A 120,940-nucleotide genomic window follows, 5' to 3' on the forward strand; every position below is an offset into this window, starting at 1 on the left:
AACACTGAATTCAAAGAGCAACACATTTAGCAGAGGTCTCGACCAAACCGAGAGGCTCATCTGTGCACAACCTGTTTGCTTTATGAAATTCACAATTAATGCTTCTTTTCCCTAATACTATTAAATGTACTTAGCGTTAATGTAACACATTGTATGTTGACTTATGCTAACCTAAAAGCTAAATAGGTTAAACAAACACTGAAGTCAGTGTGAAGCGTACAGGAAACTGACCTTGAGGCTGATTAGAGATTATAGCTGTTTTGTTTCACTTGAATGGAAATGAGAAATTTACATGTAGTCATTTTTGGACGTTATACAAACGGATGCATAGCAAGTTTCAGGCAAACACATCCATTCAGGCTCATGGTAAAGGGAGTACTGGGCCTTGTTATGAGTTTGGTAGCAGTTCACATTGACAAGTCTTTCATAACATTCACATACCAATTCCTGCACAAGTTCTGAATAACAAAATACGACTTAGGTCCTCTCAGAAACCGCTCTGAATGACACCCAGGTATCTGTCAACAGATATGGTTCCACTCATGATAATTCACACATACATAATTCAAAAAGATTACACATGCTCTCTCTCCTGAGCAATAGGATAGTCACCGACTGAAGGCCGCAGTGCCGCCCGCAAGCTTTTGCAACACTTCAGCGGCGAAAACCATCAGAGAGGTTCGAAGACATAGAGTCTGGGCCACTTCACAGATGTTTATTTGAATCTTCATTCAGATACTTCTTCCATCCTTTCTGCGGTTCTTGTTTACACAACTCTGGGGCTGTTTGGTTGTTCTTCTGGAAGCGAGCTGTATGTGTGCTTCATTTTTCGCATACTCCAGGGACTGGAAGGAAACCTAACACCACACAGTCATCGCGCTGTGACTTGGCTCTCACAAATCAGAGAGGCATGAGGCAGCCAGAGGACACATCGGCTCTGAGCGAATATCAACGCGCATAAACGATTTCCTGACTGACTCACAATCACGGACTTTGCTCCTCGAGGAAAGCAGGACAGAGCACTTTTACAGCTCCTTCGGCTTATTGCATGTGAAAAATCAGGAGATTAGATTTGACCAGCAGTGTCCTATAAAAATCTTTCAGAAGAAATTTACAGAAGTTGTTGATTCATGTAAACTTTGGCTTGACGGGTATTTTAAACAATAACACGTTTTACATCTGGATTTCGGTGAAACACTTGGATTCGCTTTTGTTTATATGCAGTTTTTCGAAGTGTGTTTTCAAATAAGGGTGGTCTGAAAGAAAACTTTTTTGTGCTTTGTGATCACACATTTACTTCTAACTGCACAATAAATATAATACATATTTTTAAAATATGATTCATAATAGTCTCCCCTATATTGGACAGGGAGTGTTGTTAGTGTAGTAAGTAAATAATTCATTTTAAAATAAATTGAGACCCTGCCTGTGAAAACCCAAAAGTGATTTATTATTTTTTATATACTGTAAAATCATTCTACACAATCTATTAACTGGGTAAGGTCAGTCAATGATTAAATTTAATGATTGAAATCAAACTTTGATAATCTCATAATGGATTATGAAACTTCTAATGGATTTCACAAACAGGGTCGTAACAGGGTTTAGTAACAACATAAATAGTATTTTAAAAAACTTTATGGACTAAAGCCACTATTGTGGTATACACACAATTATGTCCCCCTCTTCCTGGTTGGAATTTTTGATGTTTCGATTAAATTGTCCATTTTCAACCCAAGAAAATACATTAATATAAGTGTATTTTTTATATATATTTTTTTATAATTATTATTATTTTATTACTATTATTTTTTTGTAAATGATCATTTCACTTTCTTTAAAAAATCCTGATAATTCACTCACCCCATGTCATCCAAAATGTTGATGTCTTTCTATGTTCGGTCGAGAAGAAATTATTTTTTTGAGGAAAACATTCAAGGATTTTTTCTCAATTTCATAGCCTTTAATGGACCCCAAAATTGCAGGCTAAACACAGCTTCAAAGGGCTATAAATGATCTCAAATGGGGTATAAGGGTCTTATCTAGCAAAATGATTGTCACTTTGGGCAAGAAAAAAAAATGCACTTTTAAACCAAAACTTTTAAATGCGTCATTACGTTGAAAGGTCACGTGTTACCAGTGTTGGGGAAAGTTACTTTTAAAAGTAATGCATTACAATATTAAGTTACTCCCCCAAAAAGTAACTAATTGCGTTACTTAGTTACTTTTCATGGAAAGTAATGCGTTACTTTTAAGTTACTTTTGCGTTACTTTTTCTTACTTGGATGAGGCTTGATCTCTTTCAGGCCTTGCAGTTGTTTTTTATGATCGCAAAAATGTCAAACTCAGGCCTGCCATCATTGTTTCTGATTCAAACTGTTTCCGCTCAGTCGCACAGAGTGCGTAATTCTGCGTTAATATGTTCAGGATAATTCAGTACATTATTTTATTTTTAAATTGAATGAGTTAAACTGAAAAGTAACTCGCATTACTTTTTTAAAAAAGTAACTAAAATATTAATGTGTACATTTATAAAGTAATGCCTTATTTTACTCGTTACTTCAGAAAAGCAATATTATTACGTAATGCACGTTACTTGTAATGCGTTACCCCCAACACTGCGTGTTACACATGTGGAACGCACATTTGTGGACCATTTTAAACAACAAACTGACACAAAGACATTAATTAGTATCATTCCACAAACAACAACGTTGGAACTGTCCTTTTTCTCCACACTTGTAAACACTGTCTAGGGTGGAAATTTTCGAAAACGTCATGCATGACCTTTCGACGTGCTTACGCATTACGTGAGGTTGCGCTGGTGCATCACATGGCTGGTGCAAGACGAGAAGTTGAGGTTTAAAAGTAAATTTTTTTTTCTTGCCAAAAATGACAATCATTTTGCTAGATAAGACCCTTATAACTCGTTTGAGATTGTTCAGAGCCCTTTGAAGCTACATTTATAAACCTGTCATTTTAAACTGCATTGAGGTCCAGTAAAGTCAATTAAATTGAGAAAAATCATGGAATGTTTTCCTCAAAAAAAAAATTATTTCTTCTCGACTGAAAAAAAACATCAACATTTTGGATGACATGAGGGTGAGTAAATTATCTGGATTTTTTTTAAAGATTAACTTTAAGATTAATTTAGTTTATTGTCTGTTAAACAGGTTTGTTAATGTTTATCATGTTAATTTATGTGCAGTGACTTTGACTTGCCTGTAACTACTCAGCACAAAGTATAAATACATGTGCTGTAGGCCTGAGTTTGTTACCAAAGAAATACTGTAACAATATTAAAAGAATATAAATAAAAAATAAAGTTGCAAGAAAAAACTTTATTATTCTTATTATTGTGTGTCACTGTTGTGTAAATGTTGCAAGCATGACTGAAGTAATCCGTTTATTTTACTTTTACAAGTGTATTGCTTTACCAATGCTGGAAGTCAACTCAATATTTGAGAACTGCACATCTGTGCCTTCTCAATTTGTTATCGTGCCCCTTCATCTACTTTCTGTGTCCCTAACTGTTTGCATAAAAAAACGTAACTTATTTTGTAGTGGGTGTGGCCAAAGAACCCAAAGCACAAAATGACACTGCATGTGTGGGTTCACACAGAAGTTGGGCAAGTCATTGTGTACTGAAGTAAATGCCCTCTCTAAATAGTATGCTTAGTACTTGAACACCCATAATTTTCACACTAAAATGCTCAATTTGTTCCCTGTTTTCCCTCACAGCATATTCTTCTGTAGTAGTGCGGTAAAAGCCATCAGGGTAAACATCCACACACTAACACAAACATATCAGTTAAACAGCCTAGTTTTTCTATATCCATACAGCATGTGAAAAGAATAATGCTGCTGTAAATAAAGATGTGAAAGTGAAGAAGTGTACGTGCTACATTAATATTTTGAGTTAATTTATATCGTTGACCTAACCTTTTATTTAGTTAACTAATATTTTTTTAATTGAATGAACTCAAAATGTTAAGGCAGCACAAACATTTACTTTTTAAGCTAAAAAAAATATTTTTATACAGTGTGTACAACAATGCATCACATTTATTTCCTTCAAAACAACTTGTTACACATTTAAGAAAGGTTTTATCAATTTGTGTGGAAAATGAACCTTGGCATTAAAAAGAAAACACTATCAATTGAGCTACAGTAACACATGTCAGTTAGAAACCTTGAAAGAAAGAGTGGCAGAATTTTTTTAAGTTAAGAGCAGGGTGATAAACACATTAAATTTAAACACATGTCCAAAGATCAGCCAAACCTTCAAGGCCTCCAGCTCGTATCAGCCAATCAGATAGTTCAACTAAGCTACAGGTAAGACGTGTACACGCAACACCTCAACCCTGAAGGAAAAGGCACAGAAAAATATATGAGTTAGCATCTCTGTGGGCCACAGCTCCCTCTCTACAGCTAAACTCCTCACCTTTATTTTTTTAATAATTCTGGATTAAACTTAAGGAAATAAAGTTGCTGACATGCAGTCTTGTGCTGGATGGCTCACAAACCACAAAGTCTGATGTAATGATAAGCGATTAAAAACACGCTGAAGTGTTTAGAAAGTAGACCGCAAGCTCTTGTCTTCAACTTGGAAAAGAGATCTTGAAAAAGCACCGAATCTGTATATGCAATATTTTATTATATATCACACTAATGTGGCTTACTAGAACAAACAATTCAGTGAATTGCCAGTGTTTCTACAGCTCAATTAATATAGCATTATGTTAGCTGCACAAAAGGTCATTGGTTCAATTCCTAGGGAACAAATAATAGAGATGTATAGCTTGAATACACTTCAAGGACCACAATGTAAATAAGTTTTGTTTTTAACTTATTGTGTTATTCTTTACAAAATGTGTTTATTTAACTTTTTGTATAACAAATCAATCAAATCAAAGTTGGATTAAAGTATGTGGCAAAGGTAAAATGTTGCTACACAGTCTCACGGAGGTTCGTGATATAGTCACGTAAATTTTTTATCCTTTTTCGTGATATTTTCACAAATTTCCGCGTTTTTTCGTGATCGTATAACGAATTTTTGTTTTCGTGTGATTATCATGTATTGGTTACGCAACTGCTTTTTCCTATTTTCAAACAATTGTCGCTTCGGTTTAGGGTTAGATTTGGTGTTTGCATTAGAATGTCACTTTGTGTATTGCTTTATCCTTTTTTTTCTGATTTATTTTTTTATATGTCACCTGGCGTTAGGGTTAGAGTTGGGTTTGGGTAAGGATGTCATTTTATGTAAATCTAACCCTAAATCGAAGCGACAATGGTAAGAAAATAGGACAAAACTTTTGAGTAACCAATAGGTGATAATCACACAAAAACAGGAATTCGTTATACGATCATGAAAAACGCGGAAATTCGTGATAATATCGCGAAAAAAGAATCAAAAATTTACATGACTATATAACAAAATAATAGTGTGCAGATTATGGGTTTGATTCCCAGGTTACACACAAACTCAGGGTGACCATATGTGCCATCCCGTCCAGGATTTCGGTGCGTCTTCCGGAAGTCGTATTTGTTGACCGCATACACCATTCAGTTAAAAACATAATATATACAATCGTAGTTTTATTCTTACCTTAAAATGTAACGGTTGCTTTTCTGTAATAATAATAATAATCCTCTATGACGTATGCGGTCGACAAATACGACTTCCGGAAGACGAACACAAAATCCTGGACGGGATGCGTCCGGGAAGAATGGCACGTATGGTCACCCTACAAAAGAAAAAATTTATAGCTTGAAAGCAAAGTTGTTTTTTTGTACTGTGCAATAAAACATAAGCCAGCCTTTGCAAAATCTACAAGAAAAAAATCTTGGATTTTGTGAGCAATCCCAGACAGCAGCAGAATCTGTGGCAGCTCCGGTGTAGATCCGGCATGGAGTCTATTGCTATCTGCGATAGCAGTTTGAAACAACAGTATTTTTGGACCATACTCCCTTTTCCCTTAAATTTATGATTACTAAGCAAATTTTAAAAATCCAGATCCTCCACATCTAGACTCTTGGCTGGATTCTAGGTTATATCTTGATGCTCTACTGCCTCACTTGTTTTTACAGGCCCTTGTCGTTCACCTGATAAGCAGCGCCAGTCCAGACCGACAAGCTTTTACAGTGCCGTCATCGCAGGCCATAAAATGGTGAAACAGCTGTGGATAAGAACAGTTTTCACACACACACACAGATTTAGAGCAATGCAGTATTAGCATAATTTACTGACAAGCTCAGTGCTGACATTGACGTGTTTTAAATGACGTATGCTGCAATGAACATTGCTGGTTTCCAGATATGCCTGGTAGTTTAACCCTTTTAACCTCAACCTGCCGTAAACCAGTGATTAATGGTTGACCACGAGATAGTGGAATTGTAAACCTTTGCAGGTCAACAGCTCAATTGTGGTTATAATTCTGTGAACACGGGCACGTCCTCAGACAGCACAGATATCTGACTCCACGTGCTGTCCGCATACATTAAAAAAATATCTGCTGAACAATCACATGACACAGACGACTTGAGGAAATCTAAATTATTCAAACAGTTCTTATGCTTAAATTTATTTAATTTTAAAACATGTCTTTAAAATGCATGACCTGAACCGAATAATGAAGAAAAAAGCAATAATAGCCAAGTATGCATGGAGATCTACAGGGTGATACCTCAAGAAGATGGTTGATAAAATTAGTAAGAGTTAATTTTTACTAGGCAAAAAAGTAGCTACTTTTAAGATTTGGTTTATTTTGGAGCTTTTAGTCATATTTAGTAAAAATCCCACGTTTACATTGACTCTAAAAACAACCGGTGCTAAATAGCACTTAAAGTGGTTCTTGGCTCGTACTCATAGAGGAACCATTTTTAGTGCTATATAGCACCTATGAAGAACCATACATTGTCAAAAATAAAGGTACAAAGCTGTCACTGGGGCAGTACCCTTTAAAAAAGGTCCTAATATACCATTTAAGTACAAATATGTATCTTCGAACTGCAATATGTACATTTGAAGTACTTATATGTATTTTAGTACAAATGTGTACCTTTTTGAAAGGGTACTGTCCCAGTGACAACTTTTGTACCTTTATTTCTTGACTTGTTGAGTTCGAGGATCCATTTTATAACCATGCATGCTCTCACCTTGTGTATATTTCTGGTTCTATTTTTACAGCTCCTGTAAAGCTCCTGTCCACACTTGATATTTAATATCTTCCCTGTACCTGTCATTTGCGTCTCATTGGGTTTTAAAATGAGAGGTGAATTACAGGCCACCACCAAATAATAGTCACTTGCAATCGATTGTTAGTAGCCTAACATGAACTCTAAAGACCGAAGGATAGTAGATTTTTTATGTGTCCGTGTACACGTACGAGTCAAATAAACTATACTTTGCAAGGCTGTGCAAACACGTAAAAACAGACTATACTCCACGCTTAAAGGTGCAGTGTGTAATTTTTAGAAGGATCTCTTGAAAGAAATGCAAAAAAATATACAAAACTATATTATCAGTGGTGTATAAAGACCTTGTAAAATGAACCGTTATGTTTTTATAACCTCAGAATAAGACGTTTTTATCTACATACACCGAGGGTCCCCTTACATGGAAGTCGCCATTTTGTGTTGCCATGTTTCTACAGAAGCCCTTAACGGACAAACCTTTTTACTAAGTTGTCTCCGACGATGAAATGTTTGTCCGGTGGTGGCTATCGTAGCTTCTTTATGCATTACAAAAGCGAGGGTTGAACAGTGGAGTGAGCCATTGGTTGTAATTCGCAACCTCACCACTAGATGCCGCTAAAACTTACACACTGCACCTTTAAGGCTAAATAGCTTAATCTACTTTCTGTCTCTAATATAAATTAACTTTTTGAATTCTTAAAATATTACATAATCTTTCTGTTTGCTGAAATGTACTTAAAAAATGCTGGGTTATTTTTTAAATTGTCAGAAGGGACAAACCCAGCCATTGGGTTAAATTAACCCAGCATATTGGATTGAAACAATCCACCACCAAATTACAATCTAGTGGGTTGGGTTCGTCCCTTTTTGACCCCAAGCGGTTTATGCATTCTTGTACCAATGTCTGCATAATGAGACGGACCTTAACCCTTATAAGAACCCAAACTTAACTGAGATTAAGGTCGATAGTTGTGAGAGGAACCACAGGTTTCAGAACCTGGCCTGCAGACACAGAATCACCCCTGAGGAGTTAAGAGGAAGTATAAACCCCCTGTGCGGTGGTTTGATGAAAATATTTACGTTTCATGACTCATGGGGCAGCGTGGCAGCTCCAAATTGATGTAGTGGAACAGTTAACGTTCTCCTCCCAGAGGTGCCTTACCATCTGGACTCCCTCTGTAGAAGACCTCTGAGAAGCTGCCATTACTCACCTCACCTACGTCATTTCAACCAGCAGAGAGCCAGCAGAGAAATTATGGTCAGGTTACCTGCCTCCGAGGGCTTTTTAGTGTAATGTCCCCACTTTGGCACATCCAGCTTACCCCAGGCACTGATAGATTTGATATATCAATATTTACAGAAATGCATGTGATAAATTACAATATGACGTTTGTCTCAGCAATAGAAATGGAATAAATAATGAGTGATTGTCAACAAAGTTTTATTATTTGGACAGGTCATTACATCGAGTGTGCATCTGGCAAATGCTTTATTGAATGCAACTTACAATGCCTCACAAGGTAAACATTTTATCAGTATGTGTCTTCCTTGTGGATCGAACCAATGCGTTGCAAAGGGTCAATTGAACTCACACCTTCACTGGTGGAGCCAGTGTTATTATGGATGGTCTATCCAAAATACTGTACACTGATCAGGCATAACATTATGACCACTGACAGGTGAAGTTAAAAACACTGATTATCACAGTAGTTTTCTGCTGAGAAACCTTGGGTCCTTCCATCCATGTGGATGTTGCTTTGACACGTACTACCTAGGAATTGTTGCAGACCATGTACACCCTTTCACAAAAACTGTATTCCCTGATGGCTGTGGTCTCTTACAGCAGTATAATGTGCCCTGCCACAAAGCAAAAATAGTTCAGAAATGGTTTGAGAAGCATAAAAACGAGTTTGAGGTATTGACTTGGCTACCAAATTCCCGATCGAGCCTCTGTGGGATGTTTTGGACAAAGAAGTGTGCATGTGTGTGCATGTGTGTGTGTGTGCGTGTGAAAGCAGGGTAAAGGTCAACTGTGATCTGTGTTCCAGTTCTTCTATCTAGGTTGCACTGTCAACACTTGACATGTGCCATATACAGATACTTGAAAATCAAATAGAGCAAATTAAATTCTTACCTAGCCAGTCTTGTGTATAGCAAATTGTTAAATAAAATAAATGTATAATAAAGTACATACATGAGCAGATACTAGAACATAGTGTTGGTATATCGACAACATCTCCATGGATTTCCAAAGGTAACTCTTTTAGGAGTGCCTGGTCCTCCTGAGCTCTTGTGATAGAATGAGTAAAGAACAGTCAACTGTATGGGGCTTTCTCCTAGGGGTGCAGAAGAGGAGGGGGCGCACTTTCAAAAACTCCAATACAGACATCTGCAATCTGTCGCTTCATGCAAACGTACCCCCTCGACCTTCTTTTCAAGCAAGAACCGCTGCCAGTGAGGAAGAAGAAAACCCAATCATGAATTCCCAGCGCTTGGCAGCCACCACATTCAGAACGTCCCTGTGTCTTTTGTGCCCGGTCTGAAAAAGGTTTCTTTTTTCTGCCTCTTTCAAGCTTTAAGACCTTCCCTCTCTTTTCTATCCATCTGAACGAGGGCCTGGAGGAGTCACGGGTTCGGTAATGAACTGCATGACAAAACTGTCATTAACATTTTCAGTGAATGCATTCCCTGACAGAATTAGGACCTCAGCTCTTCTGAATCTATTTTCCTTGCCTGGGATACACTGAGGTATAATGGACAATGTAGCTGTATTGAGCTGTAAGCTATAATGTGCATTTTGCAGTTTTTTTCCTAGAGAGTAAATACAGGCATACCAACTGGTCAGCATCACATAGGAATCAGGGTGCCAAACAAGCACTCACCAAATGTCAAATGTGAGTAAAGGAAATACGATATGTGAGTTACTTTAGTGGGAACTGCAAATTATCACGGATTTAAGTGAAACTGTATAAATCTGGTCAGTGCACACACCTACTGAAAAACACTTTTTGGGGGAAATTTTTTTTTGACAAATTTATAAATGTAACTAGTTATTCAAGTATCACTAAAAACTATGATATATCAAAATTACAGTAACACTACAGATGCTTATATCACAGTATACATGGGTGATTCTCACGAAAACTTGGTTTTAAAAATGTCAAGCATGAAAATGTAAAAATCGCTTAAATTTACTTTTTTTCCCACCAGACATTGAAAAACAAAGTCTGGAGTAAATGGGAACATTAATTTAAACACTTTTACTTATCATTTAACACTTTTTGTAATTTAAAAAATTTGTCAGAAAACATCAACACTGACATATTTTCAAAATGACATGACAAACCTGAAAGAACATAATTTGGAGATTCTGCACATGCATTTAAAATCAAAGTATTATGCTTCTATTAATTAAATTAACATTTAATAAGCATCTGTTGTGGTAATGATAATCAAAATGTCGTGTTAGCATTCTGACAAGACAATATTTCAAATTAACTGTAAAAAAATGATCTTACCTTGTAGCCATCTTGAAGTAACTGGTCCATGTGCTTGGTCACTCAAAATCAAACTTTATTAAAATTCTGTATGTGTGCTTAAACTGTTCTCAAAAAGTGTTGCGGAGGATGAGAACATCAGGTATGGACACATAATTTTCCTAATTTTTCTTCATTATTATTATACATGAATATTCAGGAAATATTTTTTCTGTCATCTAAAGTAGTCTAGCAAAACATCCATTTATTTTTTTCTAAATATTTTTGTGTTAATTTGATTAAATTACAACATAACGCATGTTCAAACACAGCCGGACACATTGCGGTAATGAGAATTTCAGCAGAAAATGAGATAAAATTGACAAATTATAAATTCTTATGTTGAAATCACACATTGTGCAAGGTAGAACACAATATTGTGTTAATTCTGATGCTTTTTAATATTGCTATATTACACATTTTATAGCTAAAATCATTAGTGCCGTGGTGTTTCAATGGTTTCGTGCGAATCACCCACATATGTGTAGCCAAAATTTTAGGTCGATGCCCATAGAAGAGATGCTGGTGAGACAGAGAGTGATGGTTTCTTTATACAAAAAATTATGTCAAACATGTACGTTTGGCGGTGCCACTTTTAGCATAGCTTAGCATAATCCATTGAATCTGATTAGACCATTAGCATCGTGCTCAAAAATAGCCAGAGGGTTTTAATATTTTTCCGATTTAAAACTTGACTCTTTTGTAGTTACATTGTGTACTAAGACCATTGGAAAATTTAAAGTTGCGATTTTCTATGCAAAAATATATACTCTCATTCTGGCGTAATAATCAAGGACATTGCTTTCGTAACATGGCTGCAAGAGGCGCAATGATTTTACACAGTGCCCGAAAATAGTCCTCTGCTATTGAAAGTTACCAAGGGGACTATTCATTATCCCCTAAAAATACGACTAAGGATTATCGTATTGTTTATCATATTTTGCATTATTTAGCAAGTTATTGCACATCACATTTTCTTTAATATTGTGCAGCTTTTTTACAAAACCCATACCCAAAAAAGTATTGTATAATACTGCAGTCACTTTAAAACTAAACATCTTAATTTTATTAGTGTCCCTGTTTTCTCCAACGCTCAAATGAGACCGGGCACAACAGTGTCCCACAATGCCAATTGTGTACCAGGCCTTGGCAATGAAACCTCATGGGATTGTCCTTGAATGTTCCACAGGCTGTCATGGAGACAGACATGCGGGTATTTACAGCTCGCTTTCTCTTGCCTCCTGTTACATCTCCTGCTGTCCAGTTTGGCGGTGGGGGTGGGGACGGATGGTCAAGGCTTTTGCCGTCTGTGTTCTGGGTTTATTTTCCTGTCATTGCCGCTGCCTGTGTCGTGAATCTCATTTGGTGGTTTATGGAGATTGACCAGGCAGGAGGTGTGTGGGTTTGTTGGGGTCTCTTTACAAGGCCCATCTGGACAGGTCAGCGGCCTAATAAAGCATCAAAAGCAGACGGATATAAATTCACCATGAGGTCCTCTGGTCTGGAACAGGCTGACATACCATAGCTATCTACAAACAAACAGAAAGTCTTCTGATTTGTTCAAACGAACGTTATAAACCACACAATCCATGTTTAAAACTCGAGTCAACACTAAACGTCATATCCATTAACGGCTACGACTTGTGAATCCACATAGTTTGCCAAAGTAAACAAATAGGCATCAATCAGAAAAGTAACTGTTTAAAACGGCATCATTTTTTTCCCAGGTGGCTGCAGGAAACTATAACAATAGAGACGTCACAGTTAAACAGGTTCTTCAAAGAGCCACATGCTTCAACATGTAATCTACGTGTGTTTTTCGAACACTTCATGAAGAATTTCTCACATCACATATGGGAGATATAACAATCATCTTGCACACACTTCAGTTTACGTACAAGAACAGATGTCATTTAACTGACAGATTCTTTTGAGGTGTGGAGAACATATTTCATGTTATCAAGCATCAAACTGAATACAAGAAGCGGTTACACTTTATTTTGATGGTCTATAGGTACCGCTGCTCCTACATTTCAACACATTCTCATTGTATTAGTTAAGTATTATTTTAAGGATTAAGGGTTAGTAGAATAGGGTGATCTACTAGTAAAGACACTTTGTCTATATAATGTCTGTTAGGGATTATTACAATAAAGTGTTAGCAGATGTTAAGCAGTCTACTGAGTTAGTTGACATGAAGGTATAGCACTCTTCATAGTTAAAGAATGTGTAAGGAGACCGTCAAAATAAAGCGATACCAAAACAAAGGTTAAATCAGCCATACTGAAGTTTCACGCGAACAAGCTTTTATTCAGAATCCAATGAGGTCCCAGCAAGCAATTTTGCATTTAAAGGTCCCGTGGTTTTTTATATGTGAAACATGAACACTGTTGTTATATTGGGCACTGTAAACACAATCAAAGCTTCAAAAACACAGTAAGAACGGGACCTTTAAGTTAGCTAGTGAAATGACAGCTTATTGCATGCTAGGGTCATGGAGAACATTAAAATTGTACAAGACGTCGGAGTTAATGGTGTCGTGGACAGTGCTCCGACATATGGTGCATACGCACTTCCGGCGACCCGAGTTCGATTCCTGGCTCGAGGTCCTTTGCCGATCCCATGCCCCTCTCTCCACCCTGTACTTTCCTGTCGTTTCTTGATTACTGTCTGTCAAATAAAAGGAAAATGGCCCAAAAAAAAATATAAAAAAAAAATTGTACATGACTAAAACTGTGATGTAGTTTAAAAAAAACAATCAGTCTCCTGAGTGCTATATATCAATGTGGGCCTATGTGAACATGACCAAAACAATCTCCCATAGGGAAACTCAGTTAAACTCCACCATGAGGAACACTGAAGTTTATGAGCGAGCGAAACTTAGCAGAGGACAAATTCTTAAAGTGGGTCATCAGTTGTACCCCAGACAACTCCCACGCCTTCTACCCCAAACACCAGCAATTGCAGCCATACCTTTACGTGATAGTCCTGCAAGAAACAATGGCATGACTCTAAAGATCAAACCCATGCTCGAAGCTGTCCTGCATGCGACAGCTGAGACTGATTGGAATTGGAATCACACGCAGTATGTAGAAAGAGTCCTAAAGCAACAGACGTGCCCACACCTGCTTTTAACAGTCACACTCCAACCAGCTGAGACTTGCCCCCCCCACACACACACACACACAAAACACACAAATAAAGATCTATCAGAGTGTTGGCATTAGATATTGTAAGCACCGTGATGGTGAAAGAACAAAAACAAATAAAAAAAACAATAATTGTTTTATTACTGTGAGCAGTGACACAAACTAGTCAAACAGGCCTTGTATGACATTTGTATAAACTGTATCAGCAATTACCTAAGATTTTGTGTTTGTTTGGCAATGTTTGTTTGGGCCATGTTTTTAAAATCCTTACATATATATAGTAAAACATCGTAAAACTGCATTTTAGGAAGACATTTAAGGTGGCCATCACTACTGAATATCTTATAAATCATCCTATTTACTTCACATTTAATAATGTCAACAGGTTTTTGTAATGATTAAGAGAGGGAAATCCTTTTTTATTAACAAATCAATGGAAGGCCATATTAATGTATTTTATATTTACTTAAGCCAGGGGTGTCCAAAGTCTGTCCTGGAGGGCCTGTGTCCTGCAGAGTTTAGCTAAAACTTCCCTCAACACACCTGCCTCAAAGTATTTAGTCTGCCTAGTAAGACCTTGATTAGCTGGATCAGGTGTGTTTGATTAGGGTTGCAATAAAACTCTGCAGAGACACCGGCCCTCCAGGAGCAGGAGTGGACACCCGGCCTTAAGCAGATGCTTCCATCCAAAGGTGTACATTTTATCAATTTGTGTGTTTACAGGGATTGAACCCAAGACCTTTTGCAAAAGTCAAAGTCAAGTTATTTACAAAGTCAAGTTCATGTTTATTGTAGACCATAATGCATTAAAATGTACCAGTAGGACACACATTGCATCATGGTCAGGTGTGTGTGGTGTGACTTCATGCATGCATGTGTTTTTAAAGACAGGACTGCAGCTCATTAAGTCGCTGATATGGTTTCTTAACATGTGTGAAGCATACATAATGGTACGTTTACATGACAACTTTACAATGACGTCTGTTATATGTTTTTAATTATACTTAAAAATTGAACGATTTCCCTTTGCGTTTTTGACTGCTTCGTGTTCCTAGCATTGTCAAAATGAAAGTGAAAGTTGGATTAAAAAAAAATCAATTTAAATTTTCTCACTTTAAAGTGACACTTTGTAGTTTTTCAACCTTCATAATATATTTTCAAGACCCTTGTGATGGTAGGCCTACATCGACTTAAAATAGGTTGAATGACATGTCTACCATAGCCTGACGGGGTATCGCTTTTACTCGTACTTTCTTCGTTTTGTCGAAGAAGACCAGAAAGAGAAAACGAGAGAGTGACAGAATAAAAAGAAGCATGAGGATCAATTATAATGGGCTAGCGTTCGCTCGCTGGCGTGAACTAAAAGAGGAGGAGGAGTTTTTGACCGATGCTGACTTGGATGTCATGCTTTTGGACTAGTAAGTAATGTTATATTGCTTGCATATACAAGTCCTGTCTGGCGCCCGAAATTTTTTTTTAAGTGAATTTTACTGGAGGCTACTAGAGAGATTTAAATCAAGTGACAGTGTGGCGCCGCGGTAACCTCATGGACGACACAGGCGATCCGGGTTCTATTCCCCTTTAAGGTAATTTTTATATAAACTTTAACCAACTGGCTTGTAAACGTGAGCTACGCGATCTTTTGTCGTTTGAATAAAATAAAACCCATGAAATTATATTCATATGACATGCCGGAAGGCACACTTTGTGACCTAAAGAGATGTCTTCTTTTCCTTTGCGACAGTGCTGCGGCGCATGTGGCCTCTAGGGGCGCTAGACATGAAAAATACATGTCTAGCACCCCCTAGTGGCCAAAAAGTTCCGTGGCATGCCTTTAAGTGAAAAACCTACATTTTTATGTGTTACCAATTAAATTAATTTGTAAACTTTTTTTACCTTAAATGTTTCACTTAAAGTGAGAAAATGTAAGTTAGCATTTTCTTTTTTAAGTTTTACTAATTAAGGAAGATTTAAGAACATCCAGCTTTCACTTTTTACATGTACAGTATGCGCACATATGCATTCCTCTACAGAGTGATTAAATACAGACAACAAACATGACAAATTTTGTTTTTGCTATTATTACAACTGATATAAACTTTGTTTTGAGAAGCGTAATAAGCAATTTTGGCTTAAACAAGGCCAAATTTGGGCTGCCAGTGAAAGTCTAATACATCTAACCCAAGAATAGACAATGCATATACGTTTAGAACATGTACAAGAAATGAAAGCAAACACCTTGAACACCTGTTGACTTTGCTTACATAATTGTTATTTTGGCAAAAACGGCATTCAACCAAATTCAAGGATATTTAGGGTAGAAGTAGGTTACTCATAGCCGGACTATATTGGATCAATAGCCAGCCGTCATTTCACTCATTTCAGTGAACTGAAATCGTCTCAGTTCCAAACACAATGTAGCTATGCCTGTAGACTTGACACATAATACACATGCTCATGACGTCACTGCTTTCACAGTTTAACATTTTTTAGTTTACGCGTAAACAAGAATGTGTCATTTTCAAAACCTTGCACTTTAAAGACCATATTCAATTTCAGGACCCCAAAATGCAAACGAACAGTCTAAACGAATAAAAATGATCAATATTTTGTTGAAAATGTTGTTGTGTAAACGTGGCCTAAACCACTGCTGCTTATCAGCTTTTACTCCAGTAATAAAGATGACTACGGTACCTGAAAAGAAGAAAAAAGAATGAAACCAATCTCTTTCTCTCTCCCATGTGCACGCAAGCTCTTACAATATTTCACTGAAAAGGCTTTGCGGTGATTAAAACCCTCTTTCCTTTGGCTCCCCCAAGTAGAAGATAAAGGTGCATTCTGGGAACAATGATCTACTGGAATGTAGCCTCAAACCCCAGCATGCTTCGCTCTCTCCTCTGCTAGAGAAAAGAGCTCCCAAAGACTCTTTTGATGTGCAGTCTTATGCAGACAAACAGCTGCACGGCTCTTATGAAAGCCTTTTGCTTTCTATGAGACGGAGAGCTTGTAAGAAACACGGGCGGAAGGATGAATACCAGCCTGAATTGCTTCTTAAATAAAGAGAAAAAGAGATTGAAGCTAGCATGCACACCCAGTTGCCCAGAACATGGATAAAGCATACACCCATATAGAGTGTGAGAAATCAATTTGCTTTCTAAGGAGCTCTTCGTAAACAAGAGCATTGTGCTCATTTTGCTCTGCTGGTGGCTGCACAGACCTTTTCTTTTCTGAATTGAACAGCTTTAGTATACAATAGGCGGAGAGGAAAAATGGCACATTCAATCCATTGATTGACGTTTAATGTGTCGGTGCAGCAGAATAAAACCATGTTTAGGTGTCACAGGAGCTCTGTGTTAAGTTTTCCTTTTTTCCTCCATTTTGCCGGTGCCCTGTTGGCTCCTCCTATGACCTTTTCATCTGCGTCCCTTGAGTCGGTTACATAACTTATTTCCACTGACCTGCCCCCTTCTTTTCCTGTGCCAAATACACACGCACACACCACACACGCAGAGCTCTAACATATTTCTTCTGGATAATTCAGCTGGAGATTATGCAGGCTGTGGGTCACAACCCTCCCCTGCCTGGATTGCTTGTGTGGGTCTTTTTCAGAGGCCTGGACTTCATCATTTTCTCAGTCAGTGTCCAGCACACACAGTATCAAGACTGCACAGATCCCTGCGTCTGCCTCCATTTTAAGGCCTGTCAGTTTAATGTGTTACTGTGTGAAGAATGAACTCTTGGAGGACAAGACAAAGGTTGATGAAATAAAAGAACAAACAGAAAAAGACAGAAAGATATATAATGGTTCAACCTTGATGGGCCATAACCTTTTCCGATGATGTAAAGGGAAATCCAGATGTCTACTCTCTGTCTACAAACACTCACTTGCAGAATTTATAAAGATTACCGCGTGGCACATTTATAGTTCAACTGGTAGAACACTGTGCATTGCAGTGCGAAGGTTGTAGGTTCAAATCACATAAAAGCTCAAAACAAATATAGCTTTTAAAGCCGGCAAGTTAGTTTGGATAAAAGTGTTTTTAAACTGCCATTTTGTTATTTAACACAGGGTGCAGGAATATTGTTGCTTCACATCAAAATATTTAAAGGGGACATGTCACGAAAATCTGACTTTTTCCATGTTTAAGTCCCCAGTGCTTCTATCAATCTAGAAAAGAACAACCCAGTTACTTAGTTTTGGTAAACCATTCCCTGCAAGCATGTATAAAAATAGGTCATTAAAATTTGGCTCCCCTTGTGATGTCAGAAGGGGATAATACCGCCCCTTAATCTGCACTATCCAACCACAGCATTGCCATTTAGTGCAGAGATCAGCTCATTTGCATTTTAATGGACACACCCAAAACGGCACATTTTTGCTGGAAATTTTTAACATGTTATAATAAATTATCTGTGGGGTATTTTGAGCTAAAACTTCACATACGTAGCCTACTGTGGGGACACCAAAGACTTATTTGACATCTAAAAAAGTCTTGTGAAATGTGCCCTTTTAAGGAATAGTTCGCTCAAATATGAAAATTCTTTCATAATTTACTCATCCTCAAGTCATTCCAGATGTAGATAACCTCCTTTATTAGTTGAACACAAACAAATAGTTTTATATTAAAATGCTGACATGTTGTTTTCTTATAAAGGAATTAACCTGTCAAAAACTTAACAAGCACAAGCATCTATCATCAAAGTAATCCAAATGACTCCAGTGGGTTAATAAATGTCTTTTGAAGCGAAACAATACGTTTGTGAGAAAAAAATCATTCACATTTTAAGCGTATTTACTAGTGCTGTGCATAGATTACTCTAGATTAATCTCATACAAAATAAAAGTAATTTTTTGCATAATATATGAGTTTGTGCTGTGTGTAATTATTAAGTATATATAAATACAGACACATTCATGGATGTATTTAAGAAACATTTACATGTGTATGTATATATTTATTTATATTTTTATATATTCTATATTATATATAATAAATAAACGACATATAAATAAAACATTTCTTAAATGTATATATATATATATATATATATATATGTATGTGTGTGTGGTTAAATATATAATATTTATACACAGCACAAACTCATATATTATGCAAAAAATTACTTTTATTTTGTATGAGATTAATCTGGATTAATCTATGTCCAGCCCTAGTATTTACTAATAAATTACGTTGCATATTCATGGCAGCACGGCAATAATGTCGAATCCCATTGCTTCTTATAGACACACTCCACTTTTTTTGAAAATATGCTCATTTTCCAGCTCCCCTAAAGTTAAAGATTAGATTTTTACTGTTTTGGAATCCATACAGCCGAACTCCAGGTCTGGCAGTACCACTGTTAGAGTAGCTTAGCACAATCCATTGAATCTGATTAGACCATTAGCATCGCGCAAAAAAATAACCAAAGTGTTTCGATATTTTTTATCTTAAATATTTTTTATTTTAAAACTTGACTCTTCTGTAGTTACATCGTGTACTAAGACAGACAAAAAATTAGAAGTTGCGATTTTCTAGGCGATATGGCTATGAACTATACTTTTTTTCTAGCATAATAATCAAGGACTTTACTGCCATAACATGGCTCCAGCAGGCGCACTGCGGGAGCCATGTTATGGCAGCAAAGTCCTTGATTATTACGCCAGAATGAAAGTATAATTTCTCTAGGGGAGGTGAAAAATGAGCATATTTTCAAAAAAAGTGGAGTGTTCCTTTAAAGTCCCTAGAAGTCGCAACTGAATTTACGTGCTGTGACGTATTTCCGAGTTAAATTTAATATTGTGCAAACAAAATAGTGGATGTGGCTTGTGATTTGCACTGTGATTTGATATAGAAAAGTAGGCGTTTCATTCAGAAATAGAACTGGCAGTAGAATGGCAGTTGGAGGGGGAGGAGTTAACGGAGGCTCTCGCCCAAGCCGTCAAACTGATGTCAGCTGAGAATGATCCCCAAAAGGGGGTGGAAGTACATTTTCAGATTTTGATTGAACTTTATGAACTTTATTTTTATTAAATAATGACTTACATGGATAAACACTGTAATATTACATTCAAAAATAAGAATTATGAGCTTCAGGACTTTAAATGTTTTGTGACAAGAAAATTAAAAACCAATGATTTGACTTTATTATGTTTAAATATTTGGGTAAATTATTCCTTTAATCATACTAACATTTGTTCTTTTGTTGTTGTATTCTTGGTTTGAAACTGGTTTAAATATATCTGCGGCTCACTCTCTGCTCTGTTCTTCTTTCTCCTCTGATGTCCACTGATGGATCTCAAGAGGGGTTAGTGCGTCATGCGCAGGTTATTAAATCCCATTTTGAAATAATATTTATGAGAGTGGGCGTTTATACGGCCTGCGGCATCAGAGGGATTTGGAGGCCAATCAGGTCATAGGAGACGACATCTTCTGTGATGGAACACATCTGGAGAGAAGATTCTTCAGTCCATGTGCTTCTGCCACATCATTGTATGCTACAAATACAGAGCTCATATAACTTCAGCTTTTCCAGATTGCAAACTCGAACTGATTCATTTCCTCTCATTTCATGCTTTCGACTACTTAGCCACTCGAATGTATCCAGAATGTAACCATACAAAACGTCTGACATGCTGTTAAAATATTTACAATAGCACAAAATCTCAAATGAAATAGTTCTTACAGAGAAGAGAAAACATCAACATAACTAATCTTCACTGCTGATATCCAAATGTCCTTCAGCGCCATGGTTCAGAGCAAAAATAACACTAGGTTTACAAAAGCTGAAAGTGAGAGAAATCGCCACAGATGGTACAAGTTAGCACGATTTACAATATTCTGTTACCCCCACACAACTTCTCTCCAAACAAGTCAGAGGTGATTTTTCATGGAAGAGATTATGAGTAACCCACTCAGTATGTGCTTTATTTATAAACCCATGGGAGCCATCTTATGGAAACTATTTTCCAACGCTGGCTTTGCCAGATCTGTGGCACAGAGCCTGGGCAAAAAAAAAGAAATTTCCTTTTTATGCTGATCTGTCATCAGGTTTGTTGTGTCTGCTGTAATAGTTAAGGCAACATGTGGATTCATAACATTAGTCTACGATAGGGGGAAAGCACGTGCAGGGAGAAACCTTAAATAGAAAAAATAAGCGATTCTTCTAGGCAGCAATGACGTTAAATAGAGATCAGATTGAGACTTTTGTTAAAGTTATTTGCTATGCAGTGTTTTATCCTGGGAAAAAGACACCATTAATCTCAACAATGTCTAAATAAAAAGCAAAACATTCAACAACTGTAAAGCATCAGAGATTAAACTATGAACATTCTCATAAAATATCAAATTGTCTCGATTATGCTATACTTTCAGAAATAAAGAAACAAAAGCTGTCACTGGGACGTTCACTTTAAAAAGATCCTAATATGTACCATTTAGGTAGATATGTATTCATTTGGTATCGAAAGAGGTACTATTATGGACTCTTTGGGGTGGTTTCCCAGAGAGGGTTTAGGTTCATCCAGGACTAGGCCGTATTAATTTTAGGTCATTTAAGAAGTTTTTACAAACATTACTTACAAAAAACACAACAGGTGTGCGCAGTGGCGTAGCAAGTCTGTCCCGGGCCCAAATGCAAAAAAAATTTAAGGGCCCCCTTAAGCCAAAGCCCCCCAAACCTTGCCCATTGGCACTGTTAACTGTGGCGCGCAGGTCTGTTAACAACATATACTTTTAATAAGGTAGTCAAATATTTTTACTTTACTTTTTTACTTTTAAGGGTAGATTTAAATAAAGAAAAACTTCTCCGGCTTCTCTTTTCTCTTTAAGGCCTCACTTTTATGTTTATATTTCTCCATCCTTAATGTTCATGTAGATAGCCGCTATAGTAACCTCTCACATTGTGTTTTTTTTTGCGTCATGTAAAAAAATTATGGCGTAGTAGTCTACGGCAGCCGTGGAGTGCAAAAAAATAAATAACCGCAAACAAGAAATGACGGAGAAATTAGACATTATGGAGAAATAAGAAATCACTACACATGATATGCATACAAAAATATATTTATTGCGGCAACAAATAAAATTTAAATTGAAAAATATTTTTTATTAAAAGTTGGGGCGGGCACAGTGCCAGGCCCCCTATTGGCCCGGGCCCATTTGCACGTGCATACCCTGCATGCCCAGACGCTACGCCACTGGGTGTGCGTCTTAAGACAAAACATTGTCAACGAAATATGTTAAAATGAAACAGGACAAGGTGTTTTTAAATTTAAAGGAGCTAAAACATGCATTTTAGTCTGAGACTAGGATAAGCAACGTGATCTCTTACCCAGTCTCACGAGGTTTTGTAATGTAGTCATGTAATTTTTTCATTCTTTTTTCATGATATTATCACAAATTTCCGCGTTTTTTGTGATCGTATAACGAATTCCTGTTTTGTGTGATTATCACGTATTGGTTACTCAACTGCTTTTTCCTATTTTTAAACCATTGTCGCTTCGGTTTAGGGTTAGATTTGGTGCTTGCATTAGAATGTAACTTTATACATTGGCTTATACAATTTTTTTCGGATAATTTTTTTATTTGTCGCCTGGCGTCAGAGTTAGAGTTCGGTTTGGGTAGGGATGCCATTTGGTAAGAAAATAGGATAAAACAGTTGAGAAACCAACACGTGATAATCACATGAAAACAGGAATTCGTTATACGATCACGAAAAATTTCTCCATCCTTAATGTTCATGTAGATAGCCGCTATAGTAACCTCTCACATTGTGTTTTTTTTTGCGTCATGTAAAAAAATGATGGCGTAGTAGTCTACGGCAGCCGTGGAGTGCAAAAAAATAAATAACCGCAAACAAGAAATGACGGAGAAATTAGACATTATGGAGAAATAAGAAATCACTACACATGATATGCATACAAAAATATATTTATTGCGGCAACAAATAAAATTTAAATTGAAAAATATTTTTTATTAAAAGTTGGGGCGGGCACAGTGCCAGGCCCCCTATTGGCCCGGGCCCATTTGCACGTGCATACCCTGCATGCCCAGACGCTACGCCACTGGGTGTGCGTCTTAAGACAAAACATTGTCAACGAAATATGTTAAAATGAAACAGGACAAGGTGTTTTTAAATTTAAAGGAGCTAAAACATGCATTTTAGTCTGAGACTAGGATAAGCAACGTGATCTCTTACCCAGTCTCACGAGGTTTTGTAATGTAGTCATGTAATTTTTTCATTCTTTTTTCATGATATTATCACAAATTTCCGCGTTTTTTTGTGATCGTATAACGAATTCCTGTTTTGTGTGATTATCACGTATTGGTTACTCAACTGCTTTTTCCTATTTTTAAACCATTGTCGCTTCGGTTTAGGGTTAGATTTGGTGCTTGCATTAGAATGTAACTTTATACATTGGCTTATACAATTTTTTTCGGATAATTTTTTTATTTGTCGCCTGGCGTCAGAGTTAGAGTTCGGTTTGGGTAGGGATGCCATTTGGTAAGAAAATAGGATAAAACAGTTGAGAAACCAACACGTGATAATCACATGAAAACAGGAATTCGTTATACGATCACGAAAAATGCAGAAATTCGTGATAATATCACGAAAAAAGAAAAAAATTACGTGACTATATAACGAAATTTCGTGACACTGGGCTGTGATCTGACGGAAAGTCAATGTTAGTGACGAAAAATTTGATTAATTTATTTGTGTCCATAGCACAATTGTTTTCTCTTTTTTCCCTATTTTTAAATCATTGTCTCTTGGGGTTAGATTTGGGGTTTGGGTTAGGATGTAATTTTATGTATTGGTTTCAACATGTTTTTCTTCCGGTTTTAAAACTATTCACGCCTGGAGTTAGGGCTAGAGTTGGGGTTTGCGTTAGGATCTCTTGGAAATAAAGTCGTGCCACGGACACAAAAAACTATTTATAGAAATTCGTGTGAGTGGCACAACAAAGACATCCATGCTCAAGGCATGAAAAAAGCTGAATTACGTTTCATGGACACAAATAAATTAATCAAAATTTTTGTGACTATAACATGACTTTCCATTAGATCAGTCTAAGGATAGCCCTGTCTGGGAAAGTAAAAAGGTGTACTTTTTAAAAGGGTACTGGACAGTGACAGCTTTTGTGCAACACAAATACTGAACAATATGAAAAGTTCAAATGCAAAACCTTCAAATTGCATCTGACATGTTTACTTGAAGCATTTTTATCAGACTCTTAATGGAATTTGCCAACAAAGCGGCATTTCTGAATGACCTAAACCTGGCATTAAGCAGATTTTAAGTGAAAGTATTTGGTTAATGTTTAATATTTAATTTAATATCATTATCTCATTTTTGACAGAGGTGAAATTTATTGGCTTTTGCATGCATCTAAGCTCCTCAAATCTAGCTTGAATGCACTGTAAGTTGCTTTGGATGTAAGCGTCTGCCAAATGCGTAAATGATGTATAATCTAAAATGAAGTGACACAACTACAAGATTAAGACTTGAATGGAACTTCTGTGAGCAGATGCCAATGAGTGACTGCAACCCTTTGGAAAAGATACTTGATTATAAACATAGCAATCCAGTGCAAGCGGGGAAATCCAGCATTCAGAGTATGGTCTGGCCTCACAGAGCATCTGTAAATAGAGTTTCCATCCGGCCACAAACTGTCCCTATCTGCCAAGTGAACATTTGAGATTGACATGCAGGTCCCTAGTTTATGGTTGCACAAACCTGCGGTCCCAGCAGAGGCTCGTAAAACATTATGCTAAAGATGGCGTGACACAGCCAGGGGCGAAAATTTCATCTAAATGTTGGGGGGGACAATAAACATAAAATTTTTCAAGAACAATTTTTGAAGGGGACACCAATAATACGGGCAAAGGAAATGTGTACAGATAGAAAACGTTTCTCTTTCTCTATGAACGGATGCAAATTTAATTTTAATACACATGAATGCAGAGGTGAAAAGAGTAATAAAATATTCTACTTAAGTAAAAGTAAAGTTACTTTAATAATATTTTACTTAAGTAAAAGTAAAGTTACTGGTCTAAAAATCTACTCAAGTAAAAAGTAAGTCATTTTAAAGCTACTTTTTTACAGCGGGGAGAGGTTTCTAGTATAGTTGAAAAAGGAAGGATATATACATCTCAAACTATGTTTTTAATTGTTAACATCTTTACAATTAAAGTGCAATAACAAAAAGTTAATAAAATAAAAAGCTTTTTTATAACTAAGAAACATTTATGGAATTATTTAACGATTTTTACAGGTGAGTTATGCACTTTTGAAGCAAAAATAATATGAGGTCAGCAGCTAGTAAATACAATCATTATAGTAAGGTTGTAATTGATGTATTGCTGGTAACATACATTAAGTTATTAAACTATATACATAAATGAGCATATAATGAGATGAGTGCCATGGCTATACACTATACATCCTTTATACGTTTATTTTATTCTAGTTTCCCAGACCTGTGTACCTGATGTCTTTCAATCTCTCTCTCTCGCTCTCTCTCTCTCTCTCTCTCTCTCTGCAATGTCTAATGACATGCGCATTCTCGAGGACGTTCTTAACCCCGGATTTCCACCGACTGCGGAGCAGCTGCAGATCAGCTCCGCTGCGTTACGTCTCCGCACTCTGCCGTCCGCCAATACCCACCAGTTCCGTTTTTGTTGCAGAGCGGCTGCGTGCTGAAGTGACGAGGTCTCGCAAATTCACGTGATGATCGCGCGATACCTAGTTCTGTCTCTGCCCATTATGCCGTTGAATTATGACGTTTTTACAAACCAGCCCAGATCACAACGCGAGATCTCGCATAGACAGAGCAGTACATCAAATCCATCCAAAATTCAAAAAATAAGAAGGCTGCTAAAACATTTATATATGCTTTATCTTTAATGTATTTATTTGAAACTCCCCTGGCTCTGTTCCTGTCTATTATTTGTTGTTTCTGTATTAATGACTTTATTTGTGTGTGTTTGTAATGTTTGTATTGCAAAGATTTAATAAAAAAACACGAGTTCTCGTGAATTCAGGTATGATCACGCGATAAAGTCATGGCTCCACCCTGCGGAGCTGTCCGGCATCCGTCAAAAATAGAAGCTCTGCGTATTTGTGCCGGAGGGCTGCGGATGGCCGGAGCTGTGACGGATTCGGAGCGCAGTCAGTGGAAATACACACATTGACTTGAATGGAAACCGATTGACTCCGCCGCCGTTCCGCAACGGATCCGCAGCCGTTCCGCAGTCGGTGGAAATCCGGGGTAAGTTGTTTGACTTGACGCGAAGCTGCTAGACCTCGGAAGATAATGCGCATGTATTAAAAACGCGTCGTGCAAATTAGCGGTTAAAACCCGGTCGGCAATTCTCAAACTCCGTACTCAAGAGCATGAACCCTACCTGAATGAAACAATCGCTTTGCGTCAATGGCCAGGGGTTTCTTTCATAAGAATTGAATTGAGGGTCTGCATTAGCCCGCGCCTGTCTCGTCCCTCTCCATGGTTCTTTTTGCGCGTTCCCCCGCCCATCAATCAATCATCCGTGGCGCGTCTTTATCACCTTACTTTTTTATTTATTTTTACTCAGTAACGGATATGATTTAACATGTTGCGAAGTAGTCTTCAATACTTTAAACATACTTAAGTAAAAGTAAAGTACAGATTTTAAAAACTACTCAAAGTAAAAGTACACAAAAAAACCTCAGTTACACCAAGGTGAGTAAATGTAATTTGTTACTTTCACCTCTGCATGAATGCATAAAATGTTTTCTTGATCGTTTATCTGTTTCTGTTCTCAGAAAACGAAATGTGTTCATGTTTATATGTCAAAATAGTCCAGTTTTAAAACATATGAGGATAAACTGATAAGTGATGGGAAACGTTGTATTCGCGTCGGCTCCGTACACTTCTCTACCACCGGACTGTGTGTCGGTGGTGAGGTAAAAGGGGCGCGGGCAGTGGACCAAACCACTGTGAGGCAAGGGAGGGGGAATCAAAATGTTTAAAACGTTTTTTTGTTGTTGCTCCGTTTGCATTTGTATTGTTTCACTTCGTACACAACTATTTTAAGTGTTATAAATCATTAAATTATTTTCAATACACATATTTTAATGATATTTTAGGGGGGACAACCCTTAGATAGGGGGGGTCCTGTCCCCCCCGACCCCCCCGGGATTTCCGCCCATGGACACAGCAAACCTGAAAGTCTGTCTAGACCCTGTACCTACTCTGACCTTTACTTAACTCGCCACAGATTGTGGCAAACAATTGCTTGTGTTTGTTTTAGCTTGTCGAGACAACCTGGCCTATTTTAATATATAAACCAAAATGGTAATCTTACTCAATATGCGGTCCTGTTCTATGTGGAGACAATACTGTACTGTATTATTTGCCAATTACTGTATTTATTTTTCTAGAGTGTGTGCAATGTAATTATATACGCAAACTTGGGTAGTTAAATTGCCCTTGGGAAGGTTTCGCTTTATACGTTTTGCGTGACACTGGCCATGCTACCTTGCGTAAAAATGCTTATGGCTTTATGACCCCTGGTTATGGATTTATTCTGTATGGCCTTTACAGTCACATACTGTATGAGCTACTTGACATGGATCAGGAGAGTCCACTGTATCTAAAAGAAAACCAATAAAGGGAGTTTTTATAAGTCCTGGCTAGTGTGGCCAACATATGTATGACAGATCCAGGATGTGCAACTCAATGTTGCTGTTTTATACATCCAAGGAAATCAAACTTTGATGCTCCTAATCTCAAAATTAGATTATGAGACTTTATCTTGGATTTCACAGGAAGGATAAGAAATGAAGTAGATGTAAAAGCTACCTCAAAACAGCTACCTGTAAAACACTATGTCCCTTGTAGAAGACAGGACATTCCATCCCAGATAATTTGTTATAGTTTCAAGAGTCACTCATCTCATCTGTGGCCACCAAAGAAACTCCTCCAACACACACACACAAACTAACACACAGACACACACTCACAGCTGAAGCATCGACACACAAAGACAGCCTCTTAGATGGAGCGCCGCGGCTTCAACAAAGCTCTCCGAACAGTGCTGTGATTCATTCTGTTATCGCTATCCAGGGGCCTGTGAATGAGCTGCTTCAGTGGAGTAGGGATTCTGGGTAATCTGACTCGCCACCGTTTATCTCTACAGTTGGGGTGAGGGGGGGCACGGGCACATGGAGCAGTGTAAAGCAGGCAGAAAGAAGTCCGGGCGCGTTGGGGAAGCTGATGTGCTGGGGTTGACAGCTGCAGATGACGCTGAGTGATGTAACCCCAGTGGGCTGCAGATGTTTAGGAGCACAGGAAACTGCTTGGAGAGCATCATCGTTGACCTTTTCCCCAGTGCCCCCTGTCGTCTCCAGGTGGACAGACCTAGACTCCAGCTGAGCAACCAGCACCAGAACTTCCCCTCTTAAGACACGTCCCTCAGCACCAACCAGAGCACTATAGTGTAAGACCAATAAGAGCACAGATGAACACCACCCCCGCTCGAAAATCTTTTACGTTAGCCTTCCAAAGAGGTGACATCGGTCTTTTCTGACAATGTTGTGGAAAGATGGTTAAGATAAAAGAGAGGTAAGACGAGATGTGGTAAGGAAGAAGAGGCTGGAGTTGATGAGAAAGGCCCTTCCTGTTTCTAAAGGAGATGAACAGTGGGGGTTTAGGAGTGGTCACACTGATAACAACTTCAAAGAGAAAGAGAATAATTTTATTACCATAACTTTATTGTCTTGTGTTTACTGTAGGTACTGTATTTATTGCTGGTGTTGGTCTGAGCCATGGTGAGCCATGTATACTACCATACTTCAATCAAATATACTCATACAATGTTACACATTTTGAAAACAACATATCTCTACACATTTCACAGCTCTTTAAATGACCACTGTCTGGGTATGTCATTTCTCTACATCAAATGTGTTAAACACAATATTTTGCACATGTTAATGATAATCTATAGTATGGTTCATAACTGAACTGACATTAAAATATTATGTGTCTACGCAAAGATATATTTTGCCTTGTGTGTGTCAAAAGACCCAGCAAGAAAAGAACCCAAATAAAAATAATGTAGAATATATACAAAACTGTAAGAAATTGAAGTATACTGTAGTAAATTATACTAGTAGTATATAGTATAGCAGTCGCATATGGTATAGTATAGTATAGTGTAGTGTAGCATAGTGTATGGTATAGTATATGTTTTAGTATCGTATAGTGTAGCATAGCGTAGCATAAAATAGTCCAGTATAGTATAGCATTGCATAGTATGGTATAGTATATGGTATGGTACAGTATAGCATAGCATAAAAGAGTCTAGTATAGCATAGCATATGGTATACTATGGTGTAGTGTAGTATAGTATAGTGTAGCATAAAATAGCACAGTATAGTATAGCATTGCATAGTATGGTATAGTATATGGTATGGTATGGTATAGTATAGTATAGTATAGCATAGCATAAAAGAGTCTAGTATAGCATAACATATGGTATAGTGTAGTATAGTGTAGTGTAGTGTATGGTATAGAATATGTTGTAGTATAGTATAGTGTAGCTAGGGTGACCATACGTGCCATTCTTCCCAGACGCATCCTGTCCAGGATTTCGGTGCGTCTTCCGGAAGTCGTATTTGTTGACCGCATACGCCATTCAGTTAAAAACATAAGATATACAATCATAGTTTAATTCTTACCTTAAAATGTAACGGTTGCTTTTCTGTAATAATAATAATAATCCTCTATGACGTATGTGGTCGACAAATACGACTTCCGGAAGACGAACACAAAATCCTGGACGGGATGCGTCCGGGAAGAATGGCACGTATGGTCACCCTAAGTGTAGCAGAAAATTGTTCAGTATAGTATAGCATTGCATAGTATGGTATAGTATATGGTATGGTATAGTATAACATAAAATAGTCTAGTATAGCATAGCATATGGTATAGTGTAGTGTAGTGTAGTGTAGCGTAGTGTAGTGTATGGTATAGTATATGTTGTAGTATAGTATAGCATAGCATAAAGAGTCTAGTATAGCATAGCATATGGTATAGTTATAGTAGTGTAGTTTAGTGTAGCGTAGTGAATGGTATAGTATATGTTGTAGTATAGTATAGTGTAGCATAGCGTAGCATAAAATAGTCCAGTATAGTATAGCATTGCATAGCATAGTATGGTATAGTATATGGTATGGTATAGTATAATATAGCATAAAAGAGTCTAGTATAGCAGAGCATATGGTATACTATAGTGCAGTGTAGTGTAGTGTAGCATAGTGTATGGTATAGTATATGTTGTAGTATAGTATAGTGTAGCATAGCGTAGCATATAATAGTCTAGTATAGTATAGCATTGCATAGTGTGGTATAGTGTATGGTATGGTATAGCATAGCATAAAATAGTCTAGTATAGCATAGCTTATATGGTATAGTATAGTATAGCGTAGCATAGTGTATTGTATGGTATATTATATGTTGTAGTATAGTATAGTGTAGCATAGCATAGCGTAGCATAAAATAGTCTAGTATTGTATAGCATTGCATAGTATTGAATAGTATATGGTATGGTATGGTATGGTATAGCGTAGCATAAAATAGTCTGATATAGCAGCGTAGTGTATGGTATATTTATTTATTTAATGCATTTGGAAGACACTTTTATCCAAAGCGACTTACAGTGCATTACAAGCTATATTTTTTTTGATTATTAACGTGTGCTCCCTAGGTTTGAACCCATGACCTTTTGCGCTGCTAACGCAATGCTCTACCACTGAGCCAAACAGGAACAGTATATGTTGTTGTATAGTATAGTGTAGCATAAAATAGTCTAGTATAGTATGGTATAGTGTAGCGCAGCATAGTGTAGTGAAGTATATGTTGTGGTATAGTATAGTGTAGCATAAAATAGTCTAGTATAGTATGGTATAGTGTAGCATAGCATAGCGTAGCATAAAATAGTATAGTATAGCATTGCATAGTATGGTATGGTATGGTATGGTATGGTATGGTATAATATAGTAAAGTATAGTATAGTCTCTTTTAGAATTGAGTAGTTTTAGTTTTCCTTGGCTTGTCATTTTATAAGTTAAATGTAGGTTCAACTGCTGTATCAAAATAACTTAAGGTATATCATATCTAAATCATTGTCCTTGTGCAACCCACCTTATCCCACTGTGCGACTCATAAGTGGGTCCCGACCCACAGTTTAAAAAAAACCTTGGTATAGTACAGTACAGTACAGTACAGTATGTCAGGAAGACAGAGCAAGAGAGAATAAAAAAGTATGAATTTATTACACTACATTGTAATGTAGTGTAGTGTAGTGTAGTGTAGTGTTGTATACATTGTGAAAAAACCTGAACGCTGAATAAAACAGCCGAGTAAGCACAATGTGCTGCCTAAACTTATCACAAGACAAACACAGTGATGACTGGCTGCATGTAGGAATGCAGCTTCTGATCCTTACAATAACCATAAGAAGCAGAGAATATCAGGGTGAGGCTGTGACCCCTACATTGCCAGGAGAGCACTGCTGTGTTTGTCAGAGTCAGCTGGCCAACCAACACCATGCTCTCAGATAACACGACTCCGGAACGTTCCACTGCAGGGCGCCTGCTTTGTTGAGTTTATAATGATCGCCGGTATGATTATAGGACCCCTGTGGGCGGTGTTCACAGAGCGTGAGGTGCTGGAGGTCCTTCAGTTGCTTTAGTATGCTCAGCTGGAGGACAGTTTCACCTCGACTAACCAGCAGGCAGCAGCGGGCAGCCCTCAGTGCCACGACCTCATGCTGATACATAGATTGATGTGTGATTTACTTTTATCAGAATAATCTAAATAATCATCCTAGTGCATGGGGATTTATGGGAAATTGTGATTTGTGCATTTATTACAGAAATAAATCCTAAGCTATCAAAATAAAAGGGCAATTCGTTGATTTCCATATGGTATCATTTTTTTAAAACATCTGGTTATCTTGCTTCGACGTCCTGTGACATGAGACCACCCCCTAGTGGATGCAGGTGCTGTGTCAACACTAAAGAAGGCCGATATCTAACTAAGGGCCTAGTTATTGTGGGTTAATGAATAACATGCAAACACATTCATTGCTCTATTTCTCATTTATCCAATCTCTCTGTACAAAGAAAAATAATCTTTCTGTGCTTTTATTAGAGCAAACTCTCCAGGCATTTTATTTGAAGTCGGAGAAGTGTTTCCACTGTAGAACTCCTTAAATATTTGGAAAGCTCACTTCACCGTGGACTTGGCTTAAGCCCTCCTTCTTTCATTTCTGTTCAAATATTTATCTGCTGTCCAGCAGCTCCCCGGTGGTGAGATCAGCTCTGCATTAACTCACAGAGGAATCGAGCATCTCTCTCTATCGGTCATAAAATAAATATTCTCATGTGTGTTGTTATATATTTATATTAATGTTCATCATGCAGTATGAAGCCAAACTTCTTGCACTCTGTATGACAAGGAACCTCAACAAATCTGACAGTGTCGTAAAGTGTTATCACAAACCCAAACCCCTGTTTATTGCATATTTAATTTCAGCTCTGCATTTTTAATGCAGAATTTTTCCAATGAAATCCATCTGGGCTTGCCTGTTCATGAGTTAACATATACCACTGAGGTGCATCCAGTGTAAACAGCTCATAAATAAAACAACACCTTGGACCTAAACAACCACGCAGGAATCTGCTGGACATCCAATCAGATCGGACACGGTACTTGAATCGGCGTATAAAAACAAACTTTGAGCATGCTCGAGTTTGCTTGAATCCATTCTGTCCTCCCCCACCCTCCTCTTTTCATTTCACCTCCCTGACCCACCACTTCATCTGCCTTTATAAGACCGACGCTATTTTTAAAACTAAGCCAGTGTTTGCATGAACAATGTTATGAGAGGTGCTGCTTTATATTGTCTGTGTGTGGTAACATTAAAAAAAAAAAAAAACATTTAAAATCTGGACTAAGCTCTATTTGTTGACAGACAGACTGCATCTCTGTTTTTACTGAAGGCCTTGCATAAGTGCTCTCTAACATCTCAGCTCCTCTGAGAACTGAAGACTGACAGCAATAAAACATGACAATGTGTTGAATGATATGGCAAGTTTATATTTCATTAGGTTACAGATGAGATCGGACCATACATTGGGTTACTGCCAGGCTTTGCATCAGTACATTATATCACTAACTGAGCACAGGAGGGATATATATCAGTTCAGGGTCAACCAGGCTAAACACGCGCCACAACAGCCTTAACCGAGCTCATATTTATCCCAAAAGAAACAAATGTTCTGTTGCAGAAGCACTGGGAGTTCCCTATGAAGTTACAATGTACCAGACCGCCAAAAGCAGAATACAGTTAACTCATACTGTACTCTTTATTTTAAGTTACTTCTCTACAGTTATACCTCTTTGTTTTTTCCAAGCTTATGTGGAGTTTTAGTTAAAGGATTAGTCTATTTTCTTAAAAGAAAAATCCAGATAATTTACTCACCATGTCATCCAAAATATTGATGTCTTTCTTTGTTCAGTCGAGAAGAAATTATGTTTTTTGAGGAAAACATTGCAGGATTTTTCTAATTTTAATAGACTTTAATAGAGCCCAACATTTAATACTTAACTCAACACTTAACGTTTTTTTTCAACGGAGTTTCAAAGGACTCTAAACGATCCCAAACGAGGCGTAAGGGTCTTATCTAGCAAAACGATTGCCATTTTTGACAATAAAAATAACAAATATACACTTTTAAAGCACAACTTCTCGTCATGTAGATCCGGTCGTGATGCGCCAGCTGACCCCACGCAATACGTCATGACGTCAAGAGGTCACAGAGGACGACCGCTAAACTCCGCCCCAGTGTTTATAAGCGTCTTGAAAGAGGACCGTTCCTACGTTGTTGTATGTCAACTGATACTAATTAATGTCTTTGTGTCAGTTTATTGTTTAAAATGGTCCGCAAATGTGCATTTATATATGTAACACGTGACCTCCCTACGTCACTACGCATTTACGTTAGGTTGCGCTGGACCGGACCTACACGAAAAGTTAAAGTTCAAAAGTACATATTTTTTATTTTTCTTGTCAAAAATGACAATCGTTTTGCTAGATAAGACCCTTATGCCTCGTTTGGGATCGTTTATAGACCTTTGAAAAAACTGTTAAGTGTTGAGTTAAGTATTAAATGTTGGGCTCTATTAAAGTCCATTAAAATGACAAAAATCCTGCAATGTTTTCCTCAAAAAACATAATTTCTTCTGGACTGAACAAAGAAAGACATCAACATTTTGGATGACATGGTGGTGAGTAAATTATCTGGATTTTTCTTTTAAGAAAATGGAATATTCCTTTAACATATTTGAAGACCTAATGTGTTAAATGGAAACTATTCAGGAGGGACAAAAGTGTCACGATGTTTGGAGAAGAGAAGACAGTCTTCCCCCATGATCTTTTGTGCACAGAAACATTTTTGTTATGAGAATAAAGACTAATGGTACAGGAGCCTGCAGAGGAATCAGCATATGTATGCGTTCTTACAAAGAACCCACAATGAGTTCTCATTATTCACTGTTCAAACAACAATTCAATCACAGGTGGCCTCACAGGCATTCCAAAATTAAAACAGTCACAGCGCAGGCCTTTGATGGTTCTCATCAGAACTTACTGGTATATCCATCAACATGTCTGAATCTTCCAACCATGCTAGGATGAGATGTAACATTTGTCCAGCTGTAAGGACTTTGCCACAATTAACCAACTCGCTCAATGGCAAATTCAATGTAATGTGATGAATATAATGAGGGTTGCGGTACAGCGACAATTAGTTTATATTAAAGTTGAAATTGTTTCAAGATGGTATCAAATTATGTGGTTGTCTCGATTAAAGAAAAATAAAACAGTATGCATAAACAAATAAGAAAATGAAACATCACTCAAAAAAGTCAAACTTTGGATTGAAACAACACGTTATTTTTGCAGAAATATCTATAGAGAAGGTATATAATATTGTTTACTATTATGCTGTGATTAACACGCATGTGCAAAGGCTAACATAAAATAAAAATTACATTGAAATTTTAAACTCATTTTTTTCAGTATCTGCTGTCTTTTGCTTTATGTATTCTGATGATGATGATGATGAATGACTTGCATGGTGTCTAGACATCAGCCTTGTGTTTTCAAGCAAAATGATATTGTGTATAAAAGCAAACACCCACACATACTTGGTTAATGGGAACATGACATTCAAACAACTAAATTATTGAAAACACTGTTTATATGATTTATGACTACCAACTGCAATGATTTTTAAAAATTGATGCTGAAATTGTGGACTGCCTACAGTGTGTATAGTCACAAAACAATATGTAATCCCAGTTTGTTTTGAAGAAATGTTGTAAAAGAGGAAACAATTTTTAAACAGGAAAACATTGTATTATTTGTAGTTGTGAGAGTTTTACAGATGTTTTGATACATGTTATAATTTAATCTTATAGTAAGTTAGCAATCTAGGGGATGGCGATCATTTCATAAGTGGACAGTGAAGGACAGAATGTTCAGTGTAAGATGTTACATTTAAAGTACAATAGTTTTCATTTTTATCCCCTCTCTTTGTTAACTGTATTTGTAGCATTCTTGTATTGTTTTGGGGTATTTCTGTTGTAGTCAAGATAAAGAAACTTGCAGACTTTTATGAGGGAGCAGATCTGCATGTGGATATGTTATCAGTGTGTTGTAGGTTTTATTACACTATACACTCTCAGAAAAATAGTTGTCACTGGGACGGTACATGATATGTACCATTTTGGTAACTTTGAGGTACCAATAAAGTGTACTTCTTGAAAAGGTACCACCCCCCTAGTGGCAACTTTTGTACCTTCTTGTACCTTTTTCTGAGAGTTTACCTTAACTAGCGTTTTGAATGACGGATATTATTTAGAAATGCTACAGCTGGTCAGCAGAAGACTGTTCATCGTTTCTTATGTTCTACAACCGTAAGGCAAATCACTGTTAAATATAACTAAAACAAGAAACAAATATAATGTCTCACGGCTATTTATTTCTTACTTATGATGCCTCTATGCTCCCTGCTGTCAAGTGTTACATGCCAGTTCGGTCTTCTGTTAGAAACAGAAATAAACATACTGGTAGTTGATTTAGGTATAATATAAAATTATATTTTGTTAATGTAAACAAATATAGGATTTTTGCCTCTGAAAGTTAGTTGTGACCTTTGAGCAACCTTCTTGAGTGTCATGGGAATAAGTCTAATATCAGGATTCTGAAAATGTAGGGAAAAACTGGGACGAAAGTAACGCAACCCTAGAAAGAACTGACGAATGTCGCATTATTTCATCATTGTTGTATATAGGTCCAAAAAACTGTTTTCGTAAATGTTTTCATATAACGCTGTGTGTTTCTCTTTTTTTGAGTCACAGTACTGATCTACAGGTTATTTAGCGCTATAACACATCCTGAAGTTTGCCTTCTCTGAGTTTTCAAAATAAAAGTAAATGTCAGGAGTTCCGGTCGGAACGAAAGTAACACTTATGGTAATCTGATTTAATTAAAATTGTTGATTTTTTTATTCTCAACAGTTTAAGTTTGTACTGTCGGGTTGCTTTTGAAACATTTGATGAAACTGAAATTTAAAATGAAAATGTAATTTAATTTAATTATTTTTTACAAAGGTAAACAACAAAATATGTTTGCAGTTACATATTAACTAGGTAATAGTCAGTTATATTTACTAAAAACAACTATGAAACAAAAACCTATCTTGTGTTGAGCTAGTGGCGGCCGGTGACTTTTTTTCAAGGTCTCGATGCAAAGTTCGTCACAACATGTATGTAGCCCATCATGTGTGTGGTTCCGTTTTTCAAAATATGTGTTCTGCGTGTCGAAAGATCTTGTGTGCATTACGTGTCTTGTCAAAATAAATGCCTGCTGCAAATGCATCTAAAGGGTTTATGATAAAAGAGACGGTCGTGTTTGCCAGATACTCGCATAATCTCATGCGTAATCAAAGATTACTGTTAAGGGAGTGTCTTCCGTGTATTTTGTGAACGTGAGCGTCTCTTTTATCATAAACGGTTTTGACGCGTGTGCAGCAGGCACTTATTTTGACAAAACAAGTGATGCATGGTTCACATGACGCAACAAACACATATTTTGAAAACGCAAGCAACACACATGACAGTCCGAACATTAATTTTTGATGAAAAATGAGAGGTACACATTCCTACTACACCCATGCTAATGCTGCATATCCCTACCAAGATTACATTGAAGGGTTGTAGATCGATGGAATGCTACATGAGTGTTTCTTCTCAACAAAGCCCTATTCCCTTCTCCTACCACTGGAATGTGTTCCTTTTTTGCTTACATGCTTCATATGGAGACCATTAGCCATGCCATCTGAGCCTGGTTGCGGTGAAAAATGTTTGACGTCTATCAGGATGTGTGCTGTGATGTCATTAGCAGACTTATGAGCACAGGGAGTATCATGTGGGACCAGGGGAGGTGGGAGGGAGGGGTAGAGCTACAAACTGAAGCTTTCCAGATGATGGTACAAAAAAACCTCAAGAGAGTTCATCTTAAAAGTCTGCCGATCTCCAGACATGTTCATGGGTTTTTAGGATTGACACGCAACGTACTGTAAAAAGCTTTGCGCCAACGCATTACCATAAGTCAGTCCATGTTTCAAAACAGTTGTTTGAAGTTCTCCAAATATAGCCTATGGCAAGAATAGCCTAGGAAACTTTGACAATATGGGCCATATCTTTGAGGACCCAGAACCCGTACGAGAAACACATGGTCTATACTGTGCTTCTTATGACATGATTTTGAGCACCTGAAAGTGATCACTGGGTGGGGAAGGGAATATATTGCTTGACAAGAGTTTAAATAGTGGCACATGCCGACGCAACACTTTTGAATTTTATGTTTACACATCTGTGCTCCGTCTTACTCTGCTCTTTGTCATTAGTGAAAAGGAAGCAAATAGGATATGCTTGTTTAAGCTTTCCCTTGGGATTTTAGATTTTTTTCTGGCCTAAGCCAGTGTTTCCCACCTTTTTATTCTCACCCACACAGCCCCATCAGGTACCCCGTTTAAAATATTGCTATTGTTAAAATCTACATGTTTGTAGGCTGTATGTTAACATAATATTACACCATGTCACACTAACTGACACATGAAATCATTTCAATGTCATTTTAATCTTATGACAACTCAGATATTTCAAGTGAAAACTCATGAGCTTAACGAAATAACAATCTGCCCAATGTACCCATTTGACCCTGTTAAGGCAATTCCTGTGGTTTGCATTTCCCTGGTTGGGAATCATTGTTTTAGGTAGTGTTGTAGTTCTCCAGACCGGTCTCGGTCTCAAGACTGGTCTCAAGACCACTTTTTAAAGGTCTTGGTCTCATCTTGGAATCGACCGCATTTTTACTCGGTCTCGTCTCGGTCTCAGACAAAGAGGACTCAGAATTTTATTTCAAGACCGGTCAAGACCACAACTGATGGCACACTGCAAAAAATGATTTTCAAGAAAAAAATCTTAGTATATTTGTCTTGTTTTTTTAATAAAAATATCTAAAAATTCTTAAATTAAGATGCTTTTTCTTGATGAACAAAACGACCCAAGAAATAAGTTTTTATAGCAAAAATATAAAATTTAAGTGATTTTGTGAATAAAACAAGCAAAACAAATCTGCCCTTGACTTGGTCTGGGCCTGTCTTTGTCTTGGTCTTGACTCGGTCGTGACCCTTTAAACTCTTAAAATCTTGGTCTTGGTCATGACTTGGTCTCGGTTTAGGTGGTCTTGACTACAACACTAGTTTTAGGGCAACATTGTGCTGGGTTCTATCGGGTGATTCTCGAGAAATTAGACTTATGAGGTGTCATGCAACATTTTGATAAAAAAATGCAAAGTAAGAGTATCAAAATAAGAAGCATACAGTTACAAACATCTCTTCATGTTCTATTTTGCACATGATTTCAAATGACATCACACAAACCAATTGTGTTGTTTTTTCCACATTTAAGGGGAAAATTTTAATTACTGCAACATGTCCATGACTGGATTTGGGTTCTTTGACATGGAAATATTTATAATTAAAAATGTAAAAAATAAAAAGGTTCAGTGCATGCAGGGCCGGCCCTGGGCATAGGCGGAATAGGCAAATGCTAAGGGCGCCGCTGACCCCTTGGGGCGTCCGTGCGCCCAAATTATTTTTTTTTTATATAAACATTTTACTATAAATATTTAATTCTGCACAAGAAAACAGCAGTTATTAATGAATTATTAGTAGCATAGTATCTCGGAAGATCGTGCTTGTTAAATAGCTCTATACTGCACTGAAGCGGCAGTTTAAAATATAAACCCAGAATTCAGCGAACGTCAAGACAAAGAAAACGGAAACAACAATCAGACCGAGATGCAGAATTTACATAATGTTACACAAATCATGTTTAAATTTCAATGTTTCTGGACAGAAATACCAACTTGTTCACTTTGTTTGGTATTAATAAGTGCTGGCCGCGGTGCTGAAGAGGCGCTCGGACGGAGTACTGGTGGCACATGCACAGATATTTACGTGCAAGCCATTGGAAACTATTATTCGTTATTATATAATTATTATTCGTTACTTTCACTTAAGAAGAGTTCTGCACTTTTTATTTCAACATTTCTCTTTATATAAATTCTATTTTGTACTTAAATCTATAATTTCGTTACTAACCCAACGAACTCATCTGCGCTTTCCGATAGGTTGCACGTAATGGGAAAAGTATAGCTTTCTTCCACTTGAGAAGAGTTGTGCATTTTTAAACTTTTAAAAAAAATATCTCTTTAACAAAAACATTTTTTTCTTCTATTTAAAATCTATAGTTTCGTTATTTTACTAACCCAACTAATGACTCGTCCGCTTTCCAATAGATTATGCAATATCTGTGCATAAGTGCCACCAGTACTCCGTCAGAGCGGGTCTTGGTCTTCAGCACCGCGGGGAGCAGCCAGCACTCCAATGCGCAGCTTATTAATACCAAACAAAGTGAACAAGTTGGTATTTCTGTCCAGAAACATTGAAATTTAAACATGGTCCGTGTAACTTTATGTAAATCCCGCGTCTCGGTCTGATTGTTGTTTCCGCTTTGTTGTTCTTGATGTTCGCTAAATTCTGGGTTTGTATTTTAAACTGCCGCTTCAGTGCAGTACATAGCCACAGTATGCGTGCGTGCGTGTTTGTTTGTGTGTGTTTCCAAAATATTTTCAAAATAAAGAAAAACGACAAAGCTGTGCAGTTTGTTTCTGTATAAGTTTATGAGCAAAATGATTGGAACACAATTGTGATTCTGTGATTCTAAAGGGCACCAGGTGAAATCTTGCCTAGGGCAGCAAATTGGCCAGGGCCGGCCCTGAGTGCATGTTATACTATAAACATTAACAGTAAAGAGACATGTGGCATTTGGTGATCATTGGTAAATGGAGAGACAATAATAAGGAATATTAATGTGTCCAAGACTAATTTTCTCATCCTCCGCAACAATTTTCAATCATTGTTTAAGCCCTCAAGGAATTAACATAAAAAAAAATTTGTGGGAAGGGACATAATTGACTGTGACACTCAAGATGGCTACCAGGTAAGCAGTTCTTATTTTTTATCTCCAAATAAAAATTTACATTTTGTTTGTCATAGTACCTAGAAAACTTTTTAGTTCTCATTACCGAAACATGAGTTTGTAAATGCATATATTTAATGTAATATTATGTTGCGGTAATGATAATTTTTTATTATAATAATCAAAAAAATTTAAATAATTCTATAGGAAATATATTTTTTAAATCCTCTAAAAATAATGGTTATTGTAAGTTCAGACCTTAATCTTTTATGTGCAAACATTTTTTTTCATTCTGATAATGGACACTGGATTTCGTGAGAATCACCCTATCAAGATCCGTAAGAAACCTCCTTTTAAGATGGCCTGTTCATGTTTGAAGACATGGAGCAATGCAAGCAAGCTGTTAATGTTCACTCACTGACAAAAATCATATCCACTTATCTGTACTGCCTTTCACCAAGACACCACCCCCCCACCCAAGTGTGTTGTAGTGTCCCATCTGCATCCCATCTGACACAATGCATGTAAAAAACAGCAAAGTAATAGGAAATGACAAAAAAAATATGCACAGCATTGTCCAAATGGTCTGCTTTAAGCATTTAATTTTTCAAGCCCAATTTTCTTTGGAGAGCAATTCAACTTTTTATAAAAATAAAGCACAACCATGGGAATCTTTGTCGTCCAAGATATTTGCAATTGAGCAACATCACATCCAGCCCAAGATCATAGTATTCATTTTGAAATTTAAAAAGTAGACGTAGTAGTTCAAACACATGGCTGTTTAAGTTAACCTACTTTTATAGGCTCAGTTTACACTGACTGCATGTAAAGCGTGACCTGCAAAAGTGCTCCAGTCAGATCCCCAGTGAGATGAAGAGAAATGACAGACTAGTGAGAGAGGGAGATTTAGGGAACTGTGGTTTCTCATATGACCAACATTTATACAGAGCTTAAAATGTGAGCCGTGGACATTTGACCTCTCTGTCTGTTACTCAGCGGATCTAAAATTAGTTGTAATTGCAGCCTGAGGGGTGAAAAATGGAGAATATATGGTCTGTCGTAGCCACAGTTTGGCGGATACTTTTTCCCAAGCATTTGGAGGGACAAGAACGGCATGTCCTCCTCTGGAAACATCATTGCTTGTTCAGGCCTACTTCTGTGGACCACACAAACCATATTTTCTAGGAACATCACCCCCACGTGCTCACTATTCAAACTCTTTCGACATGGAGGGGTGCGCAAGATGTCCATCATCCAGCGCAGGAAATGCAAAGACAATATGAATAAACACCTGGGAGCCTTGAAAGACAAAATCACTAACATCCTGGTTCTGTAATTTATAGCTTAAGACAAAAGCCTGTGCTTTAAACACTGTAAGGCATGGATCCAGTGGCGACCGGTGACCTTTTTCTTCAAGGAGCTCAATGCGAAGTTCATCACAACATGTATTGTAGCCCGTCATGTGTGTGGTTCCTTTTTTCAAAATATGTATTCTGCGCATCGAGGGATCCTGTGCATCACGTGTCTTGTCAAAATAAGTGCCTGCTTCAGATGCGTCTAAAGGGTTTATGATAAAAGAGACGCTCGCGTTTGCCAGATACTCGCATAATGTCATGCGTAATGAAAGTTTACTGTTAAGGGAGTGTCTTGCGTGTATTTTGTGAAAGTGAGCGTCTCTTTTATCATAAACGGTTTTGACGCGTGTGCAGCAGGTACTTATTTTGACAAAACACATGATGCACACAGCATCTCTCAAAGTGCAGAACACATATTTTGAAAAAAGGAACCACACACATGACACTCTGAACACTTATTTTGAATTAGCGCCCCTCAGATGAGCAGGCACGAGCCGCCACTTCATCATCTAAAAAAACTGAAAGTTTTTCAGTTGCATTTTTTAAAAAACATTTCACATACACGCGACAGCGCTTCAAAAAGATGCGCATTTATACAGATTCGCGAAAACAACTAAAATTGCTGTTTTATCCGTGCAAGGCCAGTAGATGGCAATGTTACTTTGTAAAGAAACACAACACACTATATGCATTCTTCTACAGAGTAATAAATACAATCAAACGCAGTTTTGTTTAGATGGACGATGAGGTAGGTTTATTACTACAAAAGTGATCGTGGAGTATAAAGCGGTATCATTTGATGAATGAACTTTGATGGAGAAGTGGTAATTGACACCATTTTTGTTTTGCTTATACTCACACATGCCTAGAGACTGGATTCATCATGCTTTCAATTTATCCATATATATGAAATGGTAAGTAGTGTTGGCGATGTCTGGTCACTTTCATCAGCGAAAGATGGTGGTGAAAAACAAAGAATGTGCATCAGACGTGTTTCTAGTAAATTTATGAAGTCACTGTGATCTTTAAATGGATAGTTCACCCAAAAATGAAAATTCTGTCATCATTTACTTACCCTCATGTTGTTACAAGCCTGTATAATTTTCTAATAAAGGAAGATATTTTGAGAGAACCATTCGTGGATCCCATTCACTTCCATAGTAGGAAAAACGAATACTATGGAAGTAAATGGGGTCCACAAATGGTTTGATTATGAACATTTCTCAAAATATCTTTCTTTGTGTTCATCAGAACAACAAAATGTATATGGGTTTGTAACAACATGCGAGTGAGAAAAAAATGACAGAATTTTTATTTTTGGGTGAACTATCCCTTTAATGTTATTTATTAACTGTTATATTACAATGCTATCATATTTTGTAAAGACAGTTTCCTGTAAATAAAAAGCCTTACAACAGTCAACTACAGGTATTGCTTCTACTGGTTTCATCTTTCTCTCCTACACGCCCCAACTTGTGAACTCTGGGCCTAAAAAAATCGAGTTTTTCAGTGGTATTTACGAATTTGTGGTGCCGTTCATCTCGAAAATACAATACGACATGACTTGAACGCAGCCTAACACATGATGTCACTGTTATCACAGATTCGCATTAACGTAGTTTACAAAGAGACAAACAGCCAAACCACATAAAAACTTTGTTGTGTAAACGGCTCCGTAAAGATCTTCTAGGGAGTAAAAGATTTTGCATTCATTCTGACATTTAAAGGCGGAGTGCACAATTTCAGAAAAATGCTTTGGAAAAGGCAGTTGGGCCGCCTACCAAAACACACTTTTACTTCCAATCAGCAGTAAAGTGCGTGTCTATCTACTAACGTCTACCTCGTTGCCTGGGTTGTGTATGTGTGGGGGCGGGTCTATAAAAAGATGGTCCAGATTCTTTTGGGGTAGGGGCGTATTTGTTAAGGTTATTTCAAATATCAACATTGGCTTTAAGAGATCATGGACCCTGCCTTTAGAAAAAGTACTGACCTTAAAGGGATACTCCAGCAAAAAATTTTAATTAACCCAGGATTTACACACCCTACAAGCCAACGTTAAGGTGCATTATCGCCACCTACTATATTGAAGTGGCTTCTATACTCTTTGATGAGAATGGTGGGGTGACAAGAGTGAGTTAGGTGGCGATAATGCACATTTGTATTGGTGCTACCCGCCATCAAACAAAGAAAAAGCTTTGTGAATGCACCTTGGGTTATGGCTAGTAGGGATACATCTATGGCCAAAATCTTGTGAAATCTCGTAGGATGAGCGCTGTTTTTCATCCTAATCCTACCCCCAAACCTATAACCCTAAACCCAACATCTCGCAAGATTTAGCCATAGCTGTATCCCATCTAGCCAGAACCTGCGCCTCGCCCGATACCCAAAGTTAGTTTTTAGGGTTTATAAAGTTTAATATTTTTGTACAAAATTGCATAGATTACCCTATAAAGGCCTTTATATTAACCCCCTGAGGTGTAAATTATTTCTGTTAGGGATGGATGCACTTTTTTGGGCTTCAAAGTCCAAGGTTTATAAAGCTTTATAACTTTGCTTGTGTTCGTCTGAAAAAAGACAATCATGTAAATCGAGGATGGCTTAGGATGAGTAAATCATTGGGTAATTTCATTTTTCGCTGGAGCAGCCCTTTAACCAATCAATTGAGATGCACTGTTTGGTATATGTAATATTATGGGGATACTTTTAGCGTCTGCTGTCTCTGATGAAATCATTTGAAAGCCTGAAATATACCACAGTGTGGTTTGACGCAGGTTATCTTGGCTCATGTAAGGGTGTGTGGGAGTGAGATTCAGTCACTTGAAAAAAACAGATAAGATGAGAGCGATTATGATAACATGTCAACCACATCATGTAGACTGAAGCATTATGTACAACAAAAGTTTAATCCAGCAAGTTTGGCATGTCACTTCTGACCTCTTGTTTAAATATTACATTACTTCTAACATTCTTCTTCACAAGGCAGTTTATAATGCTGAAACATTTAAATCTTTCCAAAAATCATAGTATATTACAAACAAGATACAAGTTGTGTCATGCTTTCAGTCTGGGCAAGAATTAAGGAGGTCGTAAGAACAAAGGCTCGTTTGTGGTTTAAACACAAATCTAAATGCTTATTATGAATGGAAATGTGGTAAATTTTTACAGGATAAGCTAATTAAAAGTGCTGCCAAGGTTTTTGAGACAAAATTCCACAGATTAGTTGTCCAATTTATCTATGCGTCACACCTCAAACAAAAACCAGATGCCCCTCGATGAAACACAATTTCGTTTATTACACGAAAAGACCAAAAAGTCAAGTACAGGCGCTTACATGAAGACATAAACCATGTGCTTTGAGAATGCAACACACATCCAGGACCCTATGTTTGAGAGAACATGAAGGACTATGTAGTGAAGGATGTCTCATTGGGGGAATGAAAGAACATAATGTTGCATGCAAAACTCTCAGAAACAGCTGTTATGCCAAATTAAGAAAAACCAGAATCGAAATGTTCCAAGGTTTCTGTTACAGATGAGGTAAATATCACAACATAAGCAGTGGAAACAAATGTGAAATAAGAGCAGAGGTGGACAGTAGTGAAGTATTTTTATAGTACATTTTTCAAGTATTCATATTTTATCAGTGTTTTTCTTTGGAAAACATACATTATTACTCCACAAGTTTTGGTTTATATGTAATATTTAAGTACATTAAATAGTATTTTTTTATTTTTACCTAAGTAAAATATACATTGTTTTCTGTATTTGGTATAATGCAATGTGTTTGCGTGGTTTGTGATTAAAAAACACATTTTTCACATAGTTTACATTTTTGTAGCTCCAGATTTCACTCTCCTGAAATGCAAGGATTTGAAAAGGGCTGTGTCCCTGATTGGCCAGCTAATCTGTACATTGTGATTGGCCTGAATACCTCTGAAGTCAGCCGGAAACATGACGCTCCTTACCATGTTTGAAAGATTCGGTTGCGAACAGGAGTTAACTTACAGGCTGTGAGTCCGAAGCAGGAGGAATTATGATAATGTCGGTCTTGTCTACATCACCAATCCCAAAAAGTAAACTGTTGCATAATATCTGTGTGTTTGTTGTAGTCCAAGAAAAGAGATTTACATTGGAGACAATAACTCGTGCCATCGTTTACTTTGGGGTATGTATCTTTTGCATATTGTTAACATGTACTAATACACAGTTATGCTGCGTTTACACCAACCACGTTTGAGGCGTCCAAATCGCGTCTACTGTGCCTAGTTTGCCGCTTGAATGCATGCGTGCGTCTAGAGCAAAGTAGATGCGTGGAAAACGCAAGCATTTGATGCGCGTCAGAGGCAAAATCTGCTTCTTGTGGGAGGGGCAAGTACTATGCAGTTGTCTGTTAGCAAGATGGCTGATGTTGATTGTGCATTTATCGAGAGAGTTACCGGTTTGTATTTGGTCTATAGGGGGGAAATAAACTGCGCGGGTCGATAAACGTCATGTGACTCAAAAGTGACATGTGTATTTACAACTTACCAGGTTGCCCAATGTCCTCACTGACACTCTTCCAAGTGAGGTCCATTTTATTCCTGTCTCTACAGAAATAAGAACTTGTGTCGTATAGCTCCGGATGACTGCTCACGGACAATATCAAGCATTCCTTCATGTTGAATGAGTCACTCCGGGAGGGGTCACAGCAGCAAGCAGGCTCTTGATTGGTTAATGCGGCGAAAATCCATCAAAGTTCAAATTTTTCAACTCGGGCGTCAGCCGCAAATTCGCGTCAAATGCAAAATGCACAAAAAGCAACATTAGCGCGTACCGCGCCAGGCGTTCAATTTGCGTCATTCGTGCCGCGAGACCTCCAGACCCGCATCAACGCATCTTCCCATTGACTTAACATTGAAATCACTCGCACTTCACGCCTCTACCGTGGCTGGTGTAAACGCAGCATTACACACCAAAGGAAATGTTAAATCGTGAATCGGACAATAGGTGCTCTTTAATGTAATTACGTTAATATGTAATATAAAGGAATAAACAGTATGATAATATGCTTTAGAATAGTGAAGTAACATTTTTCCCAAGACAAACACTCTCATAAAGTATAGATGCTTAGAAAATGTAACTAAAACACTTAAGTACTGTCCACCTCTGAATAAGAGTCTTGACGATTTAAAGTATCAGGTCTTACAACATCTCAAAAAACATCTTGTGACAAGTCATATCGAAAGTTCATTGTTGACGTGCAGACGTTTTTAGTGTGGACTGGGATGAGTAAGTGTGAGTAACTGGTAATAGTTTCATTATAAATATGGGGTTGTTCAAATGAGCAAAGTGAGGTTTCAAACCATAGTAACCACATGCAGGCCTATTCATCATTTGGCTGAAACCTTCACACTGTGACCTTCCCCTGACAGCCAAGTGAAGACGACATAGACTTTAATGTAAGGCCACACGTGTCCTTGTGTAATGAAGCCGATTATCAGCTTCAGCCATTCAGAAAAAGGTCACTGGGGCATATCTGTACCTAAATGGTAGGACCTTTTTAAAAGGTAGCGTCCCAGTGACAAAAGGTGCAACTTTTGTATCTTTTTTTTTTAGAGTGTGTCATTGCTATTTTTGTTCAACCACACATAATCTACCACACTGATGACATATTTTGCACCATATAAAATGTAAAAATGCACTAAACTGGTTAACAAGCCTTAAATCTTAAATCCAGAGTGAACAAAGTGCTGGGTGCAGAGCACAACCCACACTCCCAAGAGGCTTCCTTGCTAAACCATGATGTTACTAAAATAATGGAGATCAAGAGAGAGAGAGAGAGAGAGAGAGAGAGAGAGAGAGAGAGATGCTGTGCTGCAAGGAGCCTCTTGGCTCTGCTCTTGTCTGCACTTGCACACCAGATGCGCTCTGCCTCAGCTCTGGAATGTGTTTGTGAGAGCAGTTTAACCACTGACCCACCCAACCATTACCACAGAAATCTGATCCAGACAATCCTCTAACCTTTCTTCATTGTGCATGTGTGTGTGTGTGTTCCCTCGGCTATCTTGCATCCTCTATCTACTCACTTTCTATCATCTTTCTTTTCAAAAATGTGCCTAAACCTATCAGTTAAATTGTGTTCCCACAAATTTCATGTTTCTTTAACCACAGATTACTCAACATGTTCACTGTAAGACACACACACACACACATATACTTTACAACCCTAAGTTCACACTAACACACAGGCACTTAGTCTGATTGTGTTTTAATGGTAATCCATGAGCCGTGACAAGGCAATAAAATAAAACTTGAGAAGTTAAAGATGGTCGTTTAATCTGCCACATAAAAGCATAGGAGGGAGGGTTTCATTTTTCCTTCCCTGGTGTAAATACAAAGCTTTTAGTGTGAACATCAAATCAGATAATCACAGCATATAAATGAGAAACGTTAAATTACTATCATTATAATTTATATCATATGAAATAAATTCTTATCTGACATCTCTTATCTGTCACATTCTCTATTACTTTTCAGGCATTAGTTATTAAATAAGAATTCAAACCTGCAGCAAGGTAAAAACATATAATGCAATAGTATATCTGCTTATAACCTAATAAGGTCTAAATCACCTAACTTACTGTAATGTCATACAATTTCCCAGCCTGGTTCAGCCAGAATTAATACAAAATATATAAATAACAAACTTTATGATCTACCCACACATTAGCTCACATACAGAGTTTAAACTACTTTCATTTTTACAAGGGAAAACATTATTAAAACCACAATATGTATGTTTTTTATTAAAATATCCAACAACCACTTGCACTGTGTAATATATTTAATGCCGTTGTGTCCCAATAGTTTGCAAGGTTTGTAAATCCAGAGAAATTTCTATTTTAAATAATGTTTCGTCCCTTGTCTCCCTTGTAATTGTCGCACTTTTAGTGACTTAATATCTGCGCTATCCTCAGTTTCCGGTTGTAGAAACTATGGCCACATGAGTGGACAAACGCTGAAGAGGTGGTTATACAGCATCTAAAACCCTGTTTACACATACACGGTTATTTTGAAAAATTGAGACATTTCCTTAGTTTGCTCTGAATCCGATTCTTTCTAAAAACTCCGGCCAGAGTGGAGATTTGGAAAATATCCGGTTACACAGTTGCATGTAAACTGAGACAAACGCATGTTTAGGCAGCAAACGTCACAGTATGCGCCAGAGCTCGCACCTACGCCAATAGTGCGACCTTATTCAAAAGAGGAACATGAAGTGATTTGTTGCTGTTTTCGGGATTCTAATTGGCTTACGTGGGCTTGAGCTTCTGGTTACACCGCCACCTAAAGGTTTGGCATGCTCTTGACGGCATATATGCACAGGTACGTGTCAATAAACACTTTTCTGGAAACTGACATGTGTGCACAAAGTTATTTTTGAAACCGAAGAGGTTGAAATGTCCGTTTTTGAAAATAGCCACTCACGTGTAAACATAGTCTAACATGCAGCTGTTGTGCCTTGCAGCTAATTCATTACAATGGCAAAAAATAGCACGATCAGACGTACAGGTAAAAAAACATAGGCTGCGTCCGAAAGCTTTAGGCAGCTGACTTGTTGCAATGACTTCGGAAGCATGAAGGCAGCTCCGAGAAACACATTCGGACAGCCTTCGGACAGCCTTCATAGGATTTTTGTTTGAAGTATAAACAGAGAGCGCCTTTGTGATAGCTAATCCCATATTTGTAAACTCAGTACTAATTACTTTCTAGAAATGCAATTAAAAGGTGTATAAAGTTAAAATACAACTTTATTTACACTAAATTTGTGCTCCAGCCGTTTGGCCGCCATTTTTGTTTTTTCATACTTGACCAGGCTCAACCAATCACAATCCGCATTCCCGGCCATCTGCATTCTCAGGAGACAGGAAGTAAACTTAACATTAATTTCGGCCATGCCTTCATGCCTTGGAATTCTGCCTCCGAATGCAGCATTTTTTAGCTTTCGGACAGCCATTCATCCATAAACATGATTCATACGTCTCTGGATGGTTAAAAAACACCTCTCATCATTCCACTCTCCCTCATAATGTCATTAAACTACACCTTTGTTATTGAACTCATATGGGACCCTTTCTATTTTCACGATTTACTGTTTTCTACATAAAATCATCTTGCAAAATGCAACATATCTTTAATATTGACTAAAGCCATGTTAAAGATTGAAATCTATAGTGGAATTAATGACTTTGGAAAAAAACTTTGATGCTCTAAAATCAATACTAGATTATGAGCTTGGATTTCACAGGCAGTATTGGAGGTGAAATTGCCTTTTTGTTTTTCTATCAGTAGAAAATGAATGAAACAAAGTTTGCTCCTTTCTCCAGATTTGTCTCTATTGTCTATATCTAAATATAACAAGGATATAAAATATATTTAAAATAAGTAAAAGTTATTTAATGAGATTCAATGTTTATGGATGACTAACATTCAAACCTCTGTTTATATCATAAATACTATAAAAGCAATATTTAAATAGATTTTTAGTGTATTTAAATGAATAGTGACTCAAAATAGCACAGTTAGGTAGTTAGATGTTCTGAAGTTTATCTTAAAAATACTTTTTTGTACAAAATTAGTGCGTGAAAATGGTACATTTATTAATTGTGCTTAAAAGAAAGTGTATTTTATTGCACTATTTTTTCACCAATCAAATACCTTTAAGCAATATTAAGCACTTTAAACAATATTAGGCTAATACAGAATACAGCTAACGTAATTGTAACTAAAAATGTATATTCCTGAATTGTATGTTCTTAATGGACACATTTGATCTCACTCACCTTTTCAAAAGAAAAATATCGCAATTCCTTTCAAACACGTGGCAAATGTCTCTAAACTAAAAGCAGACTAAACTGATTTCTAAAACTAAGGCTATTCTGCCCCCTAGTGGTTACTAACCATCATAGACATAGAGAAAGAACAGACTATCGCTAATATCCCAGCACTGTACCTGCCGCCTTTTGAACACATCGTCCTTATGTTCTCATTATCAACCGACAACAACCGCATTATGTAGCACTGTAAGTTTAGGGTGCCTTGAGATCTTCGCGACTTAACTAGTCAAGCAACTAGGTAAATCGTTTTCAAGCAGTTTCATTGGAGTTTTTTTTCTTTATTAAATCAGTTTCATCGGAGCTAACCCTTAAACTAAGATCGTGCAAAACACTGCTCCAGGTGAGGCTCGAACTCACAACCTCGGCATTGCTTTGCTTTGTACTGCAATATAAGTACCGCGCGCTAACCGATTGCGCCACTGGAGCTTCGGCGGCCAATTGCAATAATACTGCTTATGAACGAACGAGGATTAAAAATTAACCAAAAATATCGAGGACAATTAATTTGAAATGCGCATCGCCTGTTTAAATTTTTGAAAAATAATATTTTCCCGCCCAACCAGTTTTCTCTGCGGTATGGGAACATTATTTTGTTCAATTCTCTTCTCACACCCAGCCAAAACCAGCATAAGCTGGTGAGCTGGTTTTAGCTGGTCTCCCAGCTTGAATTTAACTGGTTTTGCTGGTGTAGCAAGCTGGTCTAGTTGTATTTTGGTCACTTTTTAAGCTGGTCTAGCTGGACTTAGTTGGTCTGTCTGAAAGACCAGCGGACCCACCAGCTTTGCCAGGCTCGGGACCAGCTTAAACCAACTACTGCCACCTTAAACCAGCTACCAGCTTATGCTGGCCTTAGCTGGATTTTTCAGTAGGGAATGATTCAAATAAAATAATTATCATCTTAAAACTGCTGTTTATTTTCTGTTCAACTTATCACACGTGGTTGTTATTCCCCAGTTGGCTCTTGCATAGTATTTATTTATTTCACCGAACATAGTGCATATGGCTTTCAATAATACAGGGCACAATGAATCTAATATTATGTAACAATGTAATGTTAAGTTAAAACGTATTAACGCTTTTAAATTATTACTACCATTTGCACATGTTAGTGTTTGGTTTAAGGACATAGCCTACAGAACAGAATATGATATTATAAATGTTGCATGTACATTTATTTTGACAGTGATCGTTCTCTGTGTTTGATTGCTTTTGCCTTGCATCATTTGCGTTCATATTGCGAAATACTCACTTACTTATTCACCAGCAGTTCATATACCCAAACTCCACCTATTGCGGGATCATTTCCCCACTATTTGATGCAACATCTTGCATCCGGTAGCAGTAAAAGCAGAACTTGACTTCGGTAAGTTTATAAACTTGTTTAGTCTCGATTTATTCGCTTATAATTTACTTTTTTTTACTAAACTGTACTTATTAAATATAAATATATATAACACGAAATCATTTATTTAAATTAAAAGAACTAAGCCGAAATGTAGAAATCATTAAAGACTTATAATACTATTAGATATAATTTAAATTAAATAGATTTGAATATATGATAAAACAAACATTGTTTTGAGGTAACGTTAAACCAACTGAAAATCTAATAAAAAAGATGTTTGTTTGTTTGCACTTAACCTTGTTTTAACAAAGTTTTAATGTTTTTTTTTTTAGGTTGATAGGTAGGGGTTTTCCCATCATCATGAGTAACATCACCTCTTGCATGGAACCTCAGCCCCTTACCTCCTCAATCCTGAAACCCATTCTCATTTTGGAGTTTATTTTAGGATTGCCTGGAAACATCTTTGCTCTGTGGATTTTTTTCTTTAAATCTCCATGGAAAGCATGTAACGTCTACCTATTCAGTCTGGTGACAGCTGACTTCCTACTGCTCACTGGCCTACCTTTCCGCATAGACTACCTGTTTCGTTGGGAGGACTGGATATTTGGGGAATCGTTTTGTCGCTTTATCCTCTTTATCATTTCTGTGAACTTCTCCGCCAGCAAAGCTTTCATGTGCATTTTAGCAGTCGACCGCTTCTTCAGAATACTTCACCCACACCACCCCATTTGTCGAATGACTGTAAAGCAAGGAATAATGATAGTTAGTGCTGTTTGGGTGGGAATTGTCCTGATTCGCCTTCCATCTGCTTTGACCCTGGTTCTCCAATCCCATAAAAACTCTTCAAAGCTCATATGTCATGATTTTCTCTTGTGGACATCACCATCATTGGGAATGAAGGTATACAACACAGTGCAGCTTATGGAAGTCCTGATAGCGTTCATATTGGTGCTCTTCTGTTTTGTGAAAGTTTTCTCCCACGTCCGTGGACGCCAGCTTAAAACACACCGCAGGGTGACACGATCAGTGAGGTTGATTTTGATTCTCGTGATCATGTTTGTTATCTGTTTCATACCTACAGCAATTTCCGGCTTTTTACTTCAGTGGTTTTCCTGTTCTGCACATCTCCAGCTAAGTCTCCATATCTCTTTAGCCCTAACCTATATGAACAGTGCACTGGATCCAATCATTTATTGCCACTGTAATGCCTGGTTCAGAGACACTCTGAAAATCAAAGCCAATTCCATTGGCCAAACAAAGTTTCAGCTGAGTGTCAAGACCAGAAAACGTTAACTTGTGAAATGGTTACAGTTTTTTACTTGCAATCATTTGTCTATTTTCATCACCACTATAACAAGTATTCTTACAAACGAACTTAAAGGGACACCCCACTTTTTTTGAAAATATGCTATTTTTCCAGCTCCCCTAGAGTTAAACTTTTTTTACCGTTTTGGAATCCATTCAGCTGGTGGTAAAACTTTAAGCATAGCTCAGCACAATCCATTGAATCTGTTTAGACCATTAGCATTGCTCTTAAAAATAACCAAAGAGTTCCGATATTTTTCCTATTTAAAACTTGACTCTTCTATAGTTACATCGTGTACTAAGACCGACAGAAAATTAAAAGTTGCGATTTTCTAGGCAATATGGCTAGGAACTATACTCTCATTTTGGCGTAATAATCAAGGACTTTGGCTGTAACATGGCTGCAGCAGGCGTAGTGATATTACGCAGCACCTGAAAATAGATCCCTGCTATTGAAAGTAACCAAGGGGACTATTTTTGGACAGTGTGTAATATCACTACGCCTGCTGCAGCCATGTTACAGTCAAAGTCCTTGATTATTACAATGTAACTAAAAGAGTCTTTAAATAGGAAAAATATCAAAACTCTTTGGTTATTTTTGGTGATGCTAATGGTCTAATCGGATTCAATGGTTTATGCTAAGCTATGCTAAAAGTGGTACCGCCAGACCCGGAGATCAGCTGAATGGATTCCAAAACGGTAAAAAGTAAATGTTTAACTCTAGTGGAGCTGGAAAATGAGCATATTTTTTTTAAAGTGGAGTGTTCCTTTAAATCTGGACTGTGCTTTTTATTGTTACAAACAAAATATCATAAGTTTATATTAGTTAAACATGCTTTCCTATTCACAGTAAACACGCATTGTAATGCGTTTTTTTATTGGGCATATTTCAGTAAATGTGTGACACAATGAAACACAACATAAATGTATGAGGCATAGAAATCAAAATTAGCTCATCATCACGATCACATGCTATATAAACAGCCTGGATATTAAATATTCCTTTAGAGGAATGCTTTAAATTATTTAGACCTCTGGTCGAGGTCAAAGAAGAAAATATCCCTCTCAAGTCTGCATGCCAGTACATTTCTTACTTTAGGAGATCAGATTGGTATTACTGAGAGAAATGTGAAGATCTTTTAAATGTCCTATTCTGAATGTACATTTAAGGGTTGGAAATACTGGCATGACCTCCACATATTATATATACAGTAACAAAACGGCATCAGTTAAAAGAATCTATTGAACATGCTCTCGGTAAAGTCCGTATTTAAATAAAGGAATCGCCAATAACACAATACAGTCTGACAATGATGTCCAGTCCTGTCTTAAATACAATATAAAAACAGTTCACAAACTTGTACTTGTCATGATACACACAGAAGATATAGAGAAATATAGGAATCCCCTCGATGCAGAGCAAACTGAACTAAAACAAAGAATACAATAATGCTTCTCAAAAGAGTCTTGGTCAGCATCGATCTGTACATAATACCTATACTGTATTTGTCATGGCCACCAGTTTCATCCCTACAGCCACTGAGTCGTATCAAAGACCTACATTGTTCAAAGCTGATGCTATACCTCCCTGCCAGGTAAAAGTGTTGGCGCTTGTACCAGCAGGACGGTCCAAAAGTGTGTTGAACATACAGGGTTGTTTTAGTGGCTAAATGCTTTATTTATTGTGTGCCTTAAAGCTTTTTGTCCAGTAGAGGAAGCAAATGTTCAAGAAACGAGAAGCTTTTTAGTGGCTTGTGGCCTGTGCGGTGCAGAGTTAGGCAGCAAATGAGAAATTGACAGAAGAGGCTGAGGGAGCGACGCAGGCGAGGGTCAGTCGTGGATGACGATCGGCCCTCGCATCCGTAAACTGGGGTGGGGAGGTGCCAGTACTGGTACCTGTGCCGGCCCCTGGGGGACCCGGCGCAGGCTGATCTGCTCACATGGTTGTCTGCATGCTCTTCTTAACTGTGAACGAGAGAGCATCCTTCTGGCTTTCCTATAGGGACAAGGAAATAAAAAAAGAAATATTATGAAAATATTGCAGATCATGACTAAAGAAATGATGGTATCATTTAACAAAACTTTAAGCGTTTCCTAGTATTTATGGAAATTATTTATAGTAAGAAAACTTGCCAAATAATGTTTTCTAATGTATGATTTTCCTTTTTGGCAGTTTTGTTGTAATGTATGTTTGAATCATATGAATGATTGAATGAATACAACTTCAATTATTGGGAAAAATTATGGGAGTGATTTGGAAAGTACATGAACACATCACTGACCATCTTATGCACTGTGACACAAACAGGATATTACTGTATAGTACTGTATATTACTGTAAAACAATTCATTCTGTTTTGCTAGTTTGTTCCAAATAATTTAATATTCATTGAATTATGTCAATCCTCTTTACCATATGTTGTAAATTGTGTAGCAGAAATTGAGGATGAATGTATAATAAATATACTGCAGCATTCAAAATTCCGAGTGATGCTTCTTTACAGTGTTACAAATTTTCCAGAAATCCTTAATCTTTCTTATAAATTTTGATATTTTATAAGTTGAAATTTGTGAATATGGAAACCCCAGGCTCAGATGTTTGAATGGCAGTGAAAGAAATTGTACAGATGTGCTTATCCTGTGCACAGCACACATTACTGCTCTGCTCGACTCGGCACGTAGTACAAATGTGACAGCTTGGACTTATTATGTAAAAATGACATAAAAAACACGTGACATAAATAATGTTGTACTAATGATCAGTGGAAATGAGAGTAATGAAAGAATTGCCTGGGTCTTATGTTAATGAAAAATGAATAAGGCCGACAGGCATTCACAGGGGACGGCCTGTAGATTAGATTGACCTTAATGAAAAACACGAACGAGGTCTCGAACAACAAATGCATGATTAAATTCTAGAATGTGCTGTGTGCTTGCACGTATAGCATCACTGTTTACTAAAAATCTGAATATAATTGTGATTATGTTGTACTGGATCTGAGTCGTAATTTTATACCACAAACACCACAAACTGTTCAGTGACTGAGTGAGAAACATTCAAATGTCAATAAGTAAAAACCAAGCAACAAAGTAAAAAAAAGCCCTGCGATTTCAGTAAACAGACATCTGACAGTCTGTTACGATGCATGGGTAGAGAAAAACAGATTGAGCCACAAATCAAATCTCATTTGTCTGAGGGTTTCCTGCCTAGTTAAAGGTTAATCTTTCAGAAAAGGGACTCTAAATTTAGTCATGTATCCGCTCTAGTCCTAGGGGCCAGAGGGAGCCATGCGTGTCGTGGCTCATATGGATGTGACTGTAATGGAAAAGCATTTTTCTTCTGTTCCCTTCCAACTCACAGCTGCATTTTCTCAACACCAAACTTCTTGGTGTGGCATTCAAACCAATTACTTTCATTGCAGTTGAGGTGTGATTTAGTGCATTGGTTAATCCTGTGTCTGTTTGGGTCATACATTTTATGCATTTTGCCAGACTCCACAGGTAATGTGGTTTAGCCTTTGTGTACGGTGTGTGCGGTCTTACCATGAGAAGGTGTCTAACAGCTGCAGCAACAAAATAAGATAACAAACAGTCACTAGTAGTAGTCAAAAACACTGTGATCCATGAGACAATAGGGTATATCATAATATGTCTAATTTCCCTTACCCAAAGTTAAGTTTTTTATATCACATCTGATTTAAATTCAAACCTTTTTTTAATGTTCCAATCTGTACTTCAGAGCAAACAGGGATGTTAGTCATTAACATTGTGAATGTGGAAAATTCATGCAGTTTTACATATTTAGCAAGGAATTCATTAAATTCTGCAGCTCTTAATCCTTTAATATTTCATGTTTGTTGACTGAGAAATGAAAGGGGATAACAAGTTAATATTTTCTCAGAATTACTGAGAAATAAGAAGGGGGTGATTGTGGATAAGGGGCATTAAAGATCATTACTGAACTATTATTACAGCATTATGTTATGAGGAAATAAAAAGCACAATCACTAAAATCTGTGTATTTCTGCAGGTACACTACCAGTAAAGCATTTGGACACACCAACCCGTTCTTTATTATACTTTTTAATAATAATGCTAAAGTCTGAAAAATCTAAAGCTTAAAATACCACAAAACTTAAAAAAATTAAAAAGTTATACTAACGAGATTTATTTAGTTTATTTTAGCTTCTGCGAAGTACACTCTAATATTGCTACGTTTTTTCCCAACCCAGCATTGTGCCAAAAAGGGAATGAGTCATTGGGTTAAATTAACCCAGAAAAAATATTATATGTGACCCAACAATGGGTTGAAAATAACCCAGCATTTTTCAGAGTAGCTACCATTAGCCTAGAGTGTGTTACTGTAGCTAAATTGGTACACAATTATGTTAAAGGAAAACACCACCTTTTTTCAATATTTTACTATGCTCTTATTTCAACTTAGACAAATTAATACATACCTATCTTTTCTCAATCCGTGCACTTAATCGTTGTACAGCGCGTCATGAATGTGTTAGCATTTAGCATAGCCTCATTCGTTCCTTAGGATCCAAAAAGGGTAAGTATGGTGGCACAAAATAAAACGTGGTGATTTTTTTAAGTGGATAAAAAATGAGAACTATATTGTATGGCAGAAGAGCACCTACATTTGCAGCACTTCGACTTCGGGCACAGTAACATCAAAACTCCCATCTCACTCAAACTCCATATTACTGCTCCCAAGGTTGAAGTGCTGCAAACTAAGTCTTCGTTCAAACTGCATGTTTGCATGTAATGCCCAATTCTGATCTAATTTTTTTTATGTTCACATTACGTGGCTAAAATCAGACAGCAGTGTGAACTGCTCGTGGTCCTGAACTCCATCGCATGTGCATGAGAACAATATGTCATGCGCAGCACGCGGTAATACGGAAATGAACGTGCAGACTACTGAGCAGGTGTTGTGGACTTCATACAGAGCTGTGCAGACGGCCAGTCGGCGCGTTTTATTTAAGTTGGGAGCGAGCGATACAAGCCGAGGCAGTCTGCTCCCGGTCACGTGCGGGTCTGTCATCTTAACAACGCTTCAGGAGAGTCAAACACACTTATTTGCATGTTAGAGGCTTTCATGTATAAGGTGATGTGCAACAGAAGCTTAATATTTAATGTCTTGAATGCTTTTAAGTGGTTTTGCAAACATGCCGTCGGTGGATATTTCCGCAATTGTGACGCATATCAATCTAGAATGACGTAAAAGTCACACGAATTCCGATATGACTGTTCAGACTGAGGTCGGATTGCAACACATCTGATCTGTATCTGATTTAGAACCACAGATGAAAGTGGCTCAAATCAGAATCGAAAAGATCAGATTCCATGTGGTTTGTGCTGTTAACACGTCATACAAAGAGACAAACATGGGTCATATATGAGGAGAAAATTGGATTTTGATGGCAGTGTGAACGTGGTCTAAGTGCTCTTCTGGCATATAATATAGTTCTCATTTTATATCCGCTTAAAAATCGCCATGTTTTATTTTGTGCCACCATACTTACTTTTGTAACTACTCGGGTAAAAATCTTTAAATGAGGTAAACATGGAAGTGTTTGGTGGCTTCTAAATTCATCCCTGTTTGGATCCTAAGGAATGAATGGGGCTTTGCTAAATGCTAACACATTCTCAACACACTGTACAAAGATTAAATGCACACATTCAAAAAAGATATGCATGTATTAATTCGTCTAAGCTGAGGTAAGAACATAGTAAAATGTTGAAAAACTGTGGTGTTTTCCTTTAACAGCAGAAAGACATTCTAAGTCACGTTTGATAAATGCATATGTGCTTAATGCATCTGTTTAATATAGTTCTCAACTTTGGCCATACGTTTACGTTATTTTATGTACATAAATGCTAAATTGATCGGACTGGTAGGAAGCTAAGGTTCTAAGCTTTCTGAAGATACCATATATCTAGTTTTGCGCACCACAACTTGCAGGGTCCAAGTCTACTTGGGTCCAAGAATTTAAAGGGATCACCCAAAAAAAGGAAAACACATAATTTACTAACCATAAAATGTTCCAAACCGGTATACATTTTTTTGTGATGAACACAAAGAAAGATATATTGCGAAAAAAAAAAAACCGTTTTTGAGCACCATTGACTTTCATTCCTTCTATGGAAGTCAATGGTGCTTCCTGCATAATTACAAATATCACCCACTTTGTATTCAGCAAAAAATATATACATATATCTTATTGACTTCACTTTTCTATCAAATGGTTTATAAGATCATGACTAATATAATTTCACTCAAGTGTGTCCAGACATTTGACTGGTAGTGTATGTGTTTGTGAAGTGATAAGGTACCTGTGGAGTCTCTCTAATTTAAGACTAACCTCAGTCTGCATTCATAAATGGTTTTAGCCCAGATTAGTGGGATTATGGATATTACTAATTATAGGATCTTTATTCAAAAATTGTCACTGAGATCTATGAGACTGAGTGACCCATTTCCTTCTTAAGGATCTCTAACCCGTCACTGTCACTGGGTATGACCAATGCAGTAATTACACTGTCACTAAAATCAGTCACTCTTATGTGAAGGTTTAATCAAAATGATCAGACTAATCAGATGTGTCGTGCCATCTCATGGGGAAAATCTCTACAGGTGCCAATCATGAAGGAACAGCACAAGGGCTTTTTCTGACACGGAGCATGTCTGCCCTGTTGTTCTGTAATAAATATCCCTGAAGGCTCAGTGCATGGGCCAGAATAAAGTTAAATAAATGGTTGCACAATGAGTGAATAAGCCACATGACAGGTTTGGGTCTGAGAAGTGAGGTTTGCACACCTCGTCTCTCTGGAAACCAGGAAGAAGCTGTCGTCCGGGGCATCGATCCAATTGGGTCGTCTTTTGCGCAACATCAGGCCACTTGCACGAAGGTTTGAGCCCTCAGTGCTGCTTCCATTATGTTGCTAAATAGGAAAACAGGAACATCTTTAGTCTTCAATTATGACAGTGTTCTTCACATCCAACCCTTGAGAGCCGGTGCCTTGCAGAGTTTAGCTCCAACCTTAATCAAACACACCGGAACAAGCTAATCAATGTCTTCATGATCACAAGAAAATCACAGGTAGGTAGGTGTGTTTGATTAAGGTTGGAGCTAAACTTTGCAGGGCACCGGCTCTCCGGGGTTGGATGTGAAGAACATTGAATTATGAGATAAATCCACATTAAGTCTCAGGGGCGGTTTCCCAAGACTAGGCCTTAGGTATATTAGGACATTTAAGACAAAAACAATACTGTTGTGCATAGTACAAGGGGTTTTTAAATTAAGGCAGCTCAAATATGCATTTTAGTCTGGGATAAGCCCTGTCCAGGAAACTGCCCATCGGTGTGTTTTTGAAATGCAGAACACACAAAATAAACCCCAAATACAAAGAGTTATTTTACATACTAGAAAAAATTTGGAAATGTTCAAGTGTGAGTGTTATACTACACCGTACATGTGCAAATATTAATAAAATAAGTCATAACAGCTTTAATTTTGGTGTCTGAGGTTCAAGCCCTGTCTGGGACCTATGTGTTGTTGTATCTCAGGTATTAGCATAAAAATAATATCTTTAGTCATAAAAACTAGTATTAAAGCAAGTCCACCGTATTTACATTAGTCATCTCATGAATGAACAGTGGCTGCCTTTGTGTTTGTTTAGCTCGCATTTCTCATTTCCATTTTAGCTAGCCGCAATAATATGTGAGGAACCTATTGTCACCAAACCAATTCACAGGATCAATATCACAATCTGTGAAACTTATAAGATTGGATTTTTCTCCTTTATTAAGCAAAACAAAAGCCTTTGAAGTTATTATCTTTCAGCACAGTGGAAACATATTGGATTTGAAGAAGTATGCATACTTGAGTCTAAAGTGTTTGTCAGTGTAGTTTATACTGTTCGAGTCTCAGACACCTACCAAAATGGGTCCCACGATATGAGCTGGGTTTTCTATAACATAAAAGAGGTATATATTGTAAGAAATGATTTAACCATTATAATACACTTTTTTCACACTTAAAGGGATAGTTCACCAAAAAATTAAAATTCTGTCATCATTTACTCACTCTTGTGTTGTTACAAACCTGTATAAATTTCTTTGTTCTGAGGAACACAAAGGAATTTATTTTGAGAAATGTTTGTAACAAAACCGCTTGTGGACCGCATTCACTTCCATAGTAGGATAAAAGAATACTATGGGGTCCACAAACGGTTTGGTTACAAACATTTCTTAAAATATCTTGCCTTGTGTTCATCACAACAAAGAAATTTATGCGGGTTTGTAATAACATATAATTGAGTAAATGATGACACAATTTTCATTTTTGGGTGAACTATCCCTTTAAAGGTTTTTCATCAAGGCTGTGAGGTTCTATTAAGAACCTTTAAAGGGACAATCCACTTTTTTTGAAAATATGCTCATTTTCCAGCTCCCCTAGAGTTAAATTTGGATTTTTACCGTTTTGGAATCCATTCAGCCAATCTTCGGGTCTGACGGTACCACTTTTAGCATAGCTTAGCATAAGCCATTGAATCTGATTAGACCATTAGCATCACGCTCAAAAATAACCAAAGAGTTTCAATATTTTCCTATTTAAAACTTGCCTCTTCTGTAGTTACATTGTGCACTAAGACAGACAGAAAATTAAAAGTTGTGATTTTCTAGGATGATTTGGCTAGGAACTATACTCTCATTCTGCCGCAATAATTAAGGAATTTTTCTGCCGTACCATGGCTGCAGCAGGCATAGTGATATTACGCATTGGTAACTTTCAAATTCAGCAAAGTCCTTGATTATTATGCCAGAATCAGTATAGTTCCTAGCCATAACTGCCTAGATAATCACAGCTTTTAATTTTCTTTTTTAATTTTAACTACAGAAGAGTCAAGTTTAAAAAAAAATATCGATACTCTTTGAATTTTTTTTACCGTGATGCTAATGGCCAAATCAGATTCAATGGATTATGCTAAGCTATGTTAAAAGTGGTACCACCAGACCCGGAGATCGGCTGAATGGATTCCAAAACGCTAAACTGTAGAGGAGTTGGAAAATAAGCATATTTTTAAAAAAGTGGAGTGTCCCTTTAACATGCACAGAACTTCTTAGTATAAAATAGGTAAGAAATATAAAAAGGTAAGAAAAGTAAAGGTTCTTTGTGGAACAAAAAATGTAACTCAGTCTGTGAAAACCTAGCTAAAGGCATTTTTGTGATATTTTCTTCCTAATATACACTCACCTAAAGAATTATTAGGAACTCCTGTTCAATTTCTTATTAATGCATTTATCTAATCAACCAATAACATGACAGTTGCTTCGATGCATTTAGGGGTGTGGTCTTGATCAAGACAATCTCCTGAACTCCAAACTGAATGTCAGAATGGGAAAGAAAGGTGATTTAAGCAATTCTGAGCATGGCATGGTTGTTGGTGCCAGACGGGCTGGTCTATTTCACAATCTGCTCACAGTATGATGCAGTCCTGTGGGCGAAAATGCCTTGTTGAGGATAGAGGTCAGAGGAGAATGGGACGACTAATTCAAGCTGATCGAAAAGCATCATTGACTGAAATTACCACTCGTTACAACCGAGGTATGCAGCAAAGAATTTGTGAAGCCACAGCACGCACAACCTTGAGGCGGATGGGCTACAACGACAGAAGACCCCACCGGGTATCACTCCTCTCCACTACAAATTAGGAAAAAAGAGGCTACAATTTGCACGAGCTCACACAAATTGGACAGTTGAAGACTGGAAAAATGTTGCCTGGTCTGATGAGTCTCGATTTCGGTTGAGACATTCAGATGGTAGAGTCAGAATTTGGCGTAAACAGAATGAGAACATGGATCCATCATGCCTTGTTACCACTGTGCAGGCTGGTGGTGGTGTAATGGTGTGGGGGATGTTTTCTTGTCACACTTTAGGCCCCTTAGTGCCAATTGGGCATCGTTTTAATGCCACGGCCTACCTGAGCATTGTTTCTGACCATGTCCATCCCTTTATGACCACCATGTACCCATCCTCTGATGTCTACTTTCAGCAGGATAATGCACCATGTCACAAAGCTCGAATCATTTCAAATGAGTTCACTGTACTAAAATGCCCCCCCCCCCCAGTCACCAGATCTCAACCCAATAGAGCATCTTGGGATGTGGTGGAACGTGAGCTTCGTGCCCTGGATGTGCATCCCACAAATCTCCATCAACTGCAAGATGCTATCCTATCAATATGGGCCAACATTTCTAAAGAATGCTTTCAGCACCTTGTTGAATCAATGCCACCTAGAATTAAGGCAGTTCTGAATGCGAAAGGGGGTCAAACCCAGTATTAGTATGGTGTTCCTAATAATCCTTTAGGTGAGTGTATAACATTCTGTAAAAAATAATCTTGATATCTTTAATATTGATTGAATAAGGCCATGTCAAAGATTAAAATCAATGACTAAAATCAAACTTCAATGCTTGTTATCTATTCTAATTCAGGCTGGATTTCACAGACAGGGTCACATATTTCATGTGGTCTCAGAAATTTGTATCCAACAGTAAATGAGTGTACAACTACCTTGTCCTGGTGCACCAGCCCTCTTTTCTGCGGACTCGACCCTGCTGTGGTGATGATAGCTCCGTTTTCCCAAGATGCCGAGTGGGCCGTGACTGGGAAGAGAGGAAAGCAGTCGCCGCGGAGGCTGCACCTGCAGGCCAGGGGTGCGGTGTGACCGCTGAACGTGAGGAGCTGGACGAGACTCTGCAACATCAGAATATTAAAACATCACTGTAGCATCTGAGTTACAGCAGATTGTGTGACCTCCAATGCACAGAGCAACATTTCAAACATCTCACCCAGATACTGCAGGATACTGGTCAGGGTGCTCCTCGGGGAGGATTTGGGCTTCATAGGTCGCCCCGTCATGCCTTCTGACACCCGGATCATATCTATTCATCAACCAGCAGTACAGAACAAACAAACAAACGGAGACAGAGCCAAGTCAATGAGCTACGAAAAAGCAAGAACGAGACATCTCAAGCACACACACATACAAAGCGACATGGGCATAGTGAATAGGTCAGCTTGATTGATACTGCTGTGATACACCGCCCTGTGGTGACTAATCTTTCTGACTGAACAATGTTGTTCACGGCAGCAGCATACAGAGTCGAATCCCATTTGCTTCACTACTCATTCTTTAGGCCCTGGTGAGCATTTTTCTCCCTGAACTTCAGAATATTGATCGGCAAAATGAACCCATTACAATCATTCCAACTTTCTGCAGTTCGTTTTAAAATTCATTAAAACTCCAAAGGAGTTGAAAGTGGTTTAAGTGATTCTCTTCAGGCAGTTCTTCTTATTGTGTTGGCAACGCTTGAGATGCTCTTGCAGACGTACCGATACTTCAATTCATTGTCTCTTTAACAATACATCTAATGTGGAAAAAGTGAACTTGGTAATGCATTTTCTACTGACGTAAAATCCATTCTTTAAATTGAATGAAACCTCAGTGTAGGACTGCGCCTTTGGGTGGGAAAATAATGCTTGTCTGTTGCATTTTTTTTATGTGTGTAAACAGTTAATGCTGGTTTTGTTTAATAGATTATGTAGAAAGTATGGACTGAAACGTGGAAATAACATCATTATATATACCTGTGTAGAATTGCTGATGCACATGTTTTTATTCAACTTTATTCATATTGTTGAAAATAATGGCATGAGTTCCCATGCAAAAATCAGATGGATTAAAATGGCCAAAACAAAAAAATGTAGTTTTCCAAAATTTGTCTGCATATCACATTTAAGACTACATTGTGATTTTCATGCACTTGCAAAATGCAAAAATGTAACCTGGTTAGCCACCATGTCGAATGAGGTTGGAAGTAAAAACAAAAACAAATGCAAACTTGCATACACAGCAGCTTTTCATGAGTGTGCACATTCACCACACACATCAATACAAGTCATGATTTCACGACCAGAGTCGATGGAGCTCATGCTATCGGAGGAGGCAGACTTCACACGATCGCTGCTCTGCTCTCAAGTGTGCGTGCAACACGATGATGGACAGATACACAAGACACATGAAAACTACAAGGACTCATAGGATGGTTTCAGCCATGGTTTTATTGGTGTTTTGGTTGCCCACAAGACATTCACACAAAGAAAAATAAAAGAGAGACAAAGTAAAGAGCATGCCCCCGGGTCCTTCGAGCGGCAGGACACAGAAACGGCAAGAACAACCTCTTATGGTTGGGGATACATACAGATGTGTGTCTGGGGTGGAATGGAAGCACAGAATGGAGGTTTTGTATGATGGAAGGGGGGCAATGCAAAGTGAGCAGGAAAGCTTAAGATTTGTACAGGGCAGGGGATTGGCTCTTCAAGCGTTTTATTTCCCAGTGTTAAAAGTGCGTGTTAAGACTTCTGGAAAGTCTTTGTCTCTCAAAAGAAAGCCTGGGTAATTTCATTTGTGGGCTATTTAAAAGCTTTGTTGCATAATAGGTTTTGGGAGAAATATAGCTTCTTAACTATCATGCAATATGAGGAATTACTAAATAATGCTGGAATTATTGCCATCTTTACTGTCAGAAAAAATTGACAAAAAATAGTCCCTAGCCTTCACTAGGTCAGCACCCTTTGTAAAGGGTGTGTGTACCATTATTTACCTCTGAGGTACCCATCATGAACTCTTTGGGTGCTAATGTTTACTGTCCCAGTGACATTTTCTAACAGTGTTTGATAAAGGATTGAACACTTCTGATTCTTATTTAAATCTATGGACTAATACTCACATTTAAAAGCAGACCACTTCAAGCATTATCTAGACTTGTTGCTTTTTTAGGGTTTGGTAGTAAAATATGAAACATCTTTAAATACGGGTCTCGCCTGCAATCCAGACAGTGCCCTCAATACTGCTGGTGAAAGCAATTTCTCCTTCTCTCGTCTTAAATTTAATACAGGGATTCAAGCCTACTGTGCCAGATATCCTAACCAATCTTATAAGTTTAATTGACCATTTGACAAATTACAGTTTAGTGTACAACTTTAAATAGGACAAACTTCAAACTTGTCTATATATATGCTTCTAACTGATGACTCAACGTTTTTTAAATGACTTTTCCACTCGCTGTACCTCCAGTTAATTAGATCATAAATATTGCTAACAAAGAATACGATAGTCCATCATTGTTGCATTATTAAAACTCACAGAATAAGAGTTAAAACTTCACATAAATGAAACCTTCCTTTATGATGTCACTGCATAGACAAAAGCCTGTCAATTGTATCTAACTGATTGGTTAGTTTGCTATGCTTCGTTATTATATTCTTTGGTTCTAAGGTACAATCAGTTTTAATAAAAAGAAATATTACAGTTTCTCTTAACATTAAACTAGGGGTACACCGATAAATGCCGATATACACTAATAATACGTGGCCGATAAATATTCTGAATCGCACAGGCTATATTATTCACAGCTAACTTATTTCATGTAAGTTACTACGGCTTTTGATCAGTAACTCCTTATCGATCTAAAATCACTGTTAATTTGACTCGTTTATAACATGCATTTGAAAAAGCAACACTCGCCAGACATAATCATTATACATATGTTTTATCATCGTGAAAATACCTGAAAAGGTTTGAAGAGCAGCAATATAAATATTTCCTTAAGCCATTTCCTGGAGCTGCGTGCGTGTGGTTCTTCGTCTACAGCGCATACCGAGTTTCTGCACGACAGCGCCCCCTGGCTTTTGGATGTAGCGGCATTTCACTGTAAATCACTGCAAACATCATCGGCCAATATATCGGTGCACCCCTACATTAAACGTTTCCTTGCTATGTTAAAGCATAATATACATAAAATTGATCTATTGCTGAGCTCTAATGTTTCCACAAGGGAGAAATAATTCAGAGGTAGTTCAGTACATAAGAAGTTGGTAAATTTATAGATTAATTTGATGGTCTTATTAGCTCAAAATCTTGGCACGCTCCACTACAACGCAACGCAGTACCCTTGTACCGTTTATAAGCCATTAAATAAAACCTACCATAGATTTTGCAGATAAAAACATTTAAAATGCCCAAAAATGAGCATTTACAAGTTGTAGGTGTAATTGTTGGGAAATTAGATTTAAAAATATTACAGTATGAAACATTAGAGGCTATTTGTCCTGTGAAAAAAGCAAAACCGTTCTGTCTCAACCGTTCCAAGAACTACACTGCAACATCAACTCCTTCCAGAAATACTTAATGACTACGGATGACAACAAGCCTATAACAGTCCCAAGCTCTCACTGGTGCAGTACCCTTTACACAAGCCCAAATAGGCACAGTTATGTATACATTAGGTCAGTGGTTCTCAAACTGGGGGCCGCGAAATGGTGCCAGGGGGGGCCCAGTTTTATGACATTTTATAAAATAAATATATTTATTATGAATTCTGTGGGATTAAACCTAAAAAAAATAAGGCTACTAACCAACAGCACTACTTTGTATCATTCAATATGCTTTGTTTAAGAAAAAGTTGAGTTTTAGAACAGTTTTTTGACATCAATTTTCTTTGGGGGGGCCTTGAAGGAATACGCCGTACACAAGGGGGACCGCACGTTGAAAAAGTTTGAGAACCACTGCATTAGGTAACTTAGAGGTATTAATATACACCCTTTGGTATACCAATATTTACCACTGAGGTACTAATATGAACTCTTTAAGGTGCAAATGTGTAGTTTTTGAAAGGGTACCTCCCCAGCGACAGCTAGGGATCAGTTTTTTTCTGACAGCATACCATATGTACTTATAGAAATTTAAGAATGTTTTTTTTACTTTAGACCCTAAAATAAATCCAATGCTGCATCAATTCAGCCCTGAGACCACACATATACTTTTCAAACCCTTTCAAACATGTCTACCAATTACAAAACTATATCTCATCTCCCAGGAGTACCATAAGAAATATTAATGAAACATATAAGAGTGCAGGGCAGGATATTTGCCAAACCATCAGAAGCTAAATTCGTTTGAAGTGATAAAGGGAATATTAACACATTAATTTAAATTTTACTATCACGGTGTGCAAAATATAGAAGCTTTAGATAAATTTAAGGCTAAGACTATGATATGCTTTTCAAGTCGATTTACAAGGACTTTTGGGGTAAAGCGATACAGTAATCTTCAATTATCTGTGTGTGTGTGCTATGTGTACATATAAAATTCTCTTTATCAATCTGAGAGTCCTGTTAAAAAATGTGCTTACGTTTCATTTTAAACACAAACATCAAAACTCTTAACCTAACAACAGGTCAACATGTATGTAAAAAATGAACTGAAAAGATGATTGAAACTCAAATTATGGAGGACAGGCAGTCTTTATTGGAAATGGGGTGGGGAGAATACAAAAACCGAAATAATAATATAATAACAATAATTATAATAATAATAAAAACAGTACAAGACAAGATGGAGGGGAGGAATGACAGCGAGATGTGGAGAGGTGTGGGAGGGCGGGGCATTGCGGATGATGGGTGCGTGAGTGGGTGGGGGTGTTTTTGTACACGAGGCTGAAGTTAGGAATTTAAAGAGCTCTTACACTCCGCCTTTATGGCGCCACAGTTAATGGGCACAAATGGGCGGCGCGCGGCCCGGCGCAGCCTGATGAGGTCACGGCACATGTGACGCGCCAGTTTGGTGAGGCGCGTGGCCTGCAGCAGGAACGCCTGCTTGGTCTTCATGGAGGACTTGGGGCTACCGCTGTTCCTTATCGGAACCATGTGGGACGACTGCCGGGGACCGTGACCACGAGAGCGTGACTCCTGAGGAGAGAAAAATGAAAATATGAGGGAATGATTGTAAATGGAGACAAATAAGATTAGGAGGTCAAAGTTTAAACTCAGCTAAACTGAGTGCTAAGCTGAATAGCTAAGTCAAGTAAATGTATGTACACTGACATTTAAAGTTAATAATCCAAATATATCAATTACTTACGTTGGGTTCGGGGCTTGGAGGCGTCTTTTCTTCTGCTCCTTCGGCTCTGCTTGGCATCTTAAGGCCACCGTACTTTTTCCAGTACATCCAACAGGACACGCAGAGGCGACACTGCATGTTAGGAGGACCCCAAGAGTACCACTGGGGAGATTGTACAGCTGTGAACAAAAAGAGATTTAATAAGAAGTCAATTACAGAGTCCGATTATCCATTATTTCTTATATCTTTAATTCTTCCTATGCACCTTTATCTGGGAATCACATTTTTTTCTGTGATTTTTAGATGGGTTATTATTGTGACAAGTGTGATTCAGGTCTGTCACCTTAAATGGGATATTTCACAAGACTTTAAGATGTCAAATAAAGTACAAAAAGTGAAAACTGAAGGTGTCATGGCATTGGCTATTAGCAGTTCAAGAAACTTGTGGACACCTGAGAGTATTCAGCTTTTATCAAAGCTGAAGTGCAACTATAATGTCATGTACTAGAACACAACGAAGAAGGATTAGATCTGAAAGAAATCAAAATCCTTTCCACCGCTGCATTCCCTACTATAAAGCAATATCGATCCAAACTAATCATTGCTCATCACATGGATTGTGGTGTGCCAGCTCTGATTGGAAGATAAAAGAGTGAAAAGGCAGCATCCAGCCCCACTGATCACAGAAGGCGTGACGCGTCCTCTGGGAGAAGTGAATTGATTGAATGGCTGAGTGTTGAGTGTAATTAGATGAAGAGGGTCCTTAACTCACCAAAACAGCTCTCGCATGCTCGCCCGCCTCCGGCTGTGTGGAAACTGCCTGTGCCCGCTGCGCCGTTAACAGTTGCCATCTTGCCGTTGCTTACAGAGATCTGGTTAGGGTTGGGTTTGTTGCTGTAGGGCAAAAACTATTTAGATTTCCCACTATAATCCATTACAGTAGAACATTTTGACATCTAAATAGTGTGAATAATTTAAAGCCTTGAAAAGCTGCAGGTTTCGAAGTGTTCGTACTTACTATGTGGGGATGTAGACTTGCTTCAGTTTGCTTTCTGCTTCAGCCGCTTTCAATCGTTTCTAGTAAACAAAAAGTGAGATTAAGGACGGCCACGGCACACGATTCAAATTTCTTTTGTGGTATAAACCTTTGTCCTGTCAAATAGGCTTTTAAGAGGTAGTCACCTGCTGAACGTATCTGTCTGTGGTTTTCCACATGTAGTAATACTCGATGATGCTGGTCAGGGACTTCCAAGGAAGCTGAAATAAAACATAAGTAACTTCAGAAGGACCATGAGGAGGTGTACCGAAGATGCAGCTCAAGTTCTTGTCTATTAGTCCGAAAAGCTCTTCTTATTGCTTTTATTAAGGTACAAGGTTCAAAGATTAAGCCCAGAGGAATGTGAACGTGCTTCTATTTTGCGTTTTTCAATTTAAAAAAAATTGCAATTTTATAATGTCCATTAATTTGGTAGGTTTTCCCTTATGGTAGGGAGTCCACATGTTGGTGACAAAAAAAAAACGGCAGAATCTTCTATACTAAAAAGATCCATAATGAGATTTCTTTGCTTAAATTTTTTGAAAGCCTTCATATTTATTTCCAGGTGTAAATGGCAAAATGACGATTAATAGAGATGTAAAATGAAGTCTTTAAATTTATGAAACATTTATTCTAAAGAGCGCACGGTTGAAATTGACATGCAGATGCACATGATTATTCATGAGCACCTGCTGAGCGCGAATAAGCTTGGATGAAACAGACGAAAAGAATTTAAGAAATTAACAAATAAAGCTGGTCGATCCTCCACTTTTGGCCCTTGTCTATGCAAAGCTGATCAGAGTATTAAAATGAAAACAGATGTGTTCTGTGCCAACAGCTGGTGTTATGAAAAATATTCAGATGAACATCCTGAGGCACCATTTTAGGTATTTGTTTTTGTGGTTTCTATGACTTTGTGTTTTTTGATCTCCAGATATAAAGATAACACTAGAAATTGTTAGAGATTTAAATTCTGTCTCGACATGAACGCATGAAGGTTTTCTCAACCTTTGCAATATTATTAAATCAAAGTCATTTAATATGTTTTATGCCAGAGGTCTTTAACCTTTTTTTAAGATTTGCATACTTTGTTATGAAGGCTATGTTATTAAAAATTATTTTTAATTTGTTTTTATGCCTAATTTAATTTTTCCAAAAAATTATTTAGAATTCAAAAAATATTTGGAGGACTCCCAAGGGTACCCAGACCCCCTGTTCAAGACTCATCTTTTAAGCAAACAAAACAAAATTGAGTACAATGAAGAAAAAAAAATACAAAATAACATTTCTGAAGAGAAATAACTGAATTGACTACAAATTGATTTTTAGTCACCTTGTGACTTATTATGTTGAAGCATTTTCCCTTCAGTCATTTTTCTCATTCCACCAGTGATGTGAAAGCACAAGTGGTTGTCATGGTGCTAAACATTTTAATATTCATTTTATAATAAAATAAAACTGTCTGCTTTTGGTTCTACATAAACAGGGAACGTCTATAAAACATTTTACTACACATGACAATGTTTCACATTATTGTAAGATCTGTGCTAAATGCATCCCAGTATCATCACATTGCAAAAAATAAACAACACTATCTGTAAAGCATTAAAAAACCCATTCACATCTGTAACGGTAACAAATTAGCATCCACACCAACAGGCAATAAAGTTATGCTTATCCTAAGTGCGTTTTAAGTGCGTAAGTGCTTTAAATTAAAAAGTATTTCAATTGGCTAATACGTTTTTTTTATTGTTCATCAACTGAAATGGCTCTGTGATCCCAATGTTATCGTTTCCATAATAAATGTAGTATGGAAGCCCCTACCCACTCGGCACTGCTTCCGGGTCCAAATGCTCTATCCCAGAGGTTCTCTAGGTTATTCCTGGAGGCCCACTGGTCTCCCTTATTTAACACCCCTGATTTAAATCATCAGCTCATTAGTAGAGATCTCTATGAACTGAACTGATTGTGTCAGATGAGATACAAAATATGCAGAGCAGAGGGTCTCCAGGAATGGTGTCGAGAACCACTGCTCTATCAGATGCCTAAAGCTAACAAACAAACAAACAATACTAACAAACAAACAATACTAACACGCTCACAGTGTGCTTGGTCATCTAGGATTTCAGTATGGAGACAGTGATTCCCCTTTAATAAATCGTTAAAAAAAGTGTCCTGGATCCCGCAAGCCTGAAGACTGTAGTGTAGGAGTAGAGGCTAATACCTGGAAGCAGTTTTCCATCACTTATCAACTTATGGATTTCTTTTAAATTAAGAAAGAGTTTTAAAACTCGTTTTATATTTTTCTCATACTTAGTGTTAAGTCTTAAGGGCTCTGCACAGCGGCGCACCGTTCTAAAAAAACGAACACATTGTTTTCTATAAGTATACGCACACCAGCGCCAACAGGTGGCTCCTGTCCGCGGCGCCCAGCTACGACTCAGGAAGTTACTCAAATCCCTGTCACGCCCACAGAGCACCACTCACATAGTTTAACATTAAATAACATCATATTTGTTCCAAATCATTCACGATTAACATCGGCTGCTAACGTATATTTTGCATTTTGAAGTAGACGCTATTTGACTAAGCTCGCGCTATTTAATGACCCCCTTACGGCGCATTCACACAGGGGGCGTAAGCATTGACGCTTCCCATTCACTTTTAATGGGTGACGTCAAGCGTTGGCGAACTGAATTGTGGATCCGTCGGCGCTGCGTCACTGCCGTTGCTCGCGGCAGAAGTTGAACATTTCTCAACTTTTCAAGCAGCAACCGGAGCGTCGCCCAATCAGATTGCCTTAAGCAAATAACCTAGGCAGAGCCAGCCAATTACGTTTATGGAAGACCGGAGCATGTGCTGCGGCCCCTGTGATTGGCTGTTGGCCACGCTTCAGACAAACCTTCCGTTAAGCGTTAACGCTTACGCCCCGTGTGAACGCGCCGTTATAAATCAGTGTAAACTCATTTCAGAGAATTGTTTTTAAACACATTATAAATATTAGAAATTTATTGATGAAACACGTTGCAAAAACTGTGAACTATGTAGAACGGAATTGTGAAGTTAAACAAAAGTTTTTCCACATTTCTGTGTTCAGAATTACTTGAGCGGGGATAAAATGGAGGCTCGATGACGCACTGGAGCCACCAAGGATGGTCCCGCCCTAACATTGATAACTAGCAAAAATCTGTTTATTATAGAAAACTGTTTTTACGCGTTTACATGCAAATCAATAAGCTGGCTATGCAGACAACTGCGTTTACATGGGACCTGGAGAATTGACAGGTTTCTCGCACGCAGTGACGTCACCGTCTAGTCGCTCAAAAAGCTGACCGCATATCTGGCTCAAGCTATACTGTTGTATTCTTTAAATGTAACATCAGCTTTTATTTATTTTCGCAGTTTCTCTGCCAACTGCTTTAGTACAGTGGAGACTTTTATGCCTTACTTTGCGCTTACTTCATGCGCACATGAACAAAAATGTGAGAAAGCCAGTTAAGGTGTTTACATGACACGCAAAATCCAGGTAATGAGCAAAAAGCTACGTTTCACGATCGGTTTTTGCTTGCACCGTTTATGGGCTTTCCACGATAAAAGAAAACCGTTTTACACTTTTACATGACACCACACATTATCCGTTAAGCATAATCATATTAAAGAAGCATAAGCAAAATCGGCGCAAGGCTGCGCATGTAAAAACATTCATTATCGTGACCATCCATTGAGGTTGTAGCAGTATTTGAAAGTGGAAAGAGACCGGCACCTTTCCTGCGAGTGGCCGTGGTTTTAGCGCCTACAGCGGACCCATCCCCTGCATTTCAAATTTGGTTGGGTGGTTAATATCACATATTTCGTTTCCCAAACCGAGAAGACATTTAATATCAGACTTTACAAGGACAGCTCATCTGCTTTATGGGAGATTGAGCCCTTACTGAACGTTTTCAAGTCTTCAGTGTTGGTTCCGCTCACTTCAACTAATTACGGAAATTGCGACACAGCTCTACAAAAGCAACAAAAGCTTTTGCTGTCAGATCAAGTGTTTTGATCCTCAAATACCTCTTACAGAATTATCCTTTGTGTTCATTCAGGTCCAACAATCTCTGGTTCTCTTTTGTTGGCTACATCACAGTGTTGACACAATAAGACCAGATCACATATGATGCTGGCTTATATTTTGACACAGCTTTTGTCGTACTGGTCTAGGTACACGTACACATTTTGAACTTGAAATGGTAAATGGTCAATGGTTTGAACAACAGATCAATGAGAGTTTTAAATCAATGGACCAATCACATGAATTAGGAATTTGACCCTTGCAGGATGCCTGAAAGATTGTTTATCTCTACTTTTCATACCTTTATCTACAGCACAAAACAGCAGATGACTGCTAAAAGTGAAACAGGACAAAAACGACCCATAAGGTTTCGAAATACATTATTATACATCATGCCGATCTCTATTGGACTATTCAGCGGCAGTGAAGAATTGGTTCTTATTGTTAGTTAGTAGCAAAGTGTCTCAGTAAAAGCGCAGCTGTTTTTGTTTCGTTTTGAAAAGCAAACCACAAAGTAATGAACCCCCATTTCTCAGAGCAATAAACAACTCTTCGTCCTATTCAAACCCTCTCACTACACTACACAGATAACACTGCAGACCCGACACAAATAAGTCTCACTCTTGTCTCACAAGATGAACAGATCGACTGTGCTCAGTAAGGTAAAAAAGAAAAATCCTCCAAACTGAATCCTTCCAGCTTGTCCAACTTTTTTGCATCTTCATTTCATATCTGATGTCTCTCATCCTATCATTAGTAGTGCTATTCTGTGCTTCGCTTCTGCAAACCATATAATCTCAATCTTTTAAGTGACAAAAGGACCACATGGACCAGCTCTGTTAAAACAGTTATCTTTTCCTACAGCTCCTCGGGAGACACTGTTCTTGTTCCGTTATTAGGGGTGGCACGTTCCACAAAGCCTACGTTTCGGTTCGTATCACCGTTTTATGGTCACGGTTTTCGGTTCTGTATGGTTCTTGTTGTTGTTTTTTCTTTTAATAGTTAACACTCCAGAAATGTACTTCAGCATATGATATATAGCTTAATTATCCACAATTTAGGATACAGTATTAACAAAATTGTTATATCATGTAATCATGCACAATTTTAATTTGACTTGACTTTAAGCACAATATTGGGGCCATCTCTGACGAAAGCTAGGTGACATTTATGATACAGCAAGAGAAAAGACATTGATGCAGACTTTTCATTTACTTGGCAAAAAAACGACAATGTGTATTGCTATGTGCCTTCAATCACACAAAGATTAAACTAACTTGCATTTATCAAACTGCCAACTTCAGTGTAGATTTAAGCCTTGTTTATACTCGACGCGTCCACACGAGCACGAGGGTGCGCGTGGCAATAAAGACGTCAAGGCGAAGTGGGCACTAATGCACGAGACCCCATTTTGCTTGGCGGTGTGCAAGTCAATTTTTTTACTTTGCCTGGGACCCAGTCTGTGCGTCGAACACTTCCCCAAATGGAGGCTCGTGCTGTGGAGCCAAACGAAAGTATACAAAGCTTCAGGTAAAATACGGTACGATGGAACATAGCGCATGCGCCGAACGGTGCGACACACACACGCTCCGAACTGAGACAAGCGAACCTAACGGTTCGGATGTTTTTTCATGTACCGTGCCACCCCTATCTGTTAGGGATGAAAATAACTTTGTATTCAATTTAGATTCAGAGGGTCAAGATCTGATTTCGTAGCAATTCTGTGCAAAGGTTCTGCATTAAAACTGCCTGAGCCATTGATACAAAGAAAGCAACTTAAACAACTTGCTGTGGCTGTTAAAGGGTTAGTTCACCCCAAAATGACAATTTTATCATAAATCACTTACCCGTGTGTCATTCTAAACCACCAATCCTCTGATTGTTTTCACATTTCTAGATATTTTTTATGAAAACCAGGAGGCTTCCATCTGTCCCATAGACTTCAGTTTGTTTCACAATTCTTTTCCCAAAAAAAGAATGAAAGACATCGCCAAAAAAGTCCATGTTCCAGAAGTAGTAAAATAATAATATTATGAAGCGACGAAAACACTTCAGTTTTAATTAAATGAATGAAACACTTCTAAATTCTTGATAACTAACCCTTTAAAAACTTGTATAACTATCTTAATTCATTTTTTAAGGGGTGGTTGTTTGTGTTAATCCTAATTAGATATAATAAAGCTTCAGACATTTTTTCAAGGCCTGATGAACTTGAACTTCTGAAAGCTCCTGTGTATTGTTTTCAAAGTGCACACCTTTTCTCGGTACAAATGCCGAAGTAGACACACCTTTCTGCCATTTTTCTGCATTTTGCTTTCACTGCATGATTCTTTAATACTATGTGTTACTTTAACATTTCTATTAGTGGAATGATAAATAACCATTTCGGAAAAAATTGCCGCACATAGACCAACTGACTCCCACCCCTACTTTCTACACAGTGTAGAAGTGTCTGCTAGCCACTCACAAAGTCTTGCCGGATATCGTTGAAGTCCTTGCCGTATTTCTCCAGCGCCTCCTCGAACAGGTTAGCCTCTGATGAGCTCCACTCCTCCATCTCGTCCCGGCACAGCACTGGTCCTCCTTGAGGAACTAGCACACTCAGGGCACTGGACAGGTCGTAGCCATGCCGATGCAGGGTGTCCATGGCGTGAAACTTGAGAATGTAAGATGGACAGAAACAACAAGAATCAATCTATTTTATCACCTATCCTGCGACTATATTGAGTGAGAGAAAAGGTGTGGGTGGGATTGATACCAGCGTGATGTCTCGTGAGGCTGCCGCTGCGCTCATGTGTAAGCTGGGCTGTCTGACAGAGCTGCTGCAGTCCAACGCTCGGGCAAAGGTACCGACCGCCCTGAATACACATAACCAGATTGCACATGCATCTTTTATTACATCATCAGAACTAAAAGCAGCAGCACCCAGTTCTGTTCAACAAGGGACAAACACTGTATTTAAAAAACGTTTTACTATTTAAAACTAGACAAACGTTTTTATTTAGGGCTTAAAATATAAAAATTAAAGATTATATTAGTAAACTCAATGTGTGGCTTTTGCACTTTTTAAAGTACACTTCTACACAAGAATAATCTAATTTAGGGATTGATTTATATATAATAAATGCAAAAACATACCGTGCCACCACAAGAAACTGGTCGATTTGCTTGTTGGTCAGTGGACACTCTGGGTCCCACATCTTGACTTCCAGTTTAGATTGGTCTCTGTCATCAGTTTCTCCTATGGAGAGATATTCTTACATCAGAACTGGCTGTGTTTAACCCTAAGATAAATATGCCATCAACAATCCTGTCAAGTAAACCCAAAGCAACTTGTTATCATGGCGCCTATGTGAAAAACACATAAATCAAACATGGCATTTGGAAAGTTAGGGCAACTATGATAAAGACTTAATCTTGCGCTATAATAATACTGAACTGTAAACATTTTTGAAAGAAAAATATATGCAAAACAAAAAGGTCAGAATTAATGAGCTATGCAAGCTGGATCAAGTCCAATCCATGTTATTGTTTAGCTATCATTTAAAAAGTATCCATCTTGTCAACGCAGACAGAAAAAGTTTCAGTCAAGTCTAATCTACACATCTTGATTCGAGATATAAGCTTCCTTCACACTTTTACTGGCCTCTTATTACGGCAGATTGGAGCTGTTGACTGGGCATTTTTGTGAATTTGAGAGAGCAGTTATTTTGGGGTCACCGACTGACAGAACAGCAATTTCACACTTGACTGATAGTAGACGCTGATACTGTTAATGTTCAGTCTTTTATGTGATGCGTCAGTGCTCACAAATCAAACTCGCAGTGAAAGTTTAAAACTACAAACAAGCAACACAACTCCTTGGCTCGAATACTTTCAGAGGCAATGAACTTCAACAAAAAACAAATCACTTCTTAGACAACATGCATTACAAATGGGGAGTACCGAGACTCAATAAAACCTTGGACACAATTCCACCACCCCACTGCAGGTCCCTTCTTGCATTGTGCTTTTTGGTTCAAAACCCAGGCAGTTTGCATTTGAAAGTAAGTTGCCATTAAATGTAATAAAATATTGTAGTGTTTTTGCACTCATAATCTTCAATCAAAAACGTTAACCTTCTCACTTTCTCAAAATGACACCTCTTCACTTCCTGTCACGATGAATGATGCAAGGATGGGGCTTTTTGCCCGGGAAAAGATCGCAGCGATTAGCAATTGCCCAAATTCCAACGATCCAATAAGTTTTCAATACATGAAATCAAGTCCCGCCCTAAATTTTTTTCCATTTCAGAATTAATTTTACTTGTATATTCGTCACGATACAGACCACAATATAATTGCTACATAGACAAACTCATCATTAAACAGACCTGGGGTTGTAAAAACTAAAAAAGCTAGGGGTGCACCGATAAATGCTGATTAAGGGTGTCACGAAATTATATCACAACCTCGAACTTCGAATTAAAAAATGGGATCGTCGATGCTGCCACGCCCCTATGTCACGTCCGGTCGGCTTGCCAAGCGGGAGAAAATAAACCTCTCAGAGGTGCCTTTAAAAGCATCGATCCAAATCGAACGTAATTTATATTTTAAACACGAGGGATGTATTGCTACAACTCTTTGCAGTGCATATCATAAACAGGATTACTACCTTGTGATCTGACTTCGGACAGAGCGCGGCTCTCTGCACGTGTGCGAAAGAGCCGCCAAGATGCAGCGGGTTATATTTTAAACAAAAGGGATAGTTTGCCTCAGCTCGCATGAAACGCATAAAACTGAACAAATACGTAAGGATTACTACTTTAGTTTATGTTTAGACTAAGGAGAGATGTGAGAGCGCGTGCATGTGAGACAGAGAGAAGCGCAGCTGCTTATGACGCGCTGGTTTAATTTCAGATGCTAGGAGTCCAAGACGCGTGCATTAAGTCCATGTGCTTGCAAGAAGAATCCTCTCTCTACAAGCCCTCTCGCGTTAAGTGAAGCCCACAAACCCCCATGCGAGGTAAAGCACGCAATCTGCATGTTAATGTTAAACTATAATAATAATAAATAATAAATGGCATATAATTTTTTGTCTTTAAAAAAAATAAAAAAATCGAGAATTGAATCGATTCGTGACCTTAGAATCAAAAATGTCATCGAATCGAGGATTTGGATAATCGTGACACCCCTAATGCTGATATACACTAATAATGGATGCATGGCCGATAACTCTTCTGAATCGCACAGCCGATATTATTCACAGCTATTTCATGTACTACGGCTTTTGATCAGTAATTCTTTATTGATCTGAAATCACTGTTAGTTGAGTCGTTTATAACATACCAGGGCTCCAGACTAACTTTTTTTACTAGGAGCACAGTGGCCCCCAACTGAAAATTTTAGGGGCACAACCAGAAAATTTAGGGGCACACACCGTAAATCAACATGCTAACCAAATATTCACATTTCTACTAATTTCCACTGTATTACTAATAAATACTTGATGATAGATGCAGAAATTACAATGTGCCGTTTCAAATTCAGTGTCACGTTTTATTGTGCACTTTTGGAAAAAAGGTCAAATTTACTGGTTGCACATGTGCGACTGGATGTAAATTCAGTGGCACACTCTCAAATTTTAGGGGCAAAATGCCACCATTTGGGGGAAGTCTGGAACCCTGCATACATTTGAAAAAGCAAACTCGTCCGACATAATCATTATACATATTCTTTATTATCATGAAAATACCTGAAAAGCGGCAATATAAATATATCCTTAAGCCATTTCTTGGAGCTGCGTGTCATAGCTGCATGTGTATGGTTCTTCGTTTACAGCGCATATTGAGTTTCTGCACGAGAGCGCCCTCTGGCTTTTGGATGTAGCGGCATTGAGTAATTCATTTGGAAGCATAGCAAGCATCATCGGCCGATATATCGGTGCACCCCTAGTAAAAGCCCTAAATTTTGACACTATCGGAAATAATCAGTAATCCATAATCCATCGCAAGTGTTTAAACATTAACATAACTAACCTTCCTGTAACATTTCAGGGACGTCAGCCTGAAAGCGTGGACCAACACGAATCTCCCCTTTGTCAGCCAATAATGTCTTTTGTGTAGGATCATACACCAGTGAATAAAAAAATGTGTCCTGTAAAAGAAAAGAACGCAGCAACCCAAAAATTTAACACACAATCAACTTAAGAAACGAAGGGGAAAAAACGGCTCTTTTGTACCTCTTTATCCAGATAGGAGAGAACAACTTCAGTCTCGTTCAAAAGCGCCACACTGCACTTCCCCCTATTTCAAAAAAAGAATTGTAATAAATGATTAGAAAACAACACCCAGTGCTCAGTGACATATGTTATGTTATACATGCAGCAATCTCCACTCGGCCTCTAATCCACGGCACAGTACAGAGGGGGGAGAAAGAGGAACAAACTAGGTGCAAGATTACAAAAAACACGTGATGGTGATATAGGCACAGATGAAAAGGTGAGAAAAGAGCAGATGGGTGCGAGAACAATCGTGAAGGAAATTAAAGGGTTCGAGAGGAAAGAAAGAGGAAATGGGTAACAGATAAGAGGCAGGCACAGTGAATCAGAAAACATAGCAAAAAAATGACTGTGCTATTGTGGAGTGAATAAAAAGATGCTAATAAATCTGTGCTTCTTTTATAACTGACCGAGTGCTTTACCAAATTGAGGCAATACGGTAGGGCAACACCCTGCATGCCGAATGTAACTGTATCTACAGTTTTCTAAGCTATATGCCACCAAGGAAAACACTTTTAAAAACTAATACACTTTTGAAAAAGTGATACATTGAATCCATTTTCAAAGCCAATGAAGATCTCTATAAGAGTGACAGCAAACTGCATTTGAACAAGTAAGAAATAATTGACAATTGACGTTGAATTATTCGAAAATAATGCACACCCAAGGTGGTAATGCGGCACGACATAAATGGGTGGTTTCCCAGACACGGATTACTTTAAGCCAGGACTAGGCCTTAGTTTAATTAGGAAATATAACTAGTTTTAACAAAACATGCCTTACTAAGCACATTACTGGCCTGCATTTTGAGGCAAAACAAAGAGCACTGATATATTTTAAGATGTCAGTGAAAGTTGTTTTAAGTTTGGACTGCTCTTAAATTTATTTTAGTCTAGGACTAGTCTAATCCCTGTCCAGGAAACCGCCCCATAGCATTTAAATAATTCAAAGGACTGGAGTCAATTATTTAACTTATACCATGGTTACCGCAGACATTGCTCGGGTGGTTATTAGGGTGGTCCTTATTTTTCAACTTTTAAAAGTTCATGCTCTCACCCCACCAATATGTTTGAATAAATACAAAAATTGGAAAACATTTTTTCAATATGAATTAATATTTAGAGGTTGCTCAAGACCTTTGAAGTTTAACACATTCGCGTATTGTGTGATACTTTGTGCTAGCATGTATAATTGTTAATAAATAATATAAACTATTTAAAAATAATAATTATGGCAGCAATGGACTTATTTGAACATACTCCATGCAATTAAAACTCCTGTTTTATTTGCGATATGTCTTTCAAATCAAGAAAGCTTAAATGTGAATAGACAAAACACACTAGCAATGGCTGAAGCAACACGAAGCAAGTCCGCTATATGGTTACTCGGATCAGAACAAACTGAAATAACTGGAACAAAGTTACCCTCCAAAATTTAAGTGTTGTGCGTTTTTAAATGGTACAGTTTTTGCAAAAATATGTGATTTCAGAAATATTCAAACGCTTTGAGCAACAATTCAAAATTTTGCACAGTGTGTTTTTATTGATATCCTAACACATTTAGGGGGTGAGAGTTAAACATTTATTGACCCATTATAAGGACCACCCTAGTGGTTATTTTAAGACATTTGACAAGTCTCGTGTACGTTTATCGAAAAATAATGCATACCCGTTTTCTCAACCAATCAGAATAAAGCATTCAAGCGCCTTGTGGTACTACAAATAAATAAAATGACAATACCAACAAACAGCAGTATATAGTACACCAACTATTGCGCCACACATAAACTTTCTATTAATTTATTTTTGTACGGTTTTGTTTGAACTCACTAAAATGAATCTGACTTCCCAATGCCTCCCTAAGCCAATGTCACAAAAACCTCACAAGAATGAGATCAGTATTTATCAGTAATTCAGATTTACCTAAATAAATAAATAAAAATCATAATTAAGATGTATGATGTTTTGATTTTATGCAGGTTGAAAGCTGATACCTGGATTGACTTAATAAAACAATAAATCTCAATCTTGACATGCATCCAATTCCATCCAAAAAACATTATTCCCTGTAAAGGCCAGCAAGCCTTCCAGAATGACTGCTCTAATATTTATGGATCATAGAAGCCAAAAAGACAGTAAAACAAAAGAAAGAAGAAAGGTAGTGACATTTCCTTTATTTGAAGGGCGATATCAATCTAGGTCGAGCACAGCGGGCATCCCCAAACCTCAAGACCACCAATAATGTTCGTTGTAGGATACTTTTCTTTGATTAGAACCACAGTCCCCCAGCTCCCAGCTGCTTATTCATTTATCACCTGAACAACAGCAAGTGCTACAAAAGCCCTGGGGTGTTATCAGCCAACTAAAGAATGGATGTGGAATTGTGACTCACTGCCAACAGACTTAACAGTTGCTGGATTGGGGGTTGTAGTTATATGGGGCTGTTGGACCCTAAAATGCTCTGCAAAATAGCACAATATGACCCTGTTTACACCTGGTATTCATTTTGGGAGATTTTCTGATGCGTGGTAATGCATAACTATTGGCGATATCACTGGTTCTTGTGTTACGTAACCGAAAATTTAGGCAATTCTTAGTAACTGAATGTTGATATCAGATGTTTTCTACTCCGTTTTTGTAATCTGATCGAGCTTTAGCTCAGTTGATAGAGCCCTAGAGAACACACATACTTAAAATGTATACCTTGAATGCACAACAAGTTGATTTACATAAGAGTGTGCCAAATGCATAAACGTAAATAGACAAACATTTAAGACCCTGTGTGCACCTGTATTTGTGACCAGTCACAGAAAGTAGGGACACAAGTCGGATCTGGGCCATTTTGAGTTATTCACAGATTCTGAAAGTGCAGTTTCTAAGCTTTCCAACACATGGAAATCTGATAAGATTTGGAGAATTTGTGGCCATTTGAATATAGGAACTCAGAAATACTCAAACTGAAAAAAATCGAGATGAAAGGGACTCTTCTTTCCAACTGGGGGAGACAATAGGGCTCATTTACATCTCATTTAGCTAAGCCATACCCCCTGTAAAGCCGTTTTAAGATACAGATGTTCTAGCATCATATGTAGTATTTTATGACAGAAGTCCAAATGACAACATGCAAAAATAAACATGACTCTTTTTACCTTTGTGGGGATCACAAGTCAAATCCAGTCTGTTTCAGATGTGTGAATTATCCAATGAACATTTTTGTCCACAAATGAGTATAATCCGTGAAATATAGATATATAGTCTATTGTTTACATCAGATTTCGCAGGACCATCTGGTAATACAATATAATATATACAATCTGAGGACTATTTACATTGTAACATGTAAGAGTATATGCTATTACACTCCGGCAATTTACGTTCCGTTAAACACATGAACCCGCCTTCAAAGTTTGTATTTAAAATAGGGAGGTAGTATAATAGATAATCGAAAAACAGCACCGTCGAAAACGTGTTGCCTTTAGGGATGTAACCAATCGCTCACTCGTTCCTCCATCAGCCAATGACTTCATGGAAAATATTGATAGACAAAACATGTAGCCAATTATATAACGAATTCAACGATCTCTGTGTAACTTATGTGTGTTTGGACTCATGCTGCGCTGCAAGAACTGACAGAGAGATGACGTCAAAGTACCGTGAGAGCGAGTCAAAATTAAACTACTCTGTAAGATTTCTTGAAGTGCTCTCGCGGTACTTTGACGTCATCCGACTGTGGCGCCGCATAAAGTCAGTGACGCGGCTGACGTACAATGCGGCTAACTGTTATTTGTTCCGCCTCTGCTTCTTTTATTTTTCTTTTGTTTTGTGCACCCGAGCTTCGTTTACAGTCTGGGGAGAAGCACGCTATAAGTTATGCTATAAAAACAACTTAGCAAACATGTCTGAGGAACAGGGCAGCCGCGTCACTACAGTCACGTGACTTCACGCTCGAGCCGGAAGAGAAGACAATGCTGAATAAAGTCGTAATTCTTGCTATTTTTGGATCAAACTGTATTTTCGATGCTTCAACACATTCTTACTGACCCACTAATGTCACATGGACTACTTTGATGATGTTTTTATTACCTTTCTGGACATGGAAACCGTACATAGATTTTCAATGGAGGGACAGAAAGCTCTCGGACTAAATCTAAAGTTAAAACATCTTAAGCGGTGTTCCGAAGATGAATGGAGGTCTTCCAAGTTTAGAACGGCATAAGGGTAAGTCCTTAATTACATTATTTTCAGTTTTGGGCAAACTATCCTTATTTAGGATCCTTAGTCACGCTGTTCCCTTTGGGGGCGGAAGCGAAAACAAAAGCTTATACAGTATGTAAATATACACACAGACAATGACGCCCCCCGCTGCACGCTAGAATCTCCGGAAAAACAAGCCGATTTCAACCGCAAAATGTACTCTTTTAACTATACAAACACTGCTATCTCAAACATGGAGAGGCTTCTTCGTAATCTCAACTAACAGATTCTGCAATAAAACGAAAATAAAAAATTTTGAAAAAAACAACAACTTTGTTTCTCATTTTCTCGAAACTTGTGCTGCCGACTTGTGTCACTGGTTTCCGTGACGGGTCACATTTAGCGCTGACTGAAGCACTCATGAACAGATCACCGAAAATGTATCCCCCAACACAAAATATACACAAAGCCTTAATATTGTTTGTTGAAAGGTTAGCGAGTGCATTTGCATGTGCATCTGTTTACCTAATGTGTGTGGCAGGGAGGGACTCGTACTGGCGAGAAAGGAAAAGCTCTCTGTGCCGGAGCTGATGCTTCTGTTTCTCCGAAAGATCGGGCTCGGAGGGACTTTCCTTCTCTTCTTCCAGGTCCTCTGTAGACACACATGGAATTAGAAATTGCTCAAAAGGTGGGCACAAATATAAGACGGACATCCACATATCATACGTGAAACTGTTAATTTACGCTGCATGTTGTCACTTACATATAAAATATAAAATAAGAATATAAGTAAAAATATTCACATTTAAAATGAGAACTAACCAGTCAAAATCAAACTGTTTTATTAGGAAATAAGTCTAATTATCATCTGGCTATTATTTTGTAAACCACTATAACCTTGCAGAGTCTCCCTAATCCTGGGTAAACACCAAAAGATAATCGGGCTGATTTGGGGGTGATTTCCTTCCTTCCGACAATCCTAGCTATGTCCCAACTATATTGATGGTTCTACAGATTATCAGATTTTCTCTTGGTGTCAGTTGTGTTAAGAGTGTCCGAACCTGATCGGAAGAATGTCGGAGCTCCCCCGATCACGAATAGTAAATATTAAACATATTTACGATCAGAAATCCTGATGGGTGGGGTGAACCCCGAGAACAAACGTGCGCACGCTCGAGATTTTCAAGTGAAATGAAACAATATCCAATCAGAAAGCGAGATGATGGAAAACAGAAGCAGTCATGGCGTAGCACAAAGTGAAGTTGATGTGGACAGCAGAGATGGACCATGTTTTTCCGCTGTCTACACGACTTCACCCAAGCCCTTTTCTTTAAATCCCTTGAATTTTGTGTGAAAGTCATTCCAAACACTATCATTAAAATTTGTTCCTGTATATCGTCAGCCATGCTTATTCTGAAGTCTCATGAGATTTTGTGGGATTTCCTGTGTTCACAGTCGCGACTCTGGTTGAAAATCTGGTGGTGTGTGGTGTGCTGTCTTTGACACATCATGGCACACCACACACAATAGGAGCAAAACGTTTTTTGTCCTCATGTTTGTGGTCTATCACATTTTGAAAATCTTATAAGATGTAAAAAATCTTTTGGTGTATACCCAGCATTATGTTGATAGCAAAGCACTATAATACTGTGAAGGTTCAACGTGAAGCAAACTAATATAAAAATAAGTAGTAGGCCTAATATAGATCTCTGACATTTATAGATAATTTAATTTATTTAGTCAAGTAAGTGAACTTGTAAGCAGCCTATAAAACAGTGCGAATGGAGAAGGAGGAAGCAATGTATGCCTTTCAGGGATGTGACGAGATCTCGTGCGACGAGATCTCGCGAGATTAAATGTGTATCGCGAGATTAAGTGTGTCTCGCGAGATTTCTTGTGTAGGTGAAATTCTGGCCGTTTCTCAAAAAAAAGGCTGCATCCTTCGGAGGTCGCATTTTTAAACTGCATTTACTTCATAAAGACTGTCTTTTTAGAGACTAACAATTATAAAGTTTACTAATAATTTAGGTAAAAGCAAATTGTTGTAATATGCTCACGACTTGCGAATGTAATGCTCAGTTAATGATCTGAAATAAACCTTAATGACGTATGCAGCCTGCATATGCGACCTCCGGAGGAGGCAGTTGCAGGCGCCTTTTTTAAATGATATTCTATGGGCATGGAGCGTTTGCGCGCTGTTTATGCGCGCTGAGCGCCTTGCGGTTTTTGCCGGCGGCCGCAGCACGCGCCTTTGAAGGAACGCTGATGCTGAGTTTGAGAGCGGAGAAGCGCCCGACGTCATTCGCGTCTTTCCATTGTCCACTCGAATGAGGGGAGATGCGGGCCTTACGTTGTGGTGAGGGAAGTTTACAGTTGCTTTGAAGAACCGGACTCCACTCGCTCACTCTCTCCTGCGTGTTTGTGCACCTCTCACCCTCAAACAAGGTCAGATCAAGCATCCTCTTTTTAAAGTTTCTGCTAATATGACAGTCAACAGCAAAAGAGCGCACGCTTCAATATTTGATTGACAAGACAGCTGACTAGGTGGTTGCCTAGCAATATTAAAAGCCGCGTCGACACGCACTGCTCTTTTTTTTTAAAAGGCAGTGCGTCGCGCCTTGCGTTTCCAAGCGTTTAAAGCGTGGTTGGTATAATTAGCCTCTTACAGTGCATGCATTATATTCTGTCTTTTACTGCATTTGCTTTTTTGTTTGGGTTTCCAATAATGTTCGTTTGGGAGCTCGTATGAAGTCTGAGACGTGTTGTGTTTTTCTGTAGATCAGTGTCAGATGTGAAGTCTCAGCAGATTAAACCATCACAGAGTTTACATGATTTAATGTCTGCATGTTCATTTCTATTGTAAAGAAATGGACGTATATTAAATATTCAAATGGATTTAAACTTGGCTAAAAAATAAGCGTTTTTTTTCCGTCTAAAGTGAAAGTGAAAGTGAAGATAGCATCCGAGACGAGTCTACTATCGCCCCCTGCAGGCATTTGTTATAATATATACATAATGCTATTTATTTATAGACCACAAATGTAATGTGTTTGTTAATGTAATGTTGTTTAATGTAACTTGGTTTTAATACTTTATTTGAACCAATTATTATTGCATCTTCGTTATTATGTAATTTTAAAGGCTACTGCTCACTTGGGTCTATTTTTATTACCCAAAAATAACAAATTACTTCATTATCAGTTAGTAAAATAATTGTTAGGGGCAGTCCTTGATTAGTTAAAACATTTAAAAATAACATGATTTCAGTTTCTTATTCATTTATTTTATCATCGAGGGTTTCTTAAAAAGTGTAAAAATATTGTCTCGTCTCGTTCTCGTGAACCCAATCTCGTGTCTCGTCTCGTCTCGTGGATTAAGTGTCTCGTCACACCCCTAATGCCTTTGTATTTAAACTAACCATCCTTAAAAGAAACTATAGCATAAATGATTAGTTATAGGAAAAAAATTTCAGGATTTCTTTGTTTTACAGAATGTTTGTATTGGAAAATAATATGCAATGAAAACGGTTATTACTACGTTCATGAGCATTCTTCATGAAGCCAAATAGTTAACCGCAGTTGTTTCCCCATTTAATTTATGCTTATAATCTTTAATTTAGAAAAATTGGAGAGATAAAACAAAACACGTGAACTATAAACATGTACCCAAAACCATTAGAAAATTAGGATGTTGGCCATTTACAAGCATCTGGTACTGCCAAGTCTCCAGACAATACTGATCTCCGCTGCCTAATATCTCCGGCAGATGCATGCATATACGTGACCAATTTCAGCGGACTTATCATTTTCATGCAAATGACCACTTATGAATAGCACGTCACAGACCGTCCTTGGTTTCCTTAACAATACAATCACATTAGAAAACACATCAAGTGCATTTACTTACTTGCATGTTTATCAGCCAGCTGAATAAGGCTCTGTGAGATGTCTCTTCTCCTGTAGAAACAGACCACCTTTGCCTCCACATTGCCACTTGCCGTCTGAATAAAACAACAAACAAGGCAAGCTTTAGGAAACTTCAAGCGCAAACGCACTCCCCCCTGAACACTGGGGACACTGAACCTAACACGTTCTTTAATCAATACTGAAAACACCTGAAGCTGATGTTGCAGCCAGGAGTGCAGTGCTAAATATCAAAACCTGCTGTGTCTGCACTCCTCAGAGTAATGGAAAAACAACAGCCAACCAGTGTACAAGAGGCACGCTGTGCATGTTAAATACAAAATTTAATTGAAATCTTGAGTATTTTATCAAGAAGGACAAACGGTGATAGTGATAACAACACAAAAAACTGAATAAAATTCAACATTCAAATAAAATAACGCAACTTTAATTTAAATTGGACTTTGTTGGACGTTAATCTCAGGAGAGCCAACACAAGTAATTTAAACAAGAATCTGTGATGATCACATCTCCACCATCCCCCAAAACTGCCTAAAGCTACTATTTCCTCTAAAAATGATTGTGAAAGATAAATAATATAGACTGAGCACATCTTGTTGGCCACTGGGTGATTTTTTTTTTTAGTATGGATGCCTAACCAACCTTGTGGAACAGGTATAGCAATTGAATTTGTCAGACAAGTAAATCCTGTATTTTGGCAAATATGTCAAAAGAAATCTTATATGCATCACATAATGTGAAAATGAGACGATTCTGCAGTTTAGCATTTGCTTTGACCTGCACTTTAGTTGGTAGAAAGGCAGAAATGTAAAAAATGAAATGATTTTTAAAACAGCGCTGCTTTTAACAAAATCAAAACAGTCTTATGGAGGTATTGCATTTATACTAACAGGCAGTTAAGCATGTGGGGCCAGCATCGAGCTTATAAACTCATAAGATATTTCTCATGCATAAATCATTTTTAATCATACTACACATATTTTCATTTTCAAGTCAACTTTACATCACAGACCACTTTTCTAAAGCAGCCTTCGTGTGGTCTTGTTGCTGGCTTTCTGTGAAGCATGTTTCACGCACAAATTGTTGGAGACTGTGGCGGTACAACAGCGTGTATGGAGAAGTGCATAGAAATGAAAGTAATTTTTTGCTTCTGTCGAGCTGGCTGTGCTCCTTGTGTCGATGTCACGACAATGTTGTATCCACACCCTACCAGTACACTCAGTGACCAACAACCCACATATCTCCCTCCCAGGCCTGAGGGCACTGTACCTTATTTAGTTCCTCTATTCTCCTGATCAGATATGGGTTGCTTGAGGAATTCTCAAAGAAGACATAATCTGCAGCAAAAGACATCATCATCATCACGTGTATTCAAATATAAAAAACACACAAACAAGGCTTGGAGAGGTGAAGTGAAGAAAGTGCCAAAAACAACGTCAATTTAAAATGATTTAGCAACTTGTTTTAAAACTTTGTAAAGCACGTAACAGAAGCAACTTATAGCTACCATATGATGAAAGTGTATTCACGAATCAACATTGTTGGTCCAGGAACAACTTCTATATCAACGTATCAGGTTGTAGGATTGGAGTTTACATTCATTTTAGAATCGGGACTGTGTTATGGTACGTTATGGTTAGGGTTTTGGTCAGAATATTTTATTAAAAAGATGTTAAGCCAGAAACACATCTTGGCAAAATCAGTCACCCATGCACCATGCAAAGATTACAGGCAGGGTATCAGTGCATTATAACCTGTATTCGCTTACTAGGTTAAGCTTTAGTATCTCATTTAAAATATCAGACTACAATTCCACATACATCACTTAACTTAAATTTAAGGTGTGCAAAAAGTGACATTTTTAGTGACAGTTCAGTTGAGAATAGGGCGATACAGCCTTTCAAACAAACGCTTCATTTACGAAAATTACTGTATTTTGATCATTGCCATATATTGGCCACATTCCGTTACATTGTATATCATTAAAGAGCACAAAGGGACAGGTAATATTTTAAGAGTGTGATTAACCATTTTATCAAACTTAAAATTAGATCCTATTCAAACGTTAAAGATGCACATTTCACTGAATTCACTTGCACGATCCTTTATACCGCCGCGAAATGAACGACGCCATGAATCAATGACTATTATGTAGCTAGCTAATTGCACAAACAAACAATGCGGTGGATGTATTGATAATTATACGTTTGACAGTAATAAAATCTTAAAATAGGGCAAGTTATCAATGGTTTGGTGATTTAGGGGCAAGAAAGTGGATATGGTTGCTCTGCAACGCACAAAGTAAGTCACTGCTGGCTGTAAATGCTAGCTCGCGTTGCTACCTTGCATGCCGATTGAGGACCCGTAACTAATGGATACGTGCCAGAAGGGAGACAAATGATTACAAAGAAAACATCGGCGTAAAAAATAGGCATGGCTAAACCGCGAGCATAACCCACATTTCATCTTTAAATATCACAGTAAAAACACGTTTCGTATATACGTGCTCCAACGTGTTTTTGCATATAGTGATGATAATTTGTTTATGATGTGGCTAGCTAGCAACATAGCCCGCTTGCTAAAATGCTAGTGCGGCTATGATAGTTTAAGAGGCCTGACCCACATCACAACCCAAAATATTCTGCATCCACGTTACTGATGTCTTTTACAAACACATTGCACGTGTTAAGAGTTTTTAAGTGAGACGGCTGGAAACGGGAATTCGGCTGAAACGAACCGCTGCTTTCCAGGCAGGTGTTGACCATGATTTGACTCGCGTTAATTCAAAGATATAGACGGACATACCTCCGACCCGGTACATGTTGGCCGCCATTTCTGCCCTCCCGGAGTGTTAAAAACCAAACCATAAACTAAAAGAAAAACAAAATAAATACGTGAATCAAAAAGGCATCTGCGTCCTGTGACCGGGTAAAGAGCAGTCTGAAGTAAGATGTTTTAGGTATGGGGGATGAAGCTCAGAAAGAATAGATTTTAACAGCCCCCCTCCCGAGATTCACAGTACAATACAGTAACTCACTCACGCGCTGGAAAGGGCTCGAGCGCAGCTTCCTGATGAGAGGAGGAGGAGGAGGAGGAGGAAAGCGTGAATGAAATCCACAACATGCAACCATGCCTTTTTATGAATATTCCATATATATTTTCATATTTTATCGTTACATAATTAATCAATTTTAAATAAAAACAAATTAAATTGTTAATTACTAGATTTGATTAAACGTCATTGTGCAATTACAATAAAGATGCACACTGTAAAAAAAATTGCTGTAATTATGCAGCTGGTTGCCAGTAACTTACTGTAAAAGATAAAGACTGAAAATGTTTCATGTTCATTTAACTTTGAACAAGCTGTTGCTAGTAAATAACATAAATGTAAAATCTACAGTAAGTTACTGGCAGCTAGTTGCCAGTAATACCCAGTAGGCTAATACTGTAATTTCTACAGTTTTACAGTGTAGGTCCAGGGGGTGGGGGAGGTTACCCACTATAGCGACTCACCCCACCCCCAATATTTATACGTTGATTAATGAAAACATAGCCTTCAGTCCCCCCAATGTTTAAACCAAATCTATGCCAAAAATCAAAAAAGTCAAAAGACTTTATGCAGTGCAAACTTGATAAGTAGAGAAGCAGAATCCCACCCAATATAATGAATAGTCTATTAATACAGAAATTAGATATAAGGGGACAAACTAATGTGAACACCATGGAAATAGCTAATATCTCCCATATAATAAAGTGTTGCAACACTGTTTGCATTTAATACAGCTGCAAACATTTAAATAGTGTCCAGTGTTTACCATTCATCTATCAGATCATCTTCCAGTTAGAGAGGTTGGAGTAAGGAACCTTCTTCTCACACTTCTCATTTTTGTATAGAAAGGTGCTTTTGAAACATCAAACATTTTGGCTGTTTAAGGTTACAGATGCTCCTGCTAAAGGAGCAACCTCAATTTGTCCTCTTTGGAAATCTGACAATTTATCCATTTCACAAGTTTTGTACTAACCACTTCTTCTGGCATAACACGTTCAAAACGTTGTTTTAGGCATACAAGTTAATATAAAGCAGCGGTTCTCAAACTTTTTCAGCATGCGACCCCCATATGGTGAATCCCTTCGTGGCCCCCCAAAGAAAATGTGTGACATAAAATATTCCAATACTTAAAATTTGAATTAAATAAATTTTATTAAACTATTCAATGTAGTGCTTTTGGTTGGAGACCTATTCTTCTGAGATTTAATTACACAGAATTTATGATTAATTAATTTATTTTATAAAATGTGAGATTTTTATAAAATTCGGCCCCCAGTTTGAGAACCACTGATATAAAGTAACAAAAGACAACCACAACAAACCATGTTTGTTTTTCACCGTAGGCTATAAAAAAAATATTATTATTTTGTCTGCTATTTTGTGGTAGAAATAAGGATTATTTTAATACAATGCAATACCTTTTATTATGATACAGTATAAAGTTTTTTTATTGTTGGAAGGATATGTGCAGATGCACACTTTGTCACATGTGGTGACTTGTTTTAAAGCAACACTACCGGTATGTAGTTTTTTTACCTTTAAATAATGTCTCTAAAATTATTTCAGTGATAGAACAACTTTTAACTGGACAAATTGTACTGTTGCTGCAACCTGAGCAACCTCCTAGCTGCTACAAGCACACTCTGAAAGTGGCGCTGGAGGGTAGCGCACACAACCCCGCTCCTCCCCCTGCCTGCAGAAGAGTTTCTGATACCAGGCACTGTTGCGCTTTTCAACCACATGGGGGAGCTGTAAGTCATTTTTACATGGAAACTACATAGTGTTGCTTTAACATGTGATCCATATGTAAAATGGGAATTTACATTACACAAAAAGTTACTAATCATATTTTACATGTGAACATCCGTGTTTTTGTGTAATTCGTGTTCATAAAAATTGGAAAAAAAATTGAATGACACTATAGCTAATATTAAAATTTGAATAAGAAAAGCATATTTGTGTGAAATAGTTATATGGAGTGCAGGTCTGATATTATCTAAGAATAATAGGTAGCCTAAAATATATTTTGATGCACTAATTTTAATGTTGACATTTTTATTATGATTTCCTAAATGTGTCCCTTGGCCCTTGGTTTTACTCCCTTACAATCAACAGTAAATGTCAATATTGTAGCTAGTAAAAAGATTTACTAAGTACCCAGGTCACTGGTAAACCCCAGACATGCATCATAAAAATAAATATTTTTTTCTTTTCTTGGGAACGCCCGTTCTTTGGGAGTAACCAGTCGAGCGCAATAGGCTTGTGCATGTGTGACATCACTCCATGAAACAGCCCACCGAGGGCAGGAGTTTAGATGATGCACAAAGAAAGAAGTCACTTTTCCAGGGTTCTCCAAAGTGGCACGCACGCTCAATCTGGGAAAACATCCATCTGTAATCTGAAATATCATGCGACAGTATTTGATCTTTTGGATTTGCCAGTTTGGAGTTATTCTCATAATTGCGCAAACGTCTTGGATTTCAACTATGATTATGCCATATTGTGCGTCATTTCTCACCTTTTTACTTGAATCGGCGAAGAGAATCTGATTCAAAATGAAGTTTGGGAAGAATATTTGTATCCTAAACGTTGGTGGTACCAAGTATGCTTTCACAAGAGAAGTAATTAAGGATTTTCCTCTCCGAAGAGTGAGCAGATTGCACAATTGCGCCTCTGAAAAGGAGGTCCTGGAGGTTTGTGATGATTATGACCGAGAGAGAAACGAGTTTTTCTTCGACAGGCACTCTGAAGCCTTTGTCTTTATTATGCTTTACGTCCGATCCGGAAAACTCAGGTTTGTCCCGCAGATGTGCGAGCTTTCCTTTTATAACGAGATGATTTACTGGGGTTTGGAAAGCTCGCATTTGGAGTTTTGTTGCCAGCGGCGACTGGAGGATAGGATGTCCGACACATACACTTACTTTTCGGAGGAGGACATCAAGGCAGAGGTGGAGTCCAGAGGGGAGGAGGATCAGGACACCAGGTTCGCCTCTGGTGGAGGTAACGCGCGGTGGTTGGAAAGGATGCGAAGGACTTTTGAGGAACCAGCTTCATCTGTCGCGGCGCAGATCCTCGCATCAGTGTCAGTGATTTTTGTCATTATGTCTATGGTCATCCTTTGTGCAAGTACTCTGCCAGATTGGGATACAGCCAAAAACAATACTGTGGAAGAACACAGGTATGCTTGGGGAAAAAAACTTCTGTTTATGCACATTTATTTACATGCATGCATATAGCCTTGTATACATTTATACACTCTTTAATAAATATTCCTAAAAGGTTCTTTGTAGGGCTTTATGGTTCCATAAAGAACCTTTGACATACACATAACCTTTCTGTTATACAGATTATGTTAATTAAGGTAGGATAGAAATGGTTCCAAAAGGTTCTTTGGGAACCAAAATGGTTCTTATTGCTCCAAAGAACCCTTTATAACACGCATTTTAAAGAGTGTACCCCAAATCTCCACACTTCTCTTCTTGTTTGGTCTTAGATACAGGTTGTTCCTCAAATAACATGGTTTTGTCTATATGATTGTTTTTATATTTTGTCTGTTGTTATTCAGTCCATCTTTCAACAACTGTCCCATCAAATTAATCAGTTTTCAGATTGCTTTAACCGGGATTTAGTTGAAATGGAGTACTGAAATGAAAGTTCTAGATTGACACAGAAAGAAATCTGAGAACAGGGATGTCTATGGATGGGCTTGTTAATCAACACATGCATGTTTTGTTATCTATAAAACATGTTGATAAAGTTATCACGCAGGGCATTTGTAACCAGTAATGCCAATTATTTACCCGTTTGGGATATACTGTGTCTTAGTGTAGCACAAATAAAATGACTACACAATAACACAAGTAGTGCCTCGTGTGGGGTAATGTCTTCCCCTTTTAAAAACATACCGTTAAAAATAAAGAAATACAAATAAATAATTTATAACTTTAAATTAACTGTTAGGACTGTCACAATGATTGTGTTCCTCAGAACAAAAACATTTATAAAGGTTTGTAACAACATGAGGGTAAGTAAATGATGAAAGGGTTTTTTTTATTTCTGGGTGAACTATCCCTTTAAAGGAACATTATGTAGGATTGTGGTCAAAACTGCAATCACAACATGACAACATAAACATCAGTTGAGGGCTGCAACTCCACTATTTAAATGACAATATCCTGGCCAGACCGCTGTTGTCAGTGATTTAAGTATTTGAAATGAAAATGATTTCTTAATGTCTAGTGACATATCAGGGCTATTTTATGATTAATTGATATAAATTTCTTACATACGGTTCCTTTAACTGATCGTGTAAGGCGATATATTGCAAAGCCATTCAATACAGTGGAAAAACAGCATTTAAAGAAATGCTGAAAACTTTGATAAGCAGTATGAACTGTAAAATATAAATTTTCAAAACAGCAATTTCAAAAGGAAGTTAAGGATATGTAAGGAATAGATTTTTTGCTGCCACTACAGACATGTGGTCCAGTACTTATATGACCATAGTAAATGGCTACTATTTCAATATTATTCACTATTACTATTATTGGCGTATCATTGGCCTAGTTTTATTACTGTCAGTTTATTTTGATTGCATTTTTATTTTCAGTTATTTTTCAGACACTTTATTGTGTTTATTTCTTATGAAGAATTTTGAAAGATATATTCATTAAATAATTACTTTTAAATATGTGTTATGTGTATTAATATTTACTGACAGGTAAACCTACCTTGCAAAAGATTTAATTTATATAATTATTTCATGAACAAAAAAAAATATGAGAATTAAATGTCAAAGCAATAAAACAGACAATTAATCGTCATAGTCGCCAAAGCCCAAAAACAGGCAATTAATTAATTGGCATAATCGCCACAATATATCAGACAATTAACTGTCAGCCAAATTTCATTATTGTGACAGCCCTAACTATTTTATTATATATATATATATATATATATATATATATATATATATATATATATATATATATATATATATATATATATATATATATATATATATATATATATATATATATATATATATATATATATATATTAATTTTAAATGCATGTTATTTGCATGTAATGCATGTAAATCTGCAGCATTCTTCTGAAAAGTATAGCTACTATTTTTTACAAGTTCACGATTTGCGTCTGAGAAAATATTACATAAACGCAATAAGCCTATTAAGAATAAAAACAATTACAAAACTGATATTATATGCAATATTCTTCTGGTAAATGTGAATGCTATTTCAAACGACAAAGTATTGCCAAGGGGTTTTTCAGCTATATAGTCGAAATCCTTCAACTGCCCAGTACACGACGCCAAGAAAACCTGATGTTTTATCATCGAAAAGACCTCAAAACATTAATGACTTACAAAAAATAGATTATTTGTTTTTTATTTGGAAATTAGTTACTTATGATTATTTCTGTTCTCCCTTTCATATTCACTGTTTTGAATCGTAATGTCATTTTGGGGCATTCCCTTATTCCCACCTCTCTCTGTGTGAAAATATTTGTGAGTAGGGCCTAAGGTTTTCTCCTTGTGTGTCCAGTGCAGTCTTGATTCCATTTTCCACAGTGGACTTTGTGTGTCTAAGGGTTCAGGTATGTGTTCTCATATGTAAATAACAAGCTGATAAAGGATGGGATTAAACCGAGCAAGGTTTGTATGCATGTATATTATTATTATTATAGATGGAGACCTGTTTTTATGCGTTCATAGCCTGTCAAAAATTCCACCAAAAGGCTTAATTTTAATAAACAAACTTAATTCAATTTGATTAAACTTCATTAAGTTAATTAAAATAAACAAGCTTTCAAAATAACAGAAAAACAGCCTGAATATAAAACATTTCAGCATTTCATTATAGTAAACAAACTTAAAAGTTAAACCACCCTGACACTTGTGGTCACATCTATCTTTTCATATCTAATTCAGTCATTTTTATTAGCCTACTTAATTTTTAATTAAGTTTAAATAATTTTTATTTTTTTTTCTCGTTTACATGCCCTCCTTTAGAATAGCTCATAGGATGTTACATCTGATTAACAGCATAGCCATTTTTAAATTAAAAATCTTATTTAGATGGATCATTTGGTCCTTACTTCAAATATAAATAGTTATTGAATATTCAGTTAATGTAAAAAATGAATCTAATGAACTGAATCTAATGTTCTTTTAACGAGATCAGATGAAGTTCTCTTTATAAAGCACTCTGGATGCATGGCTGCATGGTCTCAATAATCAAAACATTTTGCATGATTAGAAATTTAATGGTCAAAAAAATTGTTCCACTGGGGTGTTACCCTTTAAAAAAGTACACCTAGGAGTTCCTATTAGTACCTCAGAGGTACATATTGGTACCAAAACGTGCATATTACCTCAATGGTACATATTGGTAACAATCTATACCTACATATGTATACCTACTACACCTTTTTAAAGGGTGCCCCAGTGACAACTACAGAAAATAACTTTTTTTTTTTACTTAGTTGAAGATCCAATCTTATGGCTTCTAATGCTTTTCTTTTTTCTCTCCATCTTTCTTTTTCCCTCTGTCCCTCTCTCTATCCTCTCTATCTCTATATCATGCAGGATTATAGAAGCAGTATGCATTGGCTGGTTTACTGCTGAATGTATAGTACGCTTCATTGTCTCTCGGAACAAATGTGAGTTTGTGCGCCGGCCCCTTAATGTTATTGACCTGCTGGCAATCACACCTTACTACGTGTCTGCCGCTATGACAGCACTGACAGGAGAGAACCCGCAGCTACAGCGAGCTGGAGTCACCCTGCGCGTCTTACGAATGATGCGCATCTTCTGGCTAATTAAACTGGCGCGTCACTTCCTTGGTCTGCAGACGCTCGGCCTAACGCTGCGCAGGTGCTACAGAGAGATGGTCATGCTGCTGGTGTTTGTCTGCGTTGCCATGGCAATATTCAGTGCCTTGGCACAGTTGCTGGAGCATGGACTTGACCTGGAGACTAGCAATGAGGACTACGCCAGTATCCCGGCTGCCTGCTGGTGGGTTATTATCTCCATGACGACCGTCGGCTATGGAGACATGTACCCCATCACCATTCCGGGACGCGTGCTGGGTGGCGTGTGTGTCGTGAGTGGCATTGTGCTTTTGGCTTTGCCCATTACCTTTATCTACCACAGTTTTGTGCAGTGCTACCACGAGCTCAAATTCCGCTCAGCACGCTGTATGCGAAGTCTCTCTTCTGAGTTTCTCAACTGACTTTAGCAAAATGCATCCTGAGATCCTCGGAACCTGCTGGTCTTCAGCTTAACATCACCTGTTCTTCTGTGCCTTTATTTTTTCTATAAAAAACTATACGTTTTTAAATATACCTATTATGACAATGAACACTCAGCATCAGCATTCAGACTGTCTGAATCAAACGGTATATCCAAATAATAACATAAGTACCTCTGTACCGAAGGACACAATCTGGAATTCATTGACTTTGGAAAATACAGGCCTCATGTACAATTACAATCCAAGGGAATTGCAGTAGCCAATGTTTGTGTTGTAAACCATGCCTGTGTGAACGAACAAAACCGATCCAACAGCATTTCCCGAATATGAAATGGACAACTGTGGCATTTGACAACTACAGATGGCCAAGCTGCCTGAAATTGGCATCTGGCGAGACCTTGTGTCCTGATAGTTCTCCAGACTAGAAGGAGCTTATAAAAATGCTCATGTTTCCATGGCGAGGTCAGTCCGACTTGTTAAATCATTAATTCAGCTTTATGGCTGTAAAAGCCCTCAAAAAAGTGAAAAAGCAAGGAGAACGTATGAAAATGTTTAAAGGTTTTCGTTCTGGAGTGAAAAAGCATTTGAGGATGAAATGAAACAAATACTGTGAAACACTCATATTTGGCTTTATATTAAAGTCAGGCACAAATGTGCCATATTAAATGAAGTTGCATTATCTTGATCAAAGAAGGGTAGTTAACATTACTAAATCGGAAGAAAAAACATCAGCTGTTCCCCCAGACAGCGACAGATCTGCAACCTGTCCATACATGACTGTGTGATTCAAGACGCGTTAACTAAATTGATTAGCAAACACCTCACCCACACACTCAGCAGAAGGAGGGCTGTCACTTTCTTCCTTCTTCCTCTTCGAACACAAGCACAAAATCGAACCTCTTTTCCTTATTCGAGGGACTTTCGATTTTATGTTTCACTTCGGGCAGTTTCCCGGACAGGGTTTTGAATAATCCAGGACAAGGCCTTAGTTATGTTAGGACATTTAAGTAGTTTTTTCTAAACAAACTTTACAAAAACAATCCTGGTGTGGATCTTGAGACAAAACAATGGCAGTGATATATGTTAAGATATGTCAGTACAAGCAAACATGCATTTTAGTCTGGGACTAGGATAAGCCCTGTCTGGAACACCGCCCAATGAAGTTTAAAGATGGAATTTGGACTGTATTTTTAAGTTTTACTTCATATGATAGATGCACACCCTAAATTTGTAATAGTACCACCGTAAAGTAAATAATACAGATATAAAGCAGTTTCATAATCTAATGATAAGATCATCAAAGTTTCAATCATTTATTTCACATTGATTTCAATCTTTGACATGACCTTACTTAATCAATATTAAAGATATCAAGGTTATATTTTAACAGAATGTTATTTACGTTATCTAATAAAAATGATTTTATTTAAAAAAAGCTACTTTTGCTGGGTTTTCACAGGCTGGGTCACATATTGGCATTAGGTTTTAAAGACAACAGATATAAGTTAAAGCATTGTGGATGGAATATTTTTTTAAATCCAGGTCTCAATGAAATGATAATAAAGTTTAATTGTCATACTAATGTAAAGCTATTTTTAATAATTGCACAAACATTACTTGATTATCACATTGTGCATCCAAAAAGGAATTCCTTCATATCAGTATCATTTTGTAGCTGAAGCAAGGGTATTGCAAGAGATTTATGCTCAGTATTCGTTGCTATTTGGTAGGGGGTGGGGTGGGGTAGGGGGTTTCGTGAAAAATGCAAACAAAATCTTATGTAGCTCTATTCTGTCACTTAAAAATGTATTTTAATGGGCAACACAAGGTATTTATGTGTATGAAGACAAATAAAAAATGTTTATTCAAGCCTTTCTGTTTCTTGTAACAATGTATACAAATGAATAATGTGGTTTTATATGTTGTGGTTAGTTACAGCTGACACATTATGAACTACACAAAGTTGTATTTCACATTAGTTTTTTTATTGTTTGTCATATAAACAAGACAATGGTCACAAACCATGGTATATTTAAAAAAAAAAAACGAAGAAAAATAAAATACAAATAAAACCCGCATGAAATCTTAATACCAATAATGTTGGTTGTTTTTGTTTTAAGTTTTGTGAAACGTTTTAAAAGCTTTGAATGTCTTTTTTTTATTGAATACAAAAATATATATAAACAACAAAGGCAAATATACATTTTACAAGAGTAGATAGAGATTACAGGCTCAACACAGTATAATTAATAAATTATGTAGAAAATACAAAAAAATGAAATCATAATTTACATTAACTTAAAAAGAGAGTAAAAGAAAGAGAGAAAAAAAATTTTAGGGCAGTATCATAACAAATCATATGATGTCAAAAGATAAAGAATAAGCTTCATAGCACAGACAAGCACGTTTCATGCATATGACGTCATATCGCCGCGACAACTTCTCACAAAAAAAGCCGGTAGCGTTGAAAGTCCACGGTCACTATCACCTTAACCTGGTCAGTAACAACTTAATAACAACATGTATTACAAATTAAGTGGCTTCACACAAAGACTGACGGGAGCAGCGTCATCTATCGCCCATAGTCCTCAGGTATGTTATCGATTAAGTTGTAAATGAGACCTTAATCCGCGGTAATTTAGGCTACTGCATGTGATCCATAGAGGTGTGTTTTATATAGCAGAAAAGCTTTCTCATCAATTATATTAACTAATTGTTGTTAACAATATTACATTATGAAAGCGGTGTACAACTGGATTAACCTATTTAATACAATGAAACATATTATACAACTGCGGAGTTCACGTTTTTAATGTGAAGGCTTACCCTAAAATATATACTACATATGTAATAACCACATGATTGTTTAAAGAAATGAATAAAAATGTTTATATAGACTTTGTGTAACTGTCTTTCAGGGCTTGAGGTCAAATATCCCTTCTGAGTCCCCCACCATAATCTTTGCTACCCCCACTAAAGTTGTATCTCAGTCAAGTCCTGCGGTAGAGTATATGGGTGTCAACAAAGTTCCAGACCTCCAAAGGATATTTCAGGTATATAACTTGATAATAAATACACTTGATGAATAAATAAAATGTGTTCCTATAGCTCAATACATCATTGAGCATTGCATTAGCAGCACAGCAGGACATGGGTTTAATCCCAGGGAACACACAAATGTATACAGGGTACAGCACTGTAAATCACTTTGGATAAAACTGTCTGCCAAATGCTTAAAAGTTTATGTGAATAAATAATAATAATAATGTACACATCACATTTTTTCCTGTCCCTTTTTCTCAAACTTGATTAATTTTACCTCCAGGCATCAGATGAGATTCCCGTCCATTTGAAGCGAGGTGTTCCTGACAGACTTCTGTATAGAACCACTATGGCTTTGACAGTTGGAGGAGCTCTCTACTGCCTTGTTGCTCTTTATATTGCAGCACAACCCAAAAATAAATGAACTTTACCCAGCCTCTTACATAGACTTACATCATCAGTTAGGAAATGTTAATATTTGTGATATGTAAATTATGTAAATTTTGCAATGCCTCTCAGTCTGCCTCCGAAATATGATCATCAAACACTAGGCTTTACGAGAAGTCGTCATTGTGAGCGCTGTTACTGTATCAGCTGCATTATGTAAACAGTCACAAAATTTGTATTTATTAGAGTCAAAAATCTTGAACTGAATAAACCCTTTACTGTTAGCAGCAGTTATACCTCATAAGCACCGGCTGGTTCAAGACAGATGTATGCTGCAATGACAGATGATGTGCAGTGCTGTTGTTAGCGCTGTAAAATTGAAGGTGAGATGTGACACTTTTCTGCAGTGTTGATTGGTGATTCTATGTAATGTGCTTGTTACGCATGTGGTGCTTGTAACAGGGTTCCCATGGATCCTTGAAAGTTTGTGAATCTGGGGGGCATTCAAGGCCCTGGGAAGTTTTTTAAAATATATATACATAGATACAGGTCATTGAAAGTGCTTGAATCTATTTTTGCAAGAAGTTTTCTGGATTATTCCATGTGTAGTGTAGGATAATTTCATAAATTTTCTAGCCTTTTAAGCACACATGCTAAACTGTTCGCATTAAATGCTTATTATATCTTCTATATGTGAATGTTGATTCATACCAAAATGCTTTTTTGCATAGTTGTGTTTGACATGAAAACGTCTCGGGTTATGTATGTAACTGTTGTTCTCTGAGAAGGGAATGAGACGCTGCGTCTACGTTGCCATACTTCCTGCGTCCCTGTAACACCATCTTTGGCAATATTTCAGATAGCAATATACTTCCTGGCACCCGCGTCACCCTGGTTTTGTCGTTAAGCCTCACCATTGGTTGAATTTGACATACACATTCAGACGAACTTATCCCTGGAGGGTCCCCAAAGTGTCACCCCAGTGACGCAGCGCGAGTTCCCTCAAAAGGAACTGTAACAATGTATCTTAAAAGGTAACACGATGTAATCTTGCTCTTACTTGAAATGTGTCCGCACATTTATTCCTTGAATTTGAGGCTATTGGACCTGGAAAGTCCTTGAAAGGTCCTTGAATTTGAAGTTAACTAAGGTTTGGGAACCCTGTTGTATGTGTACCATGGTAAATCTTAAGAATGGGATATATGTAGGATTGAAAAGTGGTTGAACACTTGTTAATCGTTTGCAGAGCTGAAATTGAGAGCATTCCAGAAATGTCAAGTAATGTTGAAGACAGTCAAGGACATGGGTAATACGTTTGATTTTATGCAAATGTATGCCACTGTATGTGAAATCATTATATAATGTCATATCATAGCATGTCGTTTAACAGTCTTGGTTATATTTTGTGCATATAATGACTCATAAAGCTGCTGTGCATTTTAAGTGTGCCCCGTCCCGAAATTATGTATGTTTTTAAAGCAGATGTTTGAAATATTTAAGTTCCTTTATTTACACGTGTACATTTTTGTATTAAAACGATACAGAAAACCAAATAACACTGAATTACATTTGTCTTCAATTTTTTTCCATTTGTCAGATACTTTTATACAAAACAACTTAGTTTATTTAAGCTATTAATATCAGTGATTACATTTGTTTGAAATTGTCCATATACATACAATACCTTGAGCTATAGGAGCATGTTTTTGTTACTGAATGTGTCTACATTTCCACTTTTTTTAAAGACAAGACAATTTTGTAACTGATATAGAGAGAAAACATTAAAAAGATTTATGGTTTCATGCTTTATTCTCTGTGAAAATGTTCAGCTATTAAATACTGTACTGTACTGTATAGTTTCCCTTTTGAAAAGCTCTTCGAGATTCCTGTTGACATGGCAACAACGCTATGAGACATGGTACACAAAGGGGCTTCCAAAATCCTTTGAATCACTCTTTTACGGCCAAAGCACTGTAGATCTCTGAATAGAAAGTGGTGCTATTGTTCCTAGATCTTAGTTTTTTTCTGGCTCTTTATGGTCGGTTAATGACACAACATAAGCTTGACGGACTGTCTAACTGCATGCTTGCGGTTGATAGCTTGTCAGAACACAAAGCAAAGTCAAAGAATTTATGACAATGAGAAGTAATGATTCACGGGCTAGATTTATTTCTTAGCTGTAAATAAGTATCTTTGTTTAGCACAGAGGATAGCGCAGGTTTTTAGTAATGGATTCTGCTTTTCCAAGACAATGAAAATTAATCTTTTCTTCTGTGATGTGACATGCATGTAACCCAGACAACCATACTCTTTCCAGATGTGCTTATATTTTCTCGGAAATGGTTAATCATGATAACGTTAGTCTAGTCTACGATGGAATGTTTATGTTCAATTATTGTTTTAATGCAGTCTACCTATAGTAGTAGGATAATTGATGACTTGCCTGTCTTGGTGTGAAGCTGTGAGGAATATTACTTTAAATCATTTGAATTAAATTTAAATTCTTTATTGATCTCTCTCTCTCGTATGCCTACTTGAGTCTGAATCAATGAATAAAAAAGGAAACATTATTTGTTTGTGTCTCTATTTTGAATTACAAAATTGTCTGAATTTTTTCATTTTAATTATGTAAAGCAGTCCAGGCATTTAAAACCAGATGGTCACATGTCATAAATATTTAATTTGATACCTTCTTCAAGGTTGATTTGTTTATTGTGTTTGCTTCAATAGTGTTCTGTTTTAAATGACTAGGACAAGCACGAGCCAAAGTTTTTTAGTCCTTAAAGTTCAAGAAGATTTGTTTTCAAAAGAGAACCAGGGGTTAAGCACACGGGAAGAGTTTCATTATTTCAGTATTGATGTTTAATTAGTCTGGCTTCCTCTATTATAATTTTTTTCTTTATGTCCCCTGCTTATTCTTCATTTCACAATGCACTCACCTGCTGTCTTCTGTCCTTTATGTTGATTGCATGCCAATCACCATTGAGATTTTGCACCTCATGGCTCAGAAAACAAACAGCATTATGTTTGAGCAATCCCAGTTGACTAGCTGATAATCAAGTATCAGATTTTCTCTCTTATGCAAATATATTTTAAATTAAACAATAAACATATGAAACATGTCATGTGTGCTTATTCAATGTCGTAAGATCATTATCAAAAGCCATCTAGATTAACTTTTTATTGGTTATGTTTCATGTGAAGTTCAACCTTTTATTCACACTATGAAAGTCCATAAAAATGTGAAGAAGAATTAGGAAACGTTCACTATCCATTAACCCATCACAGAGTTCTCAGAAGAATGAGAGGACGGGGCTGCAGTCTACAGCATTTGTGCTGGCCTAGAGCCACGCCAACTGTTCAAAGGACAAACACCCACAACCACACAACAAGCCAAAGCCTGAGGAATCTGCTCAAGACACAGTGGATACTGAACAATCCACATCAGCCATATAAGACAACTCTTGCAATTAAAACTTATATATGATTACTCTTACATTTTCATTACTGTTTAGTAAAGTCAGAATGAAACATGAAACGCTGAGTGCAAAGTTCACATGGACTTACATAAAGAAATCAAATCAACGGACAAAGCCATTGCCTTAAATTGATTTAAACCCATTTCAGGCTCATTTAAAAACCAGAAGCACTGAAATGCAGTAGCTGTTTTCACATAATCATATTTTGTAATGATTGCTTACATTGCTTTCACTTCACATGAATGATATTGATGATATTGGCCCCAGTATTGTGAATTCTTAAATACTTTATGCTTAAACGTTTTGCATAAAATCCTCCACAATTTGTTCTATTGTCCCACTTTTGGACATTTGTGGTATTGGATTCAAAGCACTGCTTTATGGTTGGCATTATAAATGTGGATAATTGTGGATTTGGTAAACCTAATTAAGTGCACAATGCAATCTAGAATTACAATCATTGAAACAATCACTGTTGTCACTGCATAAGAATAAAGAGTGAAATATGGTTTGAAGAGGTAACCTGTCTGGCACAAAATGTGTCTTGACTCTGGAAAAATTCGCGGAAAACAGGATCTTACTAAACAATTACAGTTTGATAAGATGTTATGTGATGTTGCTTTGACCTTTACTGTCTGTTCACATTTTTTCAGTCTGATTGTGTTCTTTGTGCTATCTCAGTCTTTCTCTGAAAATCAACAGAGCTTCACTGAAATGTCTTTATAAGGCTAAAACATGGCCAAGCATTCAAGTACTTACAGGTGGAGGACATAAATAAATGTCTTTGTTTTTCAGCATTATCATCCAAATTGATAAAGTTTAGAAACATTTTCAGAAAGTACATACTATGTTTTTTTTTCTGTTTGGTATTATATTTATCATAATAACATAAAAAAAATAAAGAAAAATACTTATTTCTTTAAAATGAGAAATTAGGATTTAATTTTATTTAGGTTAAAGAGATCCTGAAGTTTCCTTCTATTGCACAAGTGGAAAGGAAGTTTCCCCTAAAAACTTGACACATTTAAGGTCTTGACACACCGGGACGTTTTTCGTGCGCGTTTATCGTCGGCGTTTAACGTGACGTTTTTTTGCTTTCACACCCAGACGATTTTTACTGGCGCTGAGCCGAGTGAGGTGCAAATTCACCCCTGGACGTTAGATGGCGCTTAATACAAAACAGATTTATGCCGGTACACAAGGGGCGCAGCGAAACTTTATGCTTCTGTTCTGACACTCACTTGTCACACAGAAGAAGAAAGCCACACGCTAGTCAATAACAAATCATATGCTTGCTTTTAACAAAACATGGATATTACTAGTAGCAGCAACTATACAAAGACTACTTCAACTCACCATCAGGACTCACCATCAGCTACTTGACAGTATGATCATGTGAAATATGATCTTCTCAGATAAAAGCAAACTGTGCATTCATGTTATAGTCATTATAATTGCCTTGTGAAAACGGAGTGTTTATAATATATATATATATATATATATATATATATATATATATATATATATATATATATATATATATATATATATTTATTCTTTGTACAAACAATATCTCCGTGAACTTAAATACATTTGTTAAATCAAATCTATTTGATCAAATAATTCGATTCTATTATCAGCACTCTCCACATAAAATTAACTATTTTGATAGAACACGTTATATCAAAATTAAAGCTCGTTCACAAAATATAAGATAATGGGTGATCCGATGTGTGTATTTTTAACTAATCTTTTACAGGCACTTTCTCTTGTTAACAATTTTCTCACATTTCCTCCCAAATGTATTGTATTTTGTGATTTGGCTAAAGAAGTAGGTATGTAGTTATTACCATAAGAGGTCAACAATACTGATGTACAAATATATGCATAGTGTCAAAATGGCACGTTATTTACAATTCGTTTTTAATCCAACATTTATTTTTGTGAATGAACTGCAGTTTGCAATAACAATCAGAGACATGACAGTAAAATCAAATAAAACAGGAGTCAGAAATGTTGGTCCAGAAAAGTCACAATGACTATAGTTCAACTGAACAGTAGTGCAAATCAACATTTAGAAATGAGACATTTTCAAATGAATTTCTTAAATGTATAATCACTTAAAATACATAAGTAAATTGGTATATAATAAACATTAATTTGTGTGAACAAGAACTGGCAGAGCTGTAGAGCAAAAAAGTCACAATGATAGAAGTCTAAGTGAACTGTAGTGCAAATAAACATATGTATGAAATGTACATGTTTAACTGTATTTCTTGAATGTATAAACATAAAAAAAAAACTAAATAAAATGATATATAATAAACATCTATAGGTGTGACCAAAAACTGGCAGAGCGCTCCTCCTGTGCTCCTCTTTCTTCTGTGCACTGCTTTCAATTTTTTCCCTTTAGCATCTTTTAATAAGAGGTACTTCTCCAGAGGTTTGTCTCGGACTGTTTTCTTTTGTTTAGATTGGACCTTGTCACGGCTGGTGCTGGATGATCCTGAAGACGTGCTTGCTGGGGCCTCCTCACTTTTGCTCACATCATTTTTAGCAGAAATATTGCTGTGAACACTGTAAAGATAAATGTAGTTTTCATCAGAATCAATCTTTCACACTGAGGGCCATGCCATGATATCCATGAGGTCAATATTTGATTACAAATGTAATTTAGATTCATGGTATTTCATCTGACTAAACAAACTAGGTTACCTATACACAGAACACAAATTAACCTCCTAAAACCCGACCTTTGGTTTGGCTTGCATTTTAGATTTCTTCCAGTTACTTTGGGGTTAGGAAGAAGCAATGAATATAATAACCAAATATTTTTCTTTGAACATGAAGCAGTGTAATTGTCCACGTTTGTGTACAACAGGTTCCAGTTACACACAAAGTATTATGGTGCAAACAACAAAACGTGATATCACACTGTGTACAGGGAACATGCATGGTATGAAGTTAATCACTGTTCAATGTCAGTGCATTACATATCATAATGTAATGCACCAATATTCATTTTTATTAGCAGTTATAATGTAAATTTGCACTACTGGTCCGTTCAATACACTACTGGACTGTCTATTACATACTCCCTGTTCATTTGCACTGCTGAACTACTTGAATTGCATCGTTTACACCCCTGTACTATGTAATGAATATTAGAATAACAATTCACTGCACAATAACTTATGCCATTGCACTCTTAACTGACAAGTTACAATCCAAATTCATTCATGCACTACCTAAATATTAATTTCACTCCTGTTCTGTATAGTTTAATTTATTATGTACATATCCATTTGTAAATTTCTGTATATTATGTTCATAGTACCACCCACGGTAAATTGTTTCATCGTATTACATAATCCTGCACCTATGCAAATACTGATATCCTGCACTTTTTATACTGCTTTTGCACTTCTGGTTAGACCTAACGTTAAACTGCATTTTGTTGCCTTGTACTTGTGTAATGACAATAAAGTTGAATCTAATCTAATCATATAGCCCACACAGCTATGTATTGTTCTTATATATATCACGTTACCTTCGAAATTCAGTCGATGTTGTGAGGAACTCCGACACCTTCATAAACCTCCACAGCCTCGATGCTTCCTTGTGTGTTTACCTGTTCCACGTGCTCCGCAAGACCATTTTGTGCTTGAGCGCCACCAAGTCGTGTTTTACTGGAACTTCAGCAGCGCCAGGCACGTGAACAAAAGCGCCAATCTCATTGGTCGGCCAACTTTTAACGCGCCGCGTCAAACCAAAAAAACGTGTCCCACGCGTTTTTCTGAAAATGACGCATTTGCGCCTCGCGCTTTTCGCGTGGGTGTGCGCACTCACATTGGCGCTCGTTCTTGAGTCACGAGACGTTAAACGTCGACGATAAACGCGCACGAAAAACGTCCCGGTGTGTAAAGACCTTATACAGTTTTTAATACTACATACACATTTCCTGTATTTGGAAAAGAGACTGGTAAACAATATGATCACTAAAACATTGCAAAAACAACAAATATAATTATGGCATGGTGGCCTAAGATTATAAAATATATATAATTTATCACTGTTTTATCCATTAAAATGGAAAGTTATTTTGGTATGTTTTCTCTAAAGCACACTGTGTGCAGTGTAGCTTTGTGTTACATGTTTAAATCAGCACAAAGAGAAAAGACAGTTTTATGGATTTTTCTGAATGTACTACATTATTTACATTTCTGTCTGAAGCATCTATTTGTAAATACAGTGGATAACAGCTGCTACTGAAATAGGGGTAAAATGCAACCTCTCTTCTATACTCAGAGGAAAAAGCAAAATGGCCAAATGATTCAGAATAGATACAATACACACAAAAAAATTGCTTTTCATGTCCCATGAAATTTAAAAAACAAATGTATAAATTACACACATGGGTGGTTTGTATCTGGAAAGAAGATAACAATCTGCTCAGATTATCTTGGGGAAATCTGTTACAGTATGTGTGCTCAATGGCAGACTTTTATTGTAATATTTCAAAAAGTTGGATTAACTTAAAAAATGTCTTCAATAAGTAACACATAAAATAAAAATTTACGTAAATTTTCTCACTTTACTTAAAAGTTTTGTTTTAGTTGAGAAAAATGTAATTTTGAGAAAAATTTTATTTTAAGGTTTTCCCAATTGAAGTAATTTTTAAGTAGATCCAACTATCATTTTTTTAACAGTGTATTTTAGAATCAAGACATGGAACTAATCAATTTATTAGATAAAGATAGAATATGCGGTTTGTTAAAGTCAGTATAAAAAAGCACATAAATGTGACCGTGAACCACAAAACCAAGCCAAAATCATAAAGATCATGTTCAGATGAAGAAAAGAATGTATCATTAGTAATGTGTTGCTAAGAACTTTGATTTTTTTTTGCAGATTTCAAATTTTAAAATAGTTATTGCACTATATTGCCAAATATTGCCCTCCTACCACTGTAAAAAGTAATGAGTTGAATTTACTAAAATAATTTAATAAAAAATTATTTGCTGCCTTAATTTTTAACTTACTTTTATTTATCTTGACTAGAGATAGCTTGTTATAAATAAGTTGTTGAAACTTTAAAAAGTCACCTTCATTTTTATAAGTTATAGATAAATAATAGTAAGGTAACATGACTTGTAAATCTGAGTTGATTTAACAAAAATATTTAATGCAGCAAAGATTTTTTACGGTGGAAATTGATTCCCTCAAACTTATCAAGCACATAAGTTCAAAACTTTTGAGTTTATTAAGCTTACTTCAACTTTGTATATTGTACTTTTGTATTTGTAAAGGTAACAAAATAATCGTAAGTACTGATAACTCTGTTTGTTAAGTTAAACGTAGTTGATCACTTTGAGATTTGAGTTAATTGTGTAATAGGGTTTCCCCAAAACTTGAAATCCTAAATTCGTTTAATTCAGTGCTTATGTAGACTGTACTTCAATTTGTTAAACTTAATTACTTTGGTATTTATATAGTGTACTATGGAATATTATTTCAATAAAAATCACATCACTCTGTAAAGTTGAATGAACTAGGAATTATTAAGTTAATAGTCCAAAACACAAACTTTTAGTAATATTTACTTGATTGTTTAAGTAAAAACAGCATTTACATCAATGGAAAGTTTATTTCTTCAGCTTTTAAATAAAAAATACCCTTATGACTGGTTTTGTTGTCCATGGGTCACATGTGTGTATCTTGTGTTTCTGCTCAGTTTGTATAGCATTGCATTAGCAGTGCAAAGGTCAAGTGTTCAATTTCCAGGAAAAACACATGTATACCCCGAATGCAATGTTTTCGCTTTGGAAAGCTTTAAAAGCATCTGCCAAATGCATACATGTAAGGTAACATACATATTTATGTTCAATTTTATATATTAGACATCAGTTTAAATTCAAATTGGTCTGCATTCTCTAAAACAACATGAAAAATATTGTTTCCAGATAATTTTGCCTTTTCCATCAGATCCTAATATCTTGCACAACAGTCCTCTTCTGATCTTCAGTGAAAGCATAATACAGGCTTCTCTGTGATTACTCCAGAGGCTGTAGGCTTTTTTGGATGTTTTCAGTCTGATTTTACTTCTCCTGCTTTCAGCCATGGCCTCTGATATCCGCTATTAAATGTCTAACACAATCATTACATCACTGAAAAAAAGCCTTATTGTTAATCAACTGGGGGAGGTCACTATGTGTTGTTCCCTGCGGCTGGGTTCCCTTTCAGCTTGATAAAGTAGTGGAGGCAGAATTCATCTTGAGAGCAAGGTATGTAATCAATGTTAGCTCTAGAGGATGTTGGACTCAAATGAGAACGAATACATTGTTGGCAACTTCCAGGTGAGACGGTGTTTGAAAAGAAGCGCTGCTTCTTATTTCATTAATATGCATCTCATGCACCATTGGACTTCTGTTAGTGGTTTTTATAATATTGGTTGAAGCCACCAAAAAAGGTTGCTTGGCTTTGGTTAATAAGTTAGAATTATCAAAAGGTTTGAAAGCTCTCGAAGAGACATAAGGATGTTTAGATTATAGCTCTGTCCTTTAATCAAAGCTGAGTTGAAAAGGGAAAATGGATTTGTGGTCTGCCTCTCTCTCTATTAGTATAAATGGCAAGCTTTCTCTTTGTTTGTATTTTCCACTTTCCTCCTCGAGGGAATAAATTCAATTACACAGATTATATTTCAGACTATCGCAGTGTACCTGTGACCCTCTTATCATTACAAAGCTAATTTCTCAAAGGATCTACCAAGAAAACTACTAATAAGTATCTTTACTCAAGCCTTGGCTTATTCTGAACTAAGATTGTAAAAAGCCTCATCACAATAGGCAGACAGACAGAGCAAGGGCTTTTTGCTAAAAGAAGTGAATATAGTCATTAGAGTTTGGAGTGAGGCAGAAGAGGCGCGATCACAGGTCTGATTAGCTGTGCTTTTTCATGTTTCCTACGTGACCGGGTCATATGGGAGCCCCGCGGTGTGAGATTCGGTACAGCTACTGCTGAAAATAGCTCCAGCAGGACTCAGCATCTCCCATCAATGAGCACTGAAGAGTGGAGCTATACGGCTTAAAATAAAGGTGCAGCAAATGGTTCTTCACAGCGATACCACAGAATTATGGTTCCCTTGGGAACCATGCAGTGCAATTATCTTAAAAGAATCATTTTGTTCTAACTTTTTGTGAAACTTAAGGTTCTTTGGATGCCAAAAGTTTTTTATGGAGGCAAAAAATGCTACTTTGATGGAAAATTCTCAGAATGGCCTGCATATATGATTGCTAGAAGAAAGTTTCAATTAATTTCATACGCTGTAATAATAAAGCTGCGGAATAATCACTTGATCTGACTATTTGATGTTAGTCTCTCTCTCTCTTTCTATCTCTTTTTTAACATGTGAAGGCTTGCAATTAATTTAAAAGAAAGTATATATATACAATTGTGCATACCTTTAGATTATTTTTTCGAAAAGAAAATTGTTGGGTCTGCAAAATGTTTATATGTGACCCAACATTGGGTTAAAACAACACAGAATTTTGGGTTAATACAACCCAGCATGGGTTAAATTACAACCCAGTGGTTTGGGTTCACCCCTTTTTGAACCAACAATGGGTTGAAAATAACCCAGCATTTCTTTACAGTGCGGTTGCAAAACGCAATAAATCCATTTTAACTTATTTTGGTAAAAAACGTGTTTATACTAAGAAAGTGAAAACCACTATTTTCTGTTTCAAACTTTCAAATAGCATCTTTAGGTTATAAAAGCATAAAAAATTCAAATCCATTATTAGATTTTTTTTAAGATTTATTATAACAACACTGTAAAAAAAATTCCGTAGAAATCGCAGCTGGGTTGCCGGTAATTTACCGTAGATTTACATTTATGTTATATACTGGCAAGAGTTTGTTCAAAGTTAAATGAACATTAAACATTTACAAGTCTTTGTCTTTACAGAGTAAAACTAAAAAAACAGCATCAAGCAAAACATTCTGGGAAACAAAATCTGAGGCAAAAAAACAGAAAAAGGTTGATGATGATTTCTGATTCCCAGAATGCTTTGCATGAGGCTGTTATTGTATAGTTTTATTCTGTGAAGATAAAGACTTGTTAATATTTAAAATTTATTTAACTTTAAACAAACTCTTGCCAGTAAATAACATAAATGTAAATCTACGGTAAATTACCGGCAACCCAGCTGCAATAACATTGAAATTTCTACGGATTTTTTTTACAGTGAACTGATTATTTTTTGCACAAAATGCAATAAATCCATGACAAGTTTCTTTTCAAAATGCTATAAATCTATCGAATTAATATATAAATGTGCATTCATCTTTGCCATGTTATATTCATTTTGTTGACTAGTGGGAGACACTGATAAAAATAGACATTAATGCCATTAATCAAAACACTTACTTTGTCATATTAAAGGTTCCGTTCTCTCTGTGTTATTGAAACTTTGATTGTGTTTACAGTGCGCAGTATAACATGTGTTCATATTTCATGTGTAAAAAACGCAGTATTTCAATGTAATTATCTCTATAGCACTGTTTTCACTGTCCTCAAAACAGGTTGATGTCTTCCTTTTTCTATGAAGTCCCTCATTCAGAAATACGTTTCGAGTTCTGATTGTGTAGTTTGTTTAGTGTGTTGTGATTCGATAGCAGCTTAGCTTGCTGTTAGCTTAGCTGGCGACTGACGTATTTCTGTGGGTGGAGTTTAGTCAAAAAACTGTTCTAAGTAGAAGGCTGTAGTCCAAACCGGCCTTTTGCTGTAGGCTTTAAAAGGCAATTCTGTTAAAAAAAATATATCGCCTGGGAGTGAACTTTGAGCTTTATCATTTTACAGGTATTATTTATGCTATTATAGCAAAATTACACATTAACTAGGGTTTTAAAAAATGGGATCAGAAAGAATGTGACCTTTAAAAACACTGTCATTGTTGCGGTTATACTTTTAAACTTTTTTTGACAGCGATCAGCTGTAAAATGTTTTGGTCCTGCTCGATTTTCATTGACTTCTAGTAAAATAATGGAAAGTTTTTCATAAAATCCCCTGGGGACAATGTGTTAGCATGACAGAAGCTTGATGCTGTCTGGAGAACATGCAACAGCCAATATTTTTCCCTCTCCCAAGTGCCTGATGGCTTACGTTTCTTTTCCTTCACAGAAAACCACCACAGGTTTATCAATGCCATCAAAGTATTATTTTGTTTTTGTTTGTTTGTTGATCACAAAGTACAAAGTAGATGAGGAAAACTAGGATTTCATGTGTATTCAACACGCTGCCATTGTTGTTTACAATGCGTGGAGTGGTGCGTCGTTGATTTGTTGAGCGGATTTATTGCATTCTGCAGAAAAGGGGGACTGGCATTTATCGTGTTTTGGGAAAAAAGGGAGAAAAAATGATAGAATAACACTGTGGATATTGGATTTTGCATAAAATTACGAATTTATTTTTTAATACTGACCAGATACAATACTGATTTTGGCGGTAACTCATTTTTTTTAAATGCCATATATCGCGTTATTCTTTATTTGTATTTGTTAATTTATTCATTTATTTGTCTTCTCTCTGTTCGTTTTCTTTAATAACTTATTTTTCCTAGACAGCAATAAAATCAAACGGAGAGCAAATAGCTATTGCTTATGTCTCCTGCATCTAATTCAATTCAATTCAAATTTGATCTATATTGCGCTTTTCACATTTATTTAATTGTTTTAAAGGCACTTTACATTAGTAAATGCAGGAGAAACACAGAAAAATCAATGGACAACATAAGCAGCAGAGTACAACGGCGAAGATTAAACTGCACTAGCGAGCGTAGTAATAATGTAGCGTATAGAAGAGGGTGTTAAGTTAAGCCAATGTCAGCTGACTCCCTAGGAGTTGAAAAAAATTCTGAAATAGACAATCTTACTATACATTAATAATGACAGGTCTCATATATCTGATCAAATCTGGGGACAAATTTTAGATACAGATTTTTATGTCAAAATTAATAATTGTAGTAACCTTTACTCACTGATAATGCACAACATGGCCGAAAGTATTATTAGTTGATAATATTTAGTATAATGCACTTTATTTATTTCTGTACAGCTTCTATTATCAATGTCATCATTGTTACTCTAATGCTTAGTTCACACCAAATGTGAATAGAGTGTCAAGTTTGCATGTCTAGTGTGCAACTTGAACATTTTGAATACATTCGCAAGTCTAGAGCGAAATAGACGTGCATAAAAAATGCGTCCAAGGCAGGCTCCTGATTGGTTAATGCCACCAAAGTTAGATTTTTTTAACTCGGGCATCAGACGTGAATTTGATTCATTCGCGCGTCAATTCGTGTCATTCGAGACCTCCAGACACATCTAAACGCTTCTTTACAGTGACTTAACATTGAAATAATTCCCGCCAGACACTCAATTCGCTTTGGTGTGAACGCAGCATTATGAGTTATGATACAACATTCATAAATCACTATTGTTTTAGTGAACAAAAATGTAGTCGGTTGTACAATTGTCCATGAAAGTTTTGTTCTGTTATTCTATGAAAGGTTTTTGTAGAAAAGCAAATACACCTTAAGGTGTAAATAAAAATCTTGTGAGCTATGAAAAAGCATGTTCCCTGAAAATGTTCTCTAGGGCTATAAAATCATAATGTAATAAGCAAAATTAGGATCTGACCTCATCTATTTCTTTATTTGACTGTAGAGACTTAGTAAGGGTGTCATGTGAAACATCTTGACATTCTTCAGATCTTGGATAAAATGTTAGAATGGAAAAATATAATAGCTTCATTGTGTCACAGGCAGGACACATTTTCAATAAAGAATTCATCTTTTCACAAAATTGACATAATACCACTGGGCAATCAAGTGATCTGAAACTACTAATCACAAATAGAATTTCTAACAAAATTCAATAACCATATAAATTGACAACATTAAATGTCACTTCCTTAAACATCATGACCTTTAAACATCAGGCACCTATATAATACACAGCATTACTTATATTGACACAAGTCAAACAAAGACTGATTTCTTCTTTAAACCAGGCCAGCAATGGTTGATTACATTGTAATAGAAAGTGTGTTTGATCAAACGGGATTACTATGAAAACCAGAGCACAGGAAAGAACAAATGATCCAGTAATGGCTGTTGAACCCTCAAACCCATCTCAGGGGATTACCAAACCGAAAATTTACTTTCTCAGTGTGGCTTTTAACACATTCACGGCACACTGCAGAAATACTCATTTAAAAACCCCATGATCAGTTTTTTAAAATCATTATAGCTCTAATATTTCAGCCTGATCTCTGTAGAGGTAATGATTAGGTAAGTTATAAAATATTTAAGCCACCGGTTCATGTTAAAAGAAATGAAAGGTAAATATTTACACCTTTCTTATAGCTTCTAGCTACCTGAGAGGTCACACAAAGCCCTCTGTCATTTTATTCCCAGCTAGATGATTGATACATCAAGTATTACTTCCTCCTCCCCTGTGTGTGAACAATGGTCTGAGGCTAAACTTAATGCCCTCAATAAAGTATAACTTCATATTTCAGAAGCAAATTAAAAATTCATGTCCATTCCTTCATAAGATCCGTCAAGTGTGTCATGCTGCTCTAATATTAAAATGGCTCTTGTTTCTTACCAATTCACAAAGCTGTAGGGGAACCTCACAAAATTCCTTATCGGTTAAGCTGATGTATTAATACAGACTGCTGCTGAACTCAATTCAAATGCATGCATTTAGCAGCCATTTAGTGTGGTGAGAGTACTGACAAACCTTTATATAACACAAATAGAGTCATCTGCAGTCATTTACATTTATGCACTTGGCAGACGGTTTGGATTTACAGTGCATGCATACATTTCCTTGAAATTGATCCTACGACATTGGCATGATCTATCAACTGAGCTATAATAAAAGAAATTAACAGATATATCAATAAGACTAAAAAACTGATTTGGAGATGCGCTTGATGACTGTCGTGGGAGAAATTCATTGATAAACAGATAGGGCAGCTACATCTCTTGTTTAAAGGGTAAGTGGCACTTAGACAGGCCATGGAAAAACATTAGTATCCCTCCTGCCTCTATTCAGTCTTTGTTCTCTGAGATCCCTTCAACAAGTGTCAGAAAAAATTACACTGAATATGAGGACTTTAAACACAAGAAACTAAATGGAGGAGATGCAAAGGAGTGAATTGTAGTTAAGATAGAACGAGGGATTTGTGAATTCGAGATTAGTTTAGCCTGACACTGGACTACTAACCCGCAGGCGACCAATTACAATCCACAGTGAAGGAAAGGCAATGTTTCAGAGAGCCATACATTATTTATTAGTCTTAACACTCACTCCACCTTTTTGTGTAAGCTATAGCACTGGGTTTTTCTCTTTTCCTTTACCTTGCACTGTAATTGATTCACTGCGGAAATCTTTGGTTTTTAAACAGATATTTTATACAATTCTTAATGTAAATGTAATTCATGTCATTGATTAGTTCAGTCAGTGTCATACTTTGATTAATAATTAATGGCATACAGTGATTGAACTGTTCGCCGTAAATATAAATGAATTATTAAAGTGCTACAACTGTGAAAAATATTTTATCGTCTATTTCAACAAAGCATCACTCCGACGCTGACAGAAACCGCGTCGTTTGTGTTATTTCAATAAAGCATTTGCGCCATCTATTGACTGCAACTGGAACTACTCGACGTTTGAGCGTTCAGTGTTTACTTACAGAAATAGGAGTCTTAAGAAGGATTTACCCTATCTCATGGAATAAAGGGAGGGTTGGCTGGTTTTAGCTGGTTTAAGGTGCAGTAGCTGGTTTAAGCTGGTCCTCCCAGCACTGGCAAAGCTGGTCAAGCTGGTTGGTCAGCTGGTCTTTCAGCTTTGTGCAGCTTAACCAGGTTAAAAAGTGACCAAATTACATCTGCAGCCTGCTAAACCAGGCTACCAGCTTTTGCAGGTGCTTTTTAGTAAAGCTAGCATAATCTTAGTACGTAATCAAAACGCTATTCGCTATTTAAAAGGAGGAGGTGCCACTCAACATGCCCCGCCCTAATTTTATATTTCAGTGAAAAATTCTTTAAAACGGTCATTAAATGACAAAAAAGGTAATCGCACATCTAAATTTCACGGTGTTTTTAAAATGATAGAATTTAATTTAAATGGAATTAACTATAATAATTATGATTATTAATATTATTATTATTATTATTATTGCTTGCTTACAACGTAATGATTTGAGTTATACTTTTCTTATTATGTAAGTCATATAGAATAGAATAGAATAGAATAGAATAGAATAGAATAGAATAGAATAGAATGATTTTAAAGGGGACATATCCTGAAAATCTGACTTTTTTCATGTTTATGTGCTATAATTGGGCCCCCAGTGCTTCTATCAACCTAGAAAATGTGAAAAAGATCAATACAGTCACTTAGTTTGGTAAACCATTCTCTGCAAGCATGTGAAAAAATAGGTAATTGAAATTTGGCTCCCGTGTCATTTCAGAAGAGGATAATACCGCCCCTTAATCTGCACTATCCAACCACGACACTGAATTTAGTGCAGAGATCAGCTCATTTGCATTTAAAAGGACACACTCAAATTGGCACATTTTTGCTCACACCTAAAAAGTGACAATTTTAACATGCTATAATATATAATAAATGATCTATATGATATTTTGAGCTAAAACTTCACATATCTAGGGACATCAAATATTTATTTGTGAAAAAAAATCTTTAAAAGTTCTTGTGAAATTTCCCCTTTAACTAGTATTTATAAATAATATAAAATCTAAAGAACACCAGCGTTGTGGCCAAATATTTCGCGTTGATTTTAAATATTTAGTTCTTTGGAGCCAGACGTAAAAGATAAATATTTTGGGTTGGAAATTCAATGGTGTCGCCAAGCTGAAATACCTAAACATTCCACAAGAGGGAGACGTAATACAACTGTTCTCTCTGTCTCAGCCCCTGCGTCCCAAACCGCCTACTTCCATACTATATAGTAGGCGAAGTAGTGATTTTTACATACTATATAGTATGGAAGTAGGCGGTTTGGGACTCTGTTTTTGTTTCTCTTGTTCTGCTTTTTATAAAAGCTTTAATTTTTTAAATTATGATTTAGAATAGCCTGACAATGATCATGAGAAGTGCAAATATTTTGGATAATTCTCTGCACACATCCACAAATCTATTTCAGCTCGTTAGTTTCTGATGTGCAGCAATACTTATCAAATTCTACATACGTAGTTTATGAGCGTCCTGTAGCTCAACTGGTAGAAAAATGCGTTAGCAGCGCAAATTGTTGTTGGTTCGACTTGGGTACACAAATACTCATAAAATATAAACCTTGAATGCACTGTACGTCGCTTGAGTACGTGTAGTCATTTAAAGAAATGTTAAAAGATACATTATCAAACCTTTTTAAAGCTTTATAAAAAAAATCACATAGCTTAGTTAAATTTTTATTTGAGGCAAAATAAATTTTTGTCTGATTTTCGTTAGATTATCAAGCGTAAGTAGCTAATGCAGTTTATCTAAGAGGGAGATCTTCTGCCCAGACACAGTGATGTCAAAGCGAATGGGTGCGCCTGCAGGACACCGTTGTATGGGTGCGCGCACACGTGCGCGCCCACACAAATACACGCACACAGACACACACGCGCGCTTAAGGTATGAGGTAATTGTTTGGTCACATGACTCCTGCAGTAGCTGTCAAAAGTGATACAGCAGCGCATCCCTGACCAGCCTGCCTGCATCCAGCTGATTGGACTGCGATCAGGTGTTAGGGATCCTCTAC

General features: G+C 37.1%; 4 protein-coding genes and 1 non-coding gene across 9 annotated transcripts; 3 read left to right on the plus strand and 2 right to left on the minus strand.

Moving 5' to 3' along the window:
- Positions 1 to 51,104: 51,104 nt before the first annotated feature.
- On the minus strand, positions 51,105 to 51,198 carry trnai-uau (transfer RNA isoleucine (anticodon UAU)). The gene is made up of 2 exons: positions 51,161 to 51,198; positions 51,105 to 51,140 (listed from the first exon to the last, which is right to left on the minus strand). It is a non-coding gene; the product is annotated as a tRNA-Ile (tRNA).
- Positions 51,199 to 52,083: 885 nt separating this feature from the next.
- Positions 52,084 to 53,827, plus strand: hcar1-4 (hydroxycarboxylic acid receptor 1-4). The gene is made up of 2 exons (XM_065270428.2): positions 52,084 to 52,135; positions 52,450 to 53,827. Exon 2 carries the CDS (start codon positions 52,478 to 52,480, stop codon positions 53,408 to 53,410), a length of 933 nt encoding a protein of 310 aa, XP_065126500.2. The 5' UTR covers positions 52,084 to 52,135; positions 52,450 to 52,477; the 3' UTR covers positions 53,411 to 53,827.
- Positions 53,828 to 54,272: 445 nt separating this feature from the next.
- Positions 54,273 to 91,996, minus strand: mta3 (metastasis associated 1 family, member 3). 3 transcript variants are annotated; one of them, XM_073815573.1, is made up of 20 exons: positions 91,906 to 91,996; positions 90,134 to 90,201; positions 88,848 to 88,941; positions 85,467 to 85,593; positions 80,710 to 80,773; positions 80,507 to 80,624; positions 77,629 to 77,731; positions 77,249 to 77,348; positions 76,958 to 77,146; positions 70,583 to 70,657; positions 70,419 to 70,477; positions 70,173 to 70,294; positions 69,422 to 69,579; positions 69,027 to 69,249; positions 64,290 to 64,382; positions 64,012 to 64,194; positions 61,374 to 61,405; positions 60,252 to 60,376; positions 56,966 to 56,985; positions 55,280 to 55,418 (listed from the first exon to the last, which is right to left on the minus strand). In XM_073815573.1, exons 1-19 carry the CDS (start codon positions 91,985 to 91,987, stop codon positions 56,979 to 56,981), a joined length of 2,022 nt encoding a protein of 673 aa, XP_073671674.1. In that variant the 5' UTR covers positions 91,988 to 91,996; the 3' UTR covers positions 55,280 to 55,418; positions 56,966 to 56,978. The 3 variants fall into 3 exon arrangements, with proteins under 3 accessions (XP_073671670.1, XP_065098334.1, XP_073671674.1); XM_073815569.1 differs by lacking the exon at positions 56,966 to 56,985 and having other exon boundaries at positions 54,273 to 55,418; XM_065242262.2 differs by lacking the exons at positions 56,966 to 56,985; positions 91,906 to 91,996 and adding an exon at positions 91,670 to 91,899 and having other exon boundaries at positions 54,273 to 55,418.
- A 2,236-nt stretch (positions 91,997 to 94,232) lies between these two features.
- Positions 94,233 to 100,627, plus strand: kcng3 (potassium voltage-gated channel, subfamily G, member 3). Of its 2 annotated transcripts, none has more exons than XM_065242267.2 (2): positions 94,233 to 95,118; positions 98,524 to 100,627. In XM_065242267.2, the coding sequence occupies exons 1-2, from the start codon at positions 94,472 to 94,474 to the stop codon at positions 99,167 to 99,169; spliced, it is 1,293 nt and encodes a 430-aa protein (XP_065098339.1). In that variant the 5' UTR covers positions 94,233 to 94,471; the 3' UTR covers positions 99,170 to 100,627. The 2 variants fall into 2 exon arrangements, with proteins under 2 accessions (XP_065098339.1, XP_065098338.1); XM_065242266.2 differs by having other exon boundaries at positions 94,233 to 95,094.
- Positions 100,628 to 101,629: 1,002 nt separating this feature from the next.
- On the plus strand, positions 101,630 to 103,213 carry cox7a2l (cytochrome c oxidase subunit 7A2 like). 2 transcript variants are annotated; one of them, XM_065242268.1, is made up of 3 exons: positions 101,630 to 101,782; positions 102,109 to 102,243; positions 102,516 to 103,213. In XM_065242268.1, exons 1-3 carry the CDS (start codon positions 101,711 to 101,713, stop codon positions 102,654 to 102,656), a joined length of 348 nt encoding a protein of 115 aa, XP_065098340.1. In that variant the 5' UTR covers positions 101,630 to 101,710; the 3' UTR covers positions 102,657 to 103,213. The 2 variants fall into 2 exon arrangements, with proteins under 2 accessions (XP_065098340.1, XP_073672371.1); XM_073816270.1 differs by having other exon boundaries at positions 102,523 to 103,213.
- The last annotated feature ends 17,727 nt before the right edge of the window (positions 103,214 to 120,940 follow it).

Source organism: Paramisgurnus dabryanus, chromosome 1 (assembly GCF_030506205.2).
Source record: "Paramisgurnus dabryanus chromosome 1, PD_genome_1.1, whole genome shotgun sequence".
NCBI lineage: Eukaryota > Metazoa > Chordata > Actinopteri > Cypriniformes > Cobitidae > Paramisgurnus > Paramisgurnus dabryanus.

Bases quoted from the DNA above. Each gene is read 5' to 3' on its own strand.
- kcng3 (XM_065242267.2), top strand. From the start codon at position 94,472: ATGAAGTTTGGGAAGAATATTTGTATCCTAAACGTTGGTGGTACCAAG. The intron at 95,119-98,523 runs GTTTATGCACAT...TATATCATGCAG, and splicing joins GCTTGGGGAAAAAAACTTCT to GATTATAGAAGCAGTATGCA.
- mta3 (XM_073815569.1), bottom strand. From the start codon at position 91,987: ATGTTGTGGATTTCATTCACGCTTTCCTCCTCCTCCTCCTCCTCCTCT. The intron at 77,147-77,248 runs GTATCAATCCCA...TACATTCTCAAG, and splicing joins CCTCACGAGACATCACGCTG to TTTCACGCCATGGACACCCT. The intron at 70,295-70,418 runs GTAAGTACGAAC...TTTGCCCTACAG, and splicing joins CAAGTCTACATCCCCACATA to CAACAAACCCAACCCTAACC.
- cox7a2l (XM_065242268.1), top strand. From the start codon at position 101,711: ATGTATTACAAATTAAGTGGCTTCACACAAAGACTGACGGGAGCAGCG. The intron at 101,783-102,108 runs GTATGTTATCGA...ACTGTCTTTCAG, and splicing joins CTATCGCCCATAGTCCTCAG to GGCTTGAGGTCAAATATCCC. The intron at 102,244-102,515 runs GTATATAACTTG...TTTTACCTCCAG, and splicing joins ACCTCCAAAGGATATTTCAG to GCATCAGATGAGATTCCCGT.
- hcar1-4 (XM_065270428.2), top strand. From the start codon at position 52,478: ATGAGTAACATCACCTCTTGCATGGAACCTCAGCCCCTTACCTCCTCA.